This window comes from Dendropsophus ebraccatus, chromosome 2, assembly GCF_027789765.1.
Source record: "Dendropsophus ebraccatus isolate aDenEbr1 chromosome 2, aDenEbr1.pat, whole genome shotgun sequence".
NCBI lineage: Eukaryota > Metazoa > Chordata > Amphibia > Anura > Hylidae > Dendropsophus > Dendropsophus ebraccatus.
Window position 1 is genome coordinate 73545816 of NC_091455.1, and position 116758 is coordinate 73662573.

Genomic DNA, 116758 nt, shown 5'->3' on the forward strand with positions numbered 1-116758 from the left:
TCAGAGGCAATAATAACGTATGCGTCTGACACCGAAAACACCCTGGGGGCTATCTTTATACAGGGACTAGTATATGGGGTATGTAAATGTGTAGTGGTGTAGTGTAAAACTTTATTCCATGTAGTGTGGTGTAATGTAGTGTTTTTTACGTGTTTTTTTGACAGTAAGAAAAAATATCCCTACGCCAAGAAAGGAGCTGCTGATAAATGCCGCACTTATGTGCGGCACTTATCAGCAGACAGTGGCGGTAGGATATAGGGGGGGAAAACGCCCCTACGCCAAAATGGAGGAGTTGCTGATCAGCGGCGCACTTATGTGCGATGCTGATCAGCACTCAGCGGCGTTAGGGCGCAAAAAAAGAAGAAAAAAAAAATTGGAGAAAAAAAATCTTTTTAACCCAAAGCAACTGATCAGTGAATGATATTCACTGATCAGCCGCTAGGGTGCAGTAGAGCGACGCTGCCGGAGATTGCCGAGGCCTGCTGAACCCGAGGAACCGAGCGATTACGAAGATTTCCGACGCTGGACGACCGAACCCGGAAGTGACCCGAAGAAGACGCGAGGATGGCGCGGACTGCAGATCTTCGCTCCGGACGCCCAGATCAGGTGAGTATGGTACACCTGCACCACACACACCTGTTCTGCACCCCTCAGCTACCTAGCTGAGGGGTGCAGAACCCGGCAAAACTGTTTTTTTTACAGTTTGATCGCCATGATGGGTCGGCCGGTACTGGCCGGCCTATCACGGCGATCGTGGGTGTGGCATCGGTGCCATCTTTACACAGTACACTATTGGCGATTGGTGCTATCTCGGACAGCACCAATCGCCATTGCTTTTCGGTTCACCGATAACCCGGAAAGCTGTTTTCAGCTGCTATATGCTGATCTGTATTGATCAGCATATAGCAGCGATCGTCGGCACGGGAGGGGTTAATCACCCCCCGTGCCGACGAGCAGAGATGGCCTGCTATACATTATAGCAGGCCATCTTCCCCGACCTCTGTGTGTGAACACACAGCGATCGGGGAAACATCGGGCGTAAGTATACGCCCGTTTGCATTAAAGCCCACCCTGCGGGGGCGTATACTTACGCCCGATGTCGTTAAGGGGTTAAACAACTCATGTTACATCACCATATAAATGCTGTATAACAATACACAGGATGGAAACCACTGGCAGTTGTCCATTAGCAAACCTTAAGTCTGTACTGGGACACCTCCATAGTCCCAGCTATTATGGATTGATATGTATAACTCTTGATTGTTAATGTCACATATTTGATACAAAAAAATTAAATAGGACCTCATGTGCATGCGTCATTCGAGTACAAAACCACTCTATAATATCTATTAACTTTAGCATTAGAAATACCAACTACTATTCATTTTATCTAGAATTTGTCCAGACTTTATTCTTTGGTGTAAAATGTGTAATATGTTAATATAAATCAAAGTATCTTCCATATACATTTATGTACAGTATGCAGATATATACAACACATGTCTAACATGGAGGGGTGCACAATCCCCTTCATTCCACACAGTAATGGGGTGAAAGCATAAACGCAACAGTCTTTAGGTTAGCGGCACAAATACTGCATAAAATATCCTGATTTGTCAACACTGTTAGAAAAACATTTTGGAACGCGATAAGGTCACAACAGTAATACGGCACAGACGAGACCGAGACTTCAGTGGTGCATAAAATAGTTTTCTCTCTAGAATATATTAATACAAAATGTCTGCTGGCGTAAAGTGCAATTACTGTTGTGCAGTCGTATAAGGCAGGGCAAGACTTGGTGAAGCCCAGAGATCAAGTTTCAGGTGGGTTTGGATTTACAAGGGCAGCTGTAGACTACAGAGGAAAGGAAGAGTTAGCGGGGCATCAGTTCTCAGGCATCCAAGTGCGTCAAGTAAACAAATGTGATGTCTTCAAACGACAACAGGTCCTTGGTCCCATAATATCAAATACAAAAGATATTTCTTCCAAATTGAGTTCATCTAGTCCAAATATATAGAAACACAAGTAAGCACCAATAAGGCATAGCAATACTCATAAACAAAGAAACTGAATGCAATGACGTTCCAGATCTCATTTTCTGACTTCCCTCAGTTGCACCTTCAGGTCTTAGAATTGAGGAAGAACATTTGAGCAGTGGCACTTGGTATGATGTTGCCCTTTTTTCCGGTTTGTCAGGGCTGGAGCCATCGCTTGGCCTTTGGCCGTTATAAAGCAAGTATCTTCCTTGTGAATCTTGTTCCATCCTGAAGAGCTCATATTCAGTGTGAGGAAGCCTTATTCCTAAAGCTACGCAACCATTGGTGTGAGTGACATCTTGTTCCACGCCAACTTTCCATGACTTCTCAGCTCCACACTCATTTCCATTGAAAACATTTAGTAGAGAAGCTGTAGCATAGTCCATGGGAGTCACTTTCATGTGATTGACTAAAAAAAAAAAAGAATCATTAATTTAGATTGTGAAGACTGTAGGAAGATTGCAGTAAATAATATGCTAAAATAAATAAAAAGGGTTGAGTGAACTTGCTCAAAGTAGAGGTTAAGCAACGTTTGTCCAAATCTGAATGCTCAGCATTTAACTCCTGGTGTCTGGAGAGGTTGAATGAACCTAGGGAGTCATGGAGAACATGGATACAGACATGTTTAAAGGGGTACTGCGGCCCGGGGGTATTTTTGAGCTATGGCCGGGGAGGGGGTGGTTACAGACGGCGGCGATCACTTACTTCCCCGGTTTCAGCGCCAGGTCCCTGATCGCGCTGCCCCGTACACCCCTCCCGCGGCCACTTCCTGGTGTGAGCTGCGGTGTGAGACGTGACGTCTCAAGGCAGCTCAGCCATTCGGTGGCCATAGTGGAGTCCCGCCTCAGCCCGCTGAATGGCTGAGCTGCCTTGAGACGTCACGTCTCATGCCGCAGCTTACACCAGGAAACAACCGCAGGACGGGTGTACGGGGCGGCGCGATCCGGGACCCGGCGCCAGAACCGGGGAGGTAAGTGACCGCTGCCATCTATAACCACCCCCTCCCCGGCCATAGCTCAAAAATACCCCCAGGCCGGAGTACTTTAAGTTTGGGTTTGCCGAACCCAAACTTTCACAAAGTTTGCTCAACACTGCTTTATAATACGCTAAAATCCATAGAAAACAGGTGTAGCAGCAAGTGCTGTGTGGCCAAAAAGCAGAAAGGGCTACTTAGTGGTAGTTTCTTTTTGTGGTGGTGTTCTGCTATATAGCTCTACTGTTCTCTGGTTACTGCTCAAGGTAGGAATCAATCAATTTCTTTTATTGTATATTAAAATATAAACCTATAAAAGAGATTATGTCCTTGCTCTCAAAATTTACTCACCTTTGAAGACAAATTCTGTTCCTCCCATTACCTTAGTGGAATGCACGCCTCTGGTGTAGCGGCCCTTGGCATAGATGGTAAATGTAGGATGTTTGCATATTGGGTCCGAATAATGGTAGTAGTAACCTTCCCATGTATGGTTTTTGTCATGGAAGATAAAATGTCTGGTGAGAAATAGGACTTCTGGGCGGACTTCACAACGTTGGCTGACCCATTCCCCATTTAGTCCAATGGTCAGGTCTGCCTTGGGAGGCAATATTGGAGGATGATGCTCATCTGACCGGAAGATGATTCTACAGGCAATGCAGGACTGGTCATGGTTCTGAAACATAAGCATGAATATATGGTCTTAGATACAAACGATGCAATGGCTTTTTGTACAATATTTGTAAAACTAAAAGTATATGTTATATAAAAGTGTGGACTACTATGAGTTCAAGATCTATCTATCTATCTATCTATCTATCTATCTATCTATCTATCTATCTATCTAAAGAGAGGGATATATTAGGGAGAAAGCGAATGGTTCTTGAAGTTGATGTGTTGGGGCAACTTCAAAATGGCAGATTTTGAGGGGCAATGCTGTTATGTAGAGGTTAGTAAGGAAAAGATCTAACTGGTCAACAGGTGATAGGGTCATGGGTGCGAGTAGTTATTTTCTTTTGTACTGATGAGCTTTTCCATATGCGATTATATCATTGTAATAATGTATATCTTTATAGATTTACACAGCATATTGTGATTTATGCATAGTTAGGCACTAATAAACTGTTGCATGATTTTGACACTTAATTTTTCTAGGAAAAATTGTGATTAGTATACATAAATACACTGGTATAGTACACTTGTACACTGTATAACTTCTGCACTGGAATGTTCAGATACTCCCTTACTGAAACGTTGCATGTTCCTGTTCATGTATTGAATAAATCTTCATGTTATTTTTTCAATAATTTCAGAGTGCTGCAGTACTTTGTTGTTATCTATCTATTAATAAGCGTTATCACTATGGGCCTGTATTATGGGTCTCACTCCACGAGGCACCATATTTTCTTTTACAAACATTGATTGTCTGTAATATAGAATATCATATTGTTTGGGATGTTTTTTTTTTTTTCTGTTTCTGTTCTAAGGCCCAGTTCACACTGAGCAAAAACGGTGGAATTCTGCAGCAGAGCTCCCCGCTGCGGAATCCCACCGTGCTCGGTGGCCTGCAGTATCTCTATGGGAGGGTGCGCGCGCCTCCGCTTGCAGAATTGACACGTCAATTCTTTGAGCGGAGAGGAGAGGAAGCGGAGGCACGTGCCCCCCCCCCCAAGATACTGCGGGACACCGAACACAGTGGGACTCCGCAGCGAAGAGGTCCGCATTGGAATACCACCGTTTTTGCTCAGTGTGAACTGGGCCTAACAGTATTTTTCTCACTATAATGAGGTTTCAGTTTGATCTCTTGGGGCTTCTGTCTAATATCATGATTATAAGGTAACATGGCAAAAACTATGGGGGAGATTTATCAATCTAGTGTAGAAGTAAAACTGTCTCAGTTGCCCCTAGCAACCAATCACATTCCACTTCTCATTCCTCACAGATTCTTTGGAAAATGAAAGGTGGAATCTGATTGGTTGCTAAGGACAACTGAGCCAGTTTCACTTTACACCATGTTTGATAAATCTCCCCTTATATTTCTACAGATCTGCTTGAATAAATGATGGTACATAACGGCTGTAAGTTACTTCCATGTAACACCACGTGAATATTGTGTACCCATGTTCTAAAGGAAACAGTAACAAGATGGTTAAGCTTTGTGTGGCCAGGCGCTGCCGGCTGGCATATGCTTTCCTGGGCACTTCAGTGCTGAGGAGGGTAAGATTAAGGAAAAGGCTGTGTTTGATGTTATATCAAAGCCCTCTTTGATCTTGATTAGAATATTGTGCTGCTTTTCCATAAAGGAAATGTTTGTCTGCAAGATCCGTATCACTATGAGTTGTCACATGTAACGCTTTTTATAGTCCTTTGTGGATGACAAGAGGAAAAATGTTTTAGTTTTAACTTAAAATAAGAATTCATTTGTAAGCTATATATTAATCACAGGTACAGTATGGCTATTACTAATAAGAATACAAATAATTTATAGTAAACTGCAAAAACCTAAATACAGTAAAACCAATACATTATACCGGTGATAAACTGCAATACATAGCACTTCTTTATGACCTTTATGGCATAAGTTATTGTTAGATGGGATAGTATTTTTGAAACAATTAAGCAAATAAGATCAAAAGGAAATTTCTTTTATGTCAAACAGTTTATGTCAAACAGTTCTGAGCAGTTCTATGTGTTTTTATAATTGCAAATTACAAGAAAAATGTGTGAGATTTCAGTCTACACTGTAGACATACAACATATGCCAGCAAAGGAGCTGTATATAAAAAAAAACAAAAAAAAACTAAACAGGATATTGTTTCTGCTCGGTGCACAGAGCCAAAACATGATTTTGCAGAATATCTCATAGAAATTTAGCAGATTCATATACTGCTCACTTGGCTTTTTAAAAGGTAACTCCGATGAAAAAATAAACTGGTGGCAGAAAGTTATACAGATTTGTAAATTACTTTTTATTTAAAAATCTCAAGTCTTCCAATACTTATCAGCTGCTTTATGTGCTGCAGGAAGTGGTGTACTCTTTCCAGTCTGACACAGTGCTCTTTGCTGCCACCTCTGTCTGTGACAGGAACTGTCCAGTACAGAAGAGGTTTTCTATGGGGATTTACTACTGCTCTGTCATGGACAGAGGTGGCAGCAGAGAGCACTGTGTCACACTTGAAAGAATACACCATTCCCTCCAGGGCATACAGCACCTGATAAGTACTGAAAGGATTGAAATTTTTAAATAGAATTCAATTGCAAATCTGTATAACTTTCTGACATCAGTTCATTTGAAAATGTACCCCCCCCAACTGGAGTATATCTTTAACCCCTTCATGCCCACAATACGTTTATATATGTTCCTGCTGCCAATGCCCTGTGCAGCAGGAATATATATAAACGTTCCTGACTTCAGGGGCTTTTGATGTGTGCGGGACTGCTGCAGTAAGAGTGGTCCCACACTCATCAGTGTGGCTGGGGCCTGAGATAATGACAGGCAACTGCAATCCTGCAGCTGCCTGTCATTAACCGCTTAAATGCTGCGATCTATAGCGATTGTGGTGTTTAAGGAAGTCAGTGACAGGTTAAGCACCTGTCACTGATTGATCGGGATCGGGTCCGATCGCTTGTACCGACAGGCCGGGGTAAAATACTTACCTCCACCCTGTCAGATTGGCCATCTGTGCATAGAGTCTGCTCTCAGGCAGGCTCTATGTACAGATTGCTGATAACACTGATCAATGGCATAGCATAAATCAGTATTTGCAATCTATTGATTGCATGTTTTACAGTAAAATATAAGTGTAAAAAAAATTGTAAATAAAAAAATAATTACCTGTAAATAAAACATATTACATATCGTAGCATGCTAAATTATCCGATCTATTATTATATAACATTATTGTTCCCGCACAGTGAACAGCATAAACGGAAAAAAAATAAAACCACCAGGATTGCTGATTTTTGCTGAAATATATATCTGGAAAAAAATAATAGAAAGCAATCCAAATTTTTCTCTTACACCAATACGATACTAAAAAAACTGATGCAAAAAATGGCACCCCAACCAGCCCTGTAGGTGGAAAAATAAAAGCACTATGGCTCTTAGAAGGCAAGGAGAAACATTGCAATAATTTGGCCAGGACATCCTGACACCAATGACCTCGGTCATGAAGGGGTTAAGGAAAACTGAGCAGGGATGAAAGTAGGGCACAGTTGAGTGCTTCTGTCCCTTCATTTTAGCAAATTCTACATCCAGACTATGACTAGTCAAAACCTCTGACATGTCACTATGACATATGAGAAGAGAGAGGTAAACTTCAAATGGTATTAGTAAGCTTGCTCCTCACATTTATTTTGGATTCATTGGAGGATTTGGCAAATTTGGTGCAATAGTCTATGTAACCATTATAAAATTAACCCTCTGCAATCAGCTTTTTCCCCAGGGAAGATGCATGTTGGCAGACATTTGCTCTGCATCAAATGTCCTGCTGTGTAATGTTTGGTCTTTCCAGGTCACTAAGAAGGGAATCCACACTTAGGGCTCTATTCTACGGGACGATTATCGTTCGCATAATTGTAACGATAAACGATCCAAATGACCGCTAATGCGAAAGACGTGAAATCGTCCACCCATGTACATGGAAAGATAATCGTTACTTATGATCGTTCTTGCGGTCGTCTTGTCGTCGCTATTGCGTTAGTCACTACTGCGAATGACGTCTTATTCAATGCGAACAATTTGCGAACGAACAACGATAAAAATAGGTCCAGGTCTTATATAAACGATCAACGATTTCTCGTTTGGTCGTTAGTCGTTAACTGCTATTCAACCGAACGATTATCATTTAGATTCACACGATTTAATGATAATCTGAACGATAATCGTCCCGTGGAATAGGGCCCTTATAAAGTGGCTCTCCATTCCATACTATATGGTGCTCATATCCCATATATACAGAGTTTGTCTTCATGAGCAAAGTCAATCTAAATGAATGTAAATGGAATGATGGCAGATTATGAATAGACGGTGCTGTGTGCGCTCTGTACTCCGTTATGCTGCTTGACTGAAGGTGTCGGCTCTGTACACAATGTGATATGAATTGTTGCACAGTAAACCAGTTAAACAGGTCAGCTCTGTATCTCTTGGCTGCGTTGCTTTCAGCAATTCTAAAATGTCTTTGTGTGACTAGCAGAAATTACATATTTTTGGCAGAGGTGGATAATCTAAACACCATTTAAATAAAGATGTGCCAATATTAGGGCTTTTGATGTTCTGTAATGAGAATAGTAGCACGGAGGATATCCTGTATCCTTGAGAGACAAAACAGTTGGAGGAAGACAAATGAAAGGAGAACAGATGAGCAGTCATTCCATTCACAGCGGAAAGCAGATATTTTCTTATTTGGATAATAAATGTAGACAAAGAGACTGATGAGAATTCTTTCCAACAGGTACTGATCATGTGACAACTCAGGCTATTGTCTTCTTGTGGATGCACACCTGTTTCACTCAATTTAGCAAATCCTAAGGGCCCTTTTACACTGAAAGATTATCTGACAGATTATCTGCCAAAGATTTGAAGCCAAAACCAGGAATGGATTTAAAAATAGGAGAGATCTCAGGCTTTCCTTTATTACCTGCTCTCTGTTTATAGTCCATTCCTGGCTTTGGCTTCAAATCTTTGGCAGATAATCTGTCAGATAATCTTTCCGTGTAAAAGGGCCCTAATTCACAGATCATTAGATAAATGTGTAGGTAGATAGATTATATACACTGAAGACAACTTACTCCACAAGTACCATACCCCACCTATCCTTAACTGTATAAATACCATATATTATTCCTCACCAAGCAGCGCCTAAGCTGCCTATACACATTGCATTGATGTACCACTAAAAAAGTGCATTGATAACAAGGCACATTTCAAATCTGCATGCCAGACAAACCCTGACTGTTATGTGAAAAGAATCTTATGCCTATATTATATACAATATATCAGGGGTGGGGAACCTCCGGCCCGCGGGCCGCATCCGGCCCCTGAGACCTCCCGATGCGGCCCGCGGCCCGCAGCTCCCCTGTGATGCGCGCCGCTCTGGAGGAGGAAGGAGCCGGCATACACAGCATCCTCCGGTGTCTGTGACAGCTGCCGGACACAGAAGGATGCTGTCTATGCCGGCTTCTTCCCCAGCAGAGCGGTGCGTGTCTTCAGTCTCCTGCGAGGATGACGTCATTTCATTGCGCACCGCCTGCAGGAGAAAGACCGGCACAGAGGACCTGGGACAGAAGAGGACATGGGCAGCGTGGGAGCAGAGGTAAGGTGAGTGGGATGTTTATTTTTTTTATTTGGGGGTTAACTAGGCCACCAGGGACATGCCTGATGGGGTTAACTAGGCCACCATTGATATGCCTGATGGGGGTTAACTAGGCCACCAGGGACATGCCTGATGGAGGGTTAAATAGGCCACCAGGGACATGCCTGATGGGGGTTAACTAGGCCACCAGGGACATGCCTGATGGGGGTTAACTAGGCCACCAGGGACATGCCTGATGGGGGTTAACTAGGCCACCAGGGACATGCCTGATGGGGGTTAACTAGGCCACCAGGGACATGCCTGATGGGGGTTAACTAGGCCACCAGGGATATGCCTGATGGGGTTAACTAGGCCACCAGGGACATGCCTGATGGGGGTTTACTAGGCTACCAGGGACATGCCTGATGGGGGTTAACTAGGCCACCAGGGACATGCCTGATGGGGGTTAACTAGGCCACCAGGGATATGCCTGATGGGGGTTAACTAGGCCACCCAGGGACATGCCTGATGGGGGTTTACTAGGCCACCAGGGACATGCCTGATGGGGGTTAACTAGGCCACCAGGGACATGCCTGATGGGGGTTAACTAGGCCACCAGGGATATGCCTGATGGGGGTTAACTAGGCCACCCAGGGACATGCCTGATGGGGGTTTACTAGGCCACCAGGGACATGCCTGATGGGGGTTAACTAGGCCACCAGGGACATGCCTGATGGGGGTTAACTAGGCCACCAGGGACATGCCTGATGGGAGTTAATTAGGCCACCAGGGACATGCCTGATGGGGGTTAACTAGGCCACCAGGGACATGCCTGATGGGGGTTAACTAGGCCACCAGGGACATGCCTGATGGGGGTTAACTAGGCCACCAGGGACATGCCTGATGGGGGTTAACTAGGCCACCTGGGACATGACTGATGGGGGTTAACTAGGCCACCTGGGACATGCCTGATGGGGGTTAACTAGGCCACCTGGGTCATGACTGATGGGGGTTAACTAGGCTACCAGGGACATGCCTGATGGGGGTTAACTAGGCCACCTGGGACATGACTGATGGGGGTTAACTAGGCTACCAGGGACATGCCTGATGGGGGTTAACTAGGCCACCTGGGACATGACTGATGGGGGTTAACTAGGCCACCTGGGACATGACTGATGGGGGTTAACTAGGCTACCAGGGACATGCCTGATGGGGGTTAACTAGGCCACCTGGGACATGCCTGATGGGGGTTAACTAGGCCACCAGGGACATGCCTGATGGGGGTTAACTAGGCCACCAGGGACATGCCTGATGGGGGTTAACTAGGCCACCTGGGACATGACTGATGGGGGTTAACTAGGCCACCTGGGACATGCCTGATGGGGGTTAACTAGGCCACCTGGGTCATGACTGATGGGGGTTAACTAGGCTACCAGGGACATGCCTGATGGGGGTTAACTAGGCCACCTGGGACATGACTGATGGGGGTTAACTAGGCTAACAGGGACATGCCTGATGGGGGTTAACTAGGCCACCTGGGACATGACTGATGGGGGTTAACTAGGCCACCTGGGACATGACTGATGGGGGTTAACTAGACCACCTGGGACATGACTGATGGGGGTTAACTAGGCTACCAGGGACATGACTGATGGGGGTTAACTAGGCCTACCAGAGGCATCACTGGGGGGGTTAACTAGGCTACCAGGGACATGACTTGGGGGTTAACTAGACTACAAGGGGCATCACTGGGGGGGTTAACTACAATAGCAGGGGAACTAGGGGAACAATACTTTGCCTTGCCCTGGTGCTGCAAACCCACGCTACTAACTGCCGCACACGATATGCGGCCCTCGAATTATTTTATTAATGCCCGACCAGCCCTCGACATGGAAAAGGTTCCCCACCCCTGCAATATATATTGGGGAACATTTATCAAAGATGCGCCCCTGGTGTACGTAATGGAAAAGGTGCAGATTCTTGCCTATTCCATTGCGTACGCCAGGCCCCACTTGCCTGATGGGAGGGTAGGTGAGGTGAGGAAGAGGTGGTCTCCTCCTGTGTATAATTTGTCATGGTTTACACCTGAGAACAGGTGTAAACTATGGCAGAAATGTACAACTGCTTTGGAGCGGGAGTAAACTTCTGCGTGCACCAGGTGCGGGTCCCGCTGGTATGCGCCCCTTAGTAAATCTGGCTGGGTAGCTGGGGGTGGGGCTTGATTTAAGACCAGCATACAAGTACAACGGTCTTAATAAATGTCATGTATATATTATTGTAAGTCTACTCCTTTGGGTTGCTTTTTAATAACCTCAGCAACTTCAATGCCTTATATTTTGCTATTATCAGATTTTATATTGTGTTAAAGGGGTTATCCAGCGCTACAAAAACATGGCCACTTTTCCCCCTACTGTTGTCTTCAGTTGAGGTGTGGTTTCCAATTAAGCTCCATTTACTTCAATGGAACTGAGTTTCAAACCCCCACCCAAACTGGAGACAACAGTAGGGGAAAGTGGCCATGTTTTTGTAGCGCTGGATAACCCCTTTAACTTTTAAAGAAAAAGAAATGTTGGAAACAGTTCTGTAGTAACATCACTGTAGGGGCACCTGAGGCCACAAACTTTACAAACTACTCAACATTTTTGGACTGACCACAGGTCCTGTTTAGAGATGAGCGAACCGGGTTCGGGTTCGAGTCCATCCGAACCCCAACATTCGGTATTTGATTAGCTGGGGCTGCTGAACTTGGATAAAGCTCTAAGGTTGTCTGGAAAACATGGATACAGCCAACGACTATATCTATGTTTTCCACATAGCCTTAGGGCGTTATCCAACTTCAGCAGCCACCGCTAATCAAATGCCGAAAGTTCGGGTTCGGTACGCTCATCTCTAGTCCTGTTTAATCATATGTCACTCTATAATATATAGCAAACCTTTTCAGGATTTTTACTAAAGAAATTCTGTATATAATTCAGGATTATAAATTTCTGTTTTGTTCTCAGCCTTATTTTATGATGCAGCATCTGATAACATAATAATACTTCATATATTCTTGTATAGAAAAAGAAGTCAGCATTAACGTCTGATTTTCTTTCTAGCTTTGAAAGCGGAACTTCAATGTAACATGCAGGTTATCTTGGTCTGAACGGTTCCTGTTGTAACTAGCAAGGACTATACAATCATTAAAATGTGTAAAGCTGTGAACCCAACTGACTTCCACATTGCTAAGAGCACCGAGATCAAACAAAATAATTTATATCCTGAACATAAAAGAAAGCCTCCACCATTATGGAGATCTCAATCAATTTCGAAAGAAACATTCGACCTAGATATGGACAGCAATGTGCTTTATGGATGAAAAACTTCTTTACTGACAACTGTAAAAGGTCATGTGACTGTCTTTAGAAAACCAACATTGAGACGTAAGGAAGTCAACTAAGTACTGAAGAGGGTGCATGCACGACCACCTCAACAGCAACCTTCAGCAGCCTGACTGTGAAATCACAGGGATAGGATAGTACAGGTATAATGGTAAAAATCATTATAGGAGCAGTGTTACTTATGCAACTGGATGTTGATTGACTATCGATGGTCTATCCTGAGGATAGTCCAGTACAAAATCCTGGCACTCCCGATAATATAGTCTTCAATCTTTATTCGGTATCCGTTACCATACAAGTGTGAACATTCAGCAGAACGCGTTTCGACAAAACCGCCTTTATCAACTGCCTTAAGGCGGTTTTGCCGAAACGCGTTCTGCTGAATGTTCACACTTGGTAATGGTAATGGATACCGGATACGGAATAAAGATTGAAGACTATATTATTGATAAGTGATGGGATTTTGTACTGGATTGCTTCCTGGGACTTTTCCACATGCACCGCCAAACTAGACACAGTGCCGCTCTGAGCTTTCCCTATATCCTGAGGATAGGGCATCAATAAAATGCCCCTTTGCCCCTTACCACATATGCATTTTTCTCAACTTTTTCTGCTATGCAAATCTATATCTTTGGCATAAGTATAAATGTAAACAGAAAAAAAGAGAGTGAGAGAGAGAGAGGGGGGCGCTTATGGTGCAGTATTGTGCAAGTCCCAAAAAGCATGGGTGAAAGTTGGAATATGACTAACCTTGTGGTGTTGTGCGAACTATAGGCACAACACTAGATAGGCTTGAGAAATAAGGAGTCCGCAGCCAAGCTTCCAGGATGTGGTCAATGGCTCTCGTCACACTGCCATCGGCCGCATAGGCGTATGAAAAAGATTTGGTAGATTTGGAATCGCCACGGCGCTGGACTCAGGGAAGATGGTGATCGATACCAAGAGTAGTTAATGTGAACAGCTACTTTATTGAGCAACGCATTTCGGCAACGTGCTACCGCCTTTATCAAGCTCCCGGAGCCAAAGTCGGCAGCACGTCGCAGAAACGTGTTGCTCAATAAAGTAGCTGTTCACATTAACTACTCTTGGTATTGATCACCATCTTCCCTGAGTCCAGCGCTGTGGCAATTACAAATCTACCAAGTCTTTTTCATTTGCCATAAGTATGTATTCCTATGCTATTATCACATATTATTGACGTTTGTTTATAAATTATATATAACAAGATACAGATGTTAAATTTAAAGTATCACTGTCTTTATAACTTTCAAAATCTAAATCAACAGTAGATGTGATATAAAGCAAGTTTGCCATATACATCCATTATTTATTTTTAGTTATCATGGATAACATGGCACTTCCTGTTTTCTGACTCTTTTTTTTCTCAAGAAACGGTCAGAAAACAGGAAGTCCTGTGTATCCCAGGCCATCTGAGCGCTTACAGAGAGAAGGCAGTCATGTGACTGATGGACACATTGAGCCGTACTGGCTGGAATTCCTGTGTTTACTCTGTTCTTTTTCAAATAGCACAAGTCAGAAAATCTGCCTTCAGAAGACTGGACCTGGATTTCTGGTAAGTTCAGCTTTGATAACAACAAAAAATATAATTAATATATATTGCAAACTTGATTTATATCACATCCACTGTAGATTTAGTTTTTGAAAGTTATACTGACAGTGACACTTTAAATTCCTTAAAAAGTCTACTTAAATAAATTACATATTAACAAGTACATATGATGTATGTTGCTTTGCATAATCGTGATTTACTAGGCCGCCTGCTCATGGTTATCTATAATATCAGTATCACACTAATCTCAAATACAGTGGCCATAAATTTCCAATGTATGTATAACAGAGGAACTATACTCTGGAAGAAACGCTCCAGGTAGTGAAAGAGTTAAAGCAACTTTAAAGGTCAGTGCTGAAATTGATTTATATTTGGTGATTATCAAAACAAAAACTGAAGTCCTGGAAGGGAGCATAACCTGCCATTCCTTGTATTTAGCCGGAGAGGTGGATTTATCACCTTGAACTCAGATCAGGACTGTAAGAATCTGGAGTGGGGCCAGTTTTCCTGCAGGCTGATTTTGTGGTTATGGCAGCGATCCACATCATGGCAAGCCTGGACCTTTCATTATCACTCATTTCAAGCCACAAGCAAGTGGAGAATTAGACACCAGTCATCATTCAGCAGCTCACAAGGCTACATGTTTAGTCTCTTTGAGTGCTTATTTTTTTTTCTCCCACTGAACTTAAATGATATGAAGATTATTATTTTAGAAAATAAATGTAATGAAATCAGAACGGCACAAAGACAAACAGTGCACCTCATGTTACGTCTTATCGTGTTCACATCACCTAGGGGGAAGTTAAGAGCTTAAGAAAACATGTATGTGTCTGAATATTGTTACTTAGATTAGTGTCCAGTTACTAGATGTGGTCCCTAAGGAGCAAGAATTAGTCTAAAAAAAAGTAGACTACTGGTAGGGAAGGCTGTGTCTTATATGCCGGCTTGTGCTGTCTTCAAGTGGGTTGTCTCATACAGACAGACAAAAGGCAAAACTGTTACTGTTATACGCGTCAGTCAAAGCAGAGGTCAGGCAATATTGTTAGTGGGTTAAGTAAAGTAATGCTATGAAGCCTGTGCTAGTTTGTCCTCTTTTCATATTAGACCATCCATCTAAAGGTCCCCATACACCTTATATAACTGACCAATCGTATGGCCGTCAGTTACCTCTCCTGCCCGCTGCCCATCCACCCCATACACAGGAATTTCAGCACAGCTGAGCAAAGGTTCCTCTATTCTCTACGGGGAGGGGAGAGGTAAGCTATAGCCAGAACTCAATGACTGTAGCTTATCTCTCCCTGAACAAAGTGGTCGGGCAGTGATTTTTCCATCATTTCGGACCCCTATCACCACTGACAGCATTTGTTGATGGTCGATAGGGAGAGCGTCATACACCTTATATTGATGGTTGAACAGTCTGCGAGTGGCAAGTATGGCCGAGTAAAGTCTGAGTTGTAAGCCCTTATAACACTAATCTAGTGAATCCAAAAAACCCCCCCACAAAGAACAACACCCTATCCCGAGCTGCTAATCCAAGGGCCTAAAAACTGGGAGGGATCACATGACTTCCTCAGTGACAGTTTGACAACTAGGTAGTAAAAACCAATGGGGGCAGGAGTTACGATTGCAAATGCACCAGAATTATTTAATAATAATTCGGGGGGGAAAAAAAAAAAAAAAAAAAGAACTGCCTTCTGCCTTTACATGAACTGGTGACAAGTTTTTTTATGGGTTTTAGACACTTTTCCCCACTATTCAAACAGGAGTGTGGCCTTGGCAAAAGGGGGTGTAGCTTATAAGGCTCAACCATGTAATATAGACAATGATCACCCGATGAAACGAACCAGGGGTCCTGCACGTGGTACACGGGGCAGTATGGTTTGATCAAATTATATACCAACATCCTGGCGTTGGTTTTTAAAATTAGCCGAGCTGCATTAGTATCAGCCATAGGTGTGATGTGCAGTAGCTCCCTTTTCTCCATGTCACATTCGATGAAACGATCATACTGAGGTTGTGCCGGCCAGTGATTGCCTCTGAAGCTACAGCATGCGGGACCGGGGAGAAAGCAGAGCACAAGAGAAGACCGGGAACATTGACAGGTAATGTAAACTGTTTGGGCAAAGGATGCATGGACATTGCTAACGATGTTCGTGCAGCCCTTGCTAAACGATTATCGGGCCATGTAATAGGCCCAGTATACGAGCACTAATATAGGACCCTAAGATTGCAACAAATTGATTAAACAGTATGATACACTGAAAATAGTGGCTAGAAGGGTTATTTCATAATAAAAAAAAAAACAGATATATAGACAACTGCAGAGCTTGTGTGAATCCATGAAAATTACAGACTTAGAAGGCAATGGTCTAATTCAAGTTAGGTAGTGCTTTTATGATAATAAGGGAGGTACCTTGGCATTTTGTAGTGCTGGTTGATAACTGGATGGTCTGTAATACATTCTATGGCTAATGTCGGTGTGAATATCTCCAAGGAATAGTTCCTCCACCAAATGGTCCAGGTTATGATGCAAATACTGCTTTTCCACACGGATAAGTTGGAGTTCATGCATTGCAAAATTGAGAGCCTCTAAACATTTAAAACTGTTGTCCTCTTTCCATAGATCATAACTGACATCAGCTTTCCAGGGCTTGTCAGCAGGTATGATGCCAGGACACGTTTGGTTCACCAACCATGTGAGGTTGTCAGCTATGCTTTCACTGTGAGGTACTACTTGCACATGATGAAGTTGGTAATCGGCCTCGGTCCCACCACGGACAATCCACGATGCCTGGCGAAGACGGACCTTTCCACGAATGACCAAAGTGTAGGTGGGATTCGTACAGTGATTGCCTCCATAGTAGAACTGATATGCTTTAAATGTGTTATTGTTATAAAACTTGTAGGATCGTGTGATGAACTCAGGTCCCGATCGAACTTCACATCTAAAAGGTTAAAATAAATAATAGAATGTGTATTCAGCTTTTCAGTACTTTTTTCATAATAAATATGAAGGTTTATTATTACTATTGATTCTTACATTGGTCAAGTTGCAACTTTGTATTTTAGACATAGCAACCAGTTATACATTTACCAGGACATAAGGGTATGTTCACACAGGCAAAAATGCTCAAAATCGGCTGAGCTGTTTTGGTGAAGAATTTAATGTGGTTTTTCATGCAGATTTTTAAAAATAAAAATGTTACTTCTTTTTAATATGCCAAAAATATGACTACATCGGGATAAAGCTCTCGACCAAGGTTGATAGTTTTGTGTCGCTTAATTTGTTACCGTTATATTCTAAAATTAAGAAAAAATTTTAATTTTGGGGACGCCTACCCCTATCAATGGCTGATTTACACTGGTTTAAGTATAGACAGATGCGACACGCATATGAGGCTACTGTAAATAAAGAGGTGTGGTGTGTTCAGACAAATGAGTTTTTTGAATAGTTAAGGTCACCTTGGGTGGGGAAGAAGTGTCTCACTGAAATCTATCGTCGGTTGATCACTGTGAGGGGAACGGGATATTTACGGAGGGCAAGGGAGAAATGGGAATGGAGATTTGGAATTATTACAGATGATATGTGGACAGATATTGTTGAGGGTATTCATCAGGTGTCGCTTAACTCCTCCCACTGGCTAATTCAGCTTAAGATCCTGTATGGTCTCTATTTCTCTCCAAAGGACCACCGTAGAAGAGGATATAGATTAGACTCTAGATGCCCCAAATGTTCAGCAGAAGATGCTGATTTTTTTCATCTTATATGGGATTGTCCCAAATTGCAAGATTTTTGGACTTCAGTCAAGAACTATATTGAGGGGGCGATGGGACCAGTGGTGGGTACTGAGGCCCCGGGTTTACTTCTGGGAGGATATAACAATGATGGTCTGATGGGATCCTTGTTAAATAAGTTGGGTGCTTTGGCGAAAATTGTTATTGCTAGAGGATGGTTTGGGGATGAAACCCCCTCACGTGAGGAATGGGTAAACTTGGTTCTGAGGGTACATAAATATGAGGAAAATTGGGCTAAGCAACTTTCCCGGAAAGCCTCTGTAAGATGCAGTAAATTATGGGCCCCAAGGATTGATGGATTAGGGGATAGATAAAATTCCCCTATTTTTATTTGTTATGTTGTTTTACAAAAAAAATTTTCTCTCTCTCTCCTCTCTCTCTCTCTCAAGGGTTGGTGGGTGGGTATTGGGGGATTAAAAAAGGCTTTATTGTTATTAGGATGTATTACTATAATTGACAAGGGGTTGCCTAATGTGTTGGGGTTACCCTAGACACTCTTTTTTTCACCTGCCACTTGTATAAATTTTTTATGTGAATAAAAAAAAAATATATTAAAGGAAGGAAAGGAAAAAAAAATATATGCCAAAAATATACAGTTTTTGCTTGTGCGAACAATTTGCTAACCATAATAAAAGGTTGATGTATACATTTTATATAAAAAAATATATATTTTGATATATTTTGAATAATAAAGCTGGCCTCAGCCAAGCAACTACTGAAATATTCTGCTGAAAGATACTCTCCAACAACTACCCTGATTAGTCCACGTTAAAGAGGTTGTCCAGCAAAAATCTTTTTCTTTCAAATCAACTGATTTCAGAAAGTTATATAGATTTGTAATTTACTTCTATTTAAAAAATCTCAGGTCTCCCCATACTTATCAGCTGCTGTATGTTCTGCAGGAAGTGTTGTTTACCTGCAACCTCTGTCCGAGACAGGAACTGCCCAGAGCAGGAGAGGTTTTCTGCATGAGGGGATTTGCTGGTGCTCTGGACAGTTCCTGTCTCGGACAGAGGTGGCAGCAGAGAGCATTGTGTCAGACTGAAGAGTAAACAACACTTCCTGCAGGACATAAAGCAGCTGGGAAGACTGAGATTTTTAAATAGAAGTAAATTATAAATCTATATAACTTTCTGAAACCAGTTGATTTGAAAGAAAAAGATTTTTGCTGGATAAACCCTTTAGGGTGCCTTCACACGTACCGTATCGCTGCGTTTTTATCGCTGCATTTTTGGTGCGATTTTTACATGCGCGTTTTGATTTTCATATGATTTTCAGCGATAAAAACGCAGCATTAAAAACGCAGCGATACGGTACGTGTGAAGCTACCCTTAAAGGGGTAGTGTGGCGCTAAAAAATTATTCACAGAATAACACACATTACAAAGTTATACCACTTTGGCTGGGTTCACACTACGTATATTTCAGTCAGTATTGTGGTCCTCATATTGCAACCAAAACCAGGAGTGGATTAAAAACACAGAAAGGCTCTGTTCACACAATGTTGAAATTGAGTGGATGGCCGACATTTAATGGCAAATATTTGCCGTTTAAAACAACGGCTGTTGTATTGAAATAATGGCCGTTATTTACTGTTATATGGCGGCCATCCACTCAATTTCAACATTGTGTGGACAGAGCCTTTCTGTGTTTTTAATCCACTCTTGGTTTTGGTTGCAATATGAGGACCACAATACTGACTGAAATATACGTAGTGTGAACCCAGCCTTGTAATGTATGTTATGTCTGTGAATCGCCCCCTTCCCGTGTCCCACCCCCCCCTTCCCGCCCGTGTACCCGGAAGTGTTGGTGCATTATACATTACCTGATCCGTGTCGCACATTTCCTCCATCTTGTGCCAAACGTCATCTTCAGCACGACACGGATCAGGTAATGTATAATGCACCAACAATTCCGGGTACACGGGTGGGGGTGGGGGGACACGGGAAGGGGGCGATTCAGAGACATAACATACATTACAAAGTTGTATAACTTTGTAATGTGTGTTATTCTGTGAATAATTTTTTAGCGCCGCACTACCCCTTTAAGGACATCACCAGGCAGTAGCACATGGGGTATATTCTATGTATGAGCATATATACACAGGACATACAATTCAGGAGAATATAATATCTTTTCATAAACTATAAGGGATGGTAACACACTAATGCAATAGCAAGTGACATATGGCTGGTAATTAACTAGCAGGAGTGCAGGATTATAACTCATGGGAACAGCATGAGGAAAAAGCTAAATAGTACAATTTCATAGCTGGCTTTGTAAAATGTCTTAAAATCTTACAATGTTTCAAAAGTCTAGGTACCATTTAAATAGTCGACAAGACTTAATACAATAATCTGATAATAAATCTTCTTATTAAAGAAAATTTAAGAAAAAATGCATTACCCACATTAGGTATGCACTGCTTTTATGCATCATTTTTTAGATTGTTCATGCCTTAAAGAGATGTTCCCATCTCAGAACTAGGGCTCCCTGACGCCCTCCGGGAGTTACAGAGACAGTATAGCTTTTGGTGCTGCACTGTATACTGTATGTAACTCCCATAAGCAGGCTGGAGAGCTCTAGCAAGGTGGGAATACACCTTCTAAGGCTATGTTCCCACACAGTATTTTTTCTCTGTATTTTTCAACCAAAAACAGGAGTGGATTGAAAATATAGAAAGACTATGGTGACACACTGTTGAAATTGAGTACATGGCCGCAAATAATTATTGGCATAATTGCCATTATTTTAAAACAATGGGCGTTATTTGCCGGCCATCCACTAAATTTCAACAGTGTGTGAACACTGTTGGTTTTGGGAAGACCCAGCATGTTTGTGTGTCACTTGGACAACCAACTTATTTCAATGGGTGCCATGTAAGGCTGAGTTCACACTGCGTTTTTGCAATTCGTTTTTTCCCCCCATCCTTTTATTTGCTAAAAACGGATGCAACAAATGGATGCATTTGTGCGCATTTGTTTTGATCCATTATAAAAAGAAGGATCAAAGCGGAACAGTTTTTTTTTTTAGCGTACACAAAAACTTAGTCAACCTCATTTTTGGATCTTTTTTTTTTTTTATAATGTAAGTCAATGGAAAAACTGATCAAAATGGATGCACACAAATGCACCCTGTTTTTTGCAAAAACGGATGAAAAAAAAAACGCAGTGTGAACCCAGCTTAAAGGGGTACTAGGGTGGGGGGGGCATTTTTTTTGATGGGACCGGGGAGGAGATGGCTGAGGGAAACTACGTCTACTCACATCCCCGTTCCAGCAGCAGGTCTTGCATCGCGGCGTTCCGGTCCCCGATTCCCGGACGCTTCCTGGTGTCTGACGCAAGCCCGAGACGATACGTCTCAGGTCCGCTCAGCCAGTCAGTGACAAAGGCAGGATCTGAGCGGACTTGAAACGGATCCCGCCTCCGTCACTGACTGGCTGAGTGGACCTAAGATGTCTCTAGCCCGTGTCAGACACCAGGAAGCGGCTGGGAATCGGGAACCAGAGCGCTGCGATGCGGGAACCGCTGCTGGAACCAGGGAGGCGAGTGGATGTTGTTTTCCTCAGCCACCTCTTCCCTGATCCCAGGAAAAAAATGCCCCCCGCTGGAGTACCCCTTTAATGCTTCATTTCTCCTGGTTTGTTCTTCTGCATATAACAATTCTTCTAAGAAATGGAGATTGTCCAGTGTAGAGAACCCCTTTAACGGATGTCCTTGTTCTAAAACAATTACCAAGCAGTGCAGCTAAGAACCGAATGTAATGCACATAAGAAACATACAGCTACTCCTTCTCCGCAGCATATCACAGACAGAGAGTAGCAGTCTACAATGTCTCCTTACTGCCTCTCTCTCAGCTTTGAAGTTCTCTCTTTTTTCTAGTTTGTCTTGTTGCAGAGATTTTCCTCCCTTAAACATGAACACCAATCTCATATTCCTCCATGGAACCACAACATGTAAGTGTTTCTATAATCCAATCTGAGTGGTATGTCAATTGTGGGGAATGGAGCTTTTAATCAAAGCTAAGACACATTAATAGCCACGAAGCATAATAGGGTCGGTTCTACATTCTGAAACTCTCAAAGAGCCTCCTCTGACAACAAAATTCAAACATGTGAGTTACAGCCCTCATAAGGAATGAATGTACTTGATTCTAAATATAAATGTAAAAGAAACAGCAATGGTTTGCCAAGTACTTCTGGGGCCAGACAGTAAGGAAACTCTCTATAGACAGGTTTCCCCTAGTGTGTCCTATGCCAGACCACAAGGAAACAGGAGACAGTTTGTTGTGGCTGCAGGCTCCACCACTTCAGGAGTGGACACAGGAATCTCCAAACCAGAGCAAGTGCTAAGACTGTGTCATGTTTATTCTTCAGGGGTTAAACGGCAAATGACACCGGTTAACATTCTGAGAAAGATGGACGACACTATGGTACACTATGCAAGACTGAACACTTGTGGAGCTTTTATCATTTGTGAACAATCATTAACCCCTTAAGGACTGAGCCTGAAATGGCCTTAAGGACAGGGACAATTGTCACTTTTGCGTTTTCGTTTTTTCCTCCTCTCCTTCTAAGACCCATAACGCTTTCATTTTTCCACCTACCGGGCCATGTGAGGGCTTGTTTTTTTCAGGAGCAGGTGTTCTTTGTAATGGCATCTTTCAATCTGCCTTTAAATGAATGACGGAACCCCCAAAATATCATTTATGGGGTGAACTTGGGTCAAAAAATGCGATCGCAGCATTTAAGGGGTTAATGGCGGACGGCCGCGCGATCACGGTGGCCCGCCATTGACGGTGAGGGCCTGGCTGCAGATAGCAGCCGGTCCTCACCCGGTATGGGGCGGGCTCAGCTCGTGAGCCCGCTCCATAGCTCGGGACCGCACCAGGGCGTACATTTACGTCTTCCTGCATTAAGCCCCAGGCAGTGAGGGCGTAAATGTATGTCCGTTGTCGTTAAGAGGTTAATCATTAGAGATGTGCGAATACTAAAATTCTCGGGTGCTCAATACTCGAGACGAATATTTCTTGATGCTTGGGTGCTCGTTTCGAGTAACAGACCCTATGGAAGTCAATGGGAAACTCAAGCATTTTTGCAGGAGACCAAAGCTCTGCACAGGGAAGGTTGCGTGAAAAACTAGAAACCTCAGAAAATGATGGAAACACCACGGAAATGGACAGGAAACAGCAGGGGCAGCATGCATGGACGCCTCTGAGGCTGCCTAATCGCACCATTGCACCAAATTATGGGCTCCCGACTCTCTCCCCAATGTTCCTGTACCTCCTCCCTTGCTCCATCTTCTGTACTTTAACCCCTTCCCTCCCGGGCCCCCTTTCATTTTTGCACTTTTGTCCTCCTTGTGTTAAAAAGGCTCAAGCGCTTGCATTTTTTCACCTGCAGACCCACATGAGCCCTTATTTTTTTGCGACACCAATTGTACTTTGCAGAGCTAGAAAAAAAAGGGGGGAAGGGGGGTGTCGTGTTTATGCTGTTCACCCTATGGTAAAACTGTCATGTTATCTATGCTCCTCAATTCTGTACGATTGCAACGATATGTAAATTATATAACTTTTATTTTATCTGATGGCTTTTAAAAAATTTAAGTCTTTAAAAAAAAAAAAAAAAAGCTATATGGGGGAGATTTATTAAACCTACACCCCTTCCCCCCCTTCTCCCTGGCGCCTGCCATATTCCCCGCTCACCTGATGGGCAGGTGGGGGGTACGCAGCCAGATGGTGAGCAGCACGGCCTCCACCCGCACCTGATTTATCATGATCATGCCTGATCATGATACAAATCTACACTTGCTGGAAGCGCCTCTTAGTGAATGCGGTCAGGGAAAAGGGGACAAACCCTAACTTAAGACCGGCATTATGAGTACACAGGTCTTCATAAATGTCCCCCAATGTGTTTAAAATTGCTTTATTACCATCCTTATAACTCTTTTATTTTTTGTTGTATGCCACATTGTGAGGTGCCATGATCTCTACTTTCCCTCAGTAGCTTGCTTGCATATATGCGTGACCCCTCTCCTAACTCCCCAACCTGCCGCAGGACATACGGGTATGTCCTTATGTGGGAAAGGGTTATAGCCTAAAGAAAAAAACACAACATACTAAGTATTTTGGGCACAGTTACTATGCCCCATGCATAATCTTACTTTCCTTGCACAAAATCTATTATTAGGCACATGCATTCATTTTTTAATGTGAATTTCATCTATAACCACACATCCTCCCAGTGGAAAAACAAAGAGGAGGCAATGTGGAGCCTCTTCTAAATCTGCTTGATAAATACTATGAATGTATTACTTTCTAGGTATGATGATTTTCCCTCTAAACCTCTCAATAGAACTTTAAAAACTCCAGAAAAACACTTCTTACCAACATTGAAAACAAACAAATCCAACCCCTACCAAAAAAGCTTGTAAAAGTCCAATAAAAAACACTTGGGGGGAGATTTATGAAAGGGTGTAAATATACACCTGGTGTAAACTGTCCACAGCAACCAATCACAGCTCAGCTTTCAGCTCTGGTAAAATATAAGAGGAGCTGTGATTGGGTGCTGTGGGCAGTTTACACCAGGTGTATATTTACACCCTTTCATAAATCTCCCCCTTAAAGAACAAGTGCCATGAAAAACTTTTTCCCCGTAATTGAAGCACATTACAAAGTTATATAACTCTGTAATGTGCTTCAATCACCTATCTGCCTCCCTTCCCTGTCTTTTCCCCCCTCCACCCCCCATCAGGAAGTGTCCTGACTCACACAGACCTGATTACTGTCGTCACCGTCTCCAAGCTCTTCTCTCAGCTCCTTCTCCTGTTACACCAGCCTCCCCCCTCCCCTGCCTTGTCAGGTGACTCAGCTTGCTCAGCTTATCTTCTCTAGTGACATGACTCCTTCACTGAGTCCACGGCAGCAGGAGAGAGGGTATGAGGGGAGGGGGGAGCGGCCTATGTGCCGGAGTCAGTCAGAGGGAAGATAAGCAAGTGAGATGTGACAAGTGATGGCTTGCAGTTGTTCAGCCAATTGGAGCTGACCAAGCTGAGTCACCTGACAAGGCAGGGGAGGGGGAGGCTAGTGTAACAAGAGAAGGAGCTGAGAGAAGAGCTTGGTGACGGTGACGACAGTCATTAGGTCTGTGTGAGTTAGGACACTTCCTGCTGGGGGGTGGAGGGGGGAAAAGACAGGGAAGGGAGGCAGATAGGTGATTGAAGCACATTACAGAGTTATATAACTTTGTAATGTGCTTCAATTACTGGGAAAAAGTTTTTTATGGCACTTGTCCTTTAATGTCAATCATGTTTTTGCAAGAGTATAAAGAAACCCTCTAATGTGTGTGAAGCTCTAAACAGCAAAGTAAGCCAAATGATCTATGCCAGAAAATGTATGTGTCGATTATAGCAAGGTATGACGACTCCAATGCCAGTACTCTACCATATTACGGGATGTAATTGTGGATCAGCCACTGGTGGCCAGGGAAAAATGTATCTTAAAGGGGCACTAGCGTCTTCCAGTGTCCAAAAGTTAGACAGATTTGTAAAGCATTTCTATTTAAAAAAAAAAAGTAAATAAAACCTCAGGCCTTCCAGTACTTATCAGCTGCTCTATGTTCTGTAGCAAGTGGTGTATTCTTTCTTGCTGCCACCTCTGTCCATGACAGGAACTGTAAAAAGGAGTGGCAAATCCCCATAGAAGAAAACCTCTCCTGCTTTGAAAAGTTCCTGTCACAGACAGAGGGAGCAGCAGAGAGCAAGTGTCAGACTGGAAAGAAAACTCCACTTCCTGCAGGACATACAGCAGCTTATAAGTACTTAAGATTTTAAAATAGAAGTAATTTACAAATCTGGATGATTTTCTGACACCAGTTGATTTAAAACCTTTTTTTTCTGGAGATATATATATATATATATATATATATATATATATATATATATATTTTTTTTTTTATGGGCAAAAAAAGAACCCAGTTGCAACTTGGACAAAGAAAACAATGAGATAGATGTCTTTACCCAGTAGAAACCCAATGTCCTTCAATGTTTGGAGGCATCTGCACGGTGACTCTGGCTCCATTGTGCAAATGTTTCAGCATGTGGTGACACTGTGACTCTTTGTAAGTCCTCCATGCTGTTTTCTCCAGAGATCTGGGATGCGACCTGCTGTCACTTAACAGAACGTTGGACCCGTCACCTAAACCTAGGAATGGAAAAAAAATAAAGCAAATAAATGTATTGATTGCATTGTATGTCATAGGGGGAGGGGTCTAGCTAAAGGGATTATAATTGCTTCTTTCTTCCAGAAACAGCACCACACTTGTCCTCAGTTAGGGTGAGTCCTTTGCAGTGGAATTGTAATACCACACACATTCTGAGGACAGACGTGGTGCTGTTTTCACAAGAAAGTAGCAGTTTTTTTTCTTATCCTGGATAACCCCTTTAAATTGGTGTAAAGTTATGCTGGTAAAATATACAGTATTAGGCTATGTTCACACTACGTAAAACTACGGCCGTAGTTCTCGCCGCAGAACTACGGCCGTAGTTTTGCGGTGTGTAACAGCCTTATTTTCATTGGCATCGTATGTGCTCCGCCCGGGATCCTATGCGGCGCCGGAAAAAACTGACATTCCGGCTGCAGAAAGACCTGTCAGTTCACACAGTGAAGCGAACGGCTCCGGCAACTTGCTTCACTGTGGGCTATGGGAAGCTCTGATGTGGGCGTGCGCTGATGCGCCGCGATGATCCGGGCACAGACCGGCCGTTCCGTGACCCAGCCGGGGTCACGGAACGGCCGTTCTGTTACGTAGTGTGAACAAAGACTTACTGTGGTAACTAGCTTGAACATTGTAAAAAATGTAGTGTCTATATAATTATCTATAAACTCCTAGGTAACATGTTCTATACCTTTTATTAAATGTTTTCAATTTAAAAAAAATCCAGTTTGTTTTCACCTGAACACTGTCGACAACCAGGGTTAAAGAGGTTATCTAGGATCAGAAATAAAGTTTTCTTCCAGAAACAGCACCACTCTTGTCCTCAGTTTGTGTGTGGCATTGCAGGTAAGTTTTTCTGAACAGAAAAGAGTTGAGTTTATTACCACACTCAACTTGAGAACAAGGTTGCTAAGTCCTCAATAAACCCTTTAACCCCTTCTGACAGATCTTATGGATCCAGACAGACCAGATAATTAATATACAAATGAAAGACAACAAGGTATCCCTTTCATGCTGCCCAAATTATATTATTGGGGTGGTCCGCTGAAGCTTCTTACTTTACATACTTTAAGACAATTTATTGAAGAAACATTGCTGATTCTACATGCAGTATAGTGTTATACCATGTGCATCTACTAATACTACATGTAGTACTGAATACAAGCTGGCAGTTACTCTACCTTGTCCATTGACAGATAAATGAGCAAACATAATTTGTGGCTTTATTCTGTGGCAACCTGTATTCATGCAAACAAGCATGAAATAAAATGAAAAGCTCCATTGTTTGAGCGGAAAACCATCCCAGATACAGCAAACATGAAAGTGACAGCTAGGAAATGAGTTTCATGTGGTTCAAAGCTGTCGTCTATCACATTAGAAGGAATTTGCCATCATTTTCAGACACATTTCCCGTATATTGTCACGTGTATTGAAGGATAAGAGCCCAGGACTGTAATAGGATCAAATGAAAAAGGTTGGATTCATGCACCTGACCTGAATTTTTTTTTAAAGGGAAATCAGGAAGGCTACATAATGTAAGCTGTATTGTATATATCAGGGCGTAACTTACAGCTCTGAACCTTCAATACCAAACCAGTATTAGGCCTTCTAACCATCATATACCACCTATAGCGCTTTTGTCCTTCCTTGTGCTTGAGGAAACTTTGAGCTGCATCTGCTATATATTTATATCATGCAACCAAACTCCCAAAAAGTTGGGATATCATATAAAATGTAAATAAAAACACAAAACACTATACAACATGAGGCTTTGTTCAAACACCGCAAAATTAAGGCTGTTCTAGCATTGTTCTATCATATCCCTTTGGCGAGCAGCATATAAGATAATAGCTCAAACAACTAAAGCCCAAGTTCCCTTTAAACCAGAGAATGCCTTATTGATGATTGACATGAACTCTATCCATTCCTATTTTAGGGCAGTGATGATGCACATCCTGATGGCCTGAGGTCATAAACCTAGTTACCACAACCTGCTCCTGTGAGAGAATGTATGCCAATCTACAATACTCATACTCTAGATTTGTAACCAATTGGGCACCATGGATTAACAGTCATCACTATGCTAAGTAAGACTCTTCCCATACACCTCCCTAAAGTCATTTTACGGTAAGGCTGGGTTCACACTGCGTTTTTGCAATCCGTTTTTTTCATCCGTTTTTTGCAAAAAAAAACGGATGAAAAAAACGGATGCATTTGTGTGCATCTGTTTTGATCCGTTTTTCCATTGACTTACATTGTAAAAAAAACGGATCAAAACGGATCCATTTTTTTTAGCGGACACAAAAGTAGTGTCAGCTCCGTTTTTGTGTCTGTAAAAAAAAACGGATCCGTTTTGATCCGTTTTTTTTACAATCGAAGTTAATGGAAAAACGGATCAAAACAGATGCACACAAATGCATCCGTTTTTTGCAAAAAAAACGGATGAAAAAAGGGATTGCAAAAACGCAATGTGAACCCAGCCTAACCCTATGTCATGTTGTTCTGCTGCAACTGTATAACCTTCTTTATAATACTTCGTAGTTTACTATAATATAAAATGTAACTACTGTTATTTGTTCTTGTTTTTGTTGCTTCTGTTCAATGTCTGAAAAGTATCCGATGAACATTGTCAGACCCTGTATGTTCACACCTTGTCCACTGTATTGTCCTTGTAAGTTCTATATGTTTATGAAAAAAACTTTCAATAAAAACTTATAGAAATGAAAAAACAAATTAAGGCCGTTTTTTGTGGACGGCCATCATATAACTGCAATTAATGGCCGTTGTTTCAAAACAGCCGTTATTTGTAGTTAAATGAAGGGCATTCACAAAAAATTACAGCGTGTGAACATAGCCTAAAACACATATCAGATGTTGACAGTCACATTTAAAAAAAACACACAAATAACTGATTTATGAATTGATGTGGTGGTTATGTTGAAAAGACATAAAGATGTTGAAAGACAACGATCAGCCAACATTGTTCATGTCGGCTAATTGTTGCCTTTTATTACACAAAGCGATTATAGGCCGTAATGGCTGATAGTCGGCCAAATATGACTGATAATCGCTTAAGCCCTGGTGGGCCACAGGTTCCCCATCACACAGGTAAAACATTAGCCCAGCACAGTGCAAGCCTGTTCAGTGCACTTTAACTGGCATTAGACATACTGTATATCTGCCAAGCCCAGTGATTAGTTCACCCTGGATTGGGATTGTGTTGTGTTCTAAATAATATTATTATTATTATTATTATTATTATTGTTAGCTACTGAAATCTAGAATATTTCTCTCTGATTAGCGGATTCTACTTACACAAGCCTAATACAGTTTATTACAAAGAGGAGTAAAATGTTGCCATGTAGACATTTCTGTTCTTACTAGAAAATAGAGAGATGCATGTAAAAAACCTTTACAAAATAAGAAAACAGCTTGAATATATATATATATATATATATATATATACACACACATACATAAATATGTAGGGAACGCTTACCGTAGCTGTACTGTAGCTTAATGCAACTGAACTGTGACCTGTATAAATCTGTATGCATTGAAGGGCTTATCCAGCATTAGAAAAACATGGCTACTTTCTTCCAGAGGGCATGTTCAGAGTACAGAATCTGCTCTAAGAAGTCCCCGCAGATTCCGTTGCTCGCCCACATGCACTCCCGCTCGCATCTCCGCCCGTGCCATAGACTCCATTCTATGGTCAGGCGAATTCCGCTTTCTGTACAAAGAATTGACATCCAGAGATGTGTGTGAAAGGGGCGAGCGGTGGAATCCACCGCCATAACCGACATATTTATTAAGCACACTGTCATTTTTATTTACAGGTTTTCCATTCTAATTATCACTTCTAGTGTGGCGGAATGATCAGGTTTTAGTTTTGTTATGTGAAAAACCTTCTAGATTTACTAAGGTCAAAAAAGACAGACTAATAATTTTGTCGGTTTGGAAACTAGAACCCTGAGGTGTGAGGTTCTACCATACAATATTAGTAAATCAGCCCCAATGTGTCATTAGACACCAATTTTATATAGTCCACAAGTCTGCCGTAAAGTGTATCTCTGAATGCTGTTAAAGCAGAGTAGCAGCTCAGCAAGATGGCTGACGCTATAATAATGCAAGAAAATAGAATAAAGAGGCTACAATAAAAAATAGAAACAGAATAGAAAAATTAGGAAATTACTAAAACTGTCTATTTTTGCAGTTTTTTTTAGACAGGCCAAGTTTGTCATGGATTTATTATTTTAGTGCAAATTTTGCAGCCACACAATAGAAGAAATGAGCGGACAAGCTCCCGCTCATCAGCTTATCACTGACAATTTTGCACGGCTGATTATGATGAGCCGATTGATTTGATAATATTTTTGTTGGACAAAAAAAGTTTACTTTTTTTTATTTTGATCAATTCTGTCTTGGCTTATTTTGCACCATAAACGTGTCTAATTGGCTTTTTATATGTGGCTTAACCCCTCAAAGACAGAGCCAATTTCAATTTTTGCACTTCCTAGTGCTTAAAAGGCTATAGTAGTTGCTTTTTTTTACCTAAATATGCAAAAGAGGAGTCCGTGGAGCCTCATTGAAGAGTCTCAAAACACAGGACTAGCCAGATATCCCTCCGGGAAGGGATATCTAGAGACCCACATGAGCCCTTATTTTTATGCTCGAGGTTCGCTCATCTCTAGTCTTAATGGCATATTCTATACTCTATATGGATATACCACAAATGCCTAAGCTATGACCAAACCTTTTTTATTGTCAGAAATGTTTCTGATCGGAATTTGGCCAAATGTATTTTTTAAAACAATCAATGGCACAATTGTAAAGCAATGGGAAAGTAAAGGCTACTTGGAAAGTAGAAGATGCTCCTAATGTAACTCCATATAAAAGGCTTCTGCTACATAAGTAGTCATGGATGTAATAGCATCCTGGGGAAGCCAGAGTTCTTGCTGGTAAAACTTGCCAGCCAAAGAAGTTAAGGGCATTTACAGGGCACATTGAGGAACAAGAAGAGTAAAGATTAATCTGTAGGGATTAAAGGGGGCAGCATACACAGTATTACTCAAAAATCAAGTAGAAAAGTTGCAATCACCCTGGATGTCTTCTTGTACTTTATTTCTTTAATTACAAAACGGACATGGTGCGGACATAAAGTGAACAGACGCTACGTGAACGTTCACATAGCATCTGCTCACTTTATGTCCGCACCATGTCCGTTTTGTAATTAAAGAAATAAAGCGTAAGAAGACATCCAGGGTGAGTGCAACTTCTTTTCTACTTGATTTTTGGATTTTCTATGACTTTGCTAAGTTAGCACTGCCGATGTAGCCAACCCGACTGAGACTTTTCGTGTGGTCATATTCACATTGTGAACCTGTAGTGCCGCTGCTTTCTATGTGTTTGCGTGATACACAGGATTACTCCTGACACCACAGTAAATCTCATTGCTAGTGTGACCTGTGATTGTCCACTGTATTCCAAACCACGTATGAAGAACACAACTTTTGGAGTTCTAACTACATTAATCTTCACATCATCATCATTGTTCCCGTTGATCTGCTTCTTCATATGAGCAGAACAACAAAAATAATGGTGGCAGCCGAATACTTGATGGACTCTATTGACTTTGGGACTCACACTGAAAGTTTTCTTGTCATGGTGTTTACTAGAGATGAGCGAATTTGCCGAAGTTCGGGTTTGTATGAACCTGAACTATCGGCTTCTGATTCCCGCTGTCTGCAGCCTCCGTGAAAAGGGTGGATACAGCGTAAGGACCGCCTGGAAAACTGGGACACAGACATTGGCATTGGCTGTATTCCAGTTTTCCAGGCGGTCCTTAGGCTGTATCCACCCTGTTTACGGAGGCTGCAGACAGCGGGAGTCAGAAGCCGATAGTTCAGGTTCATACAAACCCAAACTTCGGCAAATTCTCTTATCTCTAGTGTTCACATACTGCAATACAGCACCTTAACCACAGATCTGAAAGTGTCCATAAGGTGTTGTTCACAAATGTTATTATTTCTGTAGTTTTTCACTGAAAATATTTTTTCCATCTTAAAAAAAATGCTACAGTAGTTGGGTCAAAACATGGCAATTGTGAACACAGCCATACGCTTGTAAATAAAGATTTGATGTGGTCCAAAACATTGCTCTATTTCTGATGAAGGGCTTTGTGCTTTGTTTCAGGGAAGAAGCTGCTTACTTGTTTATTATAAGAACTGTCTCGTCTCGAAAATGACAAGAAGTGAAAGATAAAAGGCACATTTCTGTCTCAAGTTCTCTCTAAAGTAGATCTCTGCTGATACAAAGAACAAAGGCATGTTTTGTCTGGAAAAAAACCCACATGTAGCTCAGCACTTGTGACAGAGGAGACATCTTAAGAGGAGCTTTTATGAACTAACTAGCATTAGTTTGCCTGTCTTGAAGTCAAGATACAGTAGTACTTAAAGGCATATTCTATATCCCCTCAGATATGTCAGTCTGATGACTGGAGGCAAAACTTGTTATCAATGTGAATATTCCTGCTGAGGGTGTGGAGGAACAGCTTCAAAGCACGGGGTGGATATTTCTCGAGAAGTCATACTTCCTTAATAATAGCTTTCAGTCTCAGTTATCCAAACATTCGTGTTTTTCTTCTAAATTTAGAACTTAAAAGAGATAATTTGCCCAATAACTGGCTCAAAATATTGCAAAGATTGCAGGGGTGGGGTGGGGTATCAATAGTGTTTGTGGCATGAAAATCCATTGTCAGTCTGTCAGCTGTAATGTATAGCTGGCCATACATAATAGATTAAGGTCAGATGAGGCTCCCGATTTTGTTAGGATCAGCAGATCACCTACCATTTGTGTGTAGGGGCCTCCAGACTGTCTCTCAACAGCAAAGCCAAGGGTCGGGCATGCTAGATTTCAACATGTCTGGCTCTTTTTGTTCTCTCCGGAGATAGACCACTGGCAGTTCTTGCCTAACCCCATACAGAACACATTCATGACTGACCAATCATGGAGGGATTGTGAAAGATAGCTTTCAGTTGAAAAAGCATTTGGTTGACATATTCATACACATGAATTGTGTCTTTGCTCGCCCCAACCTCAAGGGTCTACAAAGTCAATAGTGGTCAGCTCACCGGACACTCCTCCAGCCCATGTGCTTGGACGAGCCCAAGGTTCAGCTCACAGACAAAGTAGAAGTTTTTGTCCAGCTCCTGCAGTGAGGCAAAGCTCCATATCCAAAAGTTTTATTGCAAATCCATTCATCATCAGGAATAAGAGACAGTTTCCGCCTTTCAGCATAGGCACACGCCTTGTTTACAACTTGGTCTTACAAGAACCACTATCACACTCTTAAGCCCCTATTACACGGGGCGACAGAGAGGAGCAAAAAAGCGCTATTAGCGCTCGCTTGCTCCTCGTTCTCTGCTCGCTGCCACCCCTATTACGCGGTAAGTACTGGGCAGGCTGCGTGGGCTGCCAGGGTGATCGCTGGATCTTCTGGGCAGCCCATAGGAGATAGCAGCAGATTCTATAGAGCAACGGCAGCCAATTGCTGCTATATAAGTCATTTGTCTTTCAACATGTTGAAAGACAAACGACAGCAATGATTAGCCGACATTGTTCATGTCAGCTGATCATTGTCTTCTATTACACAGGACGTATACGGCCGATAATCGTTTCGTGTAATACGGCCTTTACTTTTGTAGGTTGTGAGCAAAAGATCCCATGATCAGTAATTAAAATCACATAGAAAACACATGATTAAAATATAAGAAGGAACAGGTGAACACAGAGAAATGAAGCAGAGTTGTCTATAGAGATGGTCACCGGCAGCAAAAGCATGATTAACCCTATAATAACATCATAAAAGGACAAATAAAACACTATATACAAAATATATTATACCTCGATAAGTAAGAATTAAGTCTTGTCTGGAGTTCAGACCCAGCCGTATCCTTGTCGCTAGTCTGAAAATCCTGAAGGATTCCCTATTCAGAAATTGCCTTCTATGGCATCACACTTGCTTTGGTCTACGGAGATTTCACCTCACCTCCATGCTCCATGGATAGAAGATGTCTCCTCTATCACAAGTGCTAAGCTACATGTGGGTTTTTTTCCCAGACAGAACTTGCCTTTGTTCTTTGTATCAGCAAAGTGTGTTTTTTGTCAGACCAAGTTGTGAACAAGGCGTGTGCCTACGTTGAAACGCGCCAACTGTCTCTGCAATAAAACTTTTGCATATGAAGCTTTGCCTTGTTCTGTGGTGCTCGACAAAAAACCTTCGCAACCGCAAGGGCCTGGTATAGGACCACAACAGTATGGGTCAGGGGCGGAACTACCGCCGTAGCAGCTGCTACGGGGCCCCTAGCATCGGGGGGCCCGTGGCCTGGGCCCCCGGAGCTTACTGCCTACAACACCCGGTGGCCGAGCGGGCCTCCCGGGTGTTCAGTGTTCTGATTGACAGCGCGAGAAGCCGTAGGCTTCCCGCCCTGTCAATCACTCTTGTGACCGCAAGCAGCATTTGCTTGCGATCACAAGAGTGTTGCCCCCGCCCCTGACAGATCAGCAGCTTCCAGGCGAAGTCCCGGGCAGCGACATCACTGAGGACAGTGTGCGTCGCGGCGGCTGGGACTTCCGGAAGGGACGCGCACCCTGTACCGGAAGTCCCAGCCGCCACAGCGCACACTGAGCTCAGTGGTGGTGCTGCCCGGGACTTCGCCTGGAAGCTGCTGATCTGTCGGGTGCAGATGAAGATAGAAGAAGAGACCTGCGACCGACGGGGGATCGTGTGGTTAGGTGAGTTGTGAGTTTTTTTATTTTTATCAGAGGGGAACACTGGGGGCTGTATATATATATGGGGGATGCACAGCACTAGGGGCTGTATATATATATATATATATATATAGCCCCTAGTGCTGTGCATCCCCCATATATATATATATATATATATATATATACAGCCCCTAGTGCTGTATATATGGGGGAGGCACAGCACTGGGGGTTATATATATGGGGCAGGGACAACACTGGGGGCTATATGGGGGAGGCTCAACACTGGGGGCTGCATATATGGGGGAGGCACAACACTGGGGGCTATATATATATGGGGAGGGACAACATTCGGAGCTATATATATGGGGGAGGGAAAACACTGGGGGCTATATATATGGGGAGGGACAACACTTGGGGCTATATATATATGGGGAGGGACAACACTTGGGGCTATATATATGGGGGAGGGAAAACACTGGGGGCTATATATATGGGGAGGGACAACACTGGGGGCCATTTGTAAGGGGAACAACACAGGGGGCAATCTATAAGTAAGACGTCACAGAGGAGGCATCTATAAGGGTAACTACACTACAGGATGTATATAATAGGGCATGCGCAGAGGGGGGGGGGGTATTTATTTTAGTGGACTAAACAGAGGGGTCATCTATAAGGGGACTACACAGAGGGGGGCATATACTACAGGGCAGGGATAGGGAACCTTGGCTCTCCAGCTGTTTAAAAACTACAGCTTTAGCTTTGACTGTCTACACATGATGGGAGTTGTAGTTTTGCAACAGATGGAGAGCCGAGGTTCCCTACCCCTGGTATAGGGGATGCACAGAGGTTGTCATCTACTATAAACACAGAGGGGCTCTCTACTATAGTAGATGCACACAGGGCCATCTATGTGGAAGACTGAACAAGGGACCATCTATAAGGAGTCAGGGCTACCCACTGAAAGAGGGCTTAAAGGGGCCAATACAGATGTGCAGTGTGTATAGAGATGAGGATGGTGCCAGAGTGAGGAGCTTAATATGTCTGTCTGGCAGATTCTGTGGATTCGTGGCTCGGAGAAGTTCTCATAATGGCCCAGGACAGATGGAGAAGATGAAAAGGGAAGAACTCCGATCAGAGGAGAAGTCCCCTGTGAGTCACTAAATATATTTGCACTGTAATTTATATGTAGTACAGACCCTGTGTAGAGCTGGGTGTGTTGACGGCATAGTGGTCGGTTGAGGGGGGGGGGCCCAATTAAAAGTTTGCTATGGGGCCCAGCCATTTCTAGTTACGCCCCTGGTATGGGTGCAGAACAAAATGTATGCACCCATCTGGCTTTATTGTAAGGGGCACTGTTATGAAGACATGGATGGTTCTGGTATAAAAAGAGTAGACCATGAAGTCATATTGAGTTCTCTGTCGGGGCCCTATGATACCTGATTAAAAAAAAAATTGTTTCAGACTTTTTGAGATTTATCTATAGAACGTTATGGCATTAGCATGATGGCTCTTTGTGTGATGCCACTTGGTTTTGCATGGGTGTTTCACCAGACAGAATTAATGGCGCTTTATAAATATATAATAATAATAATAATAATAATAATATTCAAATAATTGAGTAATTTTTTATATTCAGGTATAAATAAAAATAAACATATATTTTCTGTTATATCACATAAGAGTTTTTAGAGATCAAAAAAGGATTTGCCAGGGACACTGCTGTCTGCAACCCGCCTACACCTTGTTGTGGGGCTGGCACCTGCCTCTTCTATTCAGAGGATTTCAGTAGTTTTTTCACTTAGCACCTTGGTCCCAGAAGATTTTTGCCTTCAGCTAACTGCAAGCACATGTTTACAGACACATTGAAGAGCTGGTTAATTGCTTTGTCTTGCACTGACCCGCATGTAATGTAGCGGAGAACTCCAAGGACAAGTGCCATCCAGAAATGCTTTCAAGCAGAAACCACTTATTTAGTGCTACATGAAATGAGGGCCTGTCAGACACCTGCAATTGCTTTTACTTAAAGTTAGTCTGATATAGTGTAGATTGATGGTACAGTTCTCATATTACAGATGGGATACCTACTAAACTAATAAAAATGCCAAAAAATTAACAATATATATGTAATGTATAGTACACGTATGGAAAGCGGTCAGTTTACTGGTATATTTGGTTTAATTTTCAACAATTTAGATTCTACGCATGATAAAACGGCCTTTAGGAGACACAGGACAGAAAACCAATGTAGACATCAATATTATGATTATTGTGCCCTTCATTCCAGAGCATTGTACGAATGATAAGGGTTAATGTACAGAATGTAAAATCTTTTCTTTTCTTTCTATTCTGTATTGTCTGGGGGAAAGAAGGGAAAGGGGGGATATGATTGAAACCTTTAAATATGTTAAAGAACTAAATAAAGTTCAAGAAGGAAGAGTTTTTGTAAAAATAAATAAATAAAATGGACTCAAGAATAAGGGGATACAGTCAGAGTTGAGGGAAAGATCAGATCAACGTGAGAAAATATTGCTTTACTGAAAGAGTAGTAGATGCTTGGGACAAACTTGCAGCAGATGTGGTTAATAAATCTACAATAACTGAAATTAAGAAGGGAAATACTAAAAGAGCAGACTAGATGGAACCGGTGGTCGTTTTCTGCTGACAATCTTCTATGTTTCTAAAAAAAACTACATGAATAAAGTAAATGACAGACTGGTACATAGAGAGAGAGGATACTGCCCGCAAGGGTGTACTATCTACAACATGGGTGTCATCTCAGGCCCTCCAGCTGTTACAAAACTACAATTCCCATCATGCCTGAACAGCTAAAGCTGTGGGTGTCCAGGCATGATGGGAATTGTGGTCTTGTAACAGCTGGAGGGCCTGAGTTTGACACCTACGATCTACAAGGTCAGAGGTAGCTAGTCACTGTGCGGTGCATAGTTACTATGGGTTGTAGCCAAGCCTAAAGAGGTGGGTTTTCACCGCCGCTTCATGTCATGAGTCATCTCAGTAGAAACTGCCAATCCATCCACTCACTGGTTATAGTGGTGTTCTGCCTCAGTGAGTGAATGGCTGAGATGGTAGTTCCTGCTGAGGCAACTCTATACAGAAACCAGGAAGCTACACTGATGAGTGGTGAACTAGGAAGTGTTGAAGCAGCAGCTCCGGGGTATCAAGGTAGGTAAGTATGACATATTTTTTATGTGCCCCCAGCCATTTGTAAAAAAATGTTCTGAATACAACTCTTTAAACTCTCTTCAGAGCTAATCTAGGTTTTCAAAGACCCAGTAGCAATTATACATATTGAGGCTGGGTTCACACTACGTATATTTCAGTCAGTATTGTGGTCCTCATATTGCAACCAAAACCAGGAGTGGATTAAAAACACAGAAAGGATCTGTCCACACAATGTTGAAATTGAGTGGATGGCCGCCATATAACAGTAAATAACTGCCATTATTTCAATACAACGGCCGTTGTTTTAAAATAACAGCAAATATTTGCCATTAAATGGCGGCCATCCAATCAGTTTCAACATTGTGTGAACAGATCCTTTCTGTGTTTTTAATTCACTCCGGGTTTTGGTTGCAATATGAGGACCACAATACTGACTGAAATATACGTAGTGTGAACCCAGCCCAAGGCTGCGTTCACACTACGTATATTTCAGTCAGTATATGTATATTTCAGTCAGTATATTTCAGTCAGTATTGCAACCAAAACCAGGAGTGGATTAAAAACACAGAAAGGATCTGTTCACACAATGTTGAAATTGAGTGGATGGCCGCAATTTAATGGCAACTATTTGCTGTTATTTTAAAACAACGGCTGTTATATTGAAATAATGGCAGTTATTTACTGTTATATGGCGGCCATCCACTCAATTTCAACATTGTGTGAACAGATCCTTTCTGTGTTTTTAATCCACTCCTGGTTTTGGTTGCAATATGGGGACCACAATACTGACTGAAATATACGTAGTGTGAACCCAGCCCAAAGCAGTCACACTGTGACCTACACTTGTGGTCCCAGCCTCTGTGGCTTGATATATTATGCCAGAACAATGTTGTAGTTGCTCTGATAAATATGCCATATTATGCAAATGGAAATTCATATATTTCATTCATTAACATGCTTATTCAGGTATAATTTACAGTTCTTAAGTGCATATAAACATGTGTATGAGTTGTAATACTAGTGTAAAAAGGCACAAGCAACAAAATAGCATAAATGATTTTCATAGTTGACTTTGAGATAGAATTTCACATAAGCAGTGGAAATGGGTGATAATAGACATGTTCCAGCTGAAATTCTCTGACACAATGCAGGATCTGCAATATTTTTACTTGGAAAATTTCCCCAAAGGAGACCTTGTTCAACATAAGGGACTGTCTGCATTATGGCACGGGGGTTTGCTTTTCATAAAGGCTAGCTTCATGCATTTAGGAGAACTGCTTCCAATCAAGTGTTCTTACATAAGTTTACCTAATGAAATAAAGAAATGGCCTGAAGATGTCTGAATTTTGAAAGTACTGAACTACTCCTTTTGGCATAGAATTAATGCCCACAGTTCTTTGCTTCTCCTGACAAATGTTTGGTGGGCTTTTTGAACTAAATGTCATTATTTTGTGTGAAATATAGTATTGGTAGGAAAGATAAAATATATTATATATTCCTAATTATAAACTGATAACATTGATTTTAGTCACAACTAAGTTCCACCTCCAGAACTTTAAAGCCTGTATTAGGAGATTGTACAATTAGTAATGGTGCTCTCCTGAGGGGTTGCTGGGTGTTTTTGTGACAGCATGTAATAACCATCAGCAAACACATTCTGCTATGGCAGTCGGCAAGGTGGAATATTGATAACCCAGTTTGCTATTAAATGGTAACGTGTAGTCTGATAACGGATCTGTAAAGAAATCTAGAGCAGGGTAACTCATTGTGCTTTATACATATAATTTAAAGGCTATATGGGAGAGCTACTACTAATGGAGCTCTCTTGAGGAGAATTGGTGTAATGGTGGACCATTACTACTCATAACCAAACGCTTGGGGAGAGTTATTACTATTGATGAAACTATACTGGGCACTCTGGCACAGTTACATGTAGGGTATTTATTGGTGCACTATTATTAATTCACACAATCAAGTTGGCACTGTTACTTTTGGAAGCCTATAGGGTAACACTATTTCTTTTACTATTATTATTACTACGACTGAGACTCTCTTGGGAAGCATTGTTACCATTGGGGCACAATGTGGGAACACTACTAAAGAGGGAACATTTGGGGAGAATTGTAAGTATTGATGGCTCTACAAGTACAAGTGCCAAGCTCTTTTTGGGGAATTATGGGGAACACTATTACTGTTGAGGACATTCTAGTTGACACATTTACTTTTAGGAGGTTCATTTGCCCAATTAATTTTAGAATTACTATTAGTGGCAGCTGAAAGTTTATTTAGTTTTTTTTTTATTTTTGGTGGGGGGTCATGAAGGCACTGTTACTGTTAGGGGCACGACTCTTTGGGCATAATTATTTTTGACGTCACTAATTGTGGCACTAATTACTGTAGGGGACAGAATTGGTGTGGTACTAATATTTTCAGGAGGACTAGTGTATACCACTAAGATTCTTGCAGTACTTCATTCCCACTGCAGATTCACTCATCTATACTAATGGTGATGATTTTTTATATTTATAAATATCTCTTCCACTGTCCACCACACCATAGAGTCCACAGTCACCACAAGGATTATGGACAAAGTAGGTATTGCAGAGAAGTATTTAGGCAGTTCTACGACCAATTATGTTTTAATATAAGTATATCTAGGAACAAAGCTGTATACACTAGCAACTGTTTTACCCCTCATTTTGAAGTGCAAAGGCTTAAAGCTCTAAAAAAGTTTATTTTTAGGATTGGCTGATGGGTCTACTATCACATATCACATTTTGCTAAATCCTGCACTGCTGGATCGTATACTTTTTCATTGAGAAGTTGGACTGAAGTTTTCCATGCACAGAAGTAAGCTGGTGTTTCTACTTCTGCATATTGTTTATATGACCCCTAGCCAGGGTAGAGAAATGCAGGTGTTACATTAGTACAGTCTTCCACAGAAACCTCACAGAGCCTAACAGTGCAGGTTTATTGCATTAAAATATCCCAATTCCCAAAGGTGGAACCATTTTTTAGCCGAGCTTTGATGGGAAACAAAATCATACAACAAATCACTGAGCAAATATACTTCTGAGTTAAGACTGTATTCACTAAGAAAATGTTTAGCTGGAGGTGAACTGTCTGCAGATGTGCTGGTGATAGTACTGCTTGATATTACATGCCTAGCCTGAAAGTAAATGGATTCTGCTCTATTTGCATCACTGTATTATCTACTGTGGTAGAATATACGATTAGATGCCAGGCAAAAGTGCATGCCACAAGACATGTTCTGTAACACTGGTTATATAAAATATACACATGCATTGCAAGTCGTCAGGTTTTCTGCATTATTACTTGTAAGGGACTATCCCAGAGAGTCATGTCTAAGATAAGTGTATGTCTTTGCAACACATATTTTAGCTGAACACTGAATTGTTTCCCCATTTCATCTATTCGGCAGCTGTTGTTTTGATCTGTCTGTGGGCTCCAAATTGTCTCAAGGTTATGCTTGGGATTAAAACTTCTCTAATTCTAAGCAGATGGGTCTAAGAGAGCAGCCCTATAATTATTCTCCCTACCCTCTAACCACAGATTCTTCATCTTGAATGCTAGGCGGGTGATCACAGAGGTACCTAGGCATCATGACTATGGTGTTTGTAGTATTACACTGTGGGGCTGATAGCTTTGATAGTTATAGACCTTTCATGTACGTCATATACATACAGGAAAATGAAAGGTATGCTGATCTGCATTCAGTAAGGAATCATTTTCCGATGCATTCACACTTAAGAGAAAAACTTTTCAAAGTAGCTGACTGGCTGAGAGGGACATGCACACATAGACAAATCACTGCCCATGTGCCAGGCTGCAGGCAGGGCACCAAGCTTCCACGCATTTTAGCACCTAATTTACATTTAAGGCTTTATTAGGATATCACAATGAATCTCTAGTTTAAAAATGTCCTCCCATGGAAACAAAACTGATCTTCATATCTTCATATGCTCAGGGTCTAGGGAATGCCCAGGGGTACACCAAATGCTTAATTTGCATAATAGGTTTTTGCCTATATCTTCAAAATAGAGCAACAGATCCCATAAAGAAAAAACTGATTAAATCAGCGCCAATCATGCAATTATTGCATATCAGTAGGCTGCCATTAATTTACCTGCTCACAGTTTGGGTGGAATTTCATAACAATGGCCGTATTTGCGGAAATATTGCCGTTGTTATGAAATATGGCCGTGTTTTTTACATAGTGTGAACCCAGCCTAAAAGGGTACAAACCCACTTGACGTATTTGCTGCATGAATCGGTCTTAAAAATAAGCAGGCAAAACGCAGGTTAGCTTTATACGATTGTTCTGCGTTAAAATACGCAATTGCGTATTTTTGAAGCATGAAGCTTGTTGTTAGCAAAGCATCAGTTGTTAACAACCTGTGCGAAAAACGCATGTAGCTTCATGCTTCAAAAATACGCAATTGCGTATTTTAACACAACAATTGTATAAAGCCAACCTGTGTTTTGCCTGCTTATTTTTAAGACTGATTCACGCAGCAAATACGTCAAATGGGTTTGTACCCTAAAGGTGTTTTAAGGAAAAATGTTCTGATAAGTCATTCACGCACAGTTAATGATCAGTGTGGTGCCAACACCTGCAACAATCCACTGTTCAGGGCCACACTAAACAGTGACTGGAGTTTGTCTCCATTCATTGCGTAGTGGTAGCAATTTGTGACCGCAACTCCACTGCTGTTTAAGTGAATAGGAGCTGAGCTGCAATTACACATCACCACCGCTACAGAGTGAATGGAGACTTAAGGCCCTATTACACTAAAAGATTATCGGCCATTCTAGGCCGATTATCATCTGTTCTGGTCAATAATCGTTTGGTGTAATAGCCCATGTTAAAAGACCATGATCAGCTGACATGCGCATTGTCATGATAACGATTAGTACAGCGGCGGTCTGTTGTGCATTGCTCCGTGCAATAGAAGCGGTGACAGCAGACAACAGCCCGGATGATCTAAAGATTCTTCACACAGCCCCTCCCGCTGTTCCCCTGGAGTTGGATCCCCTATCTCTTCCTGCATATGTTTTGAGACAACCCTGATATTGGTTATGGACAAATGTTATAGAATTTATCAAACAGAGAGTGGAACTGATCAAATCCCAGGATCTGTCTTATATTGGATCTTAGCACAGTCTGTGATCTGGTTCTCTTATTAAACATCTCCTATTCTGTGCCCAACAAAAACTATTCTCACCCATTGCAAACGACAATGGTTTTTGTGTTACAGGCATAGGCCATGTTCACACGCAGTAAAACACCAGTCGTTCTGTGACCCGGCCGGATTACAGAATGGCCGGAGTTACTGATGATCATCCCGGCCGTTACTGTCAGTTTTTACGGGGCCACTAACGATTCTGGCCGGAGTGTATACTATGGAGGACATTTACAAAGCGTCCGCCCGAGGCGTACAACAGCATCCAGCTGTTTGTTTTATTTGTTTTACATGTTATTCAGAACAAAAAAAAAATATTATTTTTGGATTGTGGAACCAATTGTTTACATTTCAATGATTTCTTATGGGAAAATTTGCTTTGGTTTAAGAGTGATTTGGAATACAAGCGCGGTCCCGGAACGCATTATGTTCATAATCCAAGGCCCCACTGTATGGACAAATGTATTGGAACACAGCTTATAAATGATTCAATAAAGGTGTTTCAGGCATGTGGCCACAGGTGTATAAAGTCCATCACTGACCTGAATTGTGGGACATGATTGTATATGGAAGCATTTACAAACCACAGCTACTCAACTATGAGGTGGAGGCCATGTAACGTTAACAAAGCAGCATTATATAATTATTGCTGCTTTATATTAAATACAGGGTGGTGACATTGTTTTGTACAATATAACAGCATGATACATTGGTGCTAGGTGTTGCCATTATTTATGTGTTATTGTGAGACATTTTATACTTTGTCATTCACTCCTCCCCCCCCATGTTAAAACTAGAGACAAAACGGTATGATATATGATATACTGCAATGATGGTCTTTCATAAAAATCACCTTAAAATTACCTTAAACATTAGAGCCATGCAGCGTTTTGCCACAGGGGACAGGACTTAAATGTGAACACAGCATCAAATCTCATACAAACATTTGTGTTCATGGTGTCTGTTTACAGTGAAGAGTTGTGATTATATTACCGTGAAACCTCTCCAAAAGACCACCATTTTGAGGAGACCACCCCCATATCTGGACAAGATTTTGTATTTGGTGTTTTCAGCTCATTTTACTACTGAAAAGACCACCATAGAAGACAACATTTTAATTCTTAGGCCGGGTTTACATATGTCCGGTGGTGCGGCGGCGTTTCCCTCCGGCGCAGGAGAAAAGTGCCGGAGGGAAACGCATCTTTGAACTGATCCCATTGTTTTCAATGGGATCGTTCAAAATGTGCGGCGGTGAACTAGTTGTGATTATATTACCGTGAAACCTCTCCAAAAGACCACCATTTTGAGGAGACCACCCCCATATCTGGACAAGATTTTGTATTTGGTGTTTTCAGCTCATTTTACTACTGAAAAGACCACCATAGAAGACAACATTTTAATTCTTAGGCCGGGTTTACATATGTCCGGTGGTGCGGCGGCGTTTCCCTCCGGCGCAGGAGAAAAGTGCCGGAGGGAAACGCATCTTTGAACTGATCCCATTGTTTTCAATGGGATCGTTCAAAATGTGCGGCGGTGAACTAGTGGCCGCCGCATCGCCGGACCGTCGGTGCGTCAGGACGTGTCTTGCAGCGTCCTGACGGACCACCGCTATACCCCTGTGAGCTCCCCATATCATTTATATCCCCCCAGTGTGCTCTCCCCCCTCCCATATAGCCCCCCTGTGAGCTCTCCCCCCTCCCATATAGCCCCCCAGTGTGCTCTCCCCCCTCCCATATAGCCCCCCTGTGAGCTCCCCATAATATTTATATTTCCCCAGTGTGCTCTCCCCCCTCCCATATAGCCCCCCTGTGAGCTCTCCCCCCTCCCATATAGCCCCCCTGTGTGCTCTCCCCCCTCCCATATAGCCCCCCTGTGAGCTCTCCCCCCTCCCATATAGCCCCCCTGTGTGCTCTCCCCCCTCCCATATAGCCCCCCTGTGTGCTCTCCCCCCTCCCATATAGCCCCCCAGTGTGCTCTCCCCCCTCCCATATAGCCCCCCTGTGAGCTCCCCATAATATTTATATTTCCCCAGTGTGCTCTCCCCCCTCCCATATAGCCCCCCTGTGAGCTCTCCCCCCTCCCATATAGCCCCCCTGTGAGCTCTCCCCCCTCCCATATAGCCCCCCCTGTGTGCTCTCCCCCCTCCCATATAGCCCCCCAGTGAGCTCTCCCCCCTCCCATATAGCCCCCCTGTGAGCTCTCCCCCCTCCCATATAGCCCCCTGTGTGCTCTCCCCCCTCCCATATAGCCCCCCTGTGAGCTCTCCCCCCTCCCATATAGCCCCCCTGTGTGCTCTCCCCCCTCCCATATAGCCCCCCTGTGTGCTCTCCCCCCTCCCATATAGCCCCCCAGTGTGCTCTCCCCCCTCCCATATAGCCCCCCTGTGTGCTCTCCCCCCTCCCATATAGCCCCCCTGTGTGCTCTCCCCCCTCCCATATAGCCCCCCTGTGAGCTCTCCCCCCTCCCATATAGCCCCCCCTGTGTGCTCTCCCCCCTCCCATATAGCCCCCCTGTGTGCTCTCCCCCCTCCCATATAGCCCCCCAGTGTGCTCTCCCCCCTCCCATATAGCCCCCCTGTGAGCTCCCCATAATATTTATATCCCCCCAGTATCCCCTGCACAAAAGCACTATATGTCCCGCAAATGAGCAGAACACAGTCACATAATGACTCCGTCCTGTCAATGTGACCGTCATCTGGCCTTCGGCTGCACGTCAAGCTGCATGGCAGCATCCTTTTTTCACTGATTTTGTAGCCCGACGTGCAGGCAAAAATGAGATGTCAACATACCCAAGGGGTCTGCCACTATACTATACTGCAAGTACCTTAAAATCACTTTGAAAATGACAGGAAAACCTATAGGGAAAAGAAATGTCAACTTTATGAGAGCAAATTGTGACAACTGATGGCAACTGATGAAAACTGATGGCAACTGATGGCAACTGATGGAAAAAAGGATAGAAAAACTGATGACAACTGATGCATTTTTGGCATCAGTTGTGGTCAGTTTTTAGGCAAAAAACGCAACTGATGCCAACTTATATATGTAAACCCAGCCTTAGTGGCCCCATGAATCCTAGTTAAAACCCTGACAATTATCCTCTTGTATGTCAATCCTAAAACCCCCCTTAAAGGCAATCTGTCAGCTCCCGGGCACTACCTAAGGTGTTGAGAGTGTGCTGTAGCTGGCAGTCCCCCAGTAAGCATGGTGCCTTTTTGGTAATTTTCCGTGCAGTGGATTATGTACAATCTTATGTCTCCTACTGTCACAGTGCATTTGTTCGTGCCACACTTGGCATGCATCCTCCTCCTTCTTAATGAATAATCAATGCTGCCCGGCCTCCTGCTCGCTCAGTTGTTAGATTGCAGATCAGTCCTCTGTAGGCAGTTTATGTCTGAAAGAATCTTTCCTCTGTATTCCTCTGTCGTGTTGGAGCTGTGGTCTAGGGGTAACTCACTTGTCTAGAGACCTGACAGCAGTTCATTCTCTGGTTCGAATCCCCTGATGGAAATTAAATAGATGTCTTTTTTTCCTCATTATTGTATCATTTTTAAGGCTATGTTCAAACACACAGTATTTTTGCTCAGTATTTTGCTCAGTATTTTGCAACCAAAACCAGAAGTGGATTAAAAACACTGAAAGGCTATGTTCACACACTGTTGAAATTGAGTGGATGGCTGTCATTTAATGGCAAATAATTACTGTTTTTTTTTTTAAAACAACGTACAATATTTGCCATTAAATGACGGCCATCTGCTCAATTTCAACAGTGTGAGAACATAGCCTTTCTGTGTTCTCAATCCACTCCTGGTTTTGGTTGCACAACACTGACCACAATACTGAGCAAAAATACTGTGTGTGAACATAGCCTTAAAAATGATACAATAATGAGAAAAAAAGGCATGTATTTAATTTCCATCAGGGGATTCAAACCAGAGAATGAACTGCTGGCAGGTCTCTAGACAAGTCAGTTACCCCTAGACCACAGTTTCAACACATTCTTTCAGACATAAACTGTCTACAGAGGACTGATCTACAATCTAACAGCTGAGCGAGCAGGAGGCCGGGCAGCATTGATTATTCATGAAGAGGGAAGAGGATGCATGACAAGTGTGGCACGAACAACTGCTCTGTGACAGTAGGAGACATAAGATTTTACATAATCCGCTGCACGGAAAATTACCAAAAAGGCACCATGCTTACTGGGGGCTGCCAGCTACAGCACACTGTAAGCACCTCAGGTAGTGCCCGGGAGCTGACAGATTGCCTTTAAGCCTGATTTTGTTAATGTATCTATGCAGCCAACTTAGTTTGGGTACCAGATACACAAGGTTTGTCCCTGTTAGGTGCCCATTACATCACATGTCACAGGTTTACATCGGCAACATGTCAAAAGGTTTTGGTGGATAGCAGTCTTGTCAGATTTGTAGTTGTTTCATATTTATTGTCAGGTCTATTCTATAAAATTTTAATTAAAATCCATATTACAGTATTTACAGTCACTTGGGCACTTGAAAGTATTTAACTAGTAAACGTGTGTACTATTTGTTCTGAATGTACACATATAAAGTGCACATATTAGAAGGATTAATGGTAACTGTGTAAAGATACTTTGCAATATGGCTTCAGTTTTTCAAATTTTTAGTAGCTGAACAACAAAGTCACCTAATCCAGATAATTAATTAATACATAAAAAACGCATTTTGGGGGAAATTTGCCAAGGTCTGCATTCCAGTTTTCTGGCATCAAAAAGTAGCAATTTTTTGTTCAAGCCCCATTTTGCACCTCCTCCACCAAAGTGATGTTGCTTCACTATAATAGGGGTGTTTTGTAAGTACAGTGAGTTTCTAGCTACATTTATTAATTTTTTGCACAACACTACTTATTGGTGGCGTACAAACCACAAGTCAAAAAAGTGCTTTGGAAAAACAGCAAGTTCCTTATATATCACAAGAGAATTTAATACAATTCATACAAAAGGAGAAAGTGTAAGCTTGAAAAAAAGTTTTTAAAAGCTGCAGATGATAAATTCCCTTCTATGGCTTTCTTTGATGTGACTCGTCAGGACAATCACATTTGAGGCTTTCATAGAAGTCTGCCATCATGTGTCTACTCCATCTGCCTTAATCCATTTCCTCTTATGGGAGCCTCTCCTGTTGTTTCTCACTAAAACCAGATTATCTTAAAGATCCTTGTATGTGGTTATGGAGAAAGTCTACCTTTTCTATCCTCAGACACAAATTTTATAAAAATCCACAAAAATGCTTAAAAACTGCCAGCTATTTTATACTGCTTTTTGTTCTGGAAAAATGCTGCTATTCCTTGAAAAAAAACACCATACTCTAACATGTCAGTTAAGTAGGGTAGTGCTTTAGCAGTTCACAGCATCATACTGAATAATTGCTGCAGGGAGTCCTGACAGAGGTAAAGTGTTCAGTCCGTGATGTACAACCAGCTTACGGACCATATATCACAGTCGTATGAATGCAGCCTTAGGCCTCATTCACACATCCCCAAAATAGTTCATAATTGACATCTGCCACTATTCTTTTGGATTCTTTTCTCTATGACATCCCATTAATGCGGAAACTGTTGGCTCAGCCAATTGCAGGCTGCAGTATTACCAGCCTCATCTCCTGATTGGCTAAGGAAATTGCTCCTGCATGATCAGGAGGTCATAAGAGGAAGCAAAGAAAATAAGGGATTGGCTAGTGTTGGATCAGTGTAAATGAGTATGTTTTAATTTTAGTTTATTTTGTATTTTAGCAGTACCTGGACTTGTTTTTTTTAATTCCCTTCAAAAAATCCCTAGCATGCCCTACAAGTCAAGAAGTTACCAGGAGGTGGGACTCCATTGGGACAGCAGTAGTGGCAGATCAGGCACATGAGGGCACCCTACCCCTATTTAAAAAAAAAAAAAAAAATCTTAGTCCAGACAACTTCTTTAGTGTTAAGGTTTCCAACCTGTCCTCTTGCACAGTGTATTATGATAAAAAACTAACATAAGCAGGAACTTTGTATTTTGCACAATAGCCATGGCTATGACAATTTGCTTTTCTGAAGTATTAAAATCACAGATAATATTAAGCCAAAGACTTCTGGGACACCTGTAGAATATACAGCAGTCGCCTCTCAGCCCTAAGAGTGAACAAATGAAAACCCCTCGGAAAACAGAGTCTTCTTAATGGGAACTGGCCTTTGGCTGTGAACAATGGACAAGGGCACCCCAGACATTACCAGATTATAAATCTGACATAGTTTCTACAGGCACATCTGATCTTTTTCAGACAACTTTCTGGACAGTTTCTTAAAATAACTTTTCTGAAGAGGAAAAGGGAAAACAAACTGTGTGACCTGAATAAGCTAAATGCACAGCCCAAAACTTCACAAAGTTCAGTGAAAAAGATTTGGAAGCGTTCTCTGGCAAACAGGTTACAGCTAGATTGATTGGATATCACAAAGCAGAGAATAAACAGCCGGGATTAATGCACAAGTAGAGTCAAACAGCATGCTCCTGGCAAGCAGCGATTCTCATGGCTCGCACTGAAATCATATTCTTCATTCAAACACTGCTAAATATGTGTTGACTGAACCCAATGACTACAAAGAAAAGACTGCAAACAAACTGACACAAGGAACTTTACCTTTAGACTCGTGAGAAATGCTTGACTTGTTTTGTAAGATACCAAGACAAAATTTCTTTCACCCCACCAAACACCGAGGGAAATCAAGCCATTGAAGAATGACAATGGGAGCAATGCAGCGGCTCAACATAGGGTTTCCTAAGAAAACATTGTTAAGGGTCTCTAAGCCTGCACTTACCCAAGGAATACTAATACATCAAGCAAGTGTATTATGCTATCAGAGTTCAATAGTTACAACATGAAAAATTGCTCACATAATGTAACAGTAAGGTTTGGCCTGAGAAGCATTGTGAATATATAATTGCTGAATGCTATACTGGGTAAGAGGCTGTGCCTTTCCTGATTCATCTCATATCTGTAGACGACAGTAGACACTCAGATATGGGATACTAGGATACGCTTTCAAATTTGCAACATTGAAACTTCAGTTTTACTTTACTGTGAAGTGTAATGGTATCTATTGGTGCCTGGGGGTAGCCAGTTTTAGATGAGGAGGGACTGACGAAAGTTTTTCCCCAATGAGGTAAGTGACAGGAAGTACAAAATATATGTGCCCCATAAACTCCTCTTTATGTCCCAAATATCAATTTCTGAGATAAATATTATCCTACATGGATGTGAATGATTTTTTTAGTTATTCTTCTAAGTTTACTTATCGTAGCCTCTTACTTTACACTAAAATTTGCCTACAAGTATGGCTGTCAGAGACTGAGGCTAGACACCAGACTCAAAGCAATATAATGCTCATCGGTATGTCAAAGCATTACATATTAGTCTATAAACTATTGGCCTTAGTTAGAGCTAGATGTGTCAGCCATAGTATAGGTATATTGGTAGGATATTATATGCTCATTGGATACCAAATTAACACTTTACAATGCAAAATTCATTTGGGGTGAGTTTCGCGTATTTTTCTATAATACAGTCATTAATATTGAAATTTGCATACAGATCATAGCTTGTAAGTCTGAATGGTTTATGGAGTTTTAATAGATATCACATCACAAATGGAAAAACAATCTTTTAAGTAAAAAATCACTTATATCAGTTAGTGGACTGATTTCTGCATCACACAAATGTTTAAATATTTTTACATGTGGCTCCTATCTATCTATCTATCTATCTATCTATCTATCTCCTATCTATCTATCTATCTATCTATCTATCTATCTATCTATCTATCTCCTATCTATCTCCTATCTATCTATCTCCTATCTATCTATCTCCTATCTATCTATCTCCTATCTATCTATCTATCTATCTATCTATCTCATCCAATCCTACCTGTACATGATTGAAACCAGTACAGTTCGACATCTACGGTAACTCACAATTACGCTTTTAATACAACTTCAAAGATGCATTCCTGCGCAAATAACCCCAGCATGAGTAAGCCTAATAAAACCAGTATAATCTATTTCAAGTAGAATGTACAAAGAACACTGACAGATGGATCATCTTTCAAACATCTGATAATCTGAAATAGCTGCAGCCCAAGGAGCAGTGATCTAATAATGGTTAGAAAAGGTCATTCTAAGGAAAGAAGACAGCGCCAGCACAGCAGAAGCAGTATGCAGCCCACATCTAGGGAACATTTGTACACATATAGGATCTTTTCTACAAAGTTTTATTCCTTCCATATCTCATCTTGGTTCTGACATCTAAATCAGTATATGCTAACCTGAAATCTGTATTTTAGATTATTTCGCTGTAGAAGATAGTAGACAGAGATAGAGTTTTATCTTAACATTTTTTGGCAAAAATCTATCTTTGGGCCCCATAAGAACTGCAATGCCTGGTTGTGACTGCACCCCCTGTAAGTTGTGATGACTGAGCTACATGGAAAAGAACCTGCAAACATAAAGTTAAGGCCCAAATACATGAAGATTATGGTTATCCATAAACGCCATTGTTTATCTAGAAACTGAACACATAAACATGACATAACAGTCAGTAAGATATGAAATCCCATAAAGCCTTTGTCCCAATATTATAGTATTGTTAAGAGAGTTCTTGCAATACAGTGAGAATATAGCAGTCCTTCTGGATGAATGGCCCTATTATAAAAGTGTCAATCATACAGTAAGAACAATACATTGATGCTTAGGACCATGATAGCCACATAGTGAGGTAGCTGCACTTTATTACAGTTTATTCTCATCTTCCTTACTGCTTACAGTATTCTCTATATAGTATAGTTTGTAGAATAATACAATATTTGTAGTGTAAAAGAAAGTAAGACAAGTTGCAGCAGCAGCAGCAGCTGCCAGGAATACACATACCAGAGACGATGAGCACTGGGAACAACCAGAGGATGGCTGTAAGACACAGGCATGGGATCCCCATGGCTTCTCCCAGTCACTGAACCTTGCACACTTTACAATCCAGGCATGGAGATTATAATCCAGCAGGAAAGGATCCCTTAGGTGAGAGCAGACTGTGTCCAGGGCTCAGTGCAGATCACTGCCAGCCATCCATACACTGCCTCTATAGTCCTGATTCCCTCAGCAAGGATGAGCTTGTCTCCTCTCACTGGCTGAGTTCCTTCCTATTCCCTGCTATATAAATGCAGGGGGCGTATAGGGGGAGGGAAGGCTCAGCCCTGGGATCACTTCTACACACAGCCCTGATAACTTGCTGCTCTTCTCTATGTGACATACAAGTGTGAAGATATCTAGAACTGGCTATAGACAGGAAGGAGTGTGTAACCCTTAGAATTGATTGTATTTATAAACATTTGTAATGACACAAAGGATTTGGCTACACTATACAACCAGTATATGCTTACTGTATAGTGGTAGAAGTGCTAGAACAGATTGCTATAGGCAGCTAAGGAGTAACATTTGATTGAATTCTTTGCATTATACAGGATATGTTATACCTAAAACCATGTAGTGCAATTTTTTAACTGCAATAACCATTTACATATATGTATTTATAGAACTACCCACAACTCTTACTCTCTGCATATCAAGCAATGACGTCTGCGGTGTAAAAACAACTGTATTTCTGCCACAGAATCTGAGAATCTGGATATTATTTCATGCTGTAAGTAAACAGGTTTTATTAACCCTATTAGCTTAGATTGTGCTCTATTTTAGGAAATTTTTGTATGTATTTCACAAATGAAATTTTGCACAGTATTGGTCCAGATTTATTATTCGTGTTGTTTATTTTTCTCTATTTGGATTTTATTTAACTGTCTTTTTCACCATATTACAAACCATGGACAGAAAAATTATAATACAAATAACCCCACAATTTTCCCTACCTGCACAATTTTGTTGGATTTTTAAACCATTTTAATATTTAGGAAAAAGCTTCATTTTTGAGTAGGTTTTGATAATAAATCTGTAGGATTTTTTTTTTTTAAATTATGGTTGACATGCCCACTTTTCTGATCAGCCGTCATTTTAGAACCAAATGAAGGCTGTCTATTGATAATAATGTCCACAAATAATGATCATGATTAGAGATGAGCGAACCGGGTTTGGGTTCGAGTCGATCCGAACCCAAACTTTCGGCATTTGATTAGCGGGGGCTGCTGAACTTGGCTAAAGCTCTAAGGTTGTCTGGAAAACATGGATACAGCCAATGACTATATCCATGATTTCCACATAACCTTAGGGCTTTATTCAAGGTCAGCAGCCACCGCTAATCAAATGCCGATCCTGAAACCGGTTCGCTCATCTCTAATCATGATAGAAAGACATTTGCCATTTTACCGTTTACAAGAAGGTTTCTCCTTGTAAAGTGTTGCAATTTGCTAAAATTTCAGTGGAAAAAAAGGCTTGGCAAAATTGTCGCAACAGCTGACATTAAAGGGCAACTCCAGCAAAAATGTTTTTTCTCTCAAATCAACAGGTGTCAGAAAGTGCCAGAAATTTGTAATTAACTTCTATAAAAAATCTCTACCAGTACTTAACAGCTGCTGTATGTCATGGATAAAGGCATAGATATGTAGGACATGCAGCAGCTGATAAGTACTGGAAGACTTGAGATTTGTTAATAGAAGTAAATTACAAATCTTTGACACTTTCTGACACCAGTTGATTTAAGAGAAAAAAGATTAGTTGCCCTTTGACAAAGGGCAGGTGCACATGTGCTGTGACTGCAGTGCAAAAGGCGAGAAACTGAAAGACACCATAGTTTCACAATAGCTCAAATTTACACAAGTATTATTTGCATTATATTCACTATACTTTAACCTCTTAGCGTCCCATGATGTATCTGGTACGTCATGGTGACGCTGGGGGAGCTAAGAGAGGGCTCCTGCTGGGACCCCGTTCTGAATGGCACCGCTCCCGGCTGATATCTGCAGCCGGGGAGCGCCTCTATTAGCATTTTAATGCAGCTGTCAAACATGACAGCTGCATTGAAGTGCTTTATACATAATCTCCCTGGTGTCTAGTGGGCCGGATCTCGCCCCCCCCCCCCCCCGTGCGATGCGATCACAGGGGGGAGATCCGTTCTTCTGGCCGGCCCGGGCCTCAGCGTCGCAATGGTGTTGATCCCGGCACGGCAGTAGATTGCTGTGGCCTGCAGCAGGCCAAAGGAATGTATCACCGACCATTTCTGTGTATATACACAGCATTGATCCAGTGGCCTAGCTACCATAGAGGCAGGGAAGGCGGTTGCTATGGGGCCGGTGGAGGGAGGGGGCCCAGGGAAGATAAGAGCCTCCTGTGTCCTTTTGCTTAAGGACTTATTTACTGCAGTGTGTAAGTGACCCAGTGTTCTCTAACATGCTGCAAAACCAAAAAAGGGTTAATACAGAAGACAATTAGCTCTCTGTATGACTACTCTGATAACCTCTGTTCTCTGAGTTCCTGCAGAGGTCAGGGGTTATCAGTGCAGGAGTAGCAAAAGAGAGAGCTAATTGTCTTCTGTATTAGAACACTGAAAAGAACACTGGGTCGCTTACACACTGCAGTAAATAAAGGGTTAAGCAAAAGGTAGTCTGCTCCTGCACCTATGTATATAACCATAGGATTCTGCCTCTGGCCACAAGAGAATTTTTGATTTGGCCACATCACTGAGTATATATATATATATATATATATATGTGTATAGAGGAGGAGCCCCATACAGTTTATTGCTATGAAGCCCCATGAATCCTAGCTACGCCCCTGCATTGATCTCTATGAGAGATCAGTGCTGTCTATATACAAGACTTCTAGTTAATGTAAAAAAAAGTGTGAAAAAGTGTTTTTATTAATAAAAAGTCCCCTCCCCTATTAAAAGTCCAAATCACCCCCCTTTTCCCATTTTATAAAAAAATAAAATAAAAAAAATAAACAAACATATTTGGTATCACCGCGCGCGTAATCGCCCGAACTATTAAATAATCACATTCCTGATCTCGCACGGTAAACGGGGTAAGCGCCAAAAAAATCCAAAGTGCAAAATTGAACATTTTTGGTCGCATCAAATCCAGAAAAAATGTAATAAAAAGTCGTATATGCGCAATCAAGGTACCGATAGAAAGTACATGTCATGACGCAAAAATTTACACCTCATACAGCCCCATAGATCAAAGGATAAAAGCGCTATAAGCCTGGGAAGAGAGCGATTTTAAGGAACATATATTTGTTAACAATGGTTTGAATTTTTTACAAGCCATCAAATAAAATAAAAGTTATACATGTTATATATCGTTGTAATCGTAACGATTTGAGGAACATATATAACAAGTTTTACCCCAGGGTGAAAGGCGTAAACAAAACTCCCTGAAAGGAAAACAAATTCCTTTTTTTTTTCAATTTGACAGCGCAAATGTTTTTTTTTCCGGTTTTGCAGCATATTTTATGGGAAAATAAAGTCTGTCATTGCAAAATACAATTGGTGTCGCAAAAAATAAGGGCTCATGTGGGTCTCTAGGTGAAAAAATGCAAGTACTATGGCCTTTTAAACATAAAGTGGAAAAAGCAAAAGTGCAAAAATTCAAATTGGCTTTGACCTTAAGGGGTTAATATTCATTTTTTTCTTTTGTTTTGCTTTCCTCACCTTTCAAAGATCCACAGCATCTTTTTTTTTCTTTTTCTTGAGTAGATGGAACTTTTTGGTTGTCTTTTATTTCATGTTTTCTGCGATATAATGGCAATTCTGCCACTGGTTATTGTTTTTTATGTGCTTATGGCATTTACTATATGGCATACATATCATTATATTTTAATTTCATTTATTAAGTTCTGCATGCAACAACAACCCCATGTGCATTATTTTTAAATTTTTTCCCCTCTCACTTTCTCTATTTCATATTATAACCTGAGTATGACAGGGTGTAATAAGGAATCTCGACTTGGCAGCCATGGAGGCCTCAGAAGGCTTCCGGGGTACCATGACAAATCTATTTTATTGCCGGGGTCTTAATAACACAGGATAATAACACTATACACATACATACAGCGGCCCTACTACTCATTGGTCTCTGGGGGAAGGACAGTACTACATCTTGTCCTGCAGGTGGTATTAGTCTATTGCCAGCATTTGCCCTTTAATCCTTAGGAAGGAAGTACATGCTATATTTTAAACAGGCCAAGTTTGTGCATGGATTTACGATGTTGGCACATAGTCTGTATGACATTTGCCACATTTCAGATGTTGGTCAGAAAGTATCCTGTCTCCACCCATTCTATCTTGGCTTATAATACACCATCTTTAGGCCATGTTCACACAACATTTGGTTTGTATAAATCACGGCCGTTGTTACAATTTGCAACAACGGACGTGAATTATACAAACCATACATTGTCTGTGAATGAATGGAATCCCGGCCGGATTGTATACACATATACATATACACATAGTATATGCTCCGGCCGCAGGAAAAACTGACAGTAAGTTTTCTGTGGTCACTATTCATTGAAAAGCGGCTACAGAGAACTTATCAGTTCACACAATGGAGCGTGCGGCTCCGGCTGCACGCTCCATTGTGTGCAGTGGTGAATTTGGATGCAAGTGCACACTGATGCGCCCGCATCAGAATGCATTAGTAATAAGGACCATCGGGTCGGAACTGCAGTAACACTGGCCGTTCTTTGATCTGGCTGGGTCACAGAGCGGCAGATGGGTATACATAGTGGGAACATGGCTTGTAAATGAACCGCCGCGGTCCCGGATGCCGCTCGTAGCCCGGGACCGCGGCTATTGGCGGGCACGGCGATCGGACCGTGCCTGCTAATAGCCAAGGTCCCGGGCTACGGGCAGCACCCAGGACCGTGGCGGCTGCATCCGATTACTTGATGCAGTCGTTCCCTGGTGTCTAGTGGGGTGGATCGCTCCTCTGGGACGTTGTCCCGGAGGAGCGATCCACACATCATGCTGCCGCCGAGCTCAGCGCCGTAATGGCGCTGATCACGGCTCAGCACTTGATTGTTCCGGCTGCAGCAGCCGAAAGCAATCAATGTGCCTATCTCATCGATCTATGCTGCATATCTATGCAGCATAGATCTCAATGAGAGATCAGAGTACTTATACTAGAAGTCCCCCAGGGGGATAAGTATGGGAAGACTTGAGTTTTTTAAATAGAAGTAAATTACAAATCTATATAACTTTCTGAAATCAGTTGATTTAAAAAAAAAAAGGTAATTCGCTGAATAACCCTTTAAACACGAGGCGGAAAAGACAAAAGTGCGAAAATAAAAAATTGCTTGGTCCTGAAGGGGTTAAAGTTTCTCTGTAGACCTGTGGTCTCGCCCTCCCCTTGTTTAGCGATCTATATCACAGCTCCATAATGGTGCTGGGGTTTCATTTACTGCACAGGACGGGTGCGCTACTGTTAACTAGTCCTGTGCCCTTTCACTCGTATTTCCAGCAGTAATGACTAGCTTTTTTGGGGCTTTTTTTTTGGCTTTTTTCCCTTTGTGTGGAAAAGAAGCCTTTTACAATTTGACATCAGCTTTTCTACCATAATTTTCATAGAACACAGCAGATAAATGAGTTTACATAAAACGCCAATGACAATACCAATGAGGCAAATCCTGTAAACTCGTGAAATCTAGTTGACAGTTTTATTTATGACTGCAGTTGTGTAAAATATATATTGTTTTACTTTTCTTTGCATAACAACTTCTAGCAGTGTCTCATATGCATACCTTATGGAACCAGTATGGGTGATTCTCCATTCATGAAATCTGTTCAGCATTACCCCTACCTAGTGACCTTTAAGACCACCCCTGTATTTCTTTACACATGTTCTTCGCTAACTGCCATTCAGAATTCAATGCTCCTTTACAATAAGCTGTAATCAGTTTCTTCTGTAACTTCCACCTAAAAATCCATGAAAATGAGATCTGCTTTTCTTTTCTTTGCAGTTGGGGAGAATAATAATTTTATGAGCCAGGCACTTTGTCTTTGAACTTGAACAAACAGGCCATCGAGAGCCCAAGGAAATGACCTTCAGGAGTTTCTTACTATATGTAGCTAATGAAAGTATCAGATAACACTTTCATGAATACAGATGACATAAAATCTATCTGTCTATCTATCTATCTATCTATCTATCTATCTATCTATCTATCTATCTATCTATCTCCTATCTATCTATCTATCTATCTATCTATCTCCTATCTATCTATCTATCTATCTATCTATCTATCTATCTATCTATCTCCTATCTATCTATCTATCTATCTATCTATCTATCTACCTACCTATCTATCTCCTATCTATCTATCTATCTATCTATCTATCTATCTATCTATCTATCTATAGATCTATCAGATTGGAGTAGCACTAAATACAACAACAAAAACAACAAAACAATAGACAAAAAAAAAAAAGCAAATGAGCTATTAACCCCTAAGCGACCTAGGACATACCGGTACATCCTGGAAGTCTGTCCCCAGACGACCCTGGACGTACCGGTACGTCCTGAGCTATGAAGCGCGCTTCATAGCAGGTGGGGGCCGGCTGCAATTAGCAGCCGGCACCTCACCGCTGATGACACGCTGCAGCGATCGCGCTGCATCGTGACATTAACTCCTTAAATGCCGCGGCGTTTAAGTGTAAGTGACAGGGGGAGTCCCCTGTCACTTACCGATCGGGACCCCCGCAGTGTGACTGCAGGGGTCCTGATCAGTAAAACGGACCACCGGAGGTCTCTCACCTGCCTCCGTGCGGTCCGATCGGCGCTCTGTTCTCTGTGCCTGCACAGGCAGGCTCAATGAACAGAGCGCCAATAACACTGATCAGTGTAAAAATCTAAGTAGTGTATGTAAAAGTCCCCCAAAGGGACTTCAAATGTGTAAAAAAAAAGAAGTTAAAAATCACTAACACACTACCCCAAAACCCCTCCCCCAATAAAAGTTACCCCCCTATCCCATTATATAAATAAAACATATAAAAATAAATAAATAAACATATAATATACCGTAGCGTGCGTAATTGTCCGATCTATTAACATATAACAAGCGTCATTGCGAACGGTGTAGATGAAAAGAGGGAAAAAAGTGCGCGGATTACCGATTTTATGTTACATTATATATAAAAAAAAATTAATAAACAGTGATCAAAACGTCCGATCTTCACAAATATGGTATTAATAAAAACTAGAGATCATGGTGGAAAAAAATGACACCCCATACAGCCCCGTAGGTGAAAAAATAAAACTGTTATAAGCGTCACAATAGGCCCATTTTATTATATTATTATTATTATATAAATATTTAATTGCCAAAAAAAAGGATTTCATCAAAAAAATATATATAACATTAGAGAATCTGTGTAACCTGCATATGGTTGTGTTCGGACTGACCTATAGAATAATAGTATCATGTCGCTTTTACCATATAGTGCATTACGTAGACACAGGAACCCCCAAAATTTACCATATTGCATTCTTTTTTACGATTTCACCTATTTATATCTTCATAAATAATATATTTGGGATTCCGTCATATATGTTATGGTAAAATGAAAGACGCCATTACATAGTAAAACTATTCCTGTAATAAACAAGCCATTACATGGCCCTGTAGATAGAAAACTTAAAGTGCTAGAGCTCTTAGAAGGGGAGGAGGGAAAAACGAAAGCGCAAAGATCAAAATTTGCGCGGTCCACTTGGTCATTTTGGGCCTGGTCCTCAAAGGGTTAATGCAAAAAGGGAGATGGCCCTGTTCAGAGCCTATAATATAAAATGATAAATGGTTAAACTATATGTACAGTGGCAAAATATAAATGAGCCTAGGTTGTCTACGTGCTGAAACAAATGCTTAGTGATACAGGTTAAGGTTCTTTTTTTACACCACATGTGTGGTTTGTGTTTGCGATATACTGTATATAAAGAAATCTGAATCCATATTCCTCCATCAAAACAGTGTAATTTTGTGTAGTTTCTGTGGCAATAAATGGCATTCGTCTGAATATACCACCAGACACTGCCAAAGTGTTATGTGAAAAGACCCTTATGGTAACAATGGCCGTATTTTATAACAACAGCTGTTATTTCTAAAAACAACAGCAGTTGTTTGATCAACAACAGCCGACGTTGTGAAATACGGCCGTTGTTTCTACATAGTGTGAACATAGCCTAAGGCTATGTTCCTACACACAATTTTTGGTCAGTATTTTGCAACCAAAACAAGGAGTGGATTAAAAACACAGAAAGGATCTGTTCACTCACTGTCGAAATTGAGTGGATGGTCGCCATTTAATGGCAAATAATTGCCATTATTTTAAAACAATGGTCGTTGTTTTGAAATAATGGCTGTTATTTGCTATTAAATGGTGGCTGTCCACTCAATTTTGAACAGTGTGTTTACATTACCTTTCAGTGTTTTCCTGGTTTTGGTTACAAAATACTGTTAAAATACTGTGTTGGAACATAGCCTTAAAGTGATTTTTCTCATAAAGATTTAAAAAAACCAACCCATGATCAATGAAGCATTATATATTATATACCGATACACGATAAGAGTACAGCCAATGATGGAAAAAATTTGACTCTTTTGTGATATGTCATGGAGAGGGAAAAATTAGTAAACAGTCAATTCTTGAGTTGAGGTGCATAAGGCTACATGTAGAAAAAGTGGTGGAATGCCGCCAGCCTCCCTCTCATAATGTCTATGGGAATGAACATGTTTATTCCACCACTTTTGCTACGTGTGCATGTAGCCTAAAGCAGAAAACCTAAGGGCCCTATAACATGGAGCAATAATCAGCCAAATTGGCCCGATTCAGACAGTTTTCGCTCCGTTTAATAGAGACAATGAAAAGCCACTGAAACGATTGTTTCTTTAGGCCCAGACCTATCGCCCACAGACCGTGCATCGCTGTGTGTAGTAGCTATGTGTGGCCGACTGCTGACGATTGTACAGTTAATACTTCACCTGTCCACGCTCCTGGTCTTCTCCTGTGCTCTGTATGCATCCCGACACTGCATGCTTTGGCTTCAGAGCTGCCTGTCTGAACTGACAGGCTGCTCAGCCGAACACTGGCCAGGACCGCAACTGTTTGGTCAAGGGCTGCACAGACACCGCTAAAGATGTCCATGCAGCCCTTGCTAAACGATTATCAGGCCTTGTAAATGGCCCAATAAACCAGCGGCGATCTAGCAGAAATAGGGTGTCCTATTACCCTGAACGCTATTCTTTCAAATAAGGCAAATTCAGGCAGATACCACTCCATGTAATAATGCCAATGATCAGCCAAAGAGTCAATCATCAGCTGATCTTGTCTTTTAAGAAGTTTAAAAATCATCGGTGGCTGGCCGTGCATCACTGCGTGTAATAGTGATGAGCTATGCGGGCTGATAAATAGTGTAAAGTAAAATAAAGAAGATTATACTTACCTGTCCATGCACACCGGTGTCCTACTCCCTGTTTCCCACTTACTGCAGCCACCACTTAAAGTGACTCTGTGCCCACAATCTGCCCCCCAACCCCCCAAACAGCTTGTACCATAGCTGCTTTTAATCCAAGATCTGTGCTGGGGTCCGTTCGGCAGGTGATGCAGTTATTGCCCTAAAAAACAACTTTTAAACTTACAGCCCTGTGTCAAGTTGGCGTGGCCTAAAGCAGGGCTGGCCTCAGCACAGGGCTTACCTGGGCAAGTGCCAGGGCCCCAGTGCCTCCAGGGGCCCAGAGAGGGAGAGGGGCCTGGTGTTCTGATCAACTCCCTCACTGTAGTGCAGGGTGAGCGCTAAACATCAGACGACACTGGGAAAAGAGCAGGACCTGCCAGCATCCTGCAGAGAAAAAGGGATGAAGGACCTGATCACATGACCCGCAGGTGCTCAATACTACAGTATGGAGATCGGCTGAGATAAGAGGCAGAGGGAAAAGACTGAGCAGTAAGTGCTATGTGTGTGAGTGTGTCAGTCAGTCAGTAATGTGTGTGTGTGTGTGTGTGTGTCAGTCAGTAATTTGTGTCAGTCAGTAAGTAATATGTGTCATTTAGTGAGTAATGTGTGTCAGTCGTGTGTGTTAGTGGTGTCTCAAATGATTGTACTTAGTGGATAGATGAGGGGCCCGCTGAGGCTCTGTCGCCCAAGGGCCTGCAAAAACCTGGAGCCAGCGCTGGCCTAGAGTACCTGTGCCCTAGGCCTGCACCACCTCTCTTTTCCTCCTCCCCGCCCTCTTCATCTTTAGGAACGCCCCTCGACAGAGTTTCTCCTAATCATCACTTGTTTGAACACTTTACATGTGCTGGATTGTTAAGACACGTGCAGTGTTCAGACAAGTGGTGATTAGGAGAATCCTGCCCAGGGGCAACCCTAATGATGAGGAGGGAGGGGAGGAGGGCTGGAGAGGTGGTGCACGGGTATTATAGGCCACGCTAGTTTGGCACAGGGCAGCAAGTTTAAAAGTTGAATTTTAGGACAATACCTGCATAACCTGCCAAACAGACCTCAGGACACATCTTGAAATAAAAGCAGCTATCCGTACAAGCGGTTTGGGGGGGCTTTAAGCTTCTAAAACTATCTCAGAAGTGACAGGCTGCTTAGCCAATCACTGGCTGCGGTGATGTCCTCTCTCAGACAGTGATTGGGTGAGCCGACTGTCACTACACAGAGTTTCTTTTTTTTTATAATTGTATTTTTATTAAAGTTTTTGATAGAAAGAGACATAACTGAAAAAGGCAGGTTATTCCAGGAAAAGTAGCGGATCGCAGCCGCACGTAAGGAGATATCACAAGAATACAAAGTACAAATCGTGGGGTACAAAAACCCACGGATAACATTGGTTCAGTGAGCACAAGCAAAGTGCTACATATCAGGATAGACAGTGATGAATGAGGGGGAATTCACCGAGACCAGACTAGAAACACAGGGGGGACACATAAGGGTGGCGACGGGGGGGGGGGGGGGGAGGCGACATCAGTATGAATCTTAAGGTTGTTGGCTCCGGGGCTGTGGAGGATGGATGGCGTTTCTCTCTTCCCAGTAGGTGTCCCATAAGCGCCAGACCTTTTTAAAATACTCCATTTTGTTATCGAGCATAGCCGTCAGTTGTTCCATGTTTCTCACATCCAGGATTCGGGCGCACAGGTCCTCCCTTGTTGGAGGGGCAGCGCGCTTCCAGTACTTAGCAATTAGGCATCTGGCAGCCGTGAGAACATGGAGCAGCAGTTTTAGGACCATACGCCCCATCTTCAAAGAGGTTACATTAAATAAATAGAATACCGGGTCTAGTGGAATGTCCAGGCCTGAAACTTCTCTAAGTAGACTTTTAACCATGTGCCAATAAGGTGTGATGGATGGGCACGCCCAGTAAATATGCGGTAGGGTCCCCAAATCTCGCTGGCATCTCCAGCAGATATTAGAGATTGTTGGGTTCATAGCATGCAAGACCTCTGGGGTGTAATACCAAAAAAACATTATTTTATATTGGTTCTCCTGATATGTCACACATATGGAAGTCTTGGCAGCCCTGTCCCAGATTGTCTTCCAGACGGTCACAGGTAGCTGTCTCCCAAATAGATTTTCCCATTTATTCATGTATGGGTACCTAACTTCAGTGTCTGGCAAGGGTTGTTTAAGGATTCTATATATATCCGAAATAAGGCCCTTGGTGGAGACTCCTGCTTTGCATAGCTGTTCGAAATCTGTTGGGACTGATACTGTAGTGGAAGAGAATAGGGACAACATGTAGTGTTTGATCTGTAGGTGCTGATATTGCGCTGACATGGGGAGATGGAAAGCAGAGGCTAGATTCGGAAAGGGTCGCAGAGTACGGTCTGACGGATTCACAATGTCCGCAAAGCGGAATAATTCGTTAGCGTACCAGTGTTTTGTCATTCCACTGGTGAGGCTATCCGGGAATTTTGGGTGGAATAAAAAAGAAGTCATTGGAGAGTGTTGGGACGCTAGGGGAAATTTTCGCATACAGACAGTCCAGATCTTTTTAGTATGGGCAATAGGCCCTAGGACCGGTCCCGGAAAGGTAGTGTCAGAGGTGGACCATAGTAGGGAATTAGGGTGTGTAGGGGCCAGCCAAAGCTTCTCAATGATCATCCATTTTGAGTAGGCCCGCAGCGCCGACCACGCCGGGATGTGACGGAGATGTGCCGCCCAGTAATAGCAAAGCACGTCTGGCAAGGCAAGACCCCCCCAACATTTGGGGGCCTGTAGGATATTTTTAGCTATCCTGTGGTGCCTACGAGCCCAGACAAAGCGGAGGATAGCTGCTTGTATGGATTTGAGCGCACTGAGAGGGACCGGGACTGGCAAAGTCTCAAAGTAGTAAACTAATTTAGGGAGCAGTGTCATCTTAACTGCGGCTATTCTCCCCAAGAGGGATAAGGGTAATGTGTGCCACTTATCCATTAGGGCCCGTAACTCCGAGAAAAGCTTGGGAAAGTTGTGGGTGTATAGCGATGAGTAGGAGTTAGATATTTGGATCCCTAGATATTTAAGGGAGTGATCCTTCCAGTTATATTTGTAATTGGATTGCAAACTAGCTAGTAGGGATTCTGGCAAATTAATGGGTAGGGCTTCTGTCTTGAGTGTGTTGATTTTGTACCCTGAGAGGTGGCCAAAGCGTGTTAGGAGGCTATGTAAATTGGGCAGGGAGACATGTGGTTGCGTGAGCGAAAGTAAAACGTCATCTGCAAATAAGGAGAGTTTAAAGTCGACCCCCTGATCTGGATGCCATGGATGTCTGGATGCTGTCGTATCGCCGCCGCCAGGGGTTCGATGCACAGGACAAATATGAGGGGTGATAGGGGGCAGCCCTGTCTTGTGCCATTACGTATGAGAATTGGGCTGGACTGTGTATGGGGGAATTTGATAGTCGCAGTCGGAGATGAATAAAGGCCCCTGATCGCTGTGAGGAAAGCCCCCCCCATGCCAAACGTTTCTAACACCCTAAGCATGAACGGCCACCCCAGGCGATCAAAGGCCTTTTCCGCGTCAAGACTCAATAATAATGCCGAGCCTCTCTCTCTATTCACTGCATCAACCAGATCTATCACACGTCTAGTATTATCTCCCCCCTGGCGGCAGGGAACGAAGCCCACTTGGTCCTTATCAATTAATTGGGGGAGCCACAGGGACAATCGTGTAGCAAGTATTTTAGTAAATAATTTCAAATCGGCATTGAGGAGTGCAATGGGACGGTAGCTTCCGCATTCTAGGGGGTCCTTCCCTGGTTTGGGGATTAATGTAATAAAGGCATGTGACATAGTCTGTGGGATAGGTTCCCCTTGTAGAAACGCGTTAAATACCTTCAGGAGGTGGGGTGCAAGTAAGGGGGCAAAAGACTTGTAGTATAGGTAGGTTAGCCCATCTGGGCCGGGGGATTTACCATAAGGCAAGTTTTTCAAAATATCCCCTAGCTCTTCGGCCGTGATCTCTGCATTCAAGGCCTCTCGGGCCTCTGCAGGCAGTTTGGGGAGTTTACAGGTAGTGAGGAAGGCATCAAGTAATTGAGTACGGTCAGCCGGGGTCCTTGGTAGCAGGTCCGGGAGGTTGTAGAGACGGGCAAAGTATTCCCTGAAGGCCTCTGCAATAGCAGTAGGGTCATGTATCAAAGTGTCGTCTCGTCCTCTAATGATATGTGGTGTTTGCTGCTCCGCTCGGTCCCTTAATTGTTTAGCTAGGAGAGTGTGCGCTTTGTTACCTCTCTCGTAGTATCTCTGTTTGGTATATAGTAAGAGTTTTTCAACTCTGTGCAAAGCTAAGCTTTTTACTTTGGCTCTTACACTCATAACCTTCCGTAACAGTGCCACCGAAGGGGATGTAACCAGTTTAGTTTCTAGGGACCGCAGTTGAGCAGAAAACTTATCAATCATATAGTTTCTATCTTTTTTTAATTTAGCACTCAGGGATATACAATGACCTCTCATCACCGCCTTGTGGGCATCCCAAAGTACCACCGGTGACCCCACCGAGCCCGTATTGATTGTGAAGTATTCCTTTAAAGAGGCGGTCAAGCTGTCCTTCAAATGGGGTGTTTTTAAAAGTGACTCGTTAAGTCGCCAGTGGCAGGTCCTAGTGAATAAAGCAGAGTCTTTAAGGTCTAGTACCACTGGGGCGTGGTCCGACCAAGTAATGAGGCCCATGTGGGCATCTTTCATTATCCGCACCGCTGGGACATTCCCAAAAAAATAATCTATGCGAGTGAATGTTCCATGCGGTGAGGAATAGAAAGTGTAGGACCTATCTGTAGGGTGATTGATCCTCCAGAGGTCATATAAAGAGTATTTACGAATCACCTTGCGGAACTCCCTAGCTAAGGCAGTTAGTGAGTGTGGGGGTCGGGCAATATTTGGGGAGAAGCGGTCAATATGTTCAGAGAAGATAGCGTTAAAGTCACCTCCCAGGATCAGGGTGGAGGGGGGTAGTCGGGAGATTTTGAGCAGTAGTCTGTTTAGGAAACGGATTTGGTGGGTATTAGGGGCATACATGTTACATAAAGTAATGGGAAGGCCCCTGTAAGTGCCTTGGAGGATGATGTATCTCCCCCCAGTGTCCAATGTCGAGGATTGGATTTGAATGGGGGACATAAGGGATATCAGGATTGCTACTCCTGCCCGTTTGTGGTCACAGGGGGCAGAGTATGAGACAGGGTATTTGTGCTTGGCAAAGTTAAAATTCCCAGTAGCATCGAAGTGGGTTTCTTGGAGAAACACTATCTCCGCGCTCGCTTTGGTGAATTCCGTCAGAGCGAGTCTGCGTTTAGCATTAGAGTTGAGGCCATGGACATTCAATGATAATAGTCTAACCATCGTGAGTCAATGCAGTAAAGGGAGTCCCCTAATGCGAAAGTATAAGTCTACTCACCAGCCCCAGGGAGAACGGTTAGTCCAGTAGGGGGGGGGACGGGTCACACAGGAGGGGGGAGATACGAAAGGAGACACACACAAAAGAGAAAACGCTGCTAAGAAGATGGGAGAAAGAGGAAAAAGGTTAATACTATAACAATTAGAACAATATTCAAATAAACAATACCAAGAGACCCCTAGGGAGTTGTCAGGGCGCCCCAGGAAACCTTGGGTTGGGGCAACAGTATAATGGTATGCAATTGAGCTTTTCTTTCAAAGGAAACCCTGAGTCCTCGTCCACTCGATATCAAAGAGAAAAGTAAGAAGTCCAAGGGAGGAGGAGTCAGGGAGGTCCAATATCTACCCCAATAAGTGAGGAGGTGCACTAGCCCTCCGGAGAACAAGGCAACCAAATATGGCCAAAAGTGAACGTTAAATCAACTGATGGGCTCCTCATGCCCAACCGCCGCTAAGCGTATAACTAATATCATGGCATAAAGATGTCATGCCAGGTAAAAATGCTTAAACTAGTCCCACTCAGTTACAACTATTATATTGTGTGCATCCCATTATCAGAGGACCTTAGTTACAAAAATACTTTGGTAGACCAGCAACCTAGTAAAGGAGTGGTAGAATGTGCAATCAGCGAGGTGGGAGGGGGGGGGGGAGGGGGTACAGGAGAGGAGGGGTAGGGTGGAGGGAAGATGGGGTAGAGGGAGGGGAGAGGGAGAAGGGAGGAAGGGGCTCAAGGATAGGCATAATGTAACCAAAGCTTCAATAATCCTCCTGTCCAATGATAGGCAAAAGTCTTATCAAGGCACAGGGTCAGTGAATTGCAGTGTCTCGGATTCAGGTTGGGGAAGTTCCAGCGGAGCCTCTAGGTGGGGTGTGCTTCCGTTTTTGGGAGTCCCCACGAAGACGGTCAGGGTCGGGAACCCGCGGTGGTAAAGGCAATTCCCAGTCTGTGAGATCCGGGTGCGGGATGTCAAGTGTGGCGCAAAAATCGTTCATGTCGGCATATGTTGACAACGTAGCTGATTGACCATTCCTTCGAGCTATTAGTGCGAAGGGGAATCCCCACCTGTAGGGGATGTTCTGGTCCTTCAAGATAGCCAGCAGCGGTTTCAGGTGGCGCCGTTTTTGCAAAGTCAGCCAGGAGAGGTCCGCATAGAGCTGAACTGGGGCGCCATTGTGAACTACCGCCTTTGACTGCCTAGCTTTAGACATAATCAGCTCCTTGGTAGCATAATCCGTTACACAACAGATAACATCCCGGGGTTGCGTATCGGTACCCCTTGGTCGCAGGGCCCTATGGGCTCTGTCTAACTGGAGCGGAGTGTCAGCCGAGCGCTCCAACACAGAGTTAAACAAAGACTGAAGGGTTACTTTAAGATCCTCCGAAGAGTCCTCTGGGAGACCTCGTATTCTGATATTGTGCCTGCGGCCTCTATTATCTAGATCCTCCAAATGCCTGGTAGTCTCTTGGAGGTGCTTGGTGGTCATAGTGGCATGTTTTTGGAGGACAAAGAGATGTTTTCTAGTGTCAGTGTGGTCCTGCTCCAAGGAGTCTACTCGGTCAGTCACTTGTTTAAGGTCTTTACGGAGGTGAGCAATTTCCGCTCGGCAGGTTTCTTTGACCTCAGACACTAAGGTCTGAAAATCTGCTTTGGTAGGCAATGCGTGGAGAAGTTTGTGCCACTCTGATGGGTCTGGGGCCACTGGTATTTGATCAGCTGTGTCCTCTACCACTGACTCTGTGGAGGAGCGCCAGTCCTTGCGTTGCGCCAGTAAAGTTGGGGTAGCACCATACTCCTCATCACGGGAGGAGTGCCATTCAGCCATCCTTTGTGAGGACCCTGCTGGGCCTTTTTTCGTGTGAGAGGTAGAACGTGTGCTTTTAAAGGGCATGATGTCACACTGGCGATCAGAGTCTGCCTGAGAGAGGTGAGGAGGTGTACCCTTTGTAGTATGCGGCAACGGTCCTGAGGTATTTCCTTGGTAGAGGGGAGGCGAACCAGTATTCAGCCTCTGTGGAGGCTGTGTAGTCTGTAGAGGAGCAAAGAAGTGGTGCAGAGTCCTCTGTGTAAGTTGGTTGGTGGCAGTAGAAGCAGTAATATGCCCTGAGAGGTCCCCGTCCCTTAGAGGGAGTTCAATTTGGAGGTCTGGTGGCTCCAGCCCTTTGTTTATGATCCCTTAGAAGGTTATGGTCACTGGGGTATTGTGCTGTAGAGTGCTGTAGAGTGTCCCCCACTTCTCTTAACCACAGTGTCCTTATATTTAGCAGCCAGGGAGTAGTTGTGAGGCGGCAGTTATAGGGGCAGAAGTAAGCTGCTGCATTGTATGCTCCGCCCTCCGTATGCTGCGACACGTCTCTGCCGGGGGAGTGTAAGATGGCGGCGGTCACGTGGTGCAGGGGAAGAAAGCCGGTGTCCGGGCTCGGCTTGGGCTGCCACTGGCCGTGTAGGGGGGATGCGGGTCTCCCGGTCCACAGCGTCCTAACAACCCGGGTGGATGCGCCTCAGGTTGCCCGTGCACAGGTCCCCGCTGCCCCCAGGGCGGTGAAGCTGGCGGCGGCCACGTGCGGTTTACAGGAGGACCGGCTAGGGCGTGCTGGTTGCTTCAATAGCAGGTGAGTGCGGGGACGGTGGCGGAGTATCTGGCGGGGGTACAGCGTGCCTACCAGTGTGGGGATCCGGGAGGATAGTCGGCCGTCTGTCCCGTCCAAGATGGCGCCGGCCTCTCTGTGGGAGCAAAGCGTCGGCTGCTGGCTTCGCCTCCCCCTCCTCAGGTGACTCCGGAATCAATCTGTAGCGTCTCCTGGGGGTCTCCGGTGCTTAGGAAGGCGGTCAGCGGGTGAGCAGGACGGCTGGGAACATCGGTTTGCAGATGTAGCAGGCGGTGGGTGAGCGGAGCTCCTTGTTCAGGCGGCCATCTTCTCCAGCGGCCAGACACGCCCCCACTACACAGAGTTTCAACAGAGGCTGCAGTGAGTGGGGAACAGGGAGCAGGACAAATAAGTATGATCTTTATTACTTTCTATGTAAAACAAGACATGGCTAACTATGCCCGTGTAGCCCTTGCTGCACAATATTCAAGTCATTTTATAGGGTCTGTAAGCGAGCATTGATCTAGCAGATCAGCGCTTGCTTACTGTGCTTATCAGGCCCTGTTGGCCGAACAAAATCCTTACCCAGGGACTCTTTCTAAAATCTCAAGGCATAATGCCCTAAGAAGCATCCTGGGAGTTTACTGTTTACTGAGAGAGACAAAGGTTTTAGTAAAACTACACTGGCTTTCAAAACATTTTCACAAATAACTTGGATTACTGTAAAATTCTGTATAATGTACTTAGAATACATATAAAGTACACAGTATATAAAATAATAATACTTACAATAAAAGCAATATCTATAATGCAGTCACCGCTTTAAACTAGAATTAACCATAAAAGAAATGAGTGTATGTTTTTATGGTGTGTTGCATCAAGGCAGAAGTCAGCAAAATAAATGGATAGAGAAAAGACAATCGGGAAATCATCTGTGCACAAATGATCTATTAGTACAAGTCTACTGCATGGCAATGGGCTTGGCAGACTTTATTGTGTATATGAAAAAGCAAGATCAAGGATGTATATTGCACTGGGCCCCAAAGGAACATTAACCTCTGGCCCTCATCATTCTCCCACTCAAATGCATCAAGAGCCCAAGGAAATATTTATTAGCATAATCTCAACAAGTGAACTTAGTCAGGCTGCCAGTGTGGTTCATTATTTGTGCATACCAGAAAGGACATTAACCCTTTCACTGTAAAAGTGTAAAACCTGGGTGCAAAATACTGGCAAGGTTGGATATGATTGGTTTATTTACAGCAATGTTTTAAACATTTAATGTTTGATTTTTGAGTTTTGTCTATAATATTTTTGAGTTTTGTCTATAATATTTTTGTTTTTTAATAGGGTACTTGGGGCAAAGAAGCCCTGTGCTAGAAGCACAGTGAGGGGTGATAGCAACCACAGCTCCCTCTACAGAGGCTGCCAGACACTGTGATTGTGCTATAACAATATACAGTACATTGTGGCAGCAGAGGGGCCATGTCACCCCTTACTGCTGCCAGTGAACAGAAGTATGTCTGTAAATAAATATAGCTTTATTAAAGCAATGTATTGAAATTTTATTTTTTGTCTCCAGAGTACGTGTTTAACGATACAGATCCAACAGCAAGCTGCTCCTGTCAGTATCTGCTCTCTTTACCCTACTATCCTAACACTGTAAAAAAAAAAAAAAAAACAGCAATCTGTTTTTAGCTGCCTTCACACATTTAATATAAGTTGGAACGGTGGGTTATGACCCCTGGGAAGCCAACTATATTAAAGACCTGGGGGGACATTTCTTAAGTCCGTTTTTTGCCCCGCAGTGCTGAGGTTCTGAGGATTTCTGTAGGGGCGCAAAGCCTCTACATAAATCCTGTGCGCACCGGAGCCCCTCTGTGTGCAAAAAGTGACATCTACACTAGCTCAGAGCTGGCGTAGGTTTCCTTAAAGAGGATGTACCACCCGGTACATCCTCTTTAACTTGAACCCACAGATCGATCGGCGCTGGCACGGGGACGCCGGTGCTGCGGTCCGTTTTTTCGGACTGCTGTCCGGTTCCCGTGCACGGCGCCGTTCGATCCAGCGGTATCGGACGGTGCTGAAGCACTGGAGGTTGGCCGGCCCGCCCCCAGTGGGAGGGAATTTCCTCCCCTGTATGACGCCGCTCCATTCATTCTAAGCGAGCCGCGTCATAGAGGGGAGGGAATTCCCTTCCACTGGGGGCGGGTGGTACATCCTCTTTAACATTTTTCCACTTAATAGCACTTGTGAATAGATTTATGCGCCATGTAATAAATGTTCTCCCAGGAACCAAGAAAATGCTCTCCTAAGGGTGTTTCCATATTGAGAGTGACTTTACATGCTTAGCCACCAGGGTCTCTGTGGAGTAAGGAGGGAAAATCTAACAAGGGCCAAAGACTCTTGAGGGAGAAGAATAGAAGAAAGCTGTAATGTATACAGATGCTGCTGTTGATACCATTGCTTACCAGGCAAGGACATGTAGACGTGCCAGCCATCTGCACCCTCTTTTTGCTCTAGTTTTCACCTATAGGGGCCTAGTAGATGAAGCAATTTTTTGCTTTCACCAATTAATAATTTTATTTAAATTATTCACCGTAATACACGGAACAATAGTCGTTAGTTATAATCATAATTACGAGCAAACGATGCGTACATACACTGAAAGATTTCTGAACCATTAACAATGATTTTATGGTCAACTCAAAAGATGCTGTCAGCAACATATGAACAAACTTTCGATCATTGCCTGCATACACACACAGAACGATTATTGCTTACATTTGAAAGCTTTAATGATTTTTCGCATGATAATCTTTCTCTGTAATAGGGCCCTTAGCCTTTTTCCCCCTTCTCTCCTTCCTGCTGTCTTGATAGGAAGGGGGAAGGAGCTACATACCTCTCTAGGGCTCAGCTTTGTAAGCAGTGATTGGTAATGGTGGAGGTATGCAGCAGGTAATGGGCAATGGGGGTTTTACATTTTTCCCAGGCCTCTATGGCTGTTATGGTGTTATTCCTGCCAATGAGGACCAAAGGAACAAAGCTGTATGTGCAAAATAGTAACAAGAGCAGCATCTTAGATGCATAGACTTTACATCCAGCATGTATTACTGTGATGGACACGCTCACAGGAGAAATATTGGAAACTAGGAACAGGTTACATAATACATATCAGAGGTCTGAAATGAATGAAGAAATTGCTGCCTAGAACTTTGTGCAGCATTTTTATCTCAAGATAAGGTATATGTAAACCTCTGTAGTTCTGCAGCTGCTTTCTCTTTCAAAATCTCCTGTAGTTAAGTTCACTCATGGCAGTCCTTCTCTTTCTGGGTTCCGGGAAACTTGGGGGGCAGTTGGGGGGGCTGCTTTTAGGGATTTTCCTATCTGTGTTGGGTCTGTGTCTTGCCATTAGTGGTGAGCTGTTGCATTTTTTGTGTGTTTGGAATTTCAGCCGTGGTAACGTGCTTCTGTCTAGTGTGAATGGTGATCTAAGAGAGCTGACCAAATTTGTCTTTTTGCCAATAATTGATGAAGTTTACCCATGACCAATGTCAAACTATTAGTCATTTATGATTTACATACTATATACATGGCTTGTACAATCATAGTGATATTGGGTGCAAACAGAACATCTAGATCAAGGGTTCTTTGTTCTTTGGCTATATGGCCCTGATGTTCTTGTAGTTCATTAGGTTAGCACTTTCATTTACATAACTAATATAACTGTACTGTAAGCTTCATTTACATTTAGAATATAATACTATAACAATGGCCCCTGGTGCCTCTGATCACACAGTCAGAAAAATAAGTGTGTTGGATTCTATTGTTTGTCTGGCAAGGCCTTGGGTAAGTTACGTGAATTGCCCCTCTTGACAGCCAGAATCAAACTTTGACACATTTAGCAATAACATTTCCATCTTTTGTGCTAATCATTTTGGACCATGGCTTCATACATAAGCCTCTGAAAATAAATAGTGAAAGAATTTCTTTCTGATGAAACTTGAAGACTGTTTATTTATTGGTCATGAATTTGGCGCTTCATACAGGGTTGTCATATCTGATTTTGTTTTGTAGATAAGATGAGAGAGGGAACATTACATCAGTGATTAATCAAATAAAGCATAGTATAAACTTGGTTAACTCTTATGTTTCTGCTAACTTATAGCTATTGTTATATTAGATATCACACTTGTACAATTAGTTATTACTATGTTGCCCCAGATTTTCACATTGTCCTTCAACACACCAAAAGCAAGATTATATTTCACTGGCCGGTTGCATCGGTGGCATACACCACGAAGAAAGCGCAGATTCTTACCCTTTCCCCGTGGCAGGCATAGGTCCCACCAGGTTTACCTAAGAGATGTGCACCTCTAAGTAAATCCAGCAGGGAGAATGGAGGTGGGGCCTAATTTAAGACCAGCTTACGAGCAAAGCCTCCTCCTCTCCGCATCTCACCCCCCTTCCCCCTGTCTATTAGCCTAGCATTAGGTTTGCACAGAAATCAACATTTTTTTGCCAACGTAAACTGGGTGTGATAAGTGATAAATACCCCCCAATATGTATAGTGCTACCTAATATGTTGGCGCTATATAGGCAAAGTAAATAGTCACTGGAGACATGCCCCATGAAAAACTCAAAAGAAAATGAGCTTCAAAGCACGAAACCCATGCTACTAATAATCTAATTTGTCACTACTATTAATACTAATACTAACAATCACCATCTGATAATCTATTAGATTTTTATAAGAATACATTTGGAGGTAGTACTAAAATTTGACACAACGTATTGTGTTGTTGCTGTCTACGATTTGATGTTTCATTTTTACACAGATGTTTTGAGGTGCACTTCCATCTTCAAAAGTTATTTGCTATCCACAAGATGGGGGGTCTGACTGGACCTCACCTAGCGGCCCGCTCCCCCGCCCGGCTGCCCGCCCTATCATCTGCCCCTTAGCCCACCCCATCATCTGCCCAGATCGCCGCCACCCCGCCCGGAAGGGTTGGGCTGGGCCAGGGGGCGTGCGCGGCGCCTGGACTTCTCTCTCCTGCTTGGTGGTGGACATGTGATGTGATGACGTCACATGTCCACCGCCGAGGTGAGGAGAGAAGTCTGGGCGCCGCAGGGCTACAGTGGTGAGTTTCTGGCCTGGTGTGTGGCAGGCTGCCTGTGCTGGAAACTCACTGTACTTGCAAGATCAGCTGCCAGACAGAGGGAGACGCTGCTGCAGGATCCAGGAGAGGTGAGTGTATTTTTCTTTTTTAATTTTTCTCATAATTGCTGCAAAGTGGGGTCTACAAAGGGGCCCATACTATGGAAGGCTACATGGGGGAGGGCTATACTATGGGGGGGCAGGCTATACTTTGGGGATCTACACAGGGGAGGGCATTACTATGGGGGGCTAGGCTATACTTTGGGGGTCTACACGGGGGGAGGGCATTACTATGGGGGGGCTACACAGGAGGTCTATACAATGGGGGGCTACACAGGAGGAGGGCTATCCTATATGGGGCTATTACTATCTGGACTGCACAGGGGGATTATTACAATGGGGGGAGCACATGTGGGATTATTACTATGGGGGAAGCACAGGTGGGATTATAACTATGGGAGGGGAGCAAAGGGGGGTTATTACTGTGGGGACAGAGCACAGGGGGATTATTACTATGGAGTGGAGCACAGGGGGATTATTACTATGGGGGGAGCACAGGTGGGATTACTACTATGGAGGGAGCACAGGTGGGATTATTACTATGGGGGGAGCACAGGTGGGATTATTACTATGGGGGAGCACAGGTGGGATTAATACTGTGGGGACTACACAGGGGGACTATTACTATGGGAGTGCAGCAAAGGGGGGGTTATTACTATGGGGACAGAGCACAGGGGGATTATTACTATGGTGACAGAGCACGGGGGGATTATTACTATGGGGATAGAGCACAGGGGGATTATTACTATGAGGACGAGCACAGGGAGATTATTGCTATATGGGGGCACAGCAGGGGATCCTATATACAGGGGGTAACACACATACCTACTGACTTCACTGCACATGACACAAAAAAGTGGAAGTTGTTGTCAAAAGTGCGGAGCCTAAGATGTTTGTCTAGCAGGTTCTGAGGAGAAGAATTGTACCTGGAAGAAATCATCATGCTGGTCTGGGCCAGAAGGAGAGGAAAAAGAAAGTGATGCCTCAGATCACCTGTGAGTCACTGAATTACTTTTTTTTTTGGGAGGGGCACTTTTAGCAAGATTCGCCCTGTAGTCCAAATTACCTAAAAATGGCCCTGCATGCCGCCACATGATTACGTTGTTTGTTTCCCTTATGGATAAAAGGGTCTAAACATATCTGAATAATACATCCCTAAATCCTTGCTACAATCCCTAAACACTGACATTATCACAGTAGAGCAATTTTTCTCGTCTGGCTGCACCAACACTTATCTGTTCTGTCACTTTAATGGATATAACATCTCCCCATAAATCAGATCCTAATGTTATTGTCCTCTAGGGGACTATATTACAGGTGCAGGCTTTGGTAGTCTGGAAAAAACATAAAAGCTCCAAGTGACAGTGTTTATGAGCCAGTGCTTACTATTCAACCCTCTATAATATCACCATAGCACTAAAACTTGACACTTCTTACAAAGTCTAATGACCTGACGCTATGAGGTCTACATAGTCCGTATACAGTACAGGCTATAGCTGAGCTCCTAATGGTCAATATTTTGAGCTGTGAAATAAGGTTAATGGTTGGGGAAGGCTCTTTAGTGTGTATTTTATGTGATGTGAATAGAAGCCCTTAGTCTCTGTGGATACATTTGTCTAGTTAGTAAATGATTGATTTTCCCATTCAGGTCATTTGCAGCTTACAGAACTTACAGAGTAAAGGTTGTGCGGCTTTCCATCTCTCGCTGAAATCCCAGCAGTGTTTTTAGTCAGCAAGAAGCAAGACCACTTCAATGAGAAGACAGAAATCTTTACCGTCATCTTTAGTGGCCATAAAGCATATAAAGAAAATTCAATATCAGTTCAATGTGGTAATGCCATGTGCTTCAGTACTTACTAGGAACGCCAGAAACATGATAACATCTGTAGCAAATTTGTTTGATGTAGCAAAGTGTTTGATGTATCTGATGTCAGGGCTTCGGGATGACAAGGAGAAACTGCAGCCTCAAATCTTGTGGTTTTAGTGATGGCCATGAGAATGGAAGCAAATGTTACCTGTGACTGGAATGTCGATCAAGTTACTATTCTTCTTGAAAGGCCAAATGGAAGTTCATAGAAACAGAAGACAACAGTTTTAAGCTCCAGACATGTATGAGCCCCCTGGGGAAATAATGGAAAAAAAACAGAAGAAGACAGGAACATATTATTTTCAGAATAGTAAAAAAAATAAAAGTTTTATATTAAACAAATTCTGGATATATTAGACCAGATTTACCACAACTGCAAATCTAGGGTCAAATTGGTCCTGGTGGGGATTCTTTGGGGTAAAAATCACTTTTGTAATCCATAAGGACAGTGAGGCAGGGCCTAGATTGTCTGTGCCCTAGGCCTGTGACGCCTCTTGGCTCTTTCTCTCTGCCATCCTTGTCCTTAGCAATGCCTCCAAGCAGGATTTCTCCTCTGAAGCACTGTTTAAATTCTGTGCATGTGCCGTAGTGATCGACGCTTCGGAAGAGAAATCCCGCCCAGGGGTGTTACCAAGACCAACTGGAACCCTGCGACGCAAAATGACCTAATGTCAGCTAACCAACAATACACTTGGTGTGTGTGTGGGTGTTGTGGGTTATGGATAGGTACAGATTTTCTTTTAATCAGAATGTGTGCCAAAATTTTGGCTGATTTAGTCTATGCCCAAAGCCACACACCATTCTTCCAAGACCATACCCCTTATATAGAACTTGACAGATACGTGTCTTACACTCCTAACGTATTGCAAGTCATGTACGTTTTTTGGCGTAAATTACGCTGGACTATACGAACATTTCCGGTAGTAAATCTGTACTATTATGTGATTTCACATCCTCATTGTGAAATCAATTTTTTAGGTCAGTAATTGGATTTAACCTGTGACACTTGTTATTTCTGTTTATCATCTAAATAAATAAATGGATGAGAAAGAGGTTGGTACAACTGGAGGCCTAAACTTAACCATCTAGTTAAGTTTAATTGTATAGATATCTGGAATATGTGACCCATGTGAATATAGCCACAAAATCTGGGTCTGTTTAGTATATGCTAACCTTTAAATGATGTCAGCTTCTGCATTCAGTTAGACATTATTATTTTTCATCAATGTAGATGTATGAGGTTTTTCCTCATATGAACAGTAGAATTGTTAAGAACCATGGGAAATTTATATAGCTTTCAAATTATTATATGTAAATATTTAGTAAAGAAGGGTTTTTTCACACTTTGTAAAATTGTTTAGTATACAGTATAAGTGAAGTCACATTACTTACTGACAGCAGCTCCCTGTGTACCTCACAGAGCTAAAATCAGACTCCCCTCCTCCAGGCTGTTATGCCCTGCTCTGTGGTGAGTCTGTCCATAAGATGGAGGAGCATGTGACCATGCCTCACCCCCAGTGTCCACTCTAGATATATATAGGCCCAGTGGTGGGGCTGGGCATATGCATAGTTGCCAACCCTTTTAACAGATTAGCAAAACATGTTTTTTTTTATCAAAATTATTTTTTTATTAAGTTTTTCATAAAAGGTATACAAATACAACAACAGGGAAGGACAACACACTAAGGTCGAATCCCTGTAAAAAAAAAAAAAAATCAAACAGTACGAAAACAATATTGGCAAAGTCTAGTAGGCTGTATGGAAAGTCTAACAAGAATGAAGAAAGCAAATCTCAATAAACCTGTTATCTAAAGGGAAGTTTCTGTGTCTTCTGTTATAACATAAGAATACAATCAATATGGTAAAGCCGGCCAACAATGAAGGCCTCCAATCAGGGGTGATTCTAGCCTCTCTGCTGCCCGAGGCGAACTATAGAATGATGCCCCCCCGTCAATCCGCCCACATTATAATCCACTACTGCCCCCCCCACTGGTGTCCCAAATAAACATAATGTTTGGTCCCTTGCTGCACAGAGGATGTCAGGAGAGGCGGGGGCTGATCTTATAGGAGAGGTCCCAGCAGCACAGAGGATGTCAGGAGAGGAGGGTGCTAATCCTATAGGAGAGGTCCCAGCAGCACAGAGGATGTCAGGAGAGGAGGGTGCTAATCCTATAGGAGAAGTCCCAGCATCACAGAGGATGTCAGGAGAGGAGGGTGCTAATCCTATAGGAGAAGTCCCAGCATCACAGAGGATGTCAGGAGAGGAGGGTGCTGATCTTATAAGCGAGGTCCCAGCAGCACAGAGGATGTCAGGAGAGGCGGGGGCTGATCTTATAGGGGAGGTCCCAGCAGCACAGAGGATGTCAGGAGAGGAGGGGGCTAATCCTATAGGAGAGGTCCCAGCAGCACAGAGGATGTCAGGAGAGGAGGGTGCTAATCCTATAGGAGAAGTCCCAGCATCACAGAGGATGTCAGGAGAGGAGGGTGCTGATCTTTTAGGAGATTGTCCCCCTCTTCCCACCTTATAGATGGTCCCCCTCTTCCCCCCCTTATAGATGGTCCCCTCTCTCTTATAGATGGTCCCCCTCTCCCCCCTCCCTTATAGATGGTCCCCCTCTCCCCCCTCCCTTATAGATGGTCCCCCTCTTCCCCCCTTATAGATGGTCTTCCTCTTCCCCTCCCTTATAGATGGTCCCCCTCTTCCCCCCTTATAGATGGTCCCCCTCTTTCCCCCTTATAGATGGTCTTCCTCTCCCCCCCCTTATAGATGGTCCCCCTCTTCCCTCTCCCCCTTCCCTTATAGATGGTCCCCCTCTCCCCCCCCCTTATAGATGGTCCCCCTCTTTCCCCCCTCTTATAGATGGCCCCCCTCTTCTTTCTCCCCCCCTTATAGATGGTTCCCCTCTTCCCCCCCTTATAGATGGTCCCCTCTCCCTTATAGATGGTCCCCCTCTCCCCCCCCTTATAGATGGTTCCCCTCTTCCCCCCCTTATAGATGGTCCCCTCTCCCTTATAGATGGTCCCCCCTCTCCCCCCCCTTATAGATGGTCCCCCTCTCCCCCCCCCTTATAGATGGTCCCCCTCTTTCCCCCTCCCTTATAGATGGTCCCCTTCTTTCCCCCCTACCTTATAGATGGTCCCCCTCCCTTATAGATGGTCCCCCTCTTTCCCCCTCCCTTATAGATGATCCCCTCCACCCCCCCTTATAGATGGTCCCCCTCTTCCCTCTCCCCCCTCCCTTATAGATGCCCCCCCCCCCTGCACAGCAGATAAAACAAAAACAGCACATAGCTCACCTACCCTCCGTTTCCCCATCGAGCCTCTCTGGTCTGGTCCCGGCTGATGTGCGGCTGCCGGGGGTGTCCCGTCCTATCCCCGGCAGCGCGCGCATCAGAGAGCTCCCCGTGCGCCTGTGGCTGTGACTTTCGGCGCACGGGGAACTCTCTGATGCGCGCGCTGCCGGGGACAGGACGGGACACCCCCGGCAGCCACACATCACCCGGGGGACTAAGGCTGCATTCCCACGTTTCGTGATGCTGACGGATCACGGACGTGGAATGCCGGTATCGGAGACCACCGCGCCTGGACAGCATCTGTAATTAGATGCTGGGAGCGGGGGAGACTGTATTCATAAGCGCCGCACTTTAATGAATCAGCCGCGCAATGCTGTTACTACAGCGCGGCGCTTATGAATACAGTCTCCCCCGCTCCCATCATCTAATTACAGATGTTGTCCGGCGCGGGGGTCTCCGGTACATGGTACAATCAGTGGCGGATTATAATGTGGGCGGCTGCCCAAACCGCCCATATTATAATCTGCCACTGAATGCCGCCTCCATGAAGACAGCTGGTGGCGCCGCATGAGGCAGACGACTCAGGTCGCCTCATCATTGCGGCGCCACTGCCTCCAATTCCAACATCCTCCACACAACCAATATTTAAGTAGCTAGCGGGGGACAAAGGTGCCAAGCCCAGAGTGTCCAGCCAACGGGCCCAAATTTTCTCATATTTTTTTAATGCCTCCTGTTTTTCATAGGCATAAGTTTCATTATCTATAAGCCAATTAACAGCAAAACATGGTTTGAACCTAACTTCACTCTGCTAGAACATCTTATAGATCATACAGCTGTTGCTTTGGTGTAGCAACCTATTTATGGTTTCTTTACCCTAATGATTGATGCAATTATAATGTTTGTGCCATTCTGTAACATAAGTAGAGATGAGTGAATTTTGCTTGAAATTAGAGGTGAGCAAACCTCAAGCATGCTTGGGTTTGACCGATCCCGAGTGTGCAGCATTTGAAAAATGGTGGCTGAAGAAGTTAGATGAAGACCTAGGAAGTTCTGGAAAACATGGATCATGCATCCAACATGCGCCTAACTTCTTAAGTCATTGGTAGTCAAAAGCTGCACACTCGGGTTCAGGTGAACCCAAGCGTGCTTGACGTTTGTTCATCTCTAGAGATGAGCGAACCTCGAGCATCCTCGAGTCCATCCCAACCCGATCGTTCGGCATTTGATTGGCGGTGGCTGCTGAAGTTGGATAAAGCCCTAAGGCTATGTGGAAAACATGGATATAGTCATTGGCTGTATCCATGTTTTCCAGACAACCTTAGAGCTTTATCCAAGTTCAGCAGCCCCAGCTAATCAAATGGCGAACATTCGGGTTCGGATGGACTCAAGCATGCTCGAGGTTCGCTCATCTCTATTCATCTCTAATTTTAAGAAAAAATGGGCAAGTGTTCATATACTAAACCAACATAACTCTTTATTGATTATAAAATGGTAAAATTTTAATGGATATTACATTTTGAATTATTTTGGATTCACTAAGGTTAGGAGGACATGGGAGACAAAGCCCAAGAATTTTGCAGTATAATTGTATAGATATCTGGAATATTTGATCCATGTGAATATAGCCAAAAATCTGGGTCTGTTTAGTATACAGTATGCTAACCTTTAAATGATGTCAGCCTCTGCATTCGGTTAGACATTATTATTTTTCATCAATGTAGATGTATGAGGTTATTCATCATATGAACAGTAGAATTGTTAGGAACCATAAGAAATGTATATATATATATATATATATATATATATATATATATATATATTGTAAAGAAGGTTTTTTTCACACCTTGTTTTATTTTATATGTGTTAGGTTTAAGCTTGGAAATTTTGAAATGTTTTTCCATTTTCTTCCCTGCAAAATGAGGTATAAAAATCTTTTCCTGCCATATAAAACAATATTAGGCAAAAAATGTTAGTTGCATTAGTTTTCAGTGATCAGTTTTCAGTTTCAGTGATCAATAGGAAGGTTAATATATTCACAGAAACTAATGTAAACATTTTTTTAATATGAGATTTACAATGTCTTATATTTTATAATATAACATTTTTATATTATTAATGAGTACCACTGACAAGAAAATTCCCCCTGCAGCTATAAATACATTACTATGTGGCTCCCAGCACTGGTTCCAGCCAAATAAGTAATCGCTATGAGCGTGACTTATATGGCCTAAAAACATACTTTGTAAATCCTACCTCAGCACCTAACTAGTCACCGCTGGTAGGAAATATCTTTAGCCTCTATACCTCCCTGTGGGCGTTGGCGAATAGTAGCCTGCAGTATAATAGAGTGACCATCCTTGAGTGCCTACACTCCCAGGGAGGAGTGATTGCCACAGATATATACTGCCAGCTGTGACTAGTTAGCAAGCTAACTGCCTCTATGCCTACATACTGTAGGTAGTATTTACAAAGTAAGCTGAGGGCCTTCTTAATAGCTGTATGTACCCCGACAGTGCTTTGAAACCGTCCCCCCCCCCCACCTTGCAACCCCTCCTGCATTCTCAGCCATATCCAAACTCTCTCATGTACCACATGCATGTGGGCCAGAAGACCTGCACGCGGTACATGAGGCAATATGGTTTGATCAAATTAGTATATACCAACATTCTGGCCTTGGTTTTTAACCATGGCTGTGAGGTGCAGCCATTTCTTTTTCTCTTGGTTTGCATTTTACATGTTGTCTTTTTTTATGTGGCTTGCACTCCACCCTTGTAAGACCCATGTGACCCCAATCAGCAGGAAGCACCTGTGCACATATGGTAAGTACCTTCTCTTTCTCCTATTCTACTTGCTGGTGCATTGGTGAGTAGTAACACCTTGTTTACACTTGTGTTACTTGGCAGTGGCGCCTTCAAGGTGTGTGTGGGGGGAGGGGCCCATAGGGTTTGGTACTGTGACAGTGGGGTTGCAGGGCCATTCTGTGCCCCCCCAGCCTGTTGGCGTTTGTTTGGTAGGGTTGGCGGTCGCTGATCGGCAGTGTTGTTTTTAGTGTAGGGACTTATGCGTACTAGAAGACCTGCACGCGGCACATGAGGCAATATGGTTTGCTAAAATTATATACCAACATCCTGGCGTTGGTTTTTAAATATAGCCAAGAGGCATTTGTGTTAACCATGGGTGTGAGGTGCAGCCATTTCTTTTTGTCTAGGTTTGCCCTGTGTGTATTGTGTCTTAAAGGGGTACTCCAGTAGAGAAAAAAAGTTATACAGATTTGTGATTTACTTCTCCTGATAAATTACAAGCCTTCCAGCTGCTGTATGTCCTGCAGGAAGTGGTGTATTCTTTCCAGTCTGACACAGTGCTCTCTGCTGTTACCTCTGTCCATGTCAGGAATTGTTCAGAACAGTAGCAGATCCCCATAGAAAACCTCTACTTTCTGTGGACATACAGCAGCTGAGAAATAATGTAAGACTTGAAATCTTTGCATAGATGTAACTTTCTGGCACCAGTTGATTCGAAAACATTTTTTTCATCAGAGTATCTCTTTAAAAGCAGACATAACCCTCCTGCCCACATTTTTGGAATGGAGAGTCACAGAGAGCTCTTTACACCATTTATTCAGATATATTAAAACAAAACAAAATGGACCAATAAATAATACAGAGAATATCCTTCCAACATGCCTTTTACTTAAGGGAGTTAAAGTTGCCAGATTTACCATAGCATAGAATGACTTTTCCAACACCTCTTACTCATTTTCAGTCATTCAGAGGATTGTAAATGCTAAGTTTGAGAAAGGAGGATTAACATATGTGGTGTTACTTATGCTTTGTCTCACCTAATAAAGGATTTTGTGTGATTCATACTTGGACAGAACTATAATATATAGTGTAGATTTCTTTTACTAATGTAGAATATGTTTATTTTATTGGAACAACAGTCAAGAGTATAAAAACATTAACTATCATAATTTTCAGTTTAGTGTGAATTCAGTCTATGCCTTAGTGATTTGGCTATATCCTGAGTCTTGTTTGGATTTTGAACAATTAACTGCTTTTCATTTTAGGTTTCATTTTAAACTTTAAATTAAAGTGATGCTTTACTAAACATGATTATTATATTCATATATTTATGTATACTATGTAGTTATAAAAAACTATGGTGCTAAAATTAACATAATAATCATAACTCACCTATTCCCGTGCCTTTGCAGCGCTGAATTGCCGCTCCAGACTCCTTGATCCCCCCCCAGGCTCCTTGATCTCCTGCTTCTAGAGCGTCATGACCCAGTTGATAGACTTCCCGCTCAGCCAATCAGTGACTGGAGCGGAACACTATCTATCTATCACATCTATCAGAGTCATAATGACATCAGAACTCAGGGGAAAATGCCTTCTGGCGGGGGTCTTGGAGCCTGTAACCCGGTGCTTCAGGGGCATGGGGAAAGGTGAGTAGTGTTTGTTTATTATGTTCTCCCCTGCTGGCTGGCTTAGAATTTATTTTAAAATCAGCGGACATTTTCTTTAAAGGGATTCTGTAACCAATATTAGTTTTACTATTTGAAACCTGTTATGGAAAAATATTTTTTACTTTTCTTTTTTGTTTTAGGATTGTAGATTTTTAAAATTCTATTCTTTGTTTAAGATCATGGGGGCACTATTCTTTCCTTAGCTGTTACTCTGCTCTAACAGTGCTAAGACATATGCTTTACAGCAGCCACATGGTCAATAGGTATTTGAGACTAGAAGATATTGATATCTGTGGAAGATTGTTGTATAGGAAGGGAGGGAAGAATGAGTTGGGCATCCTGTGTTATCTGCCTCCTGCTTTAATAGAGATGTTACCTTTCAAATTAATCCTATCTGTAATAATAAAATTACTGTTTAGGGCTACGTTCCCACCACGTAAAATAATCATGGCTGTCTTTCCGGATAGCCATCCTTTTAGTGCCAAATGATGACTGCAAAAAATGTTCATGATTATTATTTGCGGCGGTCATTACCGATAGACATCAAATGACGGCCGTCTTTTGGTAATGACGGCCGCAAATGATCTTGAATATGGAAAGATGGCTGTCATTTTTCTGTAGTGGGAACATAGCCTAGATGTGATATAGAACTGAAGGTGTCAGTCTGGTATGAGGATTTTTTTTTAATATACTGTAGATTAATGACAAAGAAAAAGTAATAAACATAAATTCATAAAAATGGCTTTGCATAAAACTTTGATTTGAGGAATGTCGTTTCCTGACACATTGCATTTACAATTGTTAGTTTGTTAATTATTATACTATGATTTTTTACATTTATTTATAAAAATGATGAATATAAAGTTATCAAGATTATTGCATTACACGGCAAACTCCTAAAGATCAGATGTAGTCAACACTTTTAATGTAGATTGTATGACGTTGTTGGCAGACAAGCAATCACTCTTCACATCTTCTAGTTATGACTTTCATTACTACTAAACAACATATCATCTACAGATTTTCTACATGTTTATATATAATTTTGAAGGGTTGAACAGTCATTACTCTGCCACTTCTGATTAATCTACTCTGGGTTGTACTTTTGTCACTTTTTTCATTTAAAAACAGTATTTCTTATGTCATGGATAATAATTAAAGGGGATCTACCACCTGCTTAAAGATATGGGTTAAAATCATAAGATAGCATAAAAATAAATAGCTGTGTAAATATAAATACAGTAATTGAAAGTATACACTCACCGGCCACTTTATTAGGTACACCTGTCCAACTGCACATTACCACTTAATTTCTAATCAGCCAATCACATGGCGGCAACTCAGTGCATTTAGGCATGTAGACATGGTCAAGACAATCTCCTGCAGTTCAAACCGAGCATCAGTATGGGGAAGAAAGGTGATTTGAGGGCCTTTGAACGTGGCATGGTTGTTGGTGCCAGAAGGGCTGGTCTGAATATTTCAGAAACTGCTTATCTACTGGGATTATCACGCACAACCATCTCTAGGGTTTACAGAGAATGGTCCGAAAAAGAAAAAACATCCAGTGAGCGGCAGTTCTGTGGGCGGAAATCCCTTTATGACCACAATGTACCCAACATCTGATGGCTACTTTCAGCAGGATAATGCGCCTTGTCATAAAGCTAGAATCATCTCAGACTGGTTTCTTGAACATGACAATGAGTTCACTGTACTCAAATGGACTCCACAGTCACCAGATCTCAATCCAAAAGAGCATCTTTGGGATGTGGTGGAACGGGAGATTCGGATCATGGATGTGCAGCCGACAAATCTGCGGCAACTGTGTGATGCCATCATGTCAATATGGACCAAAATCTCTGAGGAATGCTTCCAGCACCTTGTTGAATCTATGCCACGAAGAATTGAGGCAGTTCTGAAGGCAAAAGGGGGTCCAACCCGTTACTAGCATGGTGTACCTAATAAAGTGGCCGGTGAGTGTAGATCAGTAACTACTGATATAGTCTGGGTTCACACTGCTTTTTGTTGCAAACCGTTTCTTTTATCCATTGGCTTCCATTAAAAAAGGATAAAAAAAACGGATCAAAACTAGAGATGAGCGAACCGGGTTCGGGTTCGAGTCGTTCGGTATTTGATTAGCGGAGGCTGCATAACTTGGATAAAGCTTTAACCTCTTAAGGACATAGGACGTACCGGTACGTCCTATGTCCTCATTAGCACTTCAAAGCGGGGCCGCGCGGCGGCCCCGCTTTGAAGTGCCGCGATCCCGGGTGCCGCGTGTAGCCCGGGACCGCCGCTATTAGCGGGCACGGTCCGATCGCCGTGCCCGCTAATTAGCTAATCGGAGGCAGCTGTCAAAGTTGACAGCTGCCTCCGATTACCGGAGGCAACGTTTCCCTGGTGTCTAGTGGGGGAGATCGCTCCTCCGGGACCTTGTCCCGGAGGAGCGATCTCCGTTACTGATGCCGGCCGGGGACGCGTCCAAGATGGCGCCGTCCTCGGCTCGGCACTCGTTTGTTTCCGGCTGCAGCAGCCGAAAGCAAACGAGTGCCGATCTCATGGATCTCTGCAGCATATCTATGCTGCAGAGATCTCTATGAGAGATCAAAGTGTATATACTAGAAGTCCCCCAGGGGGGCTTCTAGTATATGTGTAAAAAAAAAAAAAAAACGTGTTGTTAATAGTAAAAATCCCCCTCCCCTAATAAAAGTCTGAATCACCCCCCTTTCCCCAGGTTTTAAATAAAAGTAAACAAATAAATAAATAAATAAACATGTTTGGTATCGCCGCGTGCGTAATCGCCCGAACTATTAATTAATCACATTCCTGATCTCGTACGGTAAACGGCGTCAGCGCAAAAAAATCCCAAAGTGCAAAATTGCGCATTTTTGGTCGCATCAAATCCAGAAAAAATGTAATAAAAAGCGATCAAAAAGTCGTATATGCGCAATCAAGGTACCGATAGAAAGATCACATCATGGCGCAAAAAATGACACCTCGCACAGCCCCATAGACCAAAGGATAAAAGCGCTATAAGCCTGGGAATGGAGCGATTTTAAGGAATGTATATTGGTTAACAACGGTTTGAATTTTTTACAGGCCATCAGATACAATATAAGTTATACATGTTATATATCGTTTTAATCGTAACGACTTGAGGAACATGCATAACAAGTCAGTTTTACCCCAGGGCGAATGGCGTAAAAACACATTTCCCTTAAATAAAAGAAATGCGGTTTTTTTTTCAATTTCACCACACTTTGAATTTTTTTCTGGTTTCGCAGTGTACTTTATGCAAAAATTCAGCCTGTAATTGCAAAGTACAATTAGTGACGCAAGAAATAAGGGGTCATGTGGGTTTCTAGGTGGAAAAATGCAAGTGCTATGACCTTTTAAACACAAGGAGGAAAAACCGAAAACGTAAAAACGAAAATGGGCCATGTCCTTAAAGGGTTAAGGTTGTCTGGAAAACATGGATACAGCCAATGACTATATCCATGATTTCCACATAGCCTTAGGGCTTTATCCAACTTCAGCAGCCACCGCTAATCAAATGCTTCAAAAAGTTCGGGTTCAGATGGAGTCGAGCATGCTCGAGGTTCGCTCATCTCTAATCAAAACACATCAGTTTTCTCTAGCAGACCACGTTTTTGTGTACACTTTTGCACATCGCACCATTACGCCAAATTATGGACAACAGTGGTGGTGGCCCTCAATACAATTTTGCTTACCCAGACCAAGATGGGCAAGGCACATGTGCTGGCACATGTTAGGAAAGCACCCAACTAATGGCAACTTTTGGTGTAGTCTATGGAGTCTGTGTGTACCAGGTACCAGGTGCTGTTTGTTTTAGAGCACCCGTTACACTGCACACTGCACAGCCAGGATAGGTGTAGCTGCACTACAGATCCCAGCAAGCCAAGGTACAGCAGCAGCAAAAATAAATACTGAGAGGACTTTAGGAAATTTCTTTGGGGTCCTACAAGTCCCAGCCAGCAGCCAAGAGTAGCAAAAAAAATGTAGTTGTAGCCCCTAGAAGGACTGTTGGGTTCTTTGTGGATGATTTCAGCCTAACCGCACACTAATTCCCTGCCTAACACTCTCCCTGACAGACAGCAGCTCTCTCCCTAAGTTCATCCAGCCTGCGTCTGAAGCGAGCATTGCGGGACCTGATTCTTATATGCCCAGGTCATCTGATCTGGCCAGCCAATCGCTGCTATCGACATGTAGGGTTCCCATGTGATGCTACAAGCTCCCAAAGCCTCTCCTGCATGATGATTGCCTGAGAAAAAGCAGGAAGAGGAAGATCCATTGTCTCGAGTATTGCAAGATGCTCGTCCGAGTAACGAGCACCATCAAGTACCTTAATACTCGAACGAGTACCAAGCTCAAACGAGCATGAGCACTCACCTCTACTAATAATACAATAAAGCAAAGATAATTGTATATATATGTGTGTAGATTGGGGCTTAGCCCAGGCTGACCTCACCCTTTTTGCTAATCGGTGCTATGAATCTGTGCAAGCACCCCTCCAGAGGGACTACATGGTCAGAAAGCATGTTGTGGAATTGGGCCATGGGTCAAGAAAAGGATGGGATTCTTCTGTTCTGAGAGACAAACCTGGTATCACAATGGAAGGCCCAATCTTTGCTCTAGGGCTCTCTCTTATGTACGCCACTGTCTGTTGGAGTTGTTATGATTGCTTGGTTATCTTTAAGCTCACTAAAAATATTGTCATATCATTAGCATTGCCAGCCTTATCCGTATATAAGAAAGCTAAGTTTAAAGCGTAACTGTCATTTCAGGGCCATTTTTCTGAAAACATTAAATATCAACAGTACAAGCGATTTTAAGAAACTCTGTAATAGGTTTTATGTACTAAAAGAGTTTCCTTCTGTACTGAAAAAGCAATCTCCCAGCCTCCCCCCTCACATCAGAAGCAGCAGGATTTCTGTCTCCATTATGTGGCTATGGAGAGGGGAGGGGCTGTTAGGAGTGAGTGAGCACGGAGGATTTCTGCAAAGCACAACACCCTGCAATCTTCTCTCAGTAAGTTCATAGATAAGCACTGACCTTTCTGACCCCAGAATCCTGCGGTTTAGGTGCCCAGTCTACAAACAGCTGACCTTCACATCATCTCCCTCATCTCCCTCAGCCCCTCCCCCTTCATAGGCTTACAATGGAGAGAGCAGAACCCGTCTTCACTGGCTTCTCTGTAATGAAGACGTGTTTGCCTGATAATGCACAGATAAGAAGTCGGGGGGGGGGGGGGGGAGGCTGGGAGATTGCTTCTTGAGTACAGAAGGAGGCTTTTTTGGCTGATGAAACCTATTACAGAGTTTCTTAAAATCGCTTATACTACTGATTTCTGTAATAAAAAAAAACATGACAGTTACGCTTTAACTGACTTCCTTCTGGAAAACTAGGTTTTACTTATATGTTTTTAGCAATATGTTGCTTCAATAATGTGTAATAACTAAAGCCTTTACTATGACATCAAGTCAATTCCACCCTGATGGCATAGTCCTAGTTACTCTATGGGCACAGATTCAAGACTGGTTTATTTTTCAATCTATTAGATGTTGTAGGATGAGATAATTGCATGATCTAGATGTGAATTAGGATTGTACTAACCATCAAGAGAAATTATATTTGGCGTGCTTTATAAATATTAGATTACATTACACTACCCTTATGGGCCACTCCTTAGTTTTCCTTCTGAAATAATTTCCTTGGCTCTAACTTTACTATATTTTTTATGAGGAGATGAATGTAAAAAATGTATGTTGAGCCCTACTTTATGTCTGCCAAAAGTGTGTCACTGTTGTCCTGTAGTGTATACAACATGTGCTTCTCTAGCTGGTATTGCCCCCAAGGGGGCCTGATCTAAACCTCATCCAGGCACTCAAGGATTACCTACTCAGAAAGTTGGTCAGCGTCTACATGTGAACTGTGGCAAGTTCTCCACTGTGCTATAAAAAACTTTGCTTAAAGAGAAATGTACAACAGTTGATGAAGATTTAAGGAACACCTTACAAGATACCGGGTGAGTGCTGATTTATCTACCTACCACACATTGTACTTCTGCCTTACCGTCCTGCACCCCCGGTCTTCAGCCGAACACGCCGCGGTGTATCCTGCATGCTCATCTCCGTGGATCCCTAGACACTGGAGTATTGATCAGCGGTGCGGGTCAGCTGTATCTTCCTCTCGCATAGTACATGTAGTACTGCACTGTATCGCACCTAGATAGGTTACTTCTGTAATCCACTATCACTGATTTGTTTTTGATCACAAATTTAATCTTCCAGCCAATTGCCCTCAGTTGCCAGTGATGATTGTTGGTTCATTGTTGTTACAAGATATGATTGCCCAGAGAGGGTCATTTTAAAGGGAACCTGTCAACCCCCGTGCCAAGGTGAAGGCCACCCGACCCCCGCTAGAGACCCTTATACTTACTCTGTCCCGGGACAGAGATATCCCCATTGGAAGCCTTGCGCATGCGCTGCAGCGATGAGTCCGATGCCCATAGAGAATGAATGGCTCCATTCATTCTCTATGGGCGTCGGACTTATCTCTGGAGCGCGCGCCGGGTTTCCGACGGGGATATCTCTGTCCCGGGACGGGCTCCACACGCGGAACTTGGAGAGAAGGGGTGTGTATAAGGGTTTCTAGCTGGGGATTGGGCGGCCTTCACCCTGGCACGGGGGGGGGGGGGGGGGGGGTGTGTGACAGAATATTGTATGCTAAAGTCACTGTAACTTGAGGCTCCATGGTATACATCCTATATACCTAAGCTCTTGAAAAGTCCAAGGAATAAGTGGAAGCAAAACTCCTTCTACTAATGATTCAAGGGCCAATGATGTTTCAAGTGGTCTCTGCCTTTAAGTCATCTAAGGAATGTAACGCTCTAAGGGGAAAAGCTTAAAACAATTTCATGTATTTAGTCTTGAGAAAGACGTATAAGGGGGCACAAAAAATTTGGTGAAAAGCTGTTTTATGTAAAAGCCCCTCAAAAGACAATGGGGAATTCCTTCCATTTGGGAAAACAAAAGTTTAATTGCTAAAGACAAGAAGTCCTCTTTACCATAAAAGCTGTAGAACTGCAGAATAGACTACCTTAAGAGCTGGGTCACCGCAGTAGCATTAGCGCTTTAAAAAAGATTAGACTTCTTAAAACAAAGTAACATAATTGATAAAATAATTGTATAGAATTCTTGTTTGGCTGGTTTTCCAGTCTGATCCCCACTGGGGATTTTAAGGGCGTATGGGTCACGTCTTATACTTTCCTCTATATCAGTATGGGGAAACAAAGTCCTTAAAGCACAAACAAGATACAAGAATTGGTACAACTATCAGTCAAGCGATGGTAGGGAGATATTTGGGTTGCCTTGGAATAGGTTAAGTATGTCAGGTGTAAAGTACTTAAATACAAACTATGAACATAATGTTTACTTGTTAGTGGTGTAGCAAACACATAGAATTCCTCAATGTACTGATTTCAGCAGAGAATGGAATGATTAGGACTAAAAAATATTCTAAACCTGCAGCATCAAACGCAGTTACATCATTCCAGCTACCATCCGGCACATACTAAAAGCAGTCCCCCACAGGCAATACCTGCCTTTACACAGAATAAATAATTTAGACAGCACTTACCTGCAGAAAGCTGATGAATTGACTGAGCAAGTGGTTAAGAGGGGCTATCCTAAATTAGACCTAGAAAAAGCAAATAAATTGAGCTTACAACAAATATCGTGAGGAGCTTTGAAAATCTAAAAGAAAGCCAAATAGAGTAACTACTGATCCGGATCACAGTCCTCTAGCATAGAGAATACGGAAGGCAATCTGTTATATCTGGTACTTCATACATCACGATCCCTTATTTGCGAAAATGTATACAAATCGCCCACTGGTGACTTTCAGACAGGGAAGAAACATAAGAGACATTATAGTCAAAAGTACCAAAAACTGGTTAGCGAGCACACTGAAAGGGAACTACTGATGTATTTATTAATAAATAAAACATTATTTAACATGTTTACAAGAATATACTTAGGTCTGTGCAGTCATTCAGAGCTGTATAATCTTTGCATTAGTGGCGAGACTCCATCTCACTTCCCTCTACAGGAGCGTCTTATTTAAAGGGATTATCCAGCGCTACAAAAACATGGCCACTTTCCCCCTACTGTTGTCTCCAGACTGGGTGGGGTTTTGAAACTCAGTTCCATTGAAGTAAATGGAGCTTATCTGCAACTGGTGCTTGTATTTTGTCACACAAAAAGAAGTCACTTTAGGAGGTTATACAATTAAAATCACTGACGTAATGAAATGTGTACATGGTAACATGTGACGTATACTACATAGGGTATTAAAACATAAGAAACCCCACACCCTCTGTCCACTACATGAGACACCCTTGAGAAAGTCCATGTAGTGAGCAGAACGCGTGGGGTTCTTTGTCACCCCTTCCTGAGACTTCCCTGGTTTATCCCGGTTTGGCTATTGATTGTGTCCTTACCTACTGTTTGAGTACTTATTTTGTGCACTGATATATATATTTTATTCAGTTGGTGTATTTTGTTTTTGTTGCATTATATATGGTTTCTTGATTTATCTATAAATTAACTTTGCACAGGCTCAAATATGAGTTTTCAATTGTTTTTAATATTTTAATTTATACAGTATATATATTAGTGATCATTTTTATGTGCCAGTCTTGCTTCTATATATCCTGCTTTCTTTCTTTTTTGACTCTTGGTATACTACATAGGGAAAACCGTTAGCCCTTGTGAAATCGATATAAACAGGTTAGTGGGACATGTAATGAAATATTTAAAGGAGATACAAATGACCTTAAATATATGAGCTTAGAACAAGTGTACAATCAAGACTTAAAGGGGTTATCCAGCGCTACAAAAACATGGCCACTTTTCCCCCTACTGTTGTCTCCAGTTCAGGTGCAGTTTGCAATTAAGCTCCATTTACTTCAATGGAACTGAGTTTCAAAACCCCACCCAAACTGGAGACAACAGTAGGGGGAAAGTGGCCATGTTTTTGTAGCGCTGGATAATCCCTTTAAATAAGATGCTCCTGTAGAGGGAAGTGAGATGGATTCTCCCACTAATGCAAAGATTATACAGCTCTGAATGACTGCACAGACCTAAGTATATTCTTGTAAACATGTTAAATAATGTTTTATTAAGCTATTGTTATTTAAAGGGGTTCTCAGGATAAATTATTTTTCTTTCAAATTAACTCTTGTCAGTTTTACAGATTTGTAATTTACTTCTATTTGAAAATCTCAAATCTTCTAATACTTATCAGTTGCTGTATGTCAGGAAGTGGTGTATTCTTTCCAGACACAGTGCTCTCTGCTGCCACCTCTGTTCAAGGTAGGAAATGTCCAGAACAGTAGAGGTTTTCTATAGGGATTTGCTGCTGCTCTGAACAGTTCCTGACACAGAGGGGGCAGCAGACAGCACTGTGTCACACTGAAAGAATACACCATTTCCTGCAGGACATACAGCAGCTGATAGGCACTGGAAGACTGGAGATTTTTAAAAAGAAATAATTCACAAATCAATATAAATTTCTGAAACCAGTTGATTTGATACCCTTTAAGCTATTGTTTTTTAAATCCCTGTAACACCCACCTTCAGACACAGATGAGCACGAAGGGGCGGTATCTGAAGAAGCATGGACAGCTGTTATCCTCAGTGGAGATGTAGGTGTCCCCGTTACCCATTGTGGCTGCAAGATGTATGCTGATATGAGAAAATAAACAGTCATGTTTTTGCAGTGGTGAGTGACCTAGAATCTCTTTCTTACTGGAAAATCTGTACCCTAAGAAATGCAGCATGTTGTGTAGAAAAGGTCACACTGGATGTAACTCTGAATATGACAAGAGTGGACTAAAGAAGAATGTGCCAAAAAATTCATAATCAAAAGGATCTTATATCCCACACAAGCAGCTGTACAGTCAGCCCATAGCATATCAGCATAGGCTTATTGTAGTGTCCCACTATGGGTGGTCCACTAAGTCTATATACCACCTGGGCAAAGTATCTCTGTCAGGTATCGCACAAAGGGGATGAAGATGTTATTTGTGTTTTCCCCACTAGATGTCTCACTCTTCACTACAACTCTTTACATGAGCACTGTCACTGTCCAATCACAAGTGCAGGTACTACACATAGCTGTGAACAGCTAGTGCTGCCAAAGTTACAGTGGGGTGGGGGTGGGGGGCAAGTATGGTCAACAGCCCGGGGCCTATGGTAAAGTTAATTCGCCCCTGCTGGGGCCATGGCATTATTGTGACTAAAAAATGGGACTGCAGCCAGTGGGAAAGTCTGTATACTTCTAATAATGTGACTGAAGCCTGTGAGACAGAACCTGCACTTCTAACAATGTGACTGAAGCCTGTGAGACAGACCTTGCACCTCTAATAATGTGACTGCAGCCTGTGAGACAGACCCTGCACCTCTAATAATGTGACTGCAGCCTGTGAGACAGACCCTGCACCTCTAATAATGTGACTGCAGCCTGTGAGACAGACCCTGCACCTCTAATATTGTGACTAGAGATGAGTGAACTGCTCGGACTTTTGGTCCGAAAGCAGTTCACTCTCTCATCACACCTTTGATCCCGGCCACATACTTGCGCTCACGGGAATATGCGGCCAGGATATTCCAGGGAATCCCTGTTGAATTCCCTGGAATATCATGGCCGCATATTCGAGGGAGCGCAAGTATGCGGCCGGGATCAAAGGCATGATGAGAGAGCTCCGATGCCGTCGGACCCAAAGTCCGACGGTCCGCTCATCTCTAGTTGTGACTGCAGCCTGTGAGACAGATCCTGCACCCCAGAACCTAGTGTAAAACATTCCTAAGTGTTTGATTTACCCATATGCCAAATTTGTTGCAGACTGGTCCAGTCGCTTGACTGTGTATAAAGAACAGATAGTAGACGACAGACTCATTTTTACATGTATAATGTATTATGAGCCTGAAATATGTGAAAAATTATCAGTTTTTTTTAAACAGCCAACAGATTTTCTATTATAGTTATATTAACTCTATATCATATCATTTTGTCTTCTTAACATCAAGTGCTTCGGTTACCTTTTGGGGAGAAGCCATGAAACAGATGGCTACAGTGAAGAGTTGTATGAAGCTTTCTGTCGCTTTTCTTGCATTGGCTAATGAAGTCATTTTACAGGCAGTAAATTAATATCCAGGAGCAGTACATATCCCTTAAGCACTTTACTACATTTTTGTCTTGCGCTACATATATTTATACAGACATCTGCTGTACATAATGTGCAAATCATCAATCCTGATCATATACTTGCCAGGCCAAACATCTTTGTGCTCTCTTCTGGCCAAGTCTATTTAAAATTCAAGAGTGCTTCATATAATCCAAACACACACACGCATTTATTCCTCTCTGTGTCTCAAACACATATATCACTCTGTATCCTTTTGTTTCCCACACTAGAAATGAATTGTATAAGGGCCACATGTATCATCCGGCGGACGGATGATTTTTGGCGGAAAGTGCCGATTTGCGTATTATTTTATACGCAAATGGCCGATTTGCGAATAAAATAATCGCAAATCGGCACTTTCCGCCGAGTACGCCAGGGGGCGGAAAGGGGGCGGAAAGTAGGCGGGAAGTGGGCGGAACGGAGGGCGCGGACTCAGAGTCCGCGCGATTTATCATCCGTTCCGCCCAAATGTACGCCGAAAACCTACTCCAGTCCTCAGCTGGCGTAGGTTTTCGGCGGTGCGCACCGGCGCGCACAGGATTTATGTACAGGCAGTCCGCCTCTACATAAATCCCCGTACCGCCGGAGCTGCGGGGGCATTTTTAAGTCCGGCGTAAAAAACGCCGGACTTAATAAATGCCTCCCTAAATATTTTGCCATAATCACTAAAATTTCAAAGGCAAATAAAAAACGAAAAAAAAAAAAAACAACTGAGATCCATTTGTAGGGGAAATTTGAACTCTTCTTTATAAACCTATTACTACGGTACTTACATAGTGCTGCCTTCCAAGGAAACCATAGTGTACACTCTGGCCAGGATCCCAAGCGGCGCCGCAAGAAACTGACATGTCAGTTTTCTGCGACCGCTATTCAGTGACCCAGCCGGGTCAGGGAACTGCTGGTATCTTACGCAGTGGGAACATGGCTGCACTGCATATATTAGTCAAAAATTTAAAGGGGTTGTCCAGCAAAAAGCTTTTTCTTTCCAATCAACTGGTTTCAGAAAGTTATACAGATTCGTAGTTTACTTCTATTTAAAAATATCAAGTCTTCCCATACTTATCAGCTGCTGTATGTCCTTCAGGGAATGCTGTTTTTTTTCCAGTCTGACACAGTGCTCCCAGAGAGCGGGCAGACCTTCAAGCTCTCTGTTCAATTCTTTTACCATCTTATGTATAAAATGATCTCTATCATTTTGTTATATATATAACATTCTTTGCTTGTACCCATTTTGTATAGGCCACATTGACTGACTTTGTCCGATCTGTTACCCTGCGTTGACTTGCTGGTTTAAATTCTCTTACAAAGACTCTTTTACTGTTTAGGAAAACCACATTCTTCTCATAACAGGCTGGTGTGTTGCTTGCACTGGAGTCTAGTTCTGAGAATAAATCATTGTCTTTTGGTGTATAGTCAGTCTTTTATGACTATTTATACTGTACAAGTGCCTTTGTCCACACTGATTAGCAGTTTAAGTAGCAGGCACTCCTTTGCACATTATTAGAACCTAGTGCAAACACTGCATACCATGTGGACTATTAATCATTCTTAAGCTAAGAGTCTGGCGTATGTTTAAAACCTTATAATCTAGTAAACACAGTTTTAGGATGTTTTTTTATGTAAATGGATGTTACTACTCGATGACAAATATCCAGTGTTTTTTAACTGTAGCAGATTTTTTTTTTTTAAACATCTGTATATCATTGGGTTCTATATTGATGTAACCTCACTTCTGGCCCAGCTCTTACTGGAGCTTGATCGTAATGCTACACTTATTTCCTATGCCATAGCTCTCAGTAGGGAATCCTTATGTAAGCTTATGACATATGTATAATGGGTATAATGGAGAATATTGTGTATACTGTGTGTTTTATTGTCCTTTGCACCCAGAAGAATATGATGAGATGAATGTCACATGTCAGAATCTTTATATTGTGCTCTAATGCAAAAATGACCTGTACAGAAAACAGAAAACTGCAATTTTTTAAGAGAATCAGTCAGCTCTAGATCATGCTCACGTGTTAAAGAGGCTGTGCTGAGCCAAAGTATGCACACCTCCTCCCTCCCCCACTGAGGTCATAGCTCTCTATTGAAGCAAGCTCTCAACATCAATCATGTGGGACAGGGAGTTTAGATATAACTTTTTATTAAGATCACTGCAATATAAGACATTTCCTTTAAGAAGATGGTGTCCACATTGAGGAGACACATGTGCAAAGTTCTTTGATAGCCTATTACACATATTGTTGAACTTGACAGGTACAGTAAAGCAGCTGAGCATGCGCAGTACCGCTGATCTTCCCGGGATGCTCCTTTTTAATGATACTCTGACATGCACATTATTGAGTTAGTGGAACATGTGCGTTCCCTACTAAATAGTAATATGCTATTTAGACTAAACATCAAGCTGGTTTGAGATAAAGGGGTGAGTGTCAGCTAGTCTGGCTTGTGAAGCTGTGCCTCATTTCATCTCATAGGCAGCATTACACATTCAGGATCAACATCTAGCTCCAGAAAGGGGGCCCCTGACCTCTGGCTGATCACTGTATCCAGGCAGGGTAATAAATGGGGAGGTGGCTGCTGTAACAGTTTGTATATGGATCAGGGATCCCCATTTTGGAGCACCATCTTAACAGATGCTGAATACTAAATAAATATCATATTGTGTAGTGTGTCACCCATAGACAAGGGTTTTATTACTTGTCTTTTTAGACAAATCTAAAAAAAAGTTTATTGTTTAGAGAGAGAGCGATAGATGAAATAGCAGTCTTGTAGATATGATACTTTTTAATGACTAAAAAAAGATTCCAGAAGAAGAATACTAAGCATCATTTGTGGTATTATGTTAGGTATCATATCTACAAGACTGCAAACTTGTCTCTCAGGGAACAATAAACTTTTTTTTCCGCATAGACTAGTATGTGCTACTGATAACATGTCAAAGTGTCATTGGGTGCTGGCTACAACCGTAGAAAGGTGTCCCAGAGGTGGAAATGGTTTCTGTGCTTATACCATAAATGTCCATGATAGGTACACCGCTTTAATAATGTACCAATAGAGAATACATATATACACTATATGCTAGGAGAGTCAAAGCATACATGTTTATGGATAAATAAGGGGACATTAGCTGAATTGGGGAAGATTGTATTGTGCAACTACAAATGTGTATCTTGGCTGATATATAAAGTGGTATATCTCTGAATCTATGGTGGAAATTTGTTTAGCATTGCATCATATTTTATAGTTCTCTAGCATGTTGTGTATACATAAAGGGGTATTTTGTAGGGTAATATTTAACAGATTTTCTGGACAGAGATGAAATGAGGATGTGTCCTGCTGAACAAATTCTTAACATTGGAAGGGGGTCTTCCTGGAAACATGGCGAATATTAGATTATATTGTTTTTACTTTTTTTCACATCTAGCAGATTATGAGTAGTTCTATTATTGTAGCTCAACAGGAGTTCTGCTGGAGATTAACACATACAATTATAGTATATGACAATAAAAGAAAGAACACTGAATACTTGAAATGTATTGTTGATATACTGGGGTTTACGTTGTTTACAATGCTAAGGAGATGACTATGTACAGAATTTTACTGTGACACATACACGCACATAAATACAGTGTGTACATGTCTGTAAAATAATTTATTACTGTGTGGCCGCATGGAAAGATTTCCCAACACAGCAGCACAAAATACACACCAGCAGACAGTAAAGCCATATACAGCATAAATCAGCTTATGGACAGCATTTGTTCATACTATGGGCATGTATAGATATTTCTTTGAATATAAGGCTATGTTCACACTACGTAAAAGTACGGCCGTTGTTGCTATATCTGTAATATATGCAACAGCTATAGAGGGTTTTTAAGATGCCCAACCAAATAATGGTGGGTTGTCTGAGCCCACTGATTTCAGCATGACCTGCCAGTTATCTTGGCAGTTATGGGGAGGGCCATCTTTCCTTAACAAATGGTAATAGAAGAGAAAATTATCTTGTTTCTTTTATATACCTATTTGGTAAGTGTGTGAACAACTTCAGGCATACATCTATTTTAATAATAGGAATGAGAGGCCAGCCAACAGTGATTTCTGGAATTGTATTATGCTCCTTTAGGGCCCTATTACACGGGACCATTATGGTGTAGAAAATCGTTATATCATTGAAATTTAAACAATAAACATTCTGTGTAATTGCAGTCAATAATCGAAAAATTGTTCGTGTTTCGTTGATCGCTGATTTAGATCTGACCCTAAAATCATTGTTAATTGTTCGCTAATCGTTCAGCGTAATTCCTTATCATTGCTTCTTTTGCTGGGATCAGATGGAGTAAACGGTTGTAGTAACGAATGTTGTAAGGTTTGTAACTAACGATTATCGTTCCGTGTAATATGGTGAATGATTTCAGGTTAGGGTCCATTTACACAGAAATATTATCAGACAGATTATCTGCCAAAGATTTGAAGCCAAAACCAGGAATGGATTTGAAAAGAGGAGAAATCTCAGTCTTTCCTTTATGACCTGATCTCTGTTTATAGTCTGTTCCTGGCTTTGGCTTTAAATCTTTGGCAGACAATCTGTCAGATAATCTTTCTGTGTAAATGGACCCTTAAAGATAAACAATCTCATTTGTGATCGTTTATCATTAAAAAGCGCTTCATCTAATAGGACCCTTAGGGTTTTTAGGATTGACATTGGTAGATTTGTTGCAAGAGTACCTGTGAGGTTGTTTCTATGGGATGTGCATGGATTGATACAAAACGGGTCAATTGTTGTAATGTTTTAAACAAATCTGCCATGTGTGAACATACTCGTAGATGTTCAACAATGAGTCTAGTCTACACAGATAAAATAAGGCTAGACTAATTGAGGAAGACCTGCGTTATTGTGGAGGCCCTCATGCTCCATCCTTTATACAGTTGCCATTGTTTTTCTTTCATAAAGCACCAACCAATTATACATTATTGCACTTAACAATTATACGATAAGCCACAGCTCAAAGCATTAAAGCCAACGCTAATGGTAGAAGTGGAGAGTGTTTTCCTTCATAATAGTATATTTCCTCCTTAAGCATCTCAAGTAACATTATAATTAGGTGAAAGAGGTAAACCATTACTGGAGTTTGTTCATTTCTTTGATGTTAGAAGAATGTCTGTATCTTTTCAAGTGATAAAATTTATAGTAAACTATTATCTCTTAATTAAACAGGATATTCAATACCTCTCTTGCTGGCTTCCATACTTTGCTTGGCAAAAATAACTGTAACAGTTACGCAAGGCAAATCTCTTTGACAGCTATTACACAAGAACAAGTATACTTCAAACAAAGTAAGTACTTCTTCTGCCAAATATGCTTTCTTAAGTCAATGCACAGGTTAGATTAAACAGGGGTCTATTGTTTTCAGTGTTACCTTTTCTTTGAAACACACTTGTAGTGGATATAAAGTAAATTCCATTTCTTTAAAGGGACTTGAGAGTCAAAGAAGCAATACGTTGAGTGAACCTATAGCTATTTCCTGGTGCTTTCCAGACTTATTTAAGTTAAAAATATTTTAAAACTAAAAAGAATATGGAATCGTTTTTTTGCCTCATTTTTTTGGCACAGCACATTACTATTATAACAATAATAATCATTCATATAGTGTCGATTCCTCACCACCGTACAGATACTGTCATTACTCACTCGTCCCAATAGGGTTTACAATTCCAAACTAACCTATCAGTATGTTTTGTTTTTTTAGTGTAGAAGAAAATTGTGAAGTGAAGAAAATTGAAGCACCTGTAGGAAAGCCATGCAAATATGAGGAGACCCTTCACATTTCAGACGATGGCCTTGGTTGCATTTAAACCCAGGACCTCAGCCCTGCAAAGCCACAGGAACACAGACTGCAGATTTATAAAAAGCCCATACATCACTAGGTATAGCTCTATGCACAACATAACTTTGAACATTGCAAAGATATCCACGACAGAGGAGAAAACAGAGCACTGTTTTTAAAGTTTGTTTTCAAATAAACTGATGTCAGAAAATTATAGAGATAATGTGTAAATTACTTCTATATAAAAATCTCAAGCCTTTCAGTACTTATTAGTTGCCATATGCCCTGCAGGACGTGGTGTATTTTTTCAGTCTGACATTAAGCTCTCTGCTGCCACCTCTTTCTGTGACAGGAACTGTCCAAAGCCGGAGAGGTTTCTCTATGGGGACTTGCCGCTGCTTTGGACAGTTCCTGTCCCTGAAAGAGGTGGCAGCAGAGAGAACCATGTCAGACAGGAAATAAAATTTTACTTCCTGCTGGGCATACAGCAGCTGATAAGTACTGGAAGCTTTAAGATTTTTTTTTTTTATATAAAAGTAATTTACAAATCTGTATAATTTTCAGACACCAATTGATTTAAAAACAATTTCTTTTCACCATAGTACCCCTTTAAGTTTGGGCACAGCATTTCCTGTACGCAAGTCTAATAAGGCCCTTAGATCTAACCCCATGGTTTAAGTGCTTACTATTCATATTTTCTACTGCTCTTTAATATCCTCTATGCTGCTGCTACTTAGGTGTGTGTGAAGATATAGAAGTGTAGGATCATCTATTGTGTGTGTGCGTGCAGTATATGGCACACACCATGGATTTCAGGTTCCACAAAATAGCTGAGGGACATTTGAGAATTAGAGATGACTCTATTGAGGACAGATGTGGTGAAAGTGTCAAATACAGATCATATAACAGTGAGAAATAGGACTGTTCCTTATGTACACACACAAAACAGCTTATCCTGAGAAGTGACCTGAAAGAAACAGGTATGACATACTTATGATTAACGCGTTGATTCATTTTCATTGGGTAATTTACAAAAGTTTTATCTCCTTTAAACCAAAAGCCAAGTCAAGGTGTACCATAATCTATCATGGGATTGTAAAGTAATTTTAGGTTTCAAACATACACAAATAAATAGTAGAGGCATCAGGTCAAAGGTTGGGAGCATTGGATCATTTAGAGAAATATTGGAGCTATCAAAGCAGAAATATGGAACCTGCCTGTCTGATTATTATTTGGAAAACATTAAAATCCTGCTAACTACAATGAAACTTCTCTAAAAGACCACCTGTTTGAGAACACCACTCCCTTATCCAGACCAAATTTTGTGGGACAATTTTTTTTTAGTTCATCCATATAAGAGAGAAACGGAGGGCACTCACCATTTGGAGTAACTTCTTTTTTTAATAGTGATAACCTAAAATCCAGTTTGGCATAAAGGAGCAGGCGAGGACGCCATACACTCCAGTGAGATTATAGCAGCTGTTTTGCACACATGCGTGCTTCATTAGACTTATCACTGCCAACTAAGATATGTGGTTCCCGCAATTCAAAAGTGAAATCACGGCCCAGTCGAAGACGATGAAGTGCACATGTGGGCAAAATGCTCCTGTATGCCTAGTTGGATTTAAGCCTATCATCATATGGTGAGTGCACTCCCTTTCTCTCTTATATGATGTAGTATTGGGGCTGTAACTCAAAGCAGATGAGCAATCATTTGTAACTATTAGCCTCACTTACACCTGACGCCATTAAGTATCACCCTACCTATGATAGTGCCGGTTGCAGTTTCTACAAATAGATTGAGGTTTTTTTTTCATTCTACCATATTATATTATTACTATTATACATACTGGTTGACTCTGTAATCATATTCATGTTGCCTGAACCACAATGGGTTGGTCCCTGGTGGCTTCTGTCTGCCCATCCAGCCTTAAATGATAAATGTCTTCCTAAACCCAAACAGGGGGAGCTCTATCAATAAAGGCTGATGGGACAGAAGATGCGTCGATGACTGCTGGAATTACTTGTGGTTAGGGCAACATAAAATTGATGACAAGTTACCTTCAAGGAGAAGAGCCCTAGAAGACCAGGGTGAGCGGTCAGCTTAAAAGAGTGTATTTTGTATAGTTAATGAGAATGAGTCTCTTTACTATGCTTTAAAACAAACCCCTGACCGCTTACAGAGCTGACAGCACTGCTGGATAGAAGTCAATAAAAGCCCTGCCTCCTTGACACTATTCACAGCCCAAATAAAGCCAATACACCTCTCAAAGAGGTCCTGCACAACTGCCCATTGAGCCACATTATGCATAGTCTTGTTTTTTTTTCTGTTTGAAAGCATTTTACAGTTTTATCTCACAAACACTGATCACCCACATTATAACATTTTAGCCGCCTACTTAATATTGTATAAGTCTTCCTAGTTTCCCCAAAACAGCTCTAACACATTAGGATATATACTCAACACCGCTAAAGGCTTCCTGTGGTGTATGGAATCCCCAAGACAGATCCTTTAAGTCCTGTAAGTTGTGAGGTGCAGCCAGCATGATTGGATTGGAAGTTGGAGGCCAGGTCAACTTTTTGTTATGTCCCCCAACCATCCTAGAACAATTTTTGCAGGGTGCATTATCCTGCTCTTAGAGTCCATTTTTACTAAGGAATACCAGTGCGTGATTCACAGGAAAAAAAAAAAAAAAGACAAATTTGGTCAGCTCTCCTAGAACACCGTTTACACTAGGCAGGAGCACGTTGCTATGGCTGAAATTGCGAACACACAAAAACACAGAAAAATGCAACAGCTCAACGCAACAGCAAGATACAGACCCACTACAGACATGAAAATAGTTAAAAGCAGCCCCTCCCAACTGCTAAAAAAAAAACTCCCACAAAAATAATGAGTCTCTTGGTTACTATTTGCAAACAGTGTAAACACTGTACTATGGCCTCTCCATGGCATGTAATACGCCTATGCTCTGGGCATGCAAGATCCGTCTAACACCTGCAAAAATAATTGCACCACCTGGGTGCGACAGTATCTTGCTGTTGCGGTGACCAGTGCGTGACTGGTATCAATATTTAGGTAAACAAGAGTCCCAACATTTATGAGGACATTGCTTTGACATACACTACTAAGGTTTCCCAATTGAACATTGCCTTAAGTACTGCACTTCCTCCACTGGTTTACATTCTTTTCATAGTGCACCATGGTGTCAACTTTTCCACAGGTAATTTATGGACACACTCTTGGCTTTCCACATGATGAATTCTGATCTAGCAGAACTGGGCTCAAATGCCCATTGTAGGCGTTTTTGGTAGTAGACTCTTTATCCTATGAAGCTTTATACAAAGCAAGGTGTTTGTCAGGTCACTTGGGCATTTTTCTACACATATTCTTTAAGAACTACCTGTTCACTTGCTACATACACTCACCGGCCACTTTATTAGGTACACCTGTCCAACTGCACGTTACCCCTTAATTTCTAATCAGCCAATCACATGGCGGCATTTAGGCATGTAGACATGGTCAAGACAATCTCCTGCAGTTCAAACCGAGCATCAGTATGGGGAAGAAAGGGGATTTGAGTGCCTTTGAACGTGGCATGGTTGTTGGTGCCAGAAGGGCTGGTCTGAGTATTTCAGAAACTGCTGATCTACTGGGATTTTCACGCACAACCATCTCTAGGGTTTACAGAGAATGGTCAGAAAAAGAAAAAACATCCAGTGAGCGGCAGTTCTGTGGGCGGAAATGCCTTGTTGATGCCAGAGGTCAGAGGAGAATGGGCAGACTGGTTCGAGCTGATAGAAAGGCAACAGTGACTCAAATAGCCAACCGTTACAACCAAGGTAGGCAGAAGAGCATCTCTGAACGCACAGTACATCAAACTTTGAGGCAGATGGACTACAGCAGCAGAAGACCACACCAGGTGCCACTCCTTTCAGCTAAGAACAGGAAACTGAGGCTACAATTTGCACAAGCTCATCGAAATTGGACAGTAGAAGATTGGAAAAACGTTGCCTGGTCTGATGAGTCTTGATTTCTGCTGCGACATTCGGATGGTTGGGTCAGAATTTGGCGTCAACAACATGTAAGCATGGATCCATCCTGCCTTGTATCAACGGTTCAGGCTGGTGGTGGTGGTGTCATGGTGTGGGGAATATTTTCTTGACACTCTTTGGGCCCCTTGGTACCAATTGAGCATCGTTGCAACGCCACAGCCTACCTGAGTATTGTTGCTGACCATGTCCATCCCTTTATGACCACAATGTACCCAACATCTGATGGCTACTTTCAGCAGGATAATGCGCCATGTCATAAAGCTAGAATCATCTCAGACTGGTTTCTTGAACATGACAATGAGTTCACTGTACTCAAATGGCCTCCACAGTCACCAGATCTCAATCCAATAGAGCATCTTTGGGATGTGGTGGAACGGGAGATTCGCATCATGGATGTGCAGCCGACAAATCTGCGGCAACGGTGTGATGCCATAATGTCAATATGGACCAAAATCTCTGAGGAATGCTTCCAGCACCTTGTTGTATCTATGCCACCAAGAATTGAGGCAGTTCTGAAGGCAAAAGGGGGTCCAACCCGTTACTAGCATGGTGTACCTAATAAAGTGGCCGGTGAGTGTATGTCCCATCCCTTAACTGATTCCATTGTCATGATATAATTAATGTTATTTGTAAAACTACTCTACCATGTTATTTACTTTGTATTGTTTTACATTTATAATTCTATAAAAAAAATCAATAAAAAAATATTGTTAAAAAATTAATGTTATTCACGTTACTAGTGGTTTAATTTTATGACTGAATGGAGTATACACAATATAAATATATATTGTTTTGCAATAAATTGAAGGATTATAAATGAGTTGCAGATTAATTTGAAGAACTTTATTGATATGTGACCCAGGCTGTAGCAGTTTATTAATGCATATAGTTTTGCTCTATGTATTAACATAAATACAGAAATTATGAAAAAAATCAAACCCTTATAAAAGAAACTGGACATTCTGAAACACATTGGAGAAATGTCCACGCTCACTTGGTGTATGCATTATTTATTCTTCATGAAAAAAAACTTCAAATGAACTAGAACAATAGAAGGAAGAAATAAAGATGAGGAAGTGGTACTTGCCTGTAAGGATCCAGAAACATAAGATATAGTCAGTTCGGCGGTGACTTCAAAGAATTCTCTTGACATATTTTTAGCAGCCATAATTATTGTGTTTTCCCTGCATTTGTCTTTAATATTTTTTTTTAACATTTTTTACTTTATTTTTTTATGTTCTAAACATCAATGAAGCTGTGATGTATTATAAATGTAGGTAATAAGATAAGGCTCAAGTTACTGTCTAGCTGTACAAAATAAGGGTTTGGAAGTGGCAAACAAACAGTTGTTTAATGTACCATGACAAGTCTGAGAGAAGATCTTCTCAGGGGACGTTCTCTTTTACTCTAAATGTCTTGTAAGTCTTAAGCAATTCAGCTGAAAATATGTTGAAAATATTTATATCGAGTTTTCTTACTCTAAAAAACAAAACAAAAAGAACATTCAACAGCCCTATACATTATCATAATAATAAAAAACCTCTGCAAGACCACACAGGATTTATGCTGTACGCTATAAGTTCTCATTGGAAATGCTTGCTCTGTCTTACGTATTTCCGTATTTAGTATAGAAGCCTTTAAAATATAGCAAATGCTTCTGGTTAGGCCACACAATTTATGTGGCGCATGTAGTAACTGGTTACACTACATTTATAAATACTCAAATACTGCTAAACTATATTTTTAATAAGGGATTTAAGCTGAACAATTACACATTTTACAGATTTTCTTCTTATATTTTACACCAAAAATATGTCTTGTGTGAATACACCCTTAGGCCATGTTCAGACCTCATAAGAGACCGGCCGTTCCCTGAGCCGCCCGCTCCATAGTGTGCACTGACAGGGTTTTCTGCTGCCGCTATTCACTGAATAGCAGGCCCCAGAAAACTAACATGTCAGTTTTCTACGTCGCTGCTTGGGATCCCGGGCGGAGTGTATACTATGTGTATAAACTCCAGCCGGGATCCCTTCAACCTGCGGCACTACGTAAGTTCCATGGAAATGATGGCCGTGATTTCCACGGAACCTACACAGTGTGAACATAGCCTTAGGGCTCCTGTACACTGAGCAAAAGAGTTTTATTTTCAAGCAGAAATTCTGCCCATTCAAATTGAGCAATGCATTTTTCAATTGTTTTTAATGAGCTTTGCGCGGTGCTTTTCACACAGCGGAATTTCCGCCCGTAATTTTCCATTGCGGATCCGCTTTCCGCTCAAAGAACTGACATGTTACTTCTTTTGGCAGAATCCGCTAGAAGAATCCTATAGAAGTCAATGGGGCTTGAATTCCGCTTGCATTTCGCTTAAATTCTGCTAGATTTACCGCTCAAATTCCGCTCCTATTCTGCTAGAGCAGAATAGAAGAGGAATTTCAAGCAGAAATCTTGGAGCAGAAATTCCGTCTATTGCTCAGTGTGCATGAGCCCTTATAAGTGCTGATTAATACACCTCTTAACTATTTCAAGAGAAAAGAGGTTTATGAAACCTTAGATATTCTATTCTTGAGAAGGGTATGATCTATTCAGTACTTGGTTTATCACATATTGTGATATTAACCACTGTAACCATAAATATGCTGCAATCTTTTTCAAAACAAAATGTGACAGGAAGAAGTCACCACGGTGGTCTGGATCGGATGGTGTAAAGCAGAGAAAGTGAATAATTATAAGATGTCATTTGTGAGTCACTGGATGTAACTGCACTGAAGTCCCTTATACGATCTGCAGATCCTGTGAATAAGGATGCACCTCTTTAAACATATGTTACCCAATTTGGAGGCTCACTCACCCCTTCTGAAACTCAAGCTATGCTAGTGAACAACACCCAAGTTACTTACCCTGCCATCTGCCACTAACTACAGATTTGCTGCACCTGTACACTTTGTTTACTCATATGAAAATTGGCATATTATATTTGCATAGTATAATCTGAGCAGTCCATATGTCTCCTGGACATAGCATGGAGAGTGTAAAGTAAGAACTCTTAAAAGACTGTGTAGACCAGGATATGACTACAGTTAAAGTTCCTCTGCAAGTACAGTACCTGTTTCTGTTTAAAAACAGCTGGAAATTTTAAAGCATTGACCAATCTAAAAAGACGCCTTTCCATTATTTTTAATAATTTCTTTTGTAATTAAAGACAGTGAATGTTTTCCTAGAATTGCTCTAAGGGTATGTTCCCACTTCGGGAACACAGCGGGGAAAGGAGATCGATTATAATGATGGCCACAAATAATGTTCATGATCAATATTTGCAGCTGTGGTTATAACAAGACAACCGCCTTTCCTTGCTATGTTCCCAAAGTGGGAACATAGCCTAAAGGTGTCCATACATATTAGACAGACAGTGGCAGAACCTCCTGATATTGGCAGAACTGAATGACCGCCTATTGTGGATAGGATGCTGGTAGATTCAATGGCAGATGAGGAAAGAAAGGTACACTTATTCCCCTATCCCTATAGAGAATATATGAAGGTGTGTGAGCAATCACGTGTCTAATACACTATGTAGCAGCCTGGGGTTGGTGTACACAAGACTGGAACATACTTAATCTGTCTTAGAAACAGATTATCCTTTATGCATACTGTATTATATCCAGCACAGCAAACAAATTTGCTAGATCAATTTTCCCACATTGTTTTTCTTTTCGTTTTCCTTTTTCTTTCCAGTAAAGGAAGCATCGTTATTATTATTATTTTTTTTGCTTTTCATGGTGAGAAATTGAGAAATGTAAAAATGAAACTAAATTAAGCACATGGTTTTCAAACAAAAGAGAGGACATAAATCTACACAAATTGTAACATAAGAATAATATTCATATTCTGTTGCTTTTTTTAAATCTCAATCTATCCCTGCTGTGAAACTAGATAGCTGCTTTGTCTTAATGTATCATTTTAAAAAAAACAGTATGATGCTATTAACCCTCACAACCCTCATACCCTACTATTTCTTCTTCAAAGCAGACATTTTTCCTCTGTGACGTCCGTTCACCCTTTGAACTTCTGCTCACCACAATGCTGCAATTGTTTCAGCAGTTTATGTTATCTTTAATGGAATAAAACTGTTGAACAGAAGAAGCAGTAGACAGACCTTGGTTATTCTGGTGAACCGTGAAAATGTGAGTTTAATGAGAAAACTGTTCTCAAACAAAGAGTTATCTGTGTCCCTTTTATCATGATTTGGAAGAACCGTATATCATCAAGAGTTACTGTGCACCATCATGTTGCAGGAGATATCAGGTGCACAAGAATGTCGTATTACCATATCTGATATATTCTATCATCTCTTCGCTGAGGGGAGACGCTTTATCATGACTTTTATCTAGGAAATAGAATATGACTTCCTGATGGAAGACAAGAGGTTAAAGGTTTTTTTAATCAAACTATGCAATATTGTTCAGAAGAGACAGACATGCAGCCATGACATGGTTCCTGTGCTAGTATTGTTTCATATAATTAGCATTTCATCGGGTCCTGTTATTTCATGGGCGACACTTGAGATAACGTGATCTCAAAGTTAAACCTTGAGAAAAACAGGGCCCACCTGGCTTGACGTGGGGTGAGACGTTTAGCACTGTCTAAGTACATCAAGTTCTTATGGTCAGTAAGCACGACCACCTTATTTTTGGCACCCTCCAGGAAGTGTCTCCACTCATCAAACGCCAACTTGATAGCCAATAATTCTCTATTGCCAATATCATAATTACATTCGGCCTGGGAGAACTTCCTGGAGAAGTAGGCAACAGGACGAAGGTTGGTAAAAGTGCTAGATCCCTGGGATAACACTGCTCCCACACCCAGCTCAGATGCGTCCACCTCCACTATGAAGGGGCGCTCAAAATCAGGCTGAGCCAGCACTGGAGCTTCTGTAAAACATCGCCGAAGTTTATCGAATGCCATGATTGCTTCTGGGGACCAGTTAACTAAGTCCGCCCCCTTCCTAGTCAAATCCGTAAGGGGTTTGGCTACCAGTGAGAAGTTTTTAATAAATTTTCGATAGTAATTTGCAAATCCCAAGAACCTTTGCAGGGCCTTCAGGTTATTGGGTCGCTCCCAGTTTTCAATGGCAGTAACTTTAAGGGGGTCCATACCAAACAAATTAGGGGTAATGTAGTAACCAAGAAACGAGACTTCCTGGATACCAAACTGGCATTTCGATAACTTGGCATACAGATTATTCTGCCTCAGAAGCTCCATTACTGTACGTACATGTAATATGTGAGAAGCCCAATCAGGTGAAAAAAATCAGAATATCATCCAAATAGACAACAAGGAATCGTCCCAAATGTTCACGAAATACATCGTTCACAAAGTGTTGGAAGACCGCCGGAGCATTACATAACCCAAAGGGCATAACAAGATATTCGAAATGGCCCTCTGGGGTATTAAAGGCGGTCTTCCACTCATCCCCCTCCTGGATCCTTATAAGATTATAAGCTCCACGTAGATCCACCTTAGAAAACCATTTGGCACCAACAATTTGGTTAAACAAATCCGGAATGAGGGGTAACGGGTGTTGATTTTTAACCGTAATTTTGTTCAACTCCCGGTAGTCAATGCAAGGCCGAAGCCCACCGTCTTTTTTGCCGACAAAAAAGAAGCCCGCCCCCAAAGGAGAGGAGGAAGGACGAATATGGCCTTTACGTAAACTATCCCTTATGTACTCTCGCATGGCCTCCCTCTCAGGACATGATAAATTAAAAATACGACCTCTAGGATATTTTACACCAGGAATTAAATCGATAGGACAATCATATTTTGAATTGTAAAGTGCTGCGGAATCTGTTGGCGCTATATAAATAAAAATTATTATTATTATTATTATTATTATTATATGGTCTATGAGGGGGCAATACTTCTACTGCCTTTTCATCGAACACATCCGCGTAGTCAGACAGGAATTCTGGAATCTCTCCCTCCCCAGGGGAACATTCTGCCAGCGACACCGGGATACAATGGGAACTACATTCAGGACCCCACCGAGTAAGTTCCCTACTAGACCAATCAAAAACAGGGTTATGGAGTTTCAGCCAAGGCAATCCCAGAATCACATCTGATGACAAATTATGCATAAGGAGAAAATCAAGATGCTCCACATGAACAGATCCCACCTTGACTTCCAAGCGTGGGGTTATGTATCGTACGTCCCCCTGGGCAAAAGGAGCCGAGTCAGCCCCAGTAACATTCACTGGGCACCTGAGCCGGAGGGGACATACCTCTAAACCGGAAAAAAACATGGGGTTAACAAAGTTCTCTGACGACCCAGAATCGATCTGGGCGTAACCTGAAACACTCCTATTCCCTATTACCAAAGAAATAGGTAAAAACAATTTATTCTTGAAGGTTACCTGTGCGCCTGAGAGACCCCCTCGATAGTCTCTCAGGCGCTGAAGTTTTCCGGCGGTGATCCGGGCCTGGACGGACACTGCCGCACCCGATGTCCTGCCTTCCCACAATACAGACATAGGTTGTTCTGTAACCGATGTGTTCGTCTGGCCTTGGCGTCAGTAGAGTCCACCTGCATCGGTTCTTCTGGTGTGGGCGTAACAGGAGGGGAAGGTTTAGGGTAGGAGCCTGGAGTCACTGGGGTTCTGGGAAGGTCTCTCTCTCTGCCTGTCTCTCAGACGTCGGTCAACCCTGATGGCTAACGTCACACTCTCCTCGAGTGAGTCAGGAGTGGGGTAAGCTACCAGCATGTCCTTTAGTCGGTCACTTAACCCCGCCCGGAACTGGAATCGGAGGGCTGAGTCATTCCAAGTGGAGAGGACGCTCCACTGTCTGAACTCAGAACAATATTCTTCTACGGGTCGCCTGCCCTGCCTTAACCCTGTCAGCTGATGCTCAGCATTGGCGGCACTGTCAGGGTCATCATATAGTAAACCCAAAGCCCCAAAAAACTGGTCAACTGAGAGTAATTCTGGTGAAGCAGGTGGTAAGGAAAATGCCCACTCTTGAGGTGCCCCTTGGAGAAGGGATATGATAATGCCGACCCTCTGAGACTCGTCTCCCGATGAGCGGGGGCGTAATCTAAAGAACAGCTTGCACCCCTCCTTGAACACACGGAACCTCCTCCTGTCCCCCGAGAACTTATCCGGGAGCTGAACGGGTGGCTCAGGAGGTGGCGGAGGGGTCACCGTGATTTGTCGGGGTGTCGTCTCCTGATCCTGAACCCTTACAGCAAGCTCCTGCACCATGGTGTTGAGCCGCTGCATTTGGTCTACGATGTTCGACATGGCGGTCCTATTGTCCATGGGGCAATGGCAGTATATAGGGCTGGCTAATATGTCAGACTAACACAGACACAACCAGACAGTGGGCCCTATCTGAACCACCCACTGTCCCTGCCTAATTACCTCAGCCGACCCTAGGCGGTAGCGGACAACCACGGAGACGTTCCCTGCGCTATATACGTGATACACAAAACAATACGGACAGCCGAACACAATAAGAATAGTAAACCAGGCCGGGTCAAACCACACGGGCAACGTAGTACAAAATCAGTAATCCAAAAGATTAGTCACAAGTCAGGCAGGAGGTCAGAAAAACGAGTCGAGCAGTAGAAGGGATAGGACGGGGAGCGCAGGAATATACAAGGGAGAGCTGGGACCAGGAATACACCTAATTAGCCAGCGCTGGGACTCAGTCTGTGCTTAGCTTTTATGCTGACCAAGAGCCCGGTCTGGATCCTTATTGGACCGGCGCTCTGTTCTTCCAGGTACAGACAGGCAGAGAAACCTGTCAATCACAGCAACAACACAGGTGTAAAATCAAGACCAGGAGCTTCTCAGCTTAACTCCTGCATAGCCAGAAGCTGAGAAGCAATCGGGTGTGGCACACAAAGGAAAAACACCAGGTCCAGTTCACACCTTTACGCCCTTTAAGCCCCTTCCACACATCTGCTAATTCTGTCTGTAGATGCAGGTCCGTGGCTACAGACAGAATGCAGACCCATTCATTTCTATGGCCCCATAGACACATCCATATGTGCTACAGATGTGCTACAGTGTTGGGGGGATCCATGCCACAAATAATACTGGCGAGCCATCTTAAGTGCAGGAGTCCAAGCCCTTTCACATAGGTGGCGGACAACTGCGGATGCACATCCATGGTCCCGCCCATAGCTGTGGGTCTGTGGCTACCGATGGGACAACGGATGTGGACCTTTGAAAGGTCTCTCCAAACTTTTCTAACTCCTGTGGCAGAGCTTTCAGTGTGGCAACAAAGGCAGTGTGATGCATTGAACCCAACTACATATTTGTTTGTAGACAGAAGACCCCAGACCAGACCCTAAAATAAATACAGACTGCAGACTAGACCCAAGAACCACTACAGAACCCAATCAAAGCCTAAAATAAATACAGATCACAGACCTGATCCAAGAACCAATACAGAACCCAATCCAAAACCCAAAATAAAAATAGAATTCCAGCAGAGCCTTTTTAGCGATCATCTCTCTATATAACACCTTCAACATAATGTCCTTGAATCACAAAGACCTCAAAAGTAAATGGATTTAGTTAAAATGTAGGGGGGGGGGGGGGGGGGGGGCGTTGGCAGCAGCTCATGATAGAAATCCCAATTTTTACCTGTTCCTTCCCTAGTTTTTTTTATAGTTCAAAATATTTTTATTGAAGTTTTACATAGACATAGTAAAACAATAAGTACAGTAGAACATTGGTTGCAAGCAACAGAGCCTGGTTACACTGACATCAGAAAGTATAATTGTTGGATTACAATGTGTAGGGAAACTGCAATTTGTACACCATCAAATAGGATACATATGTGACTACCTACATAATTATGTCAGCTTATGAGTTAATGTAAAGGACTTAAGCCACCCCTCCTAGGTGACTTCACAACCTAATTTTTGTGCCAGGCCGACTAGAAGCTCAAGGGTCTGTCCCCTGCACCTCTGAAAACAATATGTCATATATTAGAGATATTAGATATCTTGTGATCAGGTACCTTTGAGGCCACACATATCTGCTCAGTTGCAGTTAAGGTAGATGTCAAGTTTGCAACCAGTGCCGGAGACCCAAAGAGACCACGAAGCTGGAAATATTGGAGCCACATACCTGAATGCCCAAGGTGGACATCACATTCCTCACTCTCTGAATATGCACAGAGGACAACAGGAAAAGAGAGGAGCCCGCAAGGAACTAAGTGAAATGGGGATTATCCAATATGGTGTAAGGAACCCAGGAACTGTCACCAATCCCAATTTGGCCACAAATCCCCTCCAAGAAAAGAATAGAGTTTTCAGTAAAGGGGAAAGGCCCAGACTGTAAATATTGCCCTGCTTAGGCAACCAAAATATCCCTCTAGATACATTGGGACCCCGTGTGTGCTTAGTCTCCACCTATAGCTTAAAATCTATTAACCACTGATTCTATGAAAGAACTACTCTAAATCTAAGAGATGTACCACATCTTTGTATGTAAACTTGTAAACTGAAATTTACGTTATAGTAAGATTGTACCTCTCTGCTCAATATTCTCTAACTGTTTATACCAAAAATTTCTTCAATAAAAACTATTCAAACTAAAATTTTTGTGATCCAATAAACGTAGCAAACATATGGCCATAGTGGCTCTGCAGTACAAGCGGAAGTCTGGCATGCCAGCCCCTCTTCCCCCCAGTTTGCGTAAATGTTTCAGAAATAAGCCTGGTAGGTTTGGAGGTATGGTTTGAACTATGTATAGCAATATAGGTAATGAATCCATTTTCAAAACACTAATTTTGCCAAACCAAGAAAGCGGCAATGCACTCCAGCCTTGTAGGTCCTTTTCCAAGGATGCCATTAGCAGCTTATAATTAAGCTCAAACAAATGAGCTGGATCTGCAGGGATAAATGTATCCAGATACTTAACATGATTTGAACAGAAAACTGGACTGCAAGGCTGCGACCTCCTTAGCATGAATTGTGATATTTAAGATCAGATTTCTGTAGATTGACTTTAAAGTTGTTCAGCAACCCAAAACTTTCAAGCTCCCTTATCACACTAGGCAAACCGTCATGAGAGGAAGACATATATTATCAGATCATTGGTGAATAGTTTGTGTTTCTGTTGTCCTATGCTCACCCCCTAATGTATTCATTTTGTCTAAGGACATTGGCTAAGGATTCCATATAAAAATGTACATAAAGGTGGAAAGGGGACACCCTTGGCGAGTGCCATTGGACACCACAAAGGGACTGGAAACAAAGCCATTGATTCTCACCTGTGCAGTAGGAGTAGAATATAAAGTATCCTAGATTATCTTATCCTAGAACTATAGTATTGGGCTAGTGTGTGATTGTGGGGCCCAGTCCTATGATTTGAAGGGTCGTCCCCAGGAACCCCCAGTGCACTCTATTACATGCTTTTTCCATGTCGACAGATAAGAGGCAGAGGGGGCTTCCGGAGTGGAAGCCCCCGAGATCAAAGAGACAGTTTTAATCGTGTTGTCCCTAGCCTCGCAATCATGGTCAAAACCTACTTGTTTCTTGTATATCATGCCTGTAATCCAGGGCTGTAACCTTAAGGCTATGATCTTAGAGTAGATCAATGTTGATTTGGGATATGTGCCAAAAGTTCCTGCAGGCCGAGGTGTCTTTACCTGGCTTGGGCAATAACGTTATATGCACCCTAAGTGCCTGAGATGGAAAAAGGCAACCCGCTGAGATAGCACTGAGTGTAAATGTTTTGCTTATTTGTATGTCCTATTTGTCATACGAATTGTACTGTTATCTTTGGAACTAAATGTGCCCAAAAACTTGTGGTAAAAAAATTCAACTTTGGTGCATTAGCTTTTGAATGCAAGTGTGCTGGCAGTTTTTCTGGCTTATACTAGAT

At 42.4% G+C, this 116758-nt stretch overlaps 1 protein-coding gene across 2 annotated transcripts; it reads right to left on the reverse strand.

Moving 5' to 3' along the window:
• Positions 1-1404: 1404 nt before the first annotated feature.
• Positions 1405-77176, reverse strand: APCDD1 (APC down-regulated 1). 2 transcript variants are annotated; one of them, XM_069960104.1, is made up of 5 exons: positions 77098-77176; positions 26059-26242; positions 16663-17194; positions 3361-3682; positions 1405-2445 (listed from the first exon to the last, which is right to left on the reverse strand). In XM_069960104.1, exons 2-5 carry the CDS (start codon positions 26136-26138, stop codon positions 1997-1999), a joined length of 1383 nt encoding a protein of 460 aa, XP_069816205.1. In that variant the 5' UTR covers positions 26139-26242; positions 77098-77176; the 3' UTR covers positions 1405-1996. The 2 variants fall into 2 exon arrangements, with proteins under 2 accessions (XP_069816205.1, XP_069816204.1); XM_069960103.1 differs by lacking the exon at positions 77098-77176 and adding an exon at positions 52337-52592.
• Between the last annotated feature and the right edge of the window lie 39582 nt (positions 77177-116758).

Excerpts from the sequence above, each read along its gene's own strand:
- APCDD1 (XM_069960103.1), bottom strand. The coding sequence starts at position 52,400 with ATGGGGATCCCATGCCTGTGTCTTACAGCCATCCTCTGGTTGTTCCCA. Across the intron at positions 17,195-26,058 it reads GGACATTGGGTTTCTACTGG|ATGTGAAGTTCGATCGGGAC; the intron begins GTAAAGACATCT and ends TTAACCTTTTAG. Across the intron at positions 3,683-16,662 it reads CAGCACTACAAAATGCCAAG|AACCATGACCAGTCCTGCAT; the intron begins GTACCTCCCTTA and ends CTTATGTTTCAG.